Source organism: Bidens hawaiensis, unplaced genomic scaffold, assembly GCF_021521415.1.
Source record: "Bidens hawaiensis isolate Kalapana, Puna unplaced genomic scaffold, B.hawaiensis_p1.1 tig00034188_1, whole genome shotgun sequence".
Taxonomy (NCBI): Eukaryota; Viridiplantae; Streptophyta; class Magnoliopsida; order Asterales; family Asteraceae; genus Bidens; species Bidens hawaiensis.
The window spans coordinates 31,867-176,045 of record NW_027495896.1 but is presented as its reverse complement, the minus strand read 5'-3'; the positions used below and the strand labels follow the sequence as shown (position 1 = coordinate 176,045).

The following is a 144,179-nucleotide window of genomic DNA, read 5'->3' as shown; positions in this document are numbered from 1 at the left end:
TTGTATAGAAAAGGAAGTTCATAGTTTTCTTTTTTGTTACTAATTTATAACCATTTAAGGGCTCTAACTTTCATGCACATGTATAATTCAGAGTCATCTATATAATTTCATGCAGGATACATGTTCAAAACCAGCATCATGATTCACAGTCGACATGTGTGACAAGTATTTATAAATTAGTCAAGAGGGGATTTATACGAGTACTTGGTTTTCACAAACAATAAATATATTGTCTTGATTTCCCTTACACAAGTTTCAAAAGCATTTATGAACTTAATCATTAAGCACCCTGCACCTACACATTTGTCGATATATATCAACTCGTTCTTGACTAGTGTGTGCGTTAATAATAATCGCCTTACTAGTATTCTAGACCCGTTAGTTGTGAGCTCGACGGTCAAATTAACTGGATTTAGGGTTAAGGTTTCGTATTTCCATATTGTACTATACAATACTCAGTATTGTTTAATTAGAATACATAGATAAATACACAAACCATTATGTGAATGTACAAGCTCTCACAATACACATATTAATTTATACGCTTTCGTGTTGTTCTTCTTTCAATTTAAATTTTATATAGAGTATGTTGTAAATATAACATATGTACGTGATAGAGCTAGTCAAGTACATGTTAGATATGATACGAGGTAGAAGCAACTGTCGTAGAATATAGGACTTATGAATTATGATATACATGATTCCTCTTAGAAAGCACTGCAACGTGGAAGTGTTGTCAACCAAAAAAAATGGTGAAGTCAACTATGGAATAATGATATTATCATGTTTTACATCTTCTATACAAACACAAGTGGTAGATAGTATAGCATTGAGCCATTAATATTAGAATCTAAAAATATATTGCGTACACTGGCTAGTATATTTTTTGTATCATTATTGATTTATTTTATAAATAATTCGAAATTGCTTTTAGTTTCTAATTACAAATATGATGCATGAAGGTGATAATTAAAAAATAAAAAAATAACACATAAAAGAAAGAAGCAATCATCTCATCGTTTATCAGCAAAGCAATGAGAACTACTGATGATGACTGGTAACAGGGATAATTCAATCTTTTTAAAGATTTAAAGATGAATAAAAGTTTGAGGCCTTTTTCCTGTTTTTATTAAAAGTTTACTTATCTCTCTTTATTTGATGAAACTTGTTTTATGGTATCGTAAGTGAAATTGAAACGTTTTATCCTTTTCACTATTGGCCGAGCCATGGTCCCAAAGATAATGCTTAGTTACATGATCGTTTACACAAGTTCCTCTTTCTTGAACCAACAAAACTACACATCTAAGTGCATATGGTGTCATCGTTGTTTTACCCCACTCCCCAGACCCACATCATCCTCGATCCTCATTTATGAGGGTACGGTGTTCCTGGTTCTTTCCGGATGCAAATCTCATTCTCCATTTCTTTCCTGGATTCAATATTTTATTCTTGTAATTTGATGGATTTCGGTGAATACTCCCCGGTTTTTCACAGTTACACCCTCAAACTCATCACCTTCAACCTCCGCATCAACTCCCAGTTTTTCCTATTTTTTATTTCCTCGGATCCACTCCATGTGATCTAAGTTAGCTTAAAGCTATAACTATGCAATTATCCTAGTAGGAATTTGTCCAAGGCCGGCTAAATCATGTCAAAGCTTTAGGCTTTCAGTTTAATAGGGCCTTACTTTAAAATAGGGTTATGTATTATGGTTCTTGAAAGTGTTTTTTTTTCTTTTTAAAATTATTAACTCACTGATGGACCATACGCTAAGGAGGAAGACCTACCGTCCATTATCACTATAACATTTATATTTCATAATTCTGAGATACTCTCTAGTATTTACTACTATACACTTTTAATCAATTTCTCAACAGTTAGTGAGTTTTAGGCCTTCAAATAGTTATATAGATATGCACGTGTGTTTTTATTTGAGTTCTACTTTTTACAATAACATTCATAACTAAGTTTTTGTAATAAGCAATTTATTATTGTAATACAATATATAAAGTTATATTTAAATATTTACATACTTTGAAATTCGTCAAAAACATTATATATCTTGAGTGAATTTAGTAATCTCCATAGCAAAATATGCATAACCAAGCTTAGTGCAACATACATTACAGTTATAATTGATGAAGATTCCAATAAACATTAAATTAATTGTGAATTGATTTTCATATCAATAAGCATCTTTTTTAGTTTGATTTTGATTCATCAATTATAACAGATTACAATTATTGGAATCATAGACGAACCCATAATCTTGGACACATTATATAATGACTTTGTAATTTAGTTAAAGATATTATGCACGAGTAGCAATTTCAATATTCCTAATAAGGTGGAGGTGGGCCATGAGTGATATTGGGCTCACATAGTTTATATAACCGGATTCGACTAAGACTCGCCTTTTTCTTGCCCTAATTGGGTTCATAAGTGACCCTGCCTCTAGCCGGTATTTGACCTTACCCTTATCTATTCCAATCTTTTAATGATTTCTAATATTAATCTTGTTTTTATTTTTCTTTAATTCATTAAAACCATATTAATCTTGTTTTTATTTCTAATATATTTATGGTTGTGTGTATTAAATACGACATCAAACACAAAATGATATAAAGAACAAAAACATATGTAATAGAAAACCTCAACCATGTTGACCGCGTTGCTATCCATTTTACTCGAAATAGGAATGACAATATTGTCATTACGTAACGATCGATGTAAGAAGATGTATAATGATAATGTACATGTGGTAATTAGACATGTATTTTGAAACTGATTATGTGATATTATTAATCAAACCAGATAATTACTGGTAATAGAAGGGGTGAAGTAGACTACGACCGTATGTGTTAGGTCTTTGAATAAAACTAAAAGAAATTATCTTCCAAAATTCCAGTGTCTTCATGATATAGCAAGAAGAAACATAGACAAACAAAATTTTAAATATAAGTACTTTAAATTAGATCATGAACATAGTCATTTATTTGAATATGAAAAACTAATTATCATGACTTCAAGTCACACATATCACTAGATAATTTGTTTCATACATCTATTCCCTTCCATTTTTATACTTTTATGTAATGAAAACAAAGTTTTGGCCCGTATTCTTTCCTTTTTCGATGTTAGTAGAATGTTGAGGCATCACTACTCGTAAAAGCTGACAAGAAAAAAGTTCTTAAAGTTTGAATATTTCGCTATCAAGATTGTTTATTCTCGAATAGTTGACATGTTTTAAGTGAACGTTTGAAAGTTTGGTATTTTATCAGTTGGGTTTATTCTTTGTGCTTTGTATGGGCAACATTCATGATCTATGGTTGAAAATTTGTTTGATAAAATGTCCAAATAAGTCAAAAAGAAAGTAAGACACTTGGAACCCCCTTTCTTTATTTGGCAAGAACATATACTATTCTAATCTTTATCATTGTAGATTTGTGATTATATGATTATATCTCATTATCGATTTTGTTCTTGATTGGTATATAATAAAATAAAAACCAATATCCAAAGTGTGTACAAGGTCAAAAGCAATTTGTTCCAAAATCATTCAACTCCACGTGCCAAATAAATCATTTTATCAAAATATATTTGCAGACTATCGTAGGTTTTTTTGTTAACAAATTTTTACGGTTACCGAGAAAAAATTATTTCAAATGATTTTCTTAAACAAAACTTAATTTTACTTTCATTTCCAGTAATTCACGATATCAAGATTGTTGTTTCATACCGATGTAATTTTTATAACAAACATGTCTTTGTAAGTTTGTATCTAACGTTACCATGTGTCTGTTGGATTTAATGGTCGGTTCGGGTCAAGTCAACGCGGACCAACCCGAATGTGACCCGGTAAGAATTACACCGAGATTAACGAACACCAAACCCGCTTAAGTTATTAACCGGGCTAGACACGATTGAACTGAGTTTTTGGTTGGTGATTAGGCCTTGAAGCCCATTGGGTTTTGCTATGGGTTAAACCCTAACCCACATAATATATAATATCTTATTGTTATTATTAACTTAAAAAAAGAGTTAAGCTAAAACCCTAATCACCTCTACAACCACCAGCCGCCACACCCTGCTGCCGGAACAGCGCCGCCGCCGGAATCCCATCTCCGCCGGAATCGCGTCACCACCGGAACCAGGTCATCGCCGGAACACCACCGCAGCCGCCGTTGCTTTGTCTCGTTGTTCTGCCGCTACTGTTCGCCATACACCGCCGCCTGCTGCCGCCACCTGTTGTCGCGCGGTTGCCGGAATTTGGTGTCGGGTCTCGTGCCACTTATAGCTTGGTTCGTTAGATCTTGGTGTCTCACCGGGTTTCGATAACCGAAGTATAAAGTCTTTATCTTTATCTATGGTTTGGTTTAATTATATATCGTGCTCGTATAGTTGTAACCGGATCCGAGTTCGGGTTTCCGGTTCGCTTTAATAATTTGTTTTCCGCTGCGTTTTTGAATTCGTTTATATATATAAATTATTAATATTGATTAATAATTATTTAAATAAAATAATTAACTAAAACGGGTTAAAAAGTTTGACCGTTTCCGTTCCAAACCACCGTTGAAACCCAACAGTGGTATCATAGCCGCGGTTACAACGTACGAGTCGATCCCGGTTCGGTTAAACCGGATCTACATCTCAAACTTTAAATCGTTTAAAGTTTGTAGATCTAGATTAGTTTTCAGGTAATTTTGGAATTGATCAAAATTTTGTTTATTTTATTTGACCAAGTCAAAACGACCTGAAATTTATTTATTTGTGAATATGTAAATCCGGCCCCGACCTATGTTTGTTTGGTTGTGTTTAGATCTTGAGTTTGTTTTTTGGCCATATAGATGGTTCAACATTGTAATCGGTTATTTTTAGTTTTTGGTTTTCTTTTGGCCATATTGGATGGTTCAAATTTGTAAAAGGGCAATAATATGTTAGTTTATAAATTTGTAATAAAGAAGACGCGATAATAACCGAGGACGAGCTCATGGATTTCTTGGAGTTAGTGGGAGTTCGGACAAGATGACGGGATGCACCTTGAAGTCCATCCTTGTGGTTGTTTTATGTTGTGAACCCCTTGACCCGATCGGTCCCTAATTGGCTCTAGCGAGACCGATCACCTTTTGGCCAGAAGGATTTACATATTATTTATTTGCTATTTTGGTTGCTTGGTTTGTTTATAATAGGATTATATTAACACCAACTTAATACCAAATAAAATTGGAAAATAAACATTTTTAATTAACCATTTATGTTTTGCAAATTAAAAGCGTTTTGATTTCAAAAACTAATAACTTAATAGTTTTCTATTAACTTAAAATTGGTTAGTAATGTCGCGACAAACTTAGTTTTAATAGGTTATTTAAAACTAAGTGTCCTGAGAGATGAAAGAGTTCATCAATTCGTCCTGATAATAAATACAGTAAAATTTGACTTTTACTCTATTTGGTAATTATAAAATTAATCCCAATTTAAAAACCAATAGTTTATGCCAATCCTACTACAAGACACACTTGAGGCATACTGCGAAATTTCGAGTGTTGGAGCTACAGCACCACACTTGTTTTCTAGCCTATCCCATCAAGGTGAAAGCGTTTCGTTGACACATCCGGCGCTTTCACACGTCACTATACTAGGACAACTATTACTTTACTCTCATGTTACGTGCTAAAGCTGTCTGGAGACTTAAAGTGGGCAAAGATGAGGCTAAACGTATCTATATAGACAATTGTTGTCCCTATAGGCCTCATAACCGAGAGTTGTGCTCTATTCACAATTGACAATCGTTCTCGGTCTGCTCAACCACTTATTAATGTTGTGTGCTACAACTGCCTTTAATAACTGGAAGCCAGATTCTCATACTCCTATTTGATTAATGTTATTGGGTCATTAATAATAGGATTACAACATCGAAAATACTAATTAAATTTACTTTTGCTTTATTAATCAGATGTCTTCAAACGAAAATTCACCCTACGCCCTTAAGTCTATCCTTGAGAAGGAGAAACTAAACGGTACCAACTTCATCGAATGACACCGCAACTTAAGACTCGTTCTTACCATGGCAAAGCGCCTGTATGTTCTCGGTGGACCTGTTCCAAACGAGCCTGAAAACAACACAGCCGCTGCTCTAAAAGCTCTTGACAAGCATAGGGATGACTCGGCTGAGGTCTCCTGTATTATGCTAGCCACCATGACTTCTGAGCTTGCTAAAGGCTTAGAAGACTTCGGTGCCTATGAGATGCTGGAACAACTCAAGGGCATGTTCCAGAAACAAGCCCGTCAGGAACGATTCGATACCATAAAACAACTCATAAGTTGCAAGATGGCAGAAGGGTCTCCCGTCAGTGCACATGTTCTTAAGATGAAGGGACACATCGATTAGCTCAAGAAACTTGATTATCCCATGCTTGATGAGATGGCATCGGATTTCATCCTCAACTCTCTCCCCAGTTCTTACGACCAGTTCGTAATGAATTTCAACATGAATGGCTGGGTAAAGACAGTGTCGGAGCTGCACAACATGCTCAAAACGGCTGAGATGAACATTCCTTCTAGGACCAATCAAGTTCTGATGATCCAATCTGCTGGTGTAAAGAAGCCCAAACCCAAGAATCAAGGTTATAAGGGAAAATGCAAGAAGAAAGTTACTGTTGCTGCCAAATCTGCCACCAACACTAACAAGAAAGTTGCAAAGGCACCACCGCCGCCTCCTGAGGAGCGCCAGTGCTTCAAGTGCAACAAGATGGGGCACTGGATGCGTAACTGCCCCGAACATCTAGCTGAGCTAGCAAAGAGGAAGGCCAATGGTGAAGGCTCTTCTCAAGGTATTTCCATATACGTTATTGAACTTTTCACTGTCTCTAGCAACACATGGTATTTGATACCATGTGGTTTTCACATTGTTAATGTCTTGCAGGAGCCTGAGAAGTGGAAGAAACTGAATAAAGGCAGCATGGAACTCATCGTTGGAGATGGGAAGAGAGTACCAGTTCTGGCAACTGGAGTTTTTCATTTTACTTGTCCATCTGGCCTAGTTTTTCCTTTGAATAATTGTTTGTATGCTCCTGGTTTGACCAGAAACATTATTTCATTTTCATTGTTGCTTGAACATGGTTTTAAGTACGTTTTTAATGGCATGGCTAGTTCTGCTTACTTAAATGATATCTTTTATTTTGAGGCTAAACCTCGAAATGGTATTTATGAGACTGATGTTCAACCTGACAATAACGTATATCATCTTTCAAAACGTATCAATACTAGCATCAATGATACTTTTTCTATGGTATTGCCGAATTGGCCACATAAGCAAGGCAAGAGTTAAAAGACTCCAATCCAAAGGGATTATTGAATCCACAGGACCGGACTCGTTTGATGATTGCGAATCTTGCTTAGCTGGCAAACTCGCCAAAGACTCCTTCACTCATAAAAGTGAACGAGCAAGTGATCTGTTAGGACTCATACATTCTGATGTATGTGGACTTTTCAGAACCATGATTAGAAACCATGAAAGATACTTCGTTTCTTTTATCGACGATTACAGTCGATACGCTTATGTGTATCTTATGAAACACAAGCACGAAACTTTTGAAAGGTTCAAAGAGTTTCAAAACGAAGTGGAAAAACAACCTGGTAAAACCATTAAAATGCTTCGATCAGATTGAGGTGGAGAGTATCTCAGCTCAGAATTCATCACTCATCTAAAAGAGCATGGAATTGTTTCACATCTTACTCCACCTGGCACACCCCAACATAATGGCGTGAGCGAGAGGAGAAATCGAACTTTGCTAAACATGGTTCGATCGATGATGTGTAGAACTAACTTGCCTCACTCCTTCTGGGGTTATGCCCTTATGACCGCCGCCCGCATTGTCAAATTAGCTCCAACTAAGAAGATAGACAAAACCCCATATGAGATATGGCATAAGGGAAAGAAGCCCAAATTGTCTTACCTTAGAGTATGGGGATGTGATGCTTACATCTCAAGTGAGTCTGATGACAAACTTGATCCCCGCGGCGTAAAAGTTGTTTTCATCGGATACTATAACCAAAGCGGTTATTACTTCTTTCTCCTGATACAAATACAATTTCTATCAAGAGGAAAGGCCGCTTCCTTGAGAAGAAATTTCTCAATTGAGGAACCGGAGATAACGTTGTTGAACTTGAAGAAATTCAAGAACCACAAACAACCGCTGAGGAAGTTGGAGCGTCTGATCAACAAGTTGTTGTTGCTGATACGTTATGAAACGTTGTAAATAAAAATTTGATCACTAAATATTCTAATACTAATAAAGAATTCAATAATGAAATGAAAAGCTAAAAAAAAGGATTTTTTTCTATTCTGAAATGTTGCTGTAGTATGTAGTAAGGATTAACTCAACTGAGATGTAATTTTATTGAGTATATTGTTAGAACTTTGGTACTTCATACGTGCTTTTGTATTTCAGGTAATTGATCGTTAAAGATGCTAAATGGGAGACCTGTACGAGCATGGAATGATATCTCGGGAAGACCGAAGCATTATTTGATGTCTTGGGAAGTGTTTCAAGGATTCGGGAAGAGTATAGATGAGTGATCATAAGCCGATGCTAAAACTGAACAAGATGGGTTGACGAAATGCGACCTTGAAATAAAACGAGCATATCATGAACTAGAAAATGAGTTACGAGAGCCATAATATATGAATTTTGGGTTTCTCGACGAGAGGAATCTGAAAATGAGGTTTTCTTAGGCCGCGGTACGCTATGGGATGGTCATATGGCCATCTCGTACCGCGACGGGAGTGCAGACGGGAATTTTAGGTTTATATGTTATTTTTCATTCTCAAGAACCCTAACTCCGTTTTTACGAACAAAAGGCGATTTCAGCAGTTCCAAGAGGCGATTTCCACCATCATAGCTTGTGCCAAGACCCTCCGTATGATCCATATCATCCGTATTGAAGATTCGATAATGTTGCGGCTCGGCTAATCTCCTAGAATCGCACCCGGGATGTATAGTTTGCAATCTTTACAGTTTTTCTCATGTGATTAAGAACACTTGTGTATAATTATTGATGATTGATATGTAATTATTGATGTTAAGTATTTCTGTGTGTTCGATCGGTTTAGGTTTACGTTGGTCTGAACGATCTGTTACCAGTTGCTAGATAATTAGTCATATAACTGTTTGGTTAGATTGAATACGATAATACGTACAATTACCCTTAACTGAGTCACACTGGCAAGGACTGTTTGATAACCAGTGCCGTGTGTAAAGTAATTGTTGATGTCTAAGGTTTTATCTGGTTGATCAGTTTTCAGTTAATCATTAATAATAAATCTGTTAGGTTGCATGAGATACTGTTTGGTTGCTTACTTGAATTCCTGGGTGTGATTTGCTTTGTTAACTGTTTACAACTTGCTTATTTGTTCGTTGCTTAGTTTTGTAAACTCACTTTAATTGCTTGTGTGATTAGCACTAAAACCATTTACTTCATAATAGTAAATCTGTACACGAATTGCATTGACCACATACTCCTTATGATACGATACCATACTTGCTCTAACTATTTAGAATAATTAGGTTTTTGATTGACTTAAACGACGGAAATCAAAATGGCGCCGTTGCCGGGGAGTTAGTGCGCTTTTTGTTTTTCGTGTTATTTGATTTTCGTGTTTTATTTAATTTTCAGTTTTTAGTTTAAATTTTATTTTACTTTATTTTATTTGTATTTTTTTCATTTTATGCGGGTTGTGTCAGTTGTGCAGATTACAGGTTTATGCGCACCCGCCATTCGGGCCGACAGTCTCCGTTAGTTTACGAGCCCGAAATCGAGAGAGTAGCTCGGTAGAACCGAGTACAAAACAGAAACTCACAAATGGAATACCAGAACCAGAACCAGAACCAGAATCAGAACCAGAACCAAAACGAAAACCAGAACCAGAACAATAACCAAAACCAAGATCCACTTCCACAAACCAACATGTTTCACCCAGAAAACATACCCGACCCACCAAACTTCAATAACCAGAATAACCAAAACAACTCAGCTCGTGCCTCCAGAACCCGAAATTAAAACCGAAACCTCAACTTTGACCAAGTCGGACCATCCGCTCCAAACAACAACCCAAACCGTCGAGTTCGGATAAATATTGATGATGTTCGATCGAGTGTTCCGACTGAAGATTAGGATGAGGGTGAAGAGAATAATGGAAACGAGGGTTTTCGGGCAGCAGATGATGAGGTTGATCGTTGGGTTAGGAGGAATCGGGCAGTTGAGCCCGAGAATGAGGTTGATGAACCAGAGGCTGAGGGTGATAATCAGTATGAAGAAGAAGTGGAAGAGCCGGTAATTCGAAGACGGGCTGAACCCGTTAACAGACACCGAAGGGATCGAGAAAGGGTAAATCGGGCGGAACGGCCCGAGAGAGTTCGTGGTATTTTGGTTAACCGGGGCGGTATGGGAAACCCCGGGGGGCAAAAGATAAATTACATAGCCCCGGCTCATAGTGTTAACAGTCGGTTCAGACCGGCTATCTCAGACGGAGCATCCCCGTTGTCCCACAGGAACGAGTGCCGGGACAACAAACTTTCAAGTCCCGGCCATCTTACATCAACATCGTTCCTCATTTCAACGGGATGGCTTCGGAAGACTCGTATTCGCACTTGATCGATTTTTCGGCTGTTTGCGGGTCTATTGGTGATGGTACATTCGATCAGGATGAAGTCCGGTTGCGGTTATTCCAGTTCTCGTTAAAAGACAAAGCGAAACTGTGGTTTAACTCGTTACCAACAAACAGTATCAGAAACTGGGCCGAGATGCAACAAGTCTTCCTAAACGAGTTTTATTCACAGTCGAAGACTACCGAGGCCCGTTTAGACATTTGTCATTTTTTTTATAGTTACCAAGTGAGTTATTCCATGAAGCTTTTACCAGGTATAAGGATATGATCAGAAAATGCCCACATCACCAAATCGAACTGTGGGAACTGGTAAAGTTCTTTGTTGATGGTTTGACATACGAGGACGAAAGCATCTTAAGGCCTCGTGTAATAGTCAGATGTTGAATCAGCCGGAGGAAGATGATTGGGAATATTTAGAGTTCATGTGTGAAGATTCGAAGGCAGAAGCAGCAGCTGAAAGACGAAGACGTGGTAATTCATCCAGATCGGTTAAGTTAGTCACGAGTGAGTCTGAAAGAATCGCTGAATTAGAACGTGAACTGGCTGGGTACAGAAAGGGTAAGAAGAAAGAAGTCGGGAAAGTTGGTGTTAACCCGCTTTGTGAAGATTGTGGTGAACTCGGGCATAAGGCAGAAAATTGCCCCGAGTACTATGATGATGAAGAGGATGACACCGAGGAAGTTAATTATACTTACGGGGATTCCAATGGTCAAGGGTTTAATTCAAACACCTATCACCCGGGCATGAGGAATCATCCGAAATTTCGTTACGGGAACGCGTCTACACAGTTGAACCCGAACTTTCAGGGATCGAGCCAGAACAGGTCGTAGGGTAATTACCGCCAGGGCGATTATCAGCAGCAGCAAGGTTTGTATGATCAGAATCAGGTGTATAACAGAGACGGTAACCGGGGTGGAAATTCATCGGGTAATCAGGACCAACAGAGGGGGTCCACAGTAAATGCGGATGAGTCGGTGCACTCAAAGTTGGATGCATTGATGAAGTTTATGACATATCATAAGGCTGAAACGAAGAAACAGTTTGAGTTACATGATAAGTCAGCAGGGGCAATGTCAAAGCAAATTGGTCAGCTCGCAACAGATATGGCAAAGTTGCAAAAGAGTGTAGGTCAACTCCCGAGTGATACTACAGTCAACCCGAACCATTACTGCTCAAGCTCCAAGAAGGGAAACAATGTGCACATCAATGTTGTAAGTCTTTTACCTCATTTTGAAATTTCTAGTGTTGAAGTGGATTCACCACCACAGTTTGTTGAGGAGGTGGTGGAAGATATTAGTGGTGAGAGTGATTGTGTCGGTCAAAATGAATCAATTTTCCAAAATGAATCAGAACAAAAAACATATGAAATGTCTTTTGTGAAAATTACACATGTGAAAAATGTTTAAATGGTAAATTGACCAAGATGAGAGATGAGGAGGTGGAGAATAATACCACCTCAAGTAAACTCCAAGACCCAGAAGCGCCGCTTTTATCAATTCAAATCGGGAAATTTAAAACTGATCGAGCACTTTTAGATCTTGGAGCATGTGTTAGTATCATACCCGGTAGTTTATATGATCAGTATGAATTTGGCTCATTAGAAATGGTAAACACCACCGTGGTGTTGGCGGACCAAACTCATACAATTCCCCGGGGCATGGTGACTAATGTAATGGTCCAGGTGGAGGAATTTTTCTACCCAGTTGACTTTCTTGTACTTGACTATGCTAAACGTGGGAATAATACACAACCACAAGTCATATTGGGTAGGCCATTCCTCGCCACAGCACATGCGGTAATTGATTGTGCTAAGGGGGTTTTGGGAATCAAGTGTGGAGACTGTGATAAACGGTTATTATTGTTTGAAAACTTTACTAACCCTCTTTTGACAAGTGTGTATCCTTGTACAAGGATCATAGAAAAGAGGAATGTTTTGTGATTGACTGGATAGATAAGAAGGGATTTGAGAAACTACATAGTGAGAAGGTGGAAGAGAAAGGTAACCGACCAAGGAAGAAGAAAGTGAGACAGCCACCCAAACAAAATGATCGAGAATGGAGATTGAGGATGTTCTGGACAGATCCTGGCCTATCGGAAGACTGGCAACAAATGATTGAAGAAAAGCGTGCTTATAATGAGAAGGTTGCACGGGAGCGGGCCAGGCGCCCACCTTGAATGACATACAAGTCTCAAAAGGGTAGTAATTGTACATTTTGTATATTTTTAGTTTAAATTTGATTTTTTTTATATTACTAACTGTATTTCAAGCGTACCATCATAGAAAAATCTAAGTGTGGGGATACCACACCATGAGAAAAGTTGGGATTTTGATTGTGACACCCGGCATTTTCAGGTTAACTTCGTTAACTAAACCCAGTTAAATCCTGTTGACTGTGTCAGTAAACACGGTTAGTTATGTTAACTAAGTTAATGAACTTTTATACATGTAGTGTCATGTATGCACACATTGAGTTAGTCATGTCGTTGATGACCTAAGTGAGAGTAACTAGTTATTGATAACTAGAATAATAAACTTGTCACACATGCTATATGTTATAATAAATTTGTCAAGCATGATATGTTACATGTATTATATGTGATAGATGTAATTGTGTTACATGCTTAAGATGTTACATGATTAGTTATTGCATACCCATATGTTGTAAGATATTGAACAATTAAATAACATAACATATAATATATTACATGGTAAGTAACAAAAGAGAAGTGCACAACATATGGTGACTAGGAAATGGTTATAATAAAATGTAACATGTCACAAATTAAATAAAATAAAGTTATCTAATATTTAATCAAATTGATGATGACTTAATGAGGGTATAAATGAATGTGTAATAAGGATTAAATAACAATGAAGATTAAACTTTTTTTTTTCTCTCCTTGGCCGTCCAATTCACACACATATATACACATTTTATTTCCTCAAAATCTTTCTCAAAAATCATAAACAATTTGGTGAATTTGGAAGAAAGAATATTGGATTTTTGAATCAAGCAATAAGTAAGTATATTTTAGTATATATTCTTGTGTATATTTTGATTTTTTATTCATGAAACCTAGCATCCAAATAATCGGATTTGTGAACAAATGAATCAAGGATGATCAAGGTTGATTGTTAAAAGAAATTTTGTGTCTTATTATAAAAGAAAGGATGGAAACCTTTTTGTAACTAAATATTATTTTATAAATCAGTAAAATAATGAAAGACATGAGATTTGATTGTATAAAAATGTTCCTTGATGATTAAAGATCATAAGGATATAAGAATCATGATTTTTGTGACCTTTGGTTTGAATCTGCTTGTTGACAGATTCTGTGTTTTAGATTGTAGATTGAATAACTTGATAATATGTTGGTGTTTCTGATTGATTTTTGATTCTATGATTAAGTAAATTGAATCTATTTTTCAAAAAGTCAAGAATCATAATTTTTTGACTTCGTTTGACTGCTTTTTATTAATTTACAAAATCGGATTGCAATCCTGATTGAAAGATAAGTTTTGTGAGCTGTGTTATAAATTGCATAACTTGATATTAAAAATAGATATGGGTGTGATTCCAATTCTGGAATTTTATAAATTGAAGTAGGAATCTAACCCAGTTGGTCTTGCATCAATTGGACAAATATAGAATTTTTGGAAAATATTTGTGTACTGCTGTGTTAAAATAGTGACTGAAATTAGGTTGTTGTAGAATGTGAATATTCTGTATGTTTTTGTTCATTGTAAAATTATAAGAAAAATATATGTTATACCTAATATTTGAAAGAATATGTGTGAATTATTTGGTAATTTAATCACAAGTTTTGGTTGGTTGGAAAAATCAGTTTTGGTGATTGAAAACTTGTTAAGAATGATTAGCATATTGGTTAGTAAAAATAATTGTTGTTTGTAATAGAATGATTGTGGTAAATTGGATTTTGACTTTATGGGTCAACTTAGAACTATTTGACTAAGTGGTTAGTTTTACTTGTGAAGTGTTGAATGTGGTAGAAGTTAGACTTAGTTATAAGATTGTATGAAAAGTGGCTAAGTGCACATTACTTGATTATTGTTAAACTGTGACTAGGAACATCATGTAATCATTCAAAGTCTAGAATATTGGTCAAAAGTCATCAACGGGCCGTCGGTCAACATTTTGGTCAAATGTCAACATTTTGGTCAACGGTCAATACAACTCAATTTTTAGTCTTCGGTCATCGACATTTGGACTTTTTAGTCAACAGTCAACAACTTGGACCTTTTGGTCAAAAGTCAACGATAAGTCAAACTTTGGTCAAAGTCAACGAAAAGTCAAACTTTGGTCAAAGACAACAAAAAGTCAAACTTTGGTCAAACTTCAAATAAACAATGGAATTGTTTGGATACTAAGGGTTCTAGGAATCGCTTAGCAGATACTTATAGTGCTTGTATGATTTAGGCACTAGAACAACTTTAACTTAAGCAGTTGACTTTCAATTTGAACCGCATTCGAGGTGAGTTTCACTACCCCACTTTTTACTTACTTTTTTTGGGGGAAAGCATGCAACATACAAAACTGTTTTAGATATTGTAGACTTTTTAATACCTCATGGGTACATAGTTCACTTAAAACTGAAGTCCCCCATGCACATTGGACCGTTAACAATTGTACATTGGCTCGGTAATGAAAGGTAGTACTACTGGGTTTGACGAACCCCCTCGGGGCTCTCGGTTGAGGGAGTCGTCGGGCTTTTCATTTACTAGGAACGCAATATGCACTAGTCTTATATTAGACTCCGTGGGTGGCAAACAAATGAACAAGTCAGCCTCGGTCACAATGGAACTCACACTAATGTAACATGATTGCTAGCGTAATTAACTAGCGGTATTACTAAAGCATACATTATCCATGCTTTACTACTTACACTGTTTACTTACTAAATGGTTTGTTTGACAAACTTGTTTTTAAACTCAAACGTGTGAACTCACCAACCGTTGTGTTGACCCGTTTTAGCATGTCTTTCTCAGATGTTTAAGGTGCGCGTGCGAAGTTGAAATGAGTCTAGGATGCATGGGTCCCACTAAGCATCGAATCATGCTGGGAGTCTTCAATGAAATGTTATGTCTGGGCGTCTTGACACACACTCTGGGGTTTTAAGTGTTTTCATAAATTATACGCTTCCGCAAATGTAAAAACTTTATTATAAATGTACTTACCTCATTTATGATGAGCAATAATATTTAAATAGTTTCCATGATAAATTGGTTGTTAGTTATGAAACATGGCTAGATCCTAGTATGTCACGCGCCTCACGGTAAAACCTCGTTAGTCGAAAATTGAGGGTGTGACATTGATGCGTCCGTTTAGCTACCCATAGTGCTTTCATGTTCTTTTTGCTGTGGTTAATCCAGGTACGTGTATATTTTGTTGTAATCGAACTTTGTGGGTGTAGTTCACTATAAACCCTCACGAGACCCCACTCGTCCTCCCGGGCTACCGGGGGGTTTACAGGGCTTGTTGCATACGCTAAATGCAATCGTGATTCCTACGAAAGTGAGTTAGGTCTTTTAACGTTTTTAACTAATTTAACAGATTTTATTATGAAACGAATTAATTTGGCTCGGTAATTGTTTTAATAAAATTAACACATATTCATTTTCAGAACTCTTAAAAGACCTATGTCTTACACTTGTGAGAAGCTTGCTTCTACACATCTCGAGATTTTGCAGGTTCGATTGTCAGTTTGGTAATTGGATGAGACGAGAGTACGCGAGTGTTTTTGAGAGTTCACGAGCCGACTGGTCCTTCTCCAGTCACGTTGATATTAGGTGATTTTAGTTTCATAATTTAATTTTGTTTCTATTATTTAAACGTTAAAAGTGTAACTGTATAATTGTTAGTAGAACCGCCACACATAAGCCCCGAAATTTTAAAAATTGCTTAATAGTCAAAAAGTCAATTTCAACCCCGTCCCTCAAATTTTCATTAATCGTTATATCATTTTTAACTTTGAGGACAATGTTAAGTATTCTTACATTGTGGATAATGTAAACCTCAAGTGTGGAGATGGGGGAAATTTGAAAATTTTTAGCCCGATAGTACCTCGAAGAGTGTTCAGAAACCAAAGTTGTTAACTGTTAATTATTGTCATTAATGCCAAGTCATAGGTTTCTGGTCATGGTTGGTTTTTCAGCGTCTCATTAGTCTTACTCACAAATGTTTTTATTACGAGAAGTTGAAAATGGGGTCGTTTAGGCGGGAATAACGAGTCATAGGGACAAGCACACATGTTTATATCGTCAACCCTATTCCTCCGGTACGTGTGTGAGTTGACCCAAATATATATAATACACATATAATATATAGTACACACATGTCTTTTGAGTGCTTTCACTGATGTTCATGGATTACGGGATCACAGTTGGCAAAATGCAAAAGTGATAGAGGCAACTAGGTTAAGCCTCGTCTGGATGAGCGTGAGTGTGGGTATTAGGGGGGGGGGGGGGTTTGGGGCCTCATTATTACACATATGAGGTGAGGTTAAAGTGAGGGGCGGGGGGTTGGGTCCCTTAGAAAACCTTTCTTGGACTTATCTTTCAATTGTTTAACCCCGACATTATGTTACGAGACAATCCGGCTTACTAGGTTTATTTGTTTGTATTTGTTTTTGTATTTATATTTGTACCATATTTAAGCATCACGTTATTATGCTTAAAAAAAACTTGAGGAAAAGGCCAAAAATATGTCTGTTTATATTCAGTTATGTATTCAGTAGTTCGTTTATGTAAAAAAAAAAGAAAAAAAAAATATGAAATCAGTATGTATGTTAGTTTGCTTATTTAGAGGTTTTATAATAAGTCAGTCAGTTTGTATAGCAGTTTGGTTTATTTAGATATTTTGTAATAAGCCGGGTCAGATCGTTTGAGCTACTTAAATATTTCCCTTCCATACCCTTACACCTGGCCAGTTACAACCCTTTTAAAGACCTCTTGATTTGCATTTGTGCCAAAGCAGCTTGATGGATTAATATGTACTTATGAGTGATATTGAGAGTTGAGTGATACTGGTACATCTTTTGCTAGTCCATATATCAAACCGAGAGGAGAGATGTTATATTACGAGTGGTATGAGCATGTGTGCCTTAACCGGAAAGAAAGTACACCTGTCTGGGCGGCTCTATTGTTTTTATTATAGCATTTAACCATATTTGTGAGATGTCAATCAAAAAACAGTGTCAGTCTGAGAAACTGGATATGACCTTAAACCTTACTAGTATTAATGGCGATAATCTACATACCTATGATGGAGGTTAATGTTTACTTTAGAGTTTGCTTGAGGGAAAGAAAAAGATAAGTGTGGGGATGTGATGGTCGGGTATTTTGTATGTATTTTAGTGTATTAATTATGTAGTTTTATTGAGTATATTGTTAGAACTTTGGTACTTCATACGCGCTTTTGTATTTCAGGTAAATGATCGTCAAAGATGCTAAATTGGAGACCTGTACGAGCATGGTATGATATCTCGGGAAGACCGAAGCATTATTTGATGTCTTGGGAAGTGTTTCAAGGATTCGGGAAGAGTATAGATGAGTGATCATAAGCCGATGCTAAAACTGAACAAGATGGGTTGACGAAATACGACATTGAAGTAAAACGAGCATATCCTGAGCTAGAAAATGAGTTACGAGAGCCATAATATATGAATTTTGGGTTTCTCGACGAGAGGAATCTGAAAATGAGGTTTTCTTAGGTCTCGGTACGCTATGAGATGGTCATATGGCCATCTCGTACCACGACGGGAGTGCAGACGGGAATTTTAGGTTTATATGTTATTTTTCATTCTCAAGAACCCTAACTCCGTTTTTACGAACAAAAGGCGATTTCAGCAGTTCCAAGAGGCGATTTCCACCATCATAGCTTGTGCCAAGACCCTCCGTATGATCCATATCATCCGTATTGAAGATTCGATGATGTCGCGGCTCGGCTAATCTTCTAGAATCGCACCCGGGATGTATAGTTTGTAATCTTTACAGTTTTTCTCATGTGATTAAGAACACTTGTGTATAATTATTGATGATTGATATGTGATTATTGATGTTTTGTATTTCTGTGTGTTCGGTCGGTTTAGGTTTACGTTGGTCTGAACGATCTGTTACCGGTTGCTAGATAATTAGTCATATAACTGTTTGGTTAGATTGAATACGATAATACGTACAATTACCCTTACCTGAGTCACACTGACAGGGATTGTTTGATAACCAGTGCCGTGTGTAAAGTAATTTTTGACGTCTAAGGTTTTATCTGGTTGATCAGTTTTCAGTTAATCATTAATAATAAATATGTTAGGTTGTATGAGATACTGTTTGGTTGCTTACTTGAATTCCTGGGTGTGATTTGCTTTGTTAACTGTTTATAACTTGCTTATTTGTTCGTTGCTTAGTTTTGTAAACTCACTTTAATTGCTTGTGTGATCAACACTAAAACCATTACTTCATAATAGTAAATTTGTACACGAATTGCATTGACCACATACTCCTTGTGATACGATACCCTACTTGCTCTAACTATTTAGAATAATTAGGTTTTTGATTGACTTAAACGACGGAAATCAATACATCAGACGGGAACACAAGCGTTCGCAGAAGTAGTAGGACTCCCGTACCAAATTCTAGATACTTGTAGCATCTAGATGGTCCCGAAGTCTTATTAGTAGCCGAATCTGGCAACGAACCTACTAACTACAAATCTGCTATCTTGGATCCGGAAACCGAGAAATGGCAAAATGCCATGAACGCTGAGATGCAATCCATGCAGGATAACCAAGTTTGGAACTTGGTTGAGCTACCCCCCGATAGTCGGGCAGTAGGGAGCAAATGGATTTTCAAGAGAAAAACCGACATGCATGGAAATGTGCAAACTTATAAGGCACGGCTAGTCGCGAAAGGTTTTACTCAAACTCAAGGTGTTGACTATGATGAAACCTTCTCGCTCGTTGCTATGACTAAGTCAATAAGGATATTACGTGCCATAGCCGCGTACTATGACTACGAGATATGGCAAATGGATGTCAAAACCGCTTTTTTTAATGGACATCTTTCTGAAGATGTTTATATTGTTTAGCTTGAAGGTTTTGTTGATCCTAAATATCCTAATAGGGTTTGCAAATTAAATAAGTCCATTTATGGACTTAAGCAAGCATCTCGAAGCTGGAATCTTCACTTTGATGAGAAAATCAAAAAGTTTGGTTTTGTCAAAAATGAAGATGAGCCTTGTGTTTACAGAAAGGCTAGTGGGAGCACTATATCATTCCTCATATTGTATGTGGATGATATACTAATCATTGGAAATAACATTCCTATGCTTAAGGAAGTTAAGCACTGGTTGGAATCTTGTTTTGCAATGAAAGATCTTGGAGAAGCCGCTTATATTCTGGGAATAAAGATCTATAGAGATAGATCTAAGCGGATTCTAGGGCTAAGTCAAAGTACTTACATAGACAAAGTAATGGCACGCTTCTCAATGGAAAACTCCAAGAAAGGAGTTGTTCCAATGACTAAAGGAACCGTGTTGAGCAAATCGCAATCTCCGGCAACGGACATTGAATCTAAGCGTATGCAAGCAATTTCATATGCTTCTGCGGTTGGCTCTATCATGTATGCTATGTTATGTACTAGACCTGACGTCTTGTATGCCCTGAGCATGACCAGTCGTTTTCAATAGAGTCCTGGCATTGCCCATTGGACTGCTGTGAAGAACATTCTAAGGTACTTGAATAGGACCAAAGATATGTTCTTGGTGTTTGGGGGAGTGGAAGAGGAGCTCATTGTAAAGTGTTATACTGATGCTAGCTTCCAGACTGACCGAGATGATTCTCGCTCACAGTCGGGTTTCGTTTTCACTCTCAATGGAGGATCCATTTATTGGAAGAGCTCCAAGCAGAGTGTAGTGGCGGATTCTACCACCGAATCCGAATATATAGCTACATCAGATGCTGCTAAGGAGGCTGCTTGGATGAAGAAGTTCATCACCGATCTCGACGTGGTTCCGAGTATTCGCAAACCAATCGAGGTGTTCTGTGATAACACAGGTGCTATTGCTCAAGCCAAAGAGCCAAGGTCTCATCACAGAACCAAGCACATTTTGAGGAAGTTCCATCTTATTCGGGAAATATTGGAACGAGGTGACATCGTGATAAGCAAAGTTGACACAGATCAAAATCTAGCTGACCCGTTCACTAAGCCGATGACTCAGGACAAGCATGATCAGCATAGAGATGCTATCGGGCTTAGACTTGCTAGTGATTTATTTTGATTTAGTATTTGGATGTTTAAACATTTAAACGGTTGTACTTTTCAGTTCACTTTTGATTTAATGGTTAAATGCAAACGTTGAATAATGCAACCGTGTTCTTTTTAATACGTTTACTCCGTGAATATTGTATTCTAAATTATCCGTAGTCGGTCAGACTCATGGGAACGACTCTGAATTAAGACTATTCTGACTTTGGACTCAAGCGGTTGACTTCCAAACTCACAGACCTCATTATGAATGACGTGGCATCAAATCATCTTCATGGATCTTGATCATAAGATGTTTTTGATAATAGTATGCTCATTTAGTATCCTTAGACCTGAAATACATATTGGAACTTTCGTTTACCGAGGAATATTCTTTGATCATGTTAACCGCTGTTGCGTAACTGCCGGTCATAAAGGCATTGATTGGGAATGTTCTTAAGTTCAGTGGGAGTTGTATGTAGTCAAGATGGGATTCTGTACTCTTACATTAAAATGTAACAGTTAGACATATTGGCGCCATCGTTGATTCAAACTGGTAAAGTGTGAGGCCTCACCCAAACTTACTGTGTGTTTGATTGGACTACTTTGACTCTATATCGAGAACTACAATAATTGAACACTATATGAGATTGTTTTGATCCATGTCTCATTGTTCAATTGATGTCTTATACAGAAAGGATAGATGACAACGATTACTATAAGTTCATTATCTTGCAATAAGGTATTCCAAGATATTTTGGTTATGAATTTAAAATGTCACATTTAGTTGGGGACAGCTATGTGTAGCTAGAACGCCTCTAGCTGTTGGCGTTGTGATACTTGACCCAAATTCGTCCAAGTGGGAGACTGTTGGATTTAATGGTTGGTTCGGGTCAAGTCAACGTGGACCGACCCGAATGTGACCCGATAAGAGTTACATCGAGATTAACGAACACCGAACCCACTTAAGTTATTAACCGGGCTAGACACGATTGAACTGGGTTTTTGGTTGGTGATTAGGCCTTGAAACCCATTGGGTTTTGCTATGGGTTAAACCCTAACCCACATAATATATAATAACATCTTATTGTTATTATTAACTTAAAAAAAGAGTTAAGCTAAAACCCTAATCACCTCTACAACCACCAGCCGCCACACCCTGCTGCCGGAACAGCACCGCCGCCGGAATCCCATCTCCGCCGGAATCGTGTCACCACAGGGACCAGGTCATCGCCGGAACACCACCGCAACCGCCGTTGCTTTGTCTCGTTGCTCTGCCGCTACTGTTCGCCATACACCGCCGCCACCTGCTGTCGCCGGTTGCCGGAATTTGGTGTCGGGTCTCGTGCAACCTCTAGCTTGGTTCGTTAGATCTTGGTGTCTCACCCGGTTTCGATAACCGAGGTATAAAGTCTTTATCTTTATCTATGGTTTGGTTTAATTATATATCGTGCTCGTATAGTTGTAACCGGATCCGAGTTCGGGTTTCCGGTTCGCTTTAATAATTTGTTTTCCGCTGCGTTTTTGAATTCGTTTATATATATAAATTATTAATATTGATTAATAATTATTTAAACGAAATAATTAGCTAAAACGGGTTAAAAAGTTTGACCGTTTCCGTTCCGAACCACCGTTGAAACCCAACACTGTCTCGTCACCACACCAACTATAGATTTTTCTAATTTTATTTGAGACATATTCATACAAGTATTTAGTGTTTAAAAAGTAACAGTTTCAAGCTCGTATGCATTTGGTGGGCAAGATCTCACCGAACATTCGTACGTCTCCCTCTTGTTCTATATCGTCGAGCACAAAAAGAAGAAAGTTATGTGACGTTTATTTCTTGTAAAAAGATTTTCCTTTGGCTTAAGGTTATAAAATTTGGCAAAATATGCAACTTAAAAAAGTTACAAATGTTTGTATACTCTTTTAACATATATCGCAAAGATAAAACAAACAGATTTTATGAACGAAAATAAATCTCATAATAATGTACGATGTAATTTATGTAAAGTATTAAATGAACATCAATTTGAATGGAAATAATAAGGGGACCTTCTGTTCACATAATGTTTTTTATAAGAATTAGTGTGACAAAGGGCGTGTGGTTACTAGAATAAAATGAACTATTAGAATAGGTATGTTTGATTTGTAAAGCTATAAAAGATATGAAAAATCATGATTGTTCAATCAAAATTTCCATAAATAAATTACGAAATGTCATAGACAGAAATTTTAATTGTTTAACCAAAATCTCATATTATCATGTTTGAAGTCTCAGAAAAAGTTAAAATAAAGGCCATAAATCATCATAGACATTGTAATCAACCGGTAGCATTTCAAGACTCAAACACGAAATATATAAGCTTATTTTTAAATGTAGTCCATTACTTTAAAGCCTTGATAGAAGTTATTATTGGAACCCTAAATGAAGTGGCTAATGAAACCATGAGGATTCAATGGGTGCTCTAAATAAATGATCAATGATGTTACAATTGTTAGTGTGAATTATATGAGAAGAACTTGATCCTATTGAATGTTACATTTAGCAGTAGATACATTTTAACCAAGAAGACTTTTTAGTCTTGTATCCCTTGGATGTTACCCTATGGTATCTTGCCCTACCCATTGAGTCGCCCAAAAGAAGTCTTTTCTTCGGCATGGTGTGGTCTGGGCTGGAAGCGCATGCCCGTCTTGGTCTTCTCTTCTGCCAAGAGTGGTTATATTATCGTATTTGTAGGGTAGTTCTTCATTAGACATGTCTTTAAAGACTTGATTCCTTCAATTACTTGTTACCATTTTCTTTCCCCAGATCCAGGCTTTCCTTCTTAGGTCATTATTTCCTCCTAGAAGCTCATTTGTGGAGGCCGAATTACAGGGTAGGCTCTTCAGTTATATTATCCTTGTCAACATCTTTAGTGTTGCTCGTTTTCTCATTCGTTACATCTATCTCAAATGATCAATTGGGCATTCTTTGTGTTATAGTAAACAACATGACATCATGATTTTATTAATCAGGACAATGCGATCCTTTAAAATCATGTCGGCCTTCAAATATTGAAACATTTTTCAATAACAATTTTTGTGGATGAATGTTTTCAATTTGTATAATGAAATGACCAAAATGGCCATTTTGATCCATTACATTCTCAAACTAGCCAAACATTCTAAAATTCTTAAAGTGACCACTTTTTATTTATCTTGGGCTTCTCTAAACTGTTATATTTGAGTAGTGGAGTGGCATAGTATATCTTGGGCTTCTTGGTCCGAAAATACTCTCGGTGCACTGTTTTAGCTTTAGGAATCTATAGTCCCCAAGTTTAGATATACTTAAATATGTTTGATAACCTATTGTGAATTTATGGATTTGCATTTATATGTTAATCCAAGTTTGATCCAAAACTAGTTACCCCATAATAGGATTGACTAGTCAAGTCAACGAGGGTTACTAGTCAAGTCAAAGAAGAGTTACTAGTCAATGGTTAAGTCAATAAGAGTTATCGTCAATAGTCAAGTCAACACTGTTTTTTCTTAACGACTAACAAAACACAATTATATAAAACGCTAGCAAGCCGCTAGACACACCAGTACAAACACCAACAAACAAGAAACATCACCAAACAAAACAAAACGAAACATAAGCAAACATTACTCCCAACCCCGCCGAGAACCCTTTATAATTGAAAGCTACACTAGTCTTTCCACTTAAGCCCTTGTTTCTTAGCCCTATTATTGATCGAAAGGAAACCCAACACCTTTATTTCTTCTAACAAATCCGGCACCTAAATCAGTCCCCAGAATGAACCAACACGCCTTATTTCCGCAAGCACCAAGTTGTGATTAGACAAATAGCATGGACCACCTATGCTTTCTCCTTTGGAAAAGAAGATAACTTATGAAGATCCAACACATCTTGAAAGTTGAATAAGATTAACGGCGACAACTTACGCCATTGAGCAATCACACTCCATAATGCTTGAGTGAACCCACACGAGACAAAAATGTGTATTGTTGACTCTTCAACCTCCCGCGAATCGGAAAAATTCTGGAATATTCCTCTTTTTTAACAAATCAAAAGTAGGTAGCTACCTTAGAATTGCTTGTCAACCTACGAAATTGACCTTCTTCAGAACAAGTTTATTCTTATTAGCTAGATTTAATGCTAGTCAAATGTAATGGTAATTCTCTTTGTATTTATACTTGTGCATTTGTATTTAAAGATATTGAAAATTTACCTTTTACAACCCACTAAGTACTAAATTCACTATACCAAAACAAGATATAGAAACATCCATATGATTATTCAAAAACAATAATTATTTCTCAATATATGCTAGAAAACATAAAATGAAAGACTATTTAGAAGAATATTCCTAGGCCACGAGTAGAGATATTCTTTGCCAATTTAACAAAAAAAGGCAGAGAAAAAGATGAAGCCATTAATTCAACAAAGACATGGTCCCAAACTTTTCCAACTCCTTTTTATGACACGTGAAAATTACTTGCCTCTCAACAATTATTTTCTTCATTCAAATTAGCTATTGATTCAATTTATTCTAGAAAAATTAAAACATAATTTATTATATCTACAACTAATAATTGATTGCCAATATTCATAACATGACTACTGAGATGTGGCATTTAAAAATTTCATGTTAATAAAAGCTAGGTTATGGGTTCAAGTTTTATACGTGATATATATATATATATATATATAAAGATTATAGGTTAAGATTTGAGTGTTTTCTCATCTATTATAAGTCTTTTTTGTTGATGGAATAAAGATGATCGATTAATAAATGATCCTGACTGATATCAATTTGATCAAATCACTTTCAACTTATACTTTCATTACGAAAACCCTTTCATATTAAGAGAAAAGCCACACCCTATTGTATTTACATTATATTTATAGAGTTCCAATTTACAAAACAATTTACAACATTTAACAGACACAAATCTAGTTAATTATTCATCAAGAGCATACAAAGTTACTTTTAGGTTAGATTGAGATCGACATTGATAACAGAAAAAACACAAAACTATTATTGATTAAACTAGCAATGCGAATTACTATCGACCAATTAATCATTATTTGATCATGAAATCTAATAATTCTATTTATTTTAATATAAAAAAAATTATGCTCTTTGAAATAACTGTATATGCTTAAAGTGAATATAAACTATTATTTACGTTCCTTAAAAATTAACCTCTTTCTAATTAAAATGAAGAGAGTTAAATAGAATCAAAATAAATTCAACATTTTTATACCATAAATTAAACGAAAACCTCTTAGGCATTATGGTTTAATGACGTTAACGTGACAACTAAAACTCATGATTTCAACCTGATTTAAAGGGAATTTTTTTTACAATAATTGACTTCTTTTTAAATAACGTTATTAGTTAGTCTGACCTAAAACGTTAAAATCAGTATATACATTTGACATCCCGTCACATACACTTGTAACAAAACAATATAATTTATAATAAGGATTTTTAACTATTATTATTATTATTATTATTATTATTAGTATCTTGATTCAACACCGACCTTAATTTCCTTCACACCTACGTATTCATTCATTAATTCATTCATTCAAAGTGCAATCTTTTTGACAAGAGATGAATTGGGGGTGTCGCTCGGTGCTTTCTAACACCGATTACAAACAACTTCTTCTTATTTAGATAATAATAATAATAAGCCATTACCCACTTTCTAAAACTAGATACCCACCAATCATTTACTTTTAATTTCAATATTATTATTACTATCAATCTTTTAGGGTTTTGATTTCCAGATCTTAATTACAAATCTGTTGTATCTTCAATTCAATTGGTTATAATAATAATAGCATTATTACCAGTTTCTCTGTTTTTGGATTTAAATATGCAAACTGAAGCGGCGGCGGCGGTAGGGGTGGTGGAAGGCGGTGGTCCGGCGAGGAAACTGGTGGCCCAACACCAGAGGCCTGCGCCGCAACAGCAGCAGTCGCAGGTGGGGACGGTTTCTCAGCTTATTGCCGGTGGTGTTGCCGGTGCGGTTAGTAAGACGTGTACGGCGCCTCTGGCTCGCCTTACTATCCTCTTTCAGGTTTTTCTTTATTAGTTTGTTTAATTCTTTCATGTTTTTGGATATTATTATGCACATATGTCATAATATAGCTTAAGTGTAGCATCCGGCCCGTGCGGGCTGCGGTTCTAGTTAAATGATAGGTTAGAAGGCTTTGCGGCCGACTTAGTTACGTGACGAGTTATTGTAAATGGCAAAATGGCGTTGATGCCTTAATCCAAAACACGTGATGGGTGATGGGTACGGGGTACTTAAATGTGTAAATGACATATTGGCCTTGCTTGCTATCATGATCCAAACAAATGACGAGGTATTGTAAGTGTCTTGCGTTTACGATTCAAAACAAATGACGGGGTATTGTAAGTGTCATGGTAGCCTTAGGGGGTGTTTGGCCTAGCTTTTTTAGCTTTTTTTTTTTTTTACAAAATAAGCTTAAGGGGGTGTTTGGGATTGCTTATTTTCACCAACTTTTAACTTATTAACTTTTTGAAGCTTAAGGAATCCCAAACACCCCCTAATTTGGTGTTTGGTTTTGCTTTTTAAGCTTAAGCTTATTAGCTTATATAGGCTAATTTGAAGAAGCTTGTTTGAAGATGGTTTTTTAGCTTATTTGAAGATGCTTATTTGTGTAAGAATATAAGCATAAGTCAAAAACTAAAAGCTAGGCCAAACACCCCCTTAGTTGTTGGGCATTATATCCAAAACATGTGACATGGCATTGTAAGTGGCAGAGTGACCTTGCAGTTGGGGTATTGTAAGTGGAGTGTCCTGTTGTCATGATTCAAAACACGTAATGGGTATGTAAATGGTAGAGTGGCCATGTTGCCATGAGTCACAGGTGGCAATACTTGTGGACAAAGCAAAACAGAACGATGTGGGGTTTGCTTAGGAAGATAACATTGATTGTTTGGTTAATCTTGACAATATTTATATGAATGACATTTGAAACTTAATCAATGTTTGTACAAACTATTGTTTAAACCTTTCCCAATTTGATACATGCTATAATTGTATAGGTGCAAGGCATGCACTCTGATGCTTCAACTTTAAAAAAGACAACAATATGGCGTGAGGCATCACTTATAGTCAACGAAGAAGGATTCCGAGCATTCTGGAAGGGGAACTTAGTGACAATCGCTCATCGGCTTCCATACTCCTCGATTAGCTTCTACGCATTCGAACGCTACAAGAATGTTGGTACAAACGTTCTTTGATTGTCAATTAACATCAGTTTTCCAATCATCATTTGATGTTTTTACAACGTTTTTTGTTGTCTGTTTTTACAGATTTTGCAGCTAGTAATGGGAGTTCAGAATCACGGTACAAGTATAAGCACGGACCTGTTTATACGACTCGCAGGCGGTGGGTTAGCGGGTATCACAGCCGCTTCGGTTACATACCCGTTGGATCTTGTGAGAACTCGGCTTTCAGCACAGGTAGAAACTAATTAGCTTGTGTTTATTATTAATATTATTATTATTATTATTAATTTTTATAATATCTTGCAGAGGAATGTTATATATTATAAAGGTATATGGCATGCTTTACGTACCATCAGTCATGAAGAAGGCGTTTTTGGACTATATAAAGGACTCGGTGCTTGTTTACTGGTACTCTTTAATATTGATGTGATGGTTTTTATGGTTTTAACTTTTATCACTGTTTTTGCCTCGGCTCTTAATATTTTTGTTACAATATTTGTTGCAGGGTGTTGGGCCAAACTTGGCGATTAGCTTTTCGGTTTATGACACTGCAAGATCTTACTGGCAGTTGCATAGGTGGTACACATTGTTTTGCTGTTAATATATTATTATTATTTTTTTAAACATTGTAATTAACGGTTGGTTACACATTGTATGACAGACCGCAAGATTCGACTGTCCTTGTCAGCCTAGCGTGTGGCAGTCTTTCGGGCATTGCATCATCAACAGGTTAGTCTTAAACCGGTCAATATTAGGATGACTTGAAGTTACTGTTGTTATTATTATTATTATTCAAATATGTTTTATTATAAGTTATTGAAAGTTTGAAACATTTGGTACGTGTTTGCTGTAGTAACATTTCCTCTGGATCTGGTGAGGCGGCGGATGCAGTTAGAAGGAGCCGGTGGGCGGGCCCGTGTTTACAAGACGGGTATTTTGGGTACGTTTGGTCAGATAATAAAATCGGAAGGGTTGCGTGGTATATACCGAGGAATTTTGCCCGAATATTATAAAGTGGTTCCAAGTATTGGGATTGTATTCATGACTTATGAGAAACTGAAGCAAGTTTTCTCAAAATTAGACTCTTGCTAAAGAGCTGGAGAAGGGTATTTTAGTCATTTTAGTAAAAGGTTATAATCTTCTTCAAATTAGGAATCATGTTTTTGTCTACACAAATTATATCAAGTTATAGTTGGTCCCTCTGTTGAGGGTGTAAAAAAGTTATATGTTGAGGTTTATTTAGGGGCATGTAATGGCTATAAACTTTCTATGTTAGAACAATTTCATTATTTCACATCACATGTTAACTAATCATTATCAAATTGTATATCAAGAAATGACAATAACTCTCGGTCTCATATTCTGCATGTTTTCATGTTTTAGGTTACCATCTAACGTCCATCAAATAAACATGTGACGTGTAGATAAACGATTAACGCGATAAGAATATGAGATGTTTGCCAAGTAATGGCGTAACTAGTTGTTATTGCAAACTTGGTTATATGTTGTGAAATAATGTAATAGAACATTTAAAGTTAAAGATGATTGTACTTATGCTCTTGCAAAACCCTCTTAATAATACAAGAATATCGAGTGATCAAATCAACAATGATAAATATTGATAGAAAGGCAATGTACAAACCATAAACATATTTTTGAAAGCTTGAATTAATTGGGTAAGATGACAAAACTCTCTTAGTTGAAGTAATACCTAAAATGTTTAATATTATTCCCAAGTGGAGAGTCCAACTTTATAACTTTCTACAATGTTAATTCTTTGCTATTATTTTTTTCGAACGACCAACAAAGTCCGGTCAACCGGGTACATCCACCGACAAGTTATATTTGTTGATAACATGACACAATTTATATAACCTAAAGATAGGATATTCAACAACCTTATTCGCAAACTCATATTCCTCTCATACGAATTAAAATATTAACATTCTAGAGAAACCAAAAACACAAAGGAATTTGATAAAGAAGAAAGGAATACAGTCAACCTGAGTCGCAAGTTTGGGTAAAGAGAGGGGAGAAAGAACAAGATTGAAAAACAAAGCAAGAACACTTGCAAATTACCAGTCTTTGGTATTTTGGATTTGTTCTTCAAGTTGTTCGAATTCCAACAACTAAACACTTGTATTTTCCTACAGATTTGGTCTTTTGGATCGATACTATTACTATTAGTAAAGAAAGAAGATTATATTTGGATGCTATTATCATGACTACTTGGTGGGTGATTTGGAAGCATAGAAACGACATGACTTCTCTGCAGGTCTAAATAAACGTGAGTCCATCTTTCATGATATTGTTAATTATTCATTTGTATGGTATTCTAGTAGGTATTCTAAAACTAGTATAGGTTTTGTTGATTGGTTAAAAAACCCGTTTTTGTTAATGTAATTTTGTTTTTGTTTCCCCTTTAGTTTCTTGCTAATGTAGGTTTTATAAAGTTAACTATTTTTTTTAAACGACAAATAAACACGTTTAGTAAAAACAACTTAAAATTACTTGACACGCTTTGATTCATTTACGCTCCTTGACACACCAAATTATATGTGGTGCACTTAATTGTTTTGTTTTGTCACACAAAATTTATAATCAATTTCTTATTAAATTCAAAACGGTTACAATGTGGCAGCCAAACGGGCAACAAGCTACGACGCAACCCATTTTGAATAGCAAAACCAATCCTACTAAAAACGAAGCTTTGGGACTTAAGAGCCGAAAAATACCATGCACGACACGCTGAACCCTGCTTAGAAAATTCATAGCCTTCGAGGCCAGAAAACCAAATGTATAAAAAACAAATGGGAGATGTTGATTTTCTAAACAAGCTTTCAACAACCCACGGTCCCTAAGCCCAACAAGTGAAGACACTCTTGTAAGATCCACACAAGCATTTGTTTTATGGCTTAGAGTGCGTGTTTGTTTTTTTCTCTCAGTTTTATGATTTGACTGATGTTTTCATTATGAACACCAACCACAATAATAATAATAATAATAATAATAATAATTATTATTATATTAATAATACTAATAATAATAATAATTATTATTATTATTATTATTATTATTAGGAAAATTGGATTTTAATAATCCCAACTTAATGCAGTTGGCTGATAATAATCCTAACTTTGAAAGTAGTTGTCACTGGTCCCAACTTTCACACTATTTATTTTCATTGGACCCTCGTTAAAAAAAACTTAACGACGTTATGTTTTTTTTCAAATTTCAAACTGATATTTTAGGGCTTTTGATCAGTTGGAGAATACGAGTCGATTAATGAGAATACGACATGTTTCGAACCTCTTGTCCTGCAAAAGTAGAGAACCTCTTGAAGTTGCTGCAAACATCGTTTTATTTATGATCGAGGTCTAAAATATTATTATATAATAATTTAAATAAAGTTCTAAAAATGTTGTGTCGATTTTACCAAGTAAAAGTTTACAACACGAAAACAACTCGAGGCCCGACTTTGACGAATGTCACACAAACGTTAAAAATATATTATCCTTAAATTAATAAGAATCTGAAAAGGATAAGTGATCAGATAGATGTTACCGATTTTAGGATCCTAGATCATTTAAGGATACTCGATCCTCTTAGGATACTTGATCCTGATCAGAAAAAGTACTTCTTGAGATGGATAGCATTCCATGCTCTTGATAACCTGTTGCCTTCCATTGTGAGCAAATAATATGCCCCCTTTCCTGCCTCCGACTCAATCTGATAAGGTCCTTCCCATTTGGGTACTAACTTTCCATCATCCGGATTGGTAGTATTTTGGAAGGCTTTCCTCAAAACTAAATCTCCTTCTTGGAATCTTCTTATTCTTATATTCTTGTTGTATGCCCCGGCTATCCTTTGTTGATAGGCTGCCATTCTAATTTTGGCTAGGTCTCTAAGTTTTTCAATAGTATCCAAGTCTTCAAGGAGAATATCTTCATTGAGTTCAGGATCATGGATGCTCGTTCTGGCTGTAGGAACCACCATCTCTATAGGGATTACTGCCTCTGATCCAAACACCAATGAGAAGGGTGTTTGGCCTGTTGCATTTTTAGGTGTAGTTCTGTCTGCCCAAAGAACATAAGGAAGTTCTTCAGCCCATTTTCCCTTCTTGGATCCTAGCTTCTTCTTTAAATTGTTGATGATGATTTTGTTGCTAGACTCCGCTTGACCATTGGCTTGAGGATGAACTGGTGTAGAAGTGATCATCTTGATGCCCCAACTGTCACAAAAGTTAGTAGTTCTTTTCCCGATAAACTGGGAACCATTGTCACAAACGATTTCAGAAGGGATACCAAATCTAGTTATAATATTTCGTTTAATAAAGGATATAACTTCCCTTTCTCGGACTTGCACGAATGCTTCTGCTTCAATCCATTTAGAGAAGTAGTCTGTCATAGCAAGCATAAAGACCTTTCCGCCTGGTGCCTTTGGTAGCTTGCCTACAATATCCATTCCCCATTTCATGAAAGGCCATGAAGAGGATATAGGATACATAGGTTCTGCTGGTTGGTGAAGAATGTTTCCATGCCTTTGGCAAGCATCACACTTCTTTGGGTATTCCATAGCATCCTTCTTCATTGTTGGCCAGAAGTATCCAGTCCTAAGTATCCTGGAGAATAATGCTCTTCCCCTGTGTGGTTGCCGCAATCGCCTTCGTGGAAGTCTTGAAGTACCTCTTGTATTTTAGGATCCTCAATGCATCTCAGATAGGGACCTGCAAGAGATTTTCTGTACACAATATCTTGTAAAATAATGAATTGTGATACCTTTAATCTGAAAGCTTTAGGATTTTCACCTGTAGGGATCTCTCCATCTTGCATGAATTTTTTGATTGGAAGGATCCAAGATCCTACTTTTGAAGAGGATGGAGGATCCGTATGTTCTCCTGTGCAATCCACTGTTATCTTCACGGATTATTGTTCTCCAATTGCCGGAGACAATATATGAATGATGGGTATCTTTACATCATCCGGGATCTTCAACGATGATGCTAAGTTTGCTAAGGCATCTGCCCCAGCATTCTCTTCCCTTGGTACCTGTATTATACTAAACAATTCGAAGGATTTTGTCAATTCCTTCACAATTTCTAAATATTTGACCATATTCTCACTTTTCACAGTATAAGAACCATTAAAGTGGTTAGTTATAAGTAAAGAGTCTATATAAACTTGAAGATACCTGATCCTCATCTGTTTAGCTAAGAGTAAACCTGCGATAAGTGCTTCATATTCTGCCTCATTGTTGGTGGCTTGGAATGCACATGCAATGGACTGGGGTATTATGTCCCCCTGTGGCGATTTTAGTAGTATGCCCAAACCTGTTCCTCTTACATTGGATGTCCATCTGTGAAGAGGATCCAAGGATCCTTGGTTTCTTCAAGTTGTTGGACTTCTAGATCAGCTTCATTTTGCATGTCACTACTGAAATCAGCCACAAAGTCTGCAAGCGCTTGTGATTTAATGGTTGTTCTAGGCTCATACTGAATATCATATGCACTCAGCTTCACAGCCCACTTGGCCATTCTACCTGACATTTCTGGTTTTCTAAGCACATTCTTAACAAGATAGTTAGTTCTCAAAATAATAGTATGTGTTTCAAAATAGTGTCTCAACTTGGTTGAGGCCATAATCAAAGCAAGAATTAATTTTTCAAGGTGAGAATACCTGACCTCTGCGTCTAAGAGGCTTTTACTTACATAATAAACAGGATGTTGTTCATCATCGTGATCCTTTACAAGGACGACACTTACAACATTACCTGACACAACTAGGTAGAGGTATAAAGATTCTCTATCCACAGGCTTCATCAGAGCCGGTGCTGAGGATAAGTAATCCTTCAAGGCTGTAAGCGCAGCCTCATGCTTTTCCGTCCACTCAAACTTCTTATTCTTCCTAAGGATGTCATATAAGTCCTTGCACTTCTCGGAGGATCTTGAGATAAACCTATTGAGATAGGCTATTCTTCCTTTGAGCCTTTGGACATCCTTTGCGTTTGCAGGAGATTTCAAATTCAGGATGGCTTCAATCTGTTCGGGGCTTGCTTCAATTACTCTTTTAGTCACCATATATCCCGGAAACTTTTCAGCCTTAACACCAAAGTGGCATTTTGACGGATTCAATTTCATGTTATACTGGTCGAGGATATTGAATACTTCCTCGAGGTCTCTAAGGTGATCCTCAGCTTTCTTCGACTTTACCACCATATCGTCTATGTATACTTCCATAGTCTTTCCCAACTGATCCTTGAACATCATGTTGACTAGTCTTTGGTATGTTGCACCTGCATTTCTTAGTCCAAACGGCATAGCAGTATAACAATATATGCCGGTAGGAATCATGAATGCTGTATCCTCTTGATCAGATGGTTCCATCTGAATTTGTTGAAATCCAGAGGAAGCATCCATAAAGGTAAGCATTTCATGTCCTTCCGTTGCATCCACCATGGAATCTATATGTGGTAATGGGAAAGGATCCTTGGGGCATGCCTTGTTTAAATCAGTAAAATCGACACACCCCCTCCACTTTCCATTCTTTTTAGAAACAACAACCACATTAGCTAACCATCGAGGATACTTAACCTCTCTGATCATACCGGCCTTAAGAAGTTTTTCAACTTCTTCTTGTATGATCGCGTTCCTCTCAGGAGCGAATTTCCTTCGCTTCTGATGGACGGGTTTAATAGATAAATCAAGGCCTAATTTATGAGTGATTACCTCTTTTGAAATACCTATCATGTCAGTATGCTTGAAGGCAAAGGTAGATCTTCTTCGCCCTAAGAAGGATATGAGATCCTCCTCGATCTTGCTAGGGATACTAGATCCTAGGAACACCTTTATCTCTGGATCCTCGGGGTCCAAAGATACTTCTTTAAGGTCTTTCTCCCGAGCTTCCAGCACGTCCCTAGGATGTTGCTGTAATTGCTATGCTATAGTTTGCTTGGTCGTTGGCTTCATCGATGAAGAATAATAGTTCTTGGCCTCTGCCTGATCACCAACTATCTTCACAACTCCCCACGGAGTAGGTAATTTGATGCATTGGTGGTAAGTTGAGGCCACCGCCTTCATTCCATGCAGCCAGGGCCTGCCTAAAATAACATTGCAACAAGAGAGGTTATCAATAACACAAAATTTTTGATATGAATTTAACCCTTCAATATAGATTGGGAGGTTGATGTCCCCCAATGTCTTCTTGGTTTCTACACTGAAACCGACTAGCACTGATGTTCTAGGAATGATCTCCGAATCCGGTATATTCATCTTCTTGAGGACATCATGCTGGATAATGTTGACCGACCTGCCACCGTCCACTAGGATCCTGCGTACATAATTGTTAGAAATAAATAAAGTAATAATCAAACCATCGTGATGAGGATCCTGAATGTTTAGCTTGTCTTCCTCATCGAAGAAGATTCTTTTGTCTGTTGTCAAGGTGGTCGATACTATTGGTCGATCTCCATTATCCATCTTGATTTCTTTAGCAAGTCTTTTTGCTGCAGAGAAAGAAGTTCCACATATGTCCGATCCTCCGGAGATGAAATTGACCGTTTGCATATCCAGCTTATCCTGATGAGGATTATGGATCATTGAATTGAAAAAGATTCTCTGATCAGTCACTCGATTAGTGGGGATGAGCGGTCTTCTTTCATCGTCCAACTTAAATTCTTCTACAAGCTCTACTTTTGCAGGACAAGAGGTTCGAAACATGTCATAATCTCTGGCGACGAAGTTGATTACATGAGCATCTGGTGGTGTTGGCGTTGCTTTTTGTGGAAGGTCTTCAGGATCCTGGATCTTGGATTTTTTCCTTCCCATGAGTTCTTTAAAGTGACCCTTGCTCAGGAGGTATCCAATTTCCCTCCTTAAGCCGATACACTCGTTTGTCATGTGGCCAAAATCTTCGTGGAAGGCACACCACTTAGACTTATCTTTGAAGTCGGTCGTCTTCTCATTCTTTCGGGGCCACCTTGCTTTTTCCCTTAGGTCCTTCATGGCACAGATCAAGCCATGAGTGTCCACAGAGAAACAATAGTCAGAGATGCAAGGATAGTCTTCATCGTCATCTCCTTCTTCGACTGCTCGTATGTTTTGATTGTTGAACTTGGTGTACGGCTTCGAATTGTTGTTCCTGTATGAGGATCCTTTATTCTTATCGGGGGATTCTTGTTTTGTTTGCCCCTCAAGACGATCCTGAATCCTTTTATCATCTTCTAATCGGATGAATCTTAACGCCCTATTCCTGACTTCATCTAAGGTCCTGCACGGAGTCATCACAAGATCGTCATAAAATGAGGAGCCCCTTTGAAGTCCCATCTTGAATACTTCAACAGCCGTAGCCATATCAAGATTAGGTATTTCTAGGGCTTCCCTGCCAAACCTTGTAACAAAATCCCTTAAGGATTCATCATAAGGTTGGACAACTCTATATAAATCACTAGTAACTTCTCAAATTTCCTACTACAAGAAAACTGGCTGTTGAACAAGTTAACTAAATGTGAAAAAGATGTAACAGAATAAGGAGGAAGACTTAGCAGCCATTTAAGTGCAGATCCTGTTAGTATGGATCCGAAACCCTTGCATAGACAAGCTTCCTTGAGTCTTTCAGGAATTGGATTGATCTCCATCCTTTCCCTATACTGAGCCACGTGCTCTTCCGGATCAGTGGTCCCATCATACACCTTCATGTTGGGGGTTTGAAAGCGTTTCGGGATCTCCGCATCGCATATCGGTGGAGCAAATCTGGACAGCTTGTGGCTCCTTTATGGTATTTCAGGAATTGGACGGGCCACTCCTGGCACGCTGGATATCATATCCTTAAGCTTCTGAAGTTCCCTAGCCATAGCCTGATTGATACCTGTATCCTGCATAGAGCCAAATCGCCGGCACAAAAACCCCGGGTGATGACAAATCGTCTATCACCACTTTATTAATTAAAAAAGGGTGTTACAATTTTGGAGATTATGATCAGTGGTACAATAATTCTAAGTGTATGAGCTGTGATAGAGAGAATACTCAGGTGTGTGTGTATACCATGTGTCCTATAACTGATCATAATCTCAATTATATATAATAGATAATAACTCAATGGAGTTATTAATAATAAATGCTATTAACTAATTTTCCTAAAAATCTGCCTTTATCTTCAATGTAAACGTAACAGCCACTTTGACCATGTGCTCCATCACTCAGGCTGCGAAATAGGGGGTAGACCAGGTCTTGGAGTCGTTACACTTGATAAATATCAGCCTTCATATAAGAAATAACCGTTAATAGCACGAAATACCGAGGATCCATGATCCTGACATAGCTCTGGAACTCTTCAGAAGGATAATTGATCCAGATACGTAAATATCTTCTTGACTACAAGTTAGTAGATAGACTGAGTCTTCTAATCGTTATACCTGCTAAATATTAGATTACACATGAGAACAACCGTTAGTAAATAATAAGTACTGTGGATCCTTGATCCTGACGGGATCTCGAACACACGCTAAGGATAACTGATCCAAAATATATGCCAGGATAACATATCCACAGTGTCAAATTTCTGTGCACTAACAATAAGCAAATAATGTAAATACAAAATCTTTTTCATCATATACTTTTATATACATGATTCTTTTACTAATAAATACATAATCAAGAATTTAAACTTCTTATTGCATGATAATAAACATCGTTTGGAACCATCTACTCGATGTTGCACGGGACCAATATTGTTAGTCAAAATTCATTTTCTAATAAATAATCAAAGACCTCTTCAATTTATACACAGCCAACCGCCCAACCCTCTTCAACGACTTATCAAAGTCACTTGTTGATTGTTGAGAAAGAAATTAAAGTCGAATAGACAATACAAAATAAGTCGATAAAAAGAAAAATATACATGTTTAATAAAAAGAACTTAAAGTCGTATACACAATTATTGGACACATTTTGATTGATTTATGCTCCTTGACACCAAATTATGGGTTGCAGTGTTGCACACCAATAACACATGCTACCTTTTAATTGATTTGCTTTGACGTACAAATATGAAACTCTACACGTAATAACTTTAAACTGTTATGAATACATTTAATATGGTGACTCTTCACATGCATAACCTCCTTCCATTCATTTCTTTTGTATTAATGCAATATCCTTATAAATAGATGTATATTGTATTTGGTCATGTACATCAATAAGAATCAATCTTCTTTCTCTTTATCATCTTTATACGTATATAAATCTTGCTAATAGGTCGATTTCACAAAACGTTATCAGCACGAAAGCTTTTGGAAGCCGTGTTATCAAAAAGGGAAAGTAGAGATATAGAGATGGAAGTGAACACTAGAATAAGGTAATTAACTACCAATCCCTTTCTCGTATATGCTATATGCTATATGCTATATGCTATATGCTATATGCTATATGCTATATGCTATATGCTATATGCTATATGCTATATGCTATATGCTATGTATAGTTAAACACGGTTATGAAATCTCATGAACTCAAATGATCATTTTTGAAAAGTATGGCATAAATTCTAACTTTATTTGGAACTTGTAAATTTTGAATATTCAGTATTAAATAAATTTAAGACTAAAGCTTCATGGGAAATAATACCCCATGTAAAGATTCATGAGCACAATAAATTAACATTCTAGTTATACTTTCTTTTAGTTCATGCATCTACATGACTTCATCGATACTGTGTATGGCGTTTCAATATTTTATACTAACATATGATATTTCAATATTTTATAAATAAATATATTCAACTTAGTTAAAAAAAAAATAGTTTTATTATTTATGATAAATAAAAGGTGTAAATATTCATGGGAAATATCCTTACATGCATAACTATATGATAACCAAGTTGACAAATTTGTGCCGTAGGGATGCTAATATTCATATATTTAATACGAAGTGTATGGTTCATTAAGGAATGATATTGGTAATTTATATTCAATGGCCACATGCAATTTTTAAGATTATATGTTGTAAGTGACTAAAAACACAAGCGTGATTATCATTTTCTTTTGTAACGGACCCAGGCATTAAATTTGCATATAGATGCTTTGTCATTGATTAGGATTAACATGGTTAACAAGTTTTTGTTGCATTGTGTTCATGAATTTAATCAACTAGTCTTTTGGGAATATATAAAGTTTGTTGTACTTGATTAAATGCAATTTAAATGACTAATAAATCACGTAATGGAATTTTGGTCGAATGGTATGCCATCATATAGACAATTTGGTTGTCTTCATTTTTGTAATTAGTTTTTTAGATTTATAGAGCGGTCATTTTTGTCTTCCCATGATAAGTTCTTTTACTATACATGTTTCTATGCAGTACCACATTTAAAGATGCATATTGCTTCTTGTTTAATATGCGCTTATCTTTTCAACTTGGTTTCTTAACTATTATCATCTCGACAAACTTCTTGTAAAAGAAAACAGTTTGTAGACCAATATTTACAACCAAAGGCTCCCATATTTAAAAGTTAAAAAAAAAAGGTTTTAATAAATTTTAATATTTTTAGGCGTGTATTAAATGAAATTTAATTGCTAAATTATTTTCTCTTGTATGAGACTAAATACAAAATCAAGAGAAGATTCTGAAACAACAATTGAAAATCTGTTATATTATTATTATGAAATTAATTTCGATATCATCACGTTTATAATTGTTTTATTTTTTTAATATATTTTTGAATAAGATATCATTTCGTAATACGTTGTTATTTGTTATAAAAGAATATATAAATAGATTGAATGGATATTTTTTGTTCACAGCTTTGTATGGTGACATTTCTTAGAAAATTGTCTAATATTTACTATGATATTTTACAACGATATCACATTTATGCTTATATTAAAAAGTCTATGAATCACATGTTATTTAAATGCATGAAATGTTTGTATAACAAAATTTATATGTTAGATGTTCTTCACCATCTGTCACTAAGATCTCATGAGCCTTGATAGAGATATTTGTTTGAATTTCAAAGTTAGATTGACAAATATATGTATATAAGATATATGTGTGATTGGTTACATTCTGATAAACTAGTACATAAGTTATATTTTTATTATAGGTGATGAAAATATCTTATTTCATAAGGTTGTATTGCAACTCGTTTTACTTAGTGACATGTTATAATGCATGCATTGTATGACCTAACTTTAAGTATATATACATTGTGTTCCATATGCTAGTGAACAACTAAATGACTAAAGCTGTGGTATATGATCACATGCTATACATACGAATGAATTGCGACATAAGTTCACTCATAATATAACACCCCAAGTGTCAAACTCCCTAAATATCGTTATTAATTTGTAGAAGGTTGTAAGGCTTTAGACCAATGTAACTTACATACTCGGTTGTTAATTGTTTCTCGGATTATATATGTTATGAGAAAGATTATTTATAATAAATTGTTGAATAAATCAATTTGCACACATCATATATGTTGGGTTTCTATGAAATTAACAAGCTTAGTTAACCATTTAACTAGTCACAATTAAGGCGGAAGCGTGATATTTACAAACTAAACATATGTATCCATGTGTTTATATATGTATATGTTCATGAATAACCTAGTTTATTCATGTTATAAGATTACCAATAATCTATTTACTAGAAACCCGAAGCAAGGATCAAATGATACGGAAAAGCTAAACTATCAAGCTTGTAAACACTTACATTCTTAACCCTTTAAGAGTTTAGTAGATGGTTGAAGAAGATGATGATGTGGATGCTAGACTTTCAAAGGAAAACCCTCAAACGGAATATACCCCGAGCCTCCAACACACACCGAGCTATGCTAGGAAGCTTGAACACGAAAAACCCGAGACCCGAGCCCTTCCTTTTTCTTTTTGCCGTAAACAAGAAAGAAAGAAAGAAAGGAAGAGTTTTTGATAACACATTACTTGAAAGTATGTTGATGTATATATTGAGATCATATCTCAACCAAATCACATGTTAGGTTTTTAGTCAAGTGAATTATACTCAACCTCCATCCATCCTTTACCAACTTTGACCAAAAGCTTGGGGTGTGGGGCCCACCCAAAACCGGCCCCAATATTATTATTATTATTATTTTTTTTTTTTTTTATTTTATTTATTTTATACATTATAAAATATATAAACACCCCATCTTTTATAAACCATTTTATAAAAGAACATATAGTTAAATAATCATTCCAATAATAATTATTTGTATAAATAAATTAACCAATTAATTTATTTAACACTTTCAAGTAAGTATTCAGAAACCCGATTTTCTGAATGTGTCGTGTTCTGTATTTGTCATATAGATCTTATCTTAACAAATACTTAATTGGTGTGTGTCTAACTCGTTATTGGGTATGACCCGACTTGGATCAAACACGGCTAGCTACATTAACCTAATTATGTGTCTCGGGCATACGGTATTCCAACAATCTCCCACTTGCACGTGACTCATAAGAAGTTAATGCTAATGGTGAATACCGCCTAACAACAGGTCACCACCCCTAGTGTGTTTGACTAAGTGCCATTCAATAACATCATCCACTTCAAGTCCATACTTGATATGATATAGGTAAGTCATATCATTATATCCCTTTGTTTCTAGATGTCCTGTCAAATCGAAGAGACACAGAGTGATCATTCTCTCAATGATTTAACTTCTTAGGCCTTAGACATCTAAACTCTCAACACATAAGAGGAACAAATCCCATCTTGACTGCATACATCCTTGTTGACATCTTGTATGATATCTGAGCTCTTTCTTTTACGTCATCGTGTTACCGAAAAACAAAGAAGAGAGTCAAGTTATCAGACTTGATGAAAAACCAGATCCAATATGCATCTCAGGTCAAAGGACACAATAATACTCGCCTTTACTCAAGGATTACTTATGATCAGTTGCACTAACTCTATGCAGTGATCCTTGAGAGCGGATCATGTCCAATATTTGTATCCCACAAATATCTATGAACCTTGGTGGCAAACCTATGCCCTATATTCATCACATGAATATCAACCAATCCGGGTTCATAATAGTCTTAACTTCATACTTGTTCCCACAAGTATGATCGACTACGGACGTTTAGAACAACATAAGTTATTCATGGATTAAACATGCAAATATAGAACATAACTCATTGAATAATTAAAACATAATTAATTTTCATGAGATACCCATTACATTCGTTCTTATACAAACACTAAATACAGATTAAATCCACTCACTAGAATACCGAAGTCCTAATGCACAAACATGACCCTCATGCTTTGGCCTATCGAGGAGCTTCGTGAGTGGGTCCGCAATATTTTGATCGGTATGAACTTTATGAATACATATCTTTCTCTTTTCAACTTCATCCCTTATGTAGTTGAATCTGCGCTCAATGTGCCTCGTTTTCTGATGAGCACGAGGCTCCTTGATCTGTGCAATAGCACCTTCATTGTCACAGAATATTTCTAGGGGCTCCTGAATGGTAGAGATAATCCCTAGATCCATGATGAACTTTTTCATCCATGCAGCCTCTTGGGCTGCCATTGAAGCGGCGATGTACTCAGATTCTGTAGTGGATAACGCGACAACATCCTGCTTCGAACTCTTCCAAGAGACAGCGCCTCCATTCAAAATGAAGACATATCCCGACTGTGACCAAGAATCATCTCGGTCAGTTTGAAAACTCGCATCCACGTAACCCTTTACGACGAGTTCCTCCTCACCAGACCCATATATTAAAAACATATCCTTAGTCCTTCTAAGGTATTTTAATATATTCTTGACAGCCATCCAATGACTGTCACCTGGGTTGTGCTGGTATCTACTCGTTATGCTTAAAGCATACGAGACGTCCGGTCTGGTGCACATCATTGCATACATAATAGATCCTATTGCCGAAGCATAAGGAACATGCTTCATCCTATCCTGCTCTTCCTTAGAGCTAGGACTTTGGGATGAGCTCAACACGGTTCCTCTAGGAATAGGTACCAAACCTTTCTTAGAGTTTTCCATCCTGAACCTTTTCAGGATTTTATCAATGTACGCACTTTGATTGAGTCCGATCAATTTCCTTTGTCTATCCCTATAGACCTTTATTCCCAAGATATATGTCGCTTCTCCAAGATCCTTAATTGAGAAACGACTACTTAACCACGCTTTAACGTTTTCCATACTTGGTATATCATTTCCAAATAAAAGTATATCATCGACATACAAAATAAGGAAAATGATTATACTCCCACTAGCCCATTTATACACACACGCCTCATCACCGTTTTGGACGAAACCAAACGCTTTGATTTCTTCATTAAAACGATGATTCCACATCCGTGATGCTTGTTTCAACCCGTAGATTGATTTCCTTAACTTACAAACTTTATCAGGATTAGATGGATCGACAAAACCTTCAGGCTGAACCATATGGACATCTTCCTCAAGATATCCATTTAGAAAAGCGGTCTTGACATCCATTTGCCATATCTCATAATCAAAATGAGCTGCAATGGCAAATAATATCCTAATCGACTTAAGCATCGCGACCGGCGAGAAGGTTTCATCATAATCAATCCCTTGAGTTTGCGTGAAACCTTTTGCTACAAGTCGTGCTTTGTAAGTATCTAAATTTCCATGCATATCGGTCTTCCTTTTGAAGACCCACTTACATCCAACCAGTTTGGAGTTAAGTGGACGATCAACCAATTCCCAAACTTGATTATCGTGCATGGATTGCATCTCGGCGCTCATGGCTTCAAGCCACTTGTCACAATCAGGTTGTGACATAGCATCTTTGTAGGAGATCGGTTCATCCGAATCGACCAAGTAGCAATCATCCACAAGAAATCCATATTTCTTGGGAGGTCGACTAATCCTATTAGATCTGCGAGCAACGTGTGTATGATCAACCATTTGATCATCTTCAACATCCTCGTGTTGAAAGCTAGTATCGACCAACTGTGTATCATCAAGTGATTCTTGAACCTCTTCAAGTTCCACTTTCTTTTCACTAGGTCCTTCCATAAGGAACCTAGTTTCTAAGAAGTATCCTTTGCGTGAAACAAACACTTTTTGTTCACTAGGATCATAGAATATATATCCTATATCATCCTTTGGGTATCCTATGAAGATACACCTGATGGATCGAGCCTCAAGTTTATTTGGGGTGTCACGTTTAACATAAACTATGCATCCCCATACCCTTAAATATGAAAAAGATGGAACCTTTCCATGCCACACTTCATAGGGTATTCGATCCACCTTTTTGGTCGGGGCCATATTCAAAATACGAGCCGCTGTGAGTAGCGCATATCCCCAAAATGATGGCGGTAGTGAGCTTCGTGCCATCATTGATCGAACCATGTCCAACAGTGTTCGATTCCTCCTCTCGGATACTCCGTTATGTTGAGGAGTTCCAGGAGGAGTGAGCTGTGAAATAATTCCACAATCTCTAAGATGACTTTGAAAAACATCACTTAGGTATTCGCCTCCTCTATCGGAGCGGAGTACCTTGATTGTTCGGTCGAGCTGATTTTGTACTTCATTTTGAAATTCTTTGAACATTTCAAAGGCTTCATGTTTGTGTTTCATTAGATAAACATACCCATATCGACTAAAATCGTCGGTAAAGGTAATGAAGTACCTTTCACTATTCCTACTAGTTGGCTTGAAAGGTCCGCATACATCCGTATGTATGATACCTAACAAATCCTTAGCCCTTTCATTTGTACCTTTGAAAGGCTCTTTGGTCATCTTGCCTTGAATACAAGATTCACACTCATCAAACGAACCTAACTCGTTTGTTTTCAAAAGACCTTTCTTTTGGAGAGTATTTATACGATTCTTGTTTATGTGTCCAAGGCGACAATGCCAAATGTAGGAATCACTCAAATCCTTTTTGAGTCTTTTAGTAGAAGTTTGATATAATGAGCTATTTAAGGTATTATCATGAACCAATTCATAAATACCGTTGTTTGGTACAGCTTTAAAATAAAAGATACCATTAGATGATACATGCATTTCTGATCTCACAAATTTAAAGTCAAAATTACATTGTCTAAGAAGGTGCACAGAAATAATGTTCCTAGTCAAACTAGGAGCATACAAAACATTTCTCAAAATAACTTCCAAACCACTTGGAAGCGATAAAGTGAAGTCTCCTCTAGCGACCACGTGCACCCTTGCACCGTTGCCCATGAAAAGATTCACTTCGCCCTTCTTTAAGTCTTCATTCTTTTTGAACCCCTGCAACCAATTGCAAATATGAGTTCCACATCCGGTATCCAATACCCATGTGTTAGAAGAAAAAAGATTTAGCTCAACATTAATCATAAAGACATTACCCGAGGTATGCGCCGCATTCCTCTTGTCTTTTAGCTCTTTTAGGTAGACCGGACAATTGCGTTTCCAGTGTCCGGTCTCCCCACAACCAAAACAAGGATCATCCTTATGACCCTTCGGTTCCATAACCTTTTGTTTCTTTGCCATAACCGGTGATTTGCCCTTACCCTTAAGATGCACTGGGGGACCCTTTCTTTTTGCTACCTTAGCCTTAGGATTGGGTTGAGACCGATTCTTGGATCTACCTTCATTGATCGCAAACATGGGTAAAACCCTTTTGCCCATGCTCGCCTCGGCTGTTTTAAGCATTGAGTGAAGTTCTCCAATGGTTTTGTCCCACCCGTTCATGTTATAATTTAACACGAAAGTGTCGAACCTTTTCGACAAAGAGTTAAGGATCAAATCCGTTGCTAACTCTTTTGAGATGGGACAATTGAGCTTGGCGAGGCGATCAATGTAACTTTTCATCTTAAGTACATAAGTTGAAACTGGTTGATTATCATCCATTCTACATGCATGCAAGGCTCGAACCGTTTCGAACCTTTCAACTCTTGATTGCTTAAGGAACATTTCCTTAAGTTGAGTAATCATGTCGTACGCATTATGGTTTTCGAAATCCTTTTGGATTTCGGGAACCATAGTCGCCAACATGAGGCATGACACTTGAATGGAATCTTCCGTAAGTTTGACCCAATTCATATATTCGACCTCACTACCCTCTTCCGGTTCTTCGGGGATAGGTGTTTCCAAAACATGATATAATTTTTCTTGTTTTAGAACAATCCTTAAATTTCGGAACCAATCCGAAAAGTTATTGTGGTTAAGACGGTCTTTAGCGAGAATAGATCGGAGAGAGACATTTTGGACGTTAGGGATTATGTTGTCGTCGACGTGTGCGGCCATCTGCAGAATTTTAATTAAGTTCATTTTAGTGTTTTACCTTTTTAATTATTAATACCCTTTTATATATATACCAAATATAATTAATAATTAAAATCTAGAATCCAACGATAAACCCGACTCCGGTTAGGTGACCTTTTTCCCATTGTCGATTTATCAAGGTAGTTATTCATAACAATTGCAAACCCTTTTGCAACTTCTAGAGTTTATGGGACCGGTTCGAAATCATATTTCGTGTCGGCATGTTTATCCCATCAACACCTATTAGACCCCATGCTTGGGTGACCCTCTTCACATGGTTCTAATTTAAGTCGTCCTACTTGTATCAACTTGTAATATTAACATACAAACGGTTAGGTGACCTTTTTCCCATTTATATGCCAATATTACCTTAACATATTAATTTACTCTATGCGGTTAGGTGACCTTTTTCCCACTAAGAGCTTACTAATATGTTAAGCGTTATACAAAAGGATGGTGTTTAACTTATTATCCTTAATTTTAAAAGGGATTTTTAGTTTTAATAATTCTAGTTGTAAAACTTTAAATCATGTACTAACATGCATTTAGTAACATGATATTTTGAAACCATTTTCAAAATTCTAATTTATAATAAAGCCATTTTATTATGGGCGTGAGACGGCTAGTTAATAAATCCATTTTATTAAACTATGTGTCACGTAATTACCGATAATTATTAGAACCCGTTTTATGCTTTGTTAATTAATTCTATGTGACGAAGTTGATATCCTAATATCTAACAACCACACAATCAACCAATCAATTAATTAACAAGCATACACAATTATACTAGACACGAGCCACTAAGTTAGACCACACTTGTTAGCCGAAACAAGTGTGTGTCTTAGGTCCGATCCTAAGGGACACATGACACATGGATGTTGTAGCTCCCACTCGATCCCGCATCCAAATGCTTCGAGCATCTTCTTCAACCCCGTTGTGATCCATTGGGCTTGAACTTGGGCCTTAGCTTCCATAAGCTTCCATTTGGGCTTAATTGGTGGGCTTAGGTCCTTTTGGGCTTGAATCCCTTTAATGGGCTTGTGAGACCCATTATCACCATACCCGGCCCAATTAGGCCCAAATTTCCAATTTTGCAATCTTCTTTAATTTTACAAAATCAAATGTCCTAATACATTTTTTTCTATAAAATAAAGATATTACAAATAACCTATTTATTACATACCCATATGAATAAATAATTACAAAATAGCCCCTAATTAATTATTACAAACCGAAACTTTGAATAATTAACAACAATCACAACATCAACCACAAATAAACATCCACTTTGGTCTACGGCTCGGTCTAGTTTTAACAAACATAACCCGTTATGTTTTAGGAACCCGTTCCAAAACCCCTTGACTTTATCGGGCCTAGCCCAACCCATTTGGGCTTGACCCAATAACTAGATTATGGGCTTCGGCCCACATGTGCAAAACACATGGGCTTCGGCCCAATTAACCAAAAATGGGCTTCGGCCCATATAGCCTTTTCCCTTTTATTTCCGGTTAGCCCAATAACCATATTCAAGTGGGCTTCGGCCCAAATTCCCCCGAATTGGGCTTCGGCCCATTAACTCGGTTTTTTTTTTTTTTTTTTTTTTTTTGAACAAAGCCAAAAACAATAACAAGATTAAATACAAAAAAAAATCATGCATGTTAATTTTTTGTATAAAATCTTTCAAGGGGAAAAATATAAAACCGAGAACCCGAAGCTTAGTTTCCCGTATCCCGGCTCTTGATGCCATTTGTTGGGTTTCTATGAAATTAACAAGCTTAGTTAACCATTTAACTAGTCACAATTAAGGCGGAAGCGTGATATTTACAAACTAAACATATGTATCCATGTGTTTATATATGTATATGTTCATGAATAACCTAGTTTATTCATGTTATAAGATTACCAATAATCTATTTACTAGAAACCCGAAGCAAGGATCAAATGATACGGAAAAGCTAAACTATCAAGCTTGTAAACACTTACATTCTTAACCCTTTAAGAGTTTAGTAGATGGTTGAAGAAGATGATGATGTGGATGCTAGACTTTCAAAGGAAAACCCTCAAACGGAATATACCCCGAGCCTCCAACACATACCGAGCTATGCTAGGAAGCTTGAACACGAAAAACCCGAGACCCGAGCCCTTCCTTTTTCTTTTTGCCGTAAACAAGAAAGAAAGAAAGAAAGGAAGAGTTTTTGATAACACATTACTTGAAAGTATGTTGATGTATATATTGAGATCATATCTCAACCAAATCACATGTTAGGTTTTTAGTCAAGTGAATTATACTCAACCTCCATCCATCCTTTACCAACTTTGACCAAAAGCTTGGGGTGTGGGGCCCACCCAAAACCGGCCCCAATATTATTATTATTATTATTTTTTTTTTTTTATTTATTTTATACATTATAAAATATATAAACACCCCATCTTTTATAAACCATTTTATAAAAGAACATATAGTTAAATAATCATTCCAATAATAATTATTTGTATAAATAAATTAACCAATTAATTTATTTAACACTTTCAAGTAAGTATTCAGAAACCCGATTTTCTGAATGTGTCGTGTTCTGTATTTGTCATATAGATCTTATCTTAACAAATACTTAATTGGTGTGTGTCTAACTCGTTATTGGGTATGACCCGACTTGGATCAAACACGGCTAGCTACATTAACCTAATTATGTGTCTCGGGCATACGGTATTCCAACAATATATGCTCATTTAGTAGCAATATTATCAAAAGAGTAAAGAGGTTTGAAATAACCACTATTAAGGTTGTGGTTCTAATCAATTCCCTAAAATGATTGTGATGATATACCAGGCACATTGTAAAGGTTGTGATCATGTAATTGAGGAAATTGTAATGATTTTAATCCGTAGAAATGAATGTGATGATGAGATCAACCGGGCTAATGGTGATCATGATATTAATGAGATCAACCGGGTTAGTGGTGATTATGATAGTAGTGGAATCAACCGAGATTGAGATAGTTGTAATGACGATCATGAGAAAGATGATATCAACCGATTAATAATAAAAGTGATCACAAGTGGTATACTAAGAGAATGGCCCGAGAATATAATGTGTAAAAGTGCTAGCATGAATTTTTAATTAATAATGCACTATATTCTTGAATATTTTGTCGCGTGTTAAATAAACACAAGTGAAACTAAAGCATATATGATCATAATACATAAATTATGAATCATGATTGTTTAATATATTGGCTTGACCGGTTTGACCATTCCGAGTCATTGATGATGTGAATTTATTGGAGAACTAGAAGATTCTTCATGGTAATTAAACATACAATGTTTGTTCTCAATGGGAAATTAATTGTTAACCAACTAAGTTGGGTTTAAATCTCTACTATACCATGAAAATGATATCCTGACATGATACCATTTAGTGTTTTTAAAATCGATGCATCGTCTAAATGGTTATCAAATTCGCAACCTGAAGTTTGCGTGACTTGTGACTTAGCTAATAGCAAGCACACTATTCTAGAGGTGATCTTAATTCCCATATTACTAATGATTATTGGAATAAGTGTTAAACAACATGTGATTATTTTTTTGTCGATGACAATGATCAAACGTCTATGATTGATTGCAAAATCAATAATCATGAGAGCAAGAGTTCATATTTGTATGTTGCAGCATATGAATTTATGTGACGTATTATTAAATCACATATGGCCAATAAGTTATAATTCTTCATCCCCATTACAATTGGTTTTCGGTCAGGAACCAAATATTTCCCATTTATAGTTTTTAAAAGTGCCTAACACATTGCAATTACTCCACCATAATGCACAAATATGGGACCTCGAAGAAGGTTGGAAATATATATTGGATATGAAAAGGTATTAATAACCATGTATTTAGAGTCATCAACGTGGGATTCGTTTACGACTCGATTGATTTTTTTACTTAAACAAAATATTCCAACATGAGGGGGAAATAAGAAGCAGTTGGAAAATTAAAAAGTTGTAATGAATTATCATTGTGTTGATCCTCAAGTTAAAAAGTGTATACAAGAAGTTAAAAAGATAATTCATTTACAATAATTAGTGAATTAACTACCAGATGCAGTCACTGACCTAAATAGAGTGACTAGCTAAGTCACATATAACAACTGCTAGTGCTCCGACTAATGTTATTAAAAGGACAACCATACATTGGTGATGAGTCTAAGGCACGCCTGAAGCGTGATAGATTATTCGGTTCAAAGAATAAAAATCCTCAAAAATGGAGCAAGTAATGAAAATGGTCAAGTCGAGGTATAATGAAAGATTCTCTTTAAGAGACGATAGATATGATGGTTCTAGAAGAGAACCTCAGGTACCTGAAAATAAAAGAGATCTCAACAAACTATATCATGTCTAGATATATATGGAATCGAAAAAAATTGATGTTGATAATTTTATATAGCGCTTGAAATAATGAAAACATTAAGGATCAAGAACTAAATTCTGCCGATAAATGAGATATTAAAATGATTGGCCAAAATGAACAGATGCAAATGATGCAGAACTGAATTCTCTCACGAATCTGCTAGCTTTTGGACAAGTGGTCCATACAACTAATTGTTGTAATATATATTAGATATAAAAGAGTCTTTTCTACGAAAGCATGATAAGAAAAATAAAAACGATGAGGAGATATATTCTCTAGTGGTGGATGCAACTCAATTTAATCTGGTAATACAAGAGAGAAATAATACGCATCTGATAAATATTATGATAATGAAAAATATCCTTGAAGTATTTAAATTTCTAAAATCATATATAATAAGTTCTCGAGAACGATATGATTGTATTATATAAATTTGGATCCGAGTACATATTATTCGTGTATACATTGATGAATGGAATATATATGGAACTCATGGTGAGTTTCCTAACACGATTTATTGGTTAAAAGTAAGCATCTTAAGGATGTAATTCCTATACATTAATAAGCATATGGTGATATTGAATAAACTATGTAAAAGAATGGTATGATATGGAATGAAATTAAAATAATTTTTGATGACTTCTTTAAATATGACATAGAAAAGAATGTGCTAACCAGATGAAGTTTATGTGCCAAACTCTTGAAGAATAAATTTGTATACATAATTGGTTAACATGGAAGGAAATCTATAATGAATTGCAAAAACTTTTGAGTCGTATATTGTATACATGATTGGTTAACATAGAAGGAAGTTCATATTATAAATGCATGAAGCATTTAAGCTAAAAGCTCAAGAAATTTATTATATGAAATTAACAAGTTCTATACGTGAACTATAAAAGCCGAGTCAAAAATGATATAATCAATCGGTGATTATCTCTTGGAAAAGAGATATGAATATGATATATTTGATCCATGTATGGAATATTTTAATATTAAATCAATAGTATCATGTTGTATCTTATAAATAGATGGTATGCATATAGAGCCTTTCTATAATGATATTTTTATCAATCAAACTTCATATATAAAACGTTGGAGCATGAATAAAGTTCATCTCATATAAAACAAATACTCTAATTCTAAATCCAACCTCTTGGTCAAGAAGTACTATAATTTATTGCAATTGGTGCAATATTTCTTGCTAGCTATACACAACTAGATATATTATTTATTTATATTTATTAATAAGATATAACTTGTTTCAAGTAGAGAGGCTTCGAAATGAGCTAAACATAAATATTTTGATACATTCAAGGTATGAAAGATATGAGTTTTTTTTACTAACAAGTGAATAAAAGGTTTGGTTAGTTATGTTGATGCAGGGAATGTAATATAGCAAAGTCATAGATGTTGTGGCACTTATTTACAAGATGAGGTACTACAAGTCACTTATTTACAAGATGATGTACTATTAGTCATACACGGAGATAGTATGTAATTCCTCCAAATAATGAAGTGTACGGTACAAGATCATGCGGCGGATTGTTAACTATAAAAGTCTCAAACAAACTTTCCAAGAAGATCGAAACTCATAACTTACGGATGTATAAATGAGGGGGAGTATTATACGCGTTGCACTCTTTTTCCCTTAGCTATGGTTTTGTCCCAATGGGTTTTTCTAGCAAGGTTTTTAATGAGGCAACATCATCAAGCGTATTTCATCATGTTTATAGTCAGGGGGGGGGGGTATGAATACATTTAATATGGTGACTCTCCACATGCATAACCTCCTTCCATTCATTTCCTTTGTATTAATGCAATATCCTTATAAATAGATGTATCTTGTATTTGGTCATGTACATCAATAAGAATCAATCTTCTTTCTCTTTATCATCTCTATATGTATATAAATCTTGCTAATAGGTCGATTTCACAACATAAACATAATAAACTAATTTGATATGTTAAAAACTAACATTTTCTATTTTCTTAACCTTTTTTGAATATTGATAAGGGGGTGAGAATCTAATCACTTAGTCAGACATATGCTTTATCCTGTTAACCACTTAACAAAGTAACTGGTCGGATACATAACCTAATATCTATATATCTAGCATTAAAAATTATTCTAAAAAACTATCTTCATACTCTTTTTGAATAACTCAAATTTCTGGTTTGCTTCTTGGATTCTAACTTCATTCATCCTAAATTAACTAATGATAAACTCGGTACCGAACTGATCCAGGCAATGTTGTTGAGACCGGATCGGACCGACTAGGATTCGGTCCACTGATCTGTCAGGTTCTATGTAGTCCGCTCGGCTCCCAGAGAACCGGTCGGTCCGAACCGCTTCAACCGAAAAACCAGACCGGTTGAACAGTTTACTATGAAAAAAATATCTGTTTTTTTGAAAAAAAAATTCCAACCCTACCCGTCTTTTTTTACCAAAGTTGTTCGACCATTGAACCGGTTGGCGGTTGCCCCTCTGGTTCGATGTCTGATCCAGTTATGAATGCGTTGATATAGGTAAGGAATATTCCGATCCCAATTATCTTAAAAACTTGATACTAATATAAAAGACAAAAATTCAAAAAATATCAGTACCAAACAAAACCTTACCGATATAATACCACAACTACCAAATTCAGTACCGGTGGGGATTCAATACCGCATCCATCCCTAGATCAAACCATTCATTTTATGATTTAACATTTTAACCCAAAGCTTTTAGTCAAAGTGACGTTATTATTTCCCTTAAAATAATATAACCCCCCAATCACATCCCAACACACACTTTTAGGCTCTTCTTCCTTAATCCTTCCAGACAATAATAATCGATAGATAAGCCGACACTTTTTCTCTAACCCTTTTCATCTCAGATCACAAAAACCCATATCAATTTCACCAAAATAATCAAGGGGTTTTTGTACTAGCGTCTGAGATGGACCCAGTGGCTCTTGATAATATTATCCAGCGGCTAATTGAAGTCCGATCGAACAAACCCGGGAAGCTGGTTCAGTTGTCTGAGAGTGAAATCAAGCAGCTTTGCGTTGCCTCTCGTGATATCTTTATGAAGCAGCCTAATTTGCTTGAACTTGAAGCACCCATCAAGATTTGTGGTATTTTTTTATTTATTAATCTTGTTTGTTTCATGATTAATTTGGTTTTGTGGGATTTGGGTGTTTGGTGTTTTGAGTTTGGTATTAGGGTTGTTGGTATTTGGGAAATTTGACTTAATGGTTTTCGGTTATATGTATAATATTTAGTTTCTATTAAACATTGTGCAATGTGTTTAATTTGATGTGTAGTCTTATGGTTAGAAATAGGCATAAGGGAATTGACTACAACAACTAAAGGGAACTGCTCCCACTAACGCATTTTCTGCTAATAATGTGAGAGCAAAGGAAACAAAAGAAATGCAGGTAAAAGGTACTCGATATGGATTATGTGGGTTTGGAGGGAACATATTGTTTTTGCTCCATTGAAACATTTTTGTCTTTTAAGGACGGAATCTGGAGGAGACTTGGCAGCGCCCATGTGGGCTTTGCCAAGTTTCTTTTGGATTTCATTACTGACGACATGGATGTTTTATTGGGGCGAGATTGAGACGTACCCGACAAGGCCACTAAGTCCCTATTAGGCATTTTCTACGTGCATTTCTTTTTGTTTCCTTTGTTCTCATATTATAAGTGGGTGGTAAGCTGGTGCAAGTAGTTTGCTTTAATTGTTGTAGCTGATTCCCTTATGCTTATTTCTAATATAGCCATGAAGTATTTGTTTCATGCAAGAAAATGAATATGAATTAGCCTAAATCTCTCATGGGATCTTGCTAAAATTTTCTGCCTAGGATTGATATATTATGATTTTTATCTACATTATACAATGTGCATTACTTAAAAATTTTTTAATTTTTTTTATAATCACCCTCTTACGCTCCAAGGCATTTAGGTCCCAGAATCCAAGGCGTGGGGTGTTGCTCTATGTAGTACAACTAAATAAACTTTAACAACTAGAAGATGGTTCTCTCATACCTGTTTTATATATCAATCTTTTTATCAAGCAAATCTTGCATAATTTTTTATCCCTTCTTTTTACGTATCAATCTATTCATCCTACTTTTGACCAGTTTGATCCAGAAGTACATGAGGTGTTTTCTTGATCACCTCGTGCGCGCCTTGCTGCCTTTGTAAACCAAGATCATCTTCACAATAACGTAGATCCACCTTTGTTTATTTATATATGACATGAGCTCATTTCTTATGCTTCTTAGTGAGTTACCTGTAATTAGTGCATGTATATATGTCCTTATCATTAAAGGTAGCAATTTCGATTGGTTTACTTAAAATTGTGTCGTTATGGGTGGTGTTTGTCTCTCAAATAGGTCAAATTAGATGTCTTTTAAAAGGGGAATGTGTTAATTGGTCAAACGGGTTGAAAGGCTCCCTGAGTCTTCTTTTAGTTCATACAACCTCCTAAGTTGTGCTGCATGATGTAAATATAACAAATATTATTTACAAATAAACACTGATGCATCTCATTTGTTTTTCATTTTTTTTAAATTTTAGGCGATATTCACGGACAATATAGCGACTTATTACGACTCTTCGAATATGGCGGATTCCCTCCACAATCCAATTACCTTTTTCTTGGTGATTATGTAGACCGAGGCAAACAAAGTCTAGAAACAATATGTCTACTTCTTGCTTACAAAATTAAATACCCCGAAAACTTTTTTCTTCTAAGAGGAAACCACGAATGTGCATCCATAAACCGAATATACGGATTTTATGATGAGTGCAAAAGACGGTTCAATGTAAAACTGTGGAAAGCTTTTACAGACTGTTTTAACTGTTTACCCGTTGCGGCTCTTATTGATGATAAGATACTCTGCATGCATGGGGGATTATCGCCCGATTTATCGGATTTGGATCAAATTAGGAATTTGCCACTGCCCACTGCGATTCCTGATACGGGATTGCTTTGTGATTTGTTGTGGTCGGACCCAAGTAAAGATGTGAAAGGATGGGGGATGAATGATAGAGGGGTTTCCTTTACTTTCGGGCCCGATAAGGTGTCGGAGTTTTTGAATAAGCATGATCTTGATCTTGTTTGCCGGGCCCACCAGGTTGGTTATAAGTTATAATTTATGTTTTATTTTTTTAAACTTTTTTGTCTTGAAAAGAATGAAATATATGAATCAGTTTTTTATCCTGTTAAATAGGCTGCTTTGGGTTTTGTTTAAATGGGTTTGGGTCAATTTTTGTTCAAACCAGCAGACACGATTAGTTAAATGGATCGTGTTTGGGTCAACCTGGTGGGTTCACGGGTTGATCTGTTTAACCTGTATATTAATACTTTTGGTATTTTAAATATGTTTTATACAATAATTTTTGCTATTTTATGTTTTTTATGCCAAAATTTAAACTTTTATTAAGAATATGGCATACTGGCATAGTGTAAAAATAATTGTTTCAAAACGACAAAAATAATATGTAAATTTAGAGTTCCAGAGTAGTAAAATGTAAAAAAAAAGTTGGGAACAATTTTTTCCCCAGTTAAACGGGCCATGTTCGTGTCAACCCGCGAATACATGTATCGTGTTTGTGTTCTTTGCGTGACATGATTTTCGGGTTAAACAGATCATGGTCGTGTCAGCCCATGAATGCACGTGTCGTGTTTGGGTTCATGTGTGTGACACCATTAAATCTTTGGGTTTGACCGACGAATCCACGGACATGATCTGTTTAACAGCCCTTGTTGAAAGTCACCCAAAGTGTATCCAAATCTTAAATCTTTTTATTGATAAATGTTTATTTATTCTTGTGATACTATGGTTTTTTTTTAATCATTTATTGCACATTTTATATTAATAAATTTCAAAGAAGTCGGATTAAAAATTTATTTGTGGGTGGGCCCAATCTGACCCAACCTGTTTATATGTAAGAAAATGTTTGGATATCTTTTGACATTTCAACAAGGAGAATATAGTTTAATTTTATCATATTATTTTTTATTGTATGTTCATTAAAACACTTAATATGCTGCAGGTTGTGGAGGATGGTTATGAATTCTTTGCAGACAGACAACTTGTTACTATATTTTCAGCCCCAAACTATTGTGGTGAATTTGATAATGCAGGCGCCATGATGAGTGTCGATGAGAATTTAATGTGCTCGTTTCAAATCCTTAAACCAGCTGAGAAGAAAAATAAGTTCATGACATCTACAAAGATGTAATTGTTGCATTGTTTCAACTGCTCATTTTCCCGAGGTTAGATCATTCTTATATTACTTAAATTTACCTCCTTTGTATTTTTACTTTTCTTGTTGCAACTGATTAGCAGTTTTTGATTATTCCATATCGCGTGTTTAGACTTTGAAGTATATTTTTTTTATCTTGTGCAGATGACTGGTGCTGATTTTAGGGAAAGAAAAAGTGGGAATGTGACTCTTTTCGTCTTGTGTATTATGACTTGATCGCATATCGGCGAATCCAACGGAATGGTTATGTTTAGCAGGTGGAAAATGATGAAATTTGTGGAAATTGTGTTTTTTAAACTGTTGCATCAAATATGTTTATATTTAGCCTTTACCCAGGTTTGGTAGTTTTAACATTGGAATGCTTAATCCTTTGAAAAATTTGTCATTTAAATCAACTGGTTTTCGATTTGCATTGTACCTTGTGTTCGCTAATGCATGAAACGCCAATCAATTGCTTGTTTGGGCGTTGTTGATGGTCATGAGTCATGGTAATGATATTATATTCATTTAATAATTAAATAAAAAGTAAAAAAATTATGTCACTGAAAACTGTTGTGTGATGTTTAGAGATAACATAGATAGATTATTATTAGTTAATGCACATACACGTCTAAAATCAAACATTACAATAGTAATTTAAAACCAACAGGAAACAAACAATAGCTTTAGAAAACTGAAAAATAAAACAAAAGGAGAACACACATGTGTGCTTGTATTGCAGCCTTCAAAATATCACAAAATGAGACCCGATACGTGTGTTTGTTTGTATATCAAGCAACTATGGTGAGTGTTTTCGTGTTCGATCAACGCTGAAACCCATAAGATTGTATCAATCCTACCAAATGTTTGCAAAACTCATTTCTTCAGTAATTTCATGACATCACCAACTAAATGTAACGAACCCGTTACAAGAACCTGGACAAAAGCAAGTCAGTATTAATTACATGTTTGAGGGTCGATTCAGTTTGCGCTTTATCTCTAATGGATTATAAAAAAAATTATATTTAAAAAAAAGGAACGGGCATAACTAATTACCTGCATTCGAACAGATCTATTTTGTTTAGCAGCATCTCTCAACCACTTAATAGCCAATGGAAGTGATGAAAACACCAAGCTGTTATCACAGCTTTTAACAATTGTTTCACTATAATCTTTACCCTCAATAGAAACCAACTCATTATTATTGTTATTCCCTGTAATATAATAGTTAAATCACCGTTTTACCCATTCACCAATGTATTAAACTGAAGTCATATAGAAAACAAGTGTTTAAATGATACCTCTTTCACCAGATATGATACTCTCCCAAACTCTTTGAAGTGCGAGTTGCCATGACACGTCAGCTACAGGTTCAGTTGATGACAAGGATGAGGTTGATCCAACTTTGGTGTAAAGGGACATGTTCGGTACAAATAGCGCCTTCTTAAAGTTTACACCTGAAATATCAATATTAATATTAATATACATATGACTCCAAAAAGACATGATTAATATTAATTACCATGACCACCACATGTTTTCACCAGCCGAGGAAGAAGCACCTGCGGGTCCCTCACCGACATACAATTAAACAATAATATCTGCATTTTCAAATGAATTTAATAAATCCTCCAAAATGATGCTTCATTATATCAAAAATAAAATTGAACATTATGCGTTGTGTCTAACCTGTGTGGAGTCCTTACTGACATCTTCTTTGATAGCAATTGAAAACCAATCTGCACAAACTTCCATGCTTTCAGGACTGTGGGCCCCATCCAAATAGAACACAAGATCCCCCACCCTCTCAATATCAAGTGATGGGTCGGGTATGATTTGGGCCCGTCCTTGTAATGTAGCTGTCGTTAGTCCTTTAATAAACTGCTGAGGCAGTGAATTCTGTATATCAAAACATTAGAAAATAAATTTATTTTCCAAGAATCAGTTATTGAAATTGCTTTATTGGTGTACTTACATTCTGGTCAACTGAATCAGGTTCTATTTGACCCGTGTTTTGGAGCCACGTGGAGCATAACTTGATGGCCAGCCCAGCGTTTACATACTGGTGCTCGCCTACAAGCCCTAGATTTAACCCATTTAGCAATTTGCTATCTAATGGATATGCTACTTGAAGTGGTACCTGTAACACCAGAATTCTCATACAATTATTTTTCGTTTCAATATAAGTATTTAAAATGTTGTATGTGTTAAAAAAAATTTAGGCGACTTTCAACTTGTTCAAGTCATTTGACACTTCTCCTTTTAGCTAATTTTTCTCTTTATATATAGTTTTACCCTATTGGCCCGTTAGAGATACAAGAATATAGCATAATCTGAATCGAGCCATTCATAAGTAAACATTCAATAAAACAGACTGATTAATAAAGGTGAAGTGAATTACATCTAACTGTGCAGCCTTCTCCTTTAGCACTTCCATAGCTTCATCTGGTTGGGGCACAGTAAATGCAGGAACACCTTTCTGCATAAAATAAACACAATTTAAACATTAATTAATACAAACAAAAATAATGAAATTCATGAAGCACCTTAAAAAAACAACTGTAAAAGAAAATAAACTCTATTTGTAAGCACCTTAAAGATACCAGCTTTCTCCCCAGCAATTGCTCCAAGCGTATTTCCTAAAAAATTGACACATTTAATATTTGTCTAATATTCACACTAGAGGCAAATATAAAAATTAAAAATAATAAATTAATATATGTATATAAATATGTTAAAACTCACCTAGAATTTCTGTGTGGTCATACCCCAAGGATGCAATACCACAAACAACGGGCGTCTGGACCTGAAAACTCATGCATGACATTCAGATATACACATGTAACAATTTGAAGTTAGAATCTAAACTAGTGCGTTAGAGCGACATATATTTGCATACCACGTTTGTTGCATCAAACTTTCCGCCTAATCCAACCTCCATAATAGCAACATCTACCTGTATCCAAAACAAAATATGTATTATATATAGTTTTGTTTCGTTTATCAGAAAGTTAGATAAAGTCACACACTTTCTCTGCTGCAAAGATTTTGAAAGCAAGTAACGCAAGGAAGCGGAACAAATTTGGCATTGGTATATCATCAGTGCAATTTTCCTGCATACATAAAACATAAGCAATTAAGAGACATCTAATTCTCCATGAAGAAAACAGTCAACAAGCGTGTTATTGACCATGTTATGTTTATTGGGATCAATAGGTATATTACATTAAGAATGATTATGGGTCAGAAATCATGCCTTCAATCTATCCCAACACCACCAGAAGTATGCCAAAAACTTCTCTTCACTTATATCCACGCTGAAGCATACAACAAATATACATAAATTATACAATAATCCACATTGATAATATGTATGAACCATTTAGGGATAAATCTGACAGTTAAAAGATAAACAAAAACTCACCCGTCCAATCGAAATCTTTCTCGGACATCAATAAGGTGAGGAGATGTGAAAAGCCCTGTGCGAAAGCCACAATTGCGCAGTATCGCCTCAGTAAATGTGCATGTTGACCCCTATAAATAATACACATATCATCTTACAAGTTGTTAAATTTTTTATTAATCCATACTGGCAATTTGACCGATGACTCTGCTAACTTTCATTTTAGTTAGCAAGAGCAATCCCAGTAGCATAATCATCATACACATTTACACTTAAATTCCACTTGTAAGTTTCCTAATTTCGTTCATAATCATCACTAGCAAAATCAAGTGTAAATCTTTGATGATTATGTGATTATTATCGGCCAACACGTAATAGTATGGATTATTAAAAACCACAATGCCAATAATATTATACGATTAATGATAAAACCAAACTAACTAGCAACACAATACCTTTCCTTTGGTGCCAATAATATTATATGATTCTGCTCACAATGATGATTATGAATGAAGCGAGGAAGGTTACAAGCAAAATGGGTGGACACTAAAGTAAGTCGAGTGCAATCTATGATGATAACGCTACCGAGATTGCCGTTGGCAACTAAAGTGAAATTCAGGAGTGTCATTAGTCAAATTGACGGTATGAATTATTATCGGCCAATGATCATAGTTTGGATTATTAAAAATATTTAACATTTGTTCAATCAATCAATCAATCATACCCAGTAAAGTCCCACCAATAGCATAGCTATAAGTAGGGTCTGGGGAGGGTGGGATGTAGGCACACCGTACCTCTATCCACATGGATAAAGAGGTGGCTTCCAGAGAGATTAATAATGAAAGCAAACTAGCAACACAACACAACACAATACCTTTCCTTTAGTGCCTGCTACATGAATGATGTTCATCTTCGAAATCGCCTCGTCCAAATCCAAAATCTATAACAAAATAACTGTATTGAATTAGAATTCAATCTGCAACATATTGAATATCAATTCCAAGTGTTATCATTCAGATCTACTACCTTTACATAATCAAACATGAGCTCAAATCTGAGGCCAGCGTTTGTCGAATCGGCACGGCTTTTCTGCGTAATAAGAGATGACAAAGCATCCATTGCCTCATCATAAGGTGAGATATTACTACTAGCTTCAATCGATCCGCACTTATCATCTACTTCAAATTCAAAGTCGGATTAATAATAAGTTAGCAAATTCAGTAGGTGTTATTATTAGGTTTAACTCAAAACGTTCATTCATTCATTCAAATTCAATTGAAAGCAGTTAAAAAGTAACCGTTGGATTAATATTACGGTTGCAGGTGGCGGTTAATGAAATTGAATAATCGAAAGTGTGTAAGAGAGTGAAGAGGAGATTGAATACCTTGCGCCATGGTTGATTCAGAAAGGTGGATTGAATTGAAGACAAGATATGAAATTAAAGGCGGAGGAGACGCAATTCACTATCTAAAACAGGCTCAAGCTCAACTTTTGGGTTTTGATTTTGACCTCTCACTAGTTTAGGAAAAGAAAATCATGTCACAAGTCACAACCAATCTGACAAGGAAGTGACTTCAGGTTATACCCCAATGCAATCTTTAGGATGAGCTTCATACCGTGACCGATATCGTATATACAATTTTACCGAAAATACTGGTATCGAAAACCATTGAAAATGGGTATTAGCATCGAAGACAAAAATTCGGGAAAATACTAATAACGTACCGGTCTCGAAACTCAAAAAGTCGGTATTGACACGGTACCGGTACAAGGTACCATTTGTTCATCCGTAGTTACCAGTGGGTTATCGGATATGCTCGTTAGCTTGTTGAAATATACCCTTACGATTCTCAAATGCATTTCTTTGGTTTGAATTTTTATAAAGTTCTATTATTCTCAAATACGTTTTCGGAAAGACACCTATGCATGTTTCAGGTAATCAGTAATCAGGTTGTGTATCACTTAATATCATAACACCACCTCAAGGCTCAACCCATGAACTTTTTGTTTATCTTATATCATACTTAGAATACATTTCTCGAATGTTTCGTATTTTCTCTGTCATCACCCCTATGCATCATCCATTTTTCTATGCATATATGTGTCAAAAATGACTACCTGATACTGGTATGGGATATCAAACATATTTGGTGATACTGAATATAGGTCATGTAGCACAATAACTTCCTTTATTTATGCGAGAATCAATTTCGTATATGGAAGCCATATAAGTAAGTTCATAGGTCTTTGGCCTCACAAGATCAAACGTTGCTCGTGGTTGGTTCGTGATTTCATGATCAACTGCTTACGCTAGTGATGTTTGATTTCATGAATTATCACCCTGTTGAGAGACGTGTTACACTTGTTAGATGTTGCTAGTGTGAGATTAATAAAATATTGTAGTTATGTAGACTACACTAAGTTTTGAGAGTGATATTTTTATATATTCCAACCATCGCAAAGGTTGTAATATCATTGCTTGATACTCGAATAAGTCCCTACATTTCTAAAATACTCCTTGTTACATTGATAGTTCTGAGTATTAGAATAAACGAGGCATGTTGAAACTTTATTCTTCTTGTTCTTATGTTTTCCTTTCTTGCTAAAAACAAAGTTTTCAACACTATTTTGCACTTACTTTCATTTTAGGACATGTAAGTGACAAGAGTATTTGGTAAGACAAGAAAAAAAACATTGTAAACAAGGCAATTAAATTATAAGATTAGAAATTGGATACACATTATCTTCAAGTCCATTGGCAGACAAAAGATGTAGATTTATTAGTACAATTAGTAAGTGTGTGAGTTAGTCGTTTTAAATAAGAAAACGTTGTAAAGTAACACGACTAAGAATGGAAATTGTTAGTCAACATTATTTTCATAAAAGTCGATATTATTTTCAAGTAATCAAGACTACAGATTAACGTGACTAAAGTAGAAATCGACGACCAACATGATTTTCATGTAACTTCGTATGTGTGTATTCATAGATCATTAGGACTAACGAGTAACCCCTAACGGCTAATGTGACTTGTCTAAAAAGCAAAACTCAAGACTCACAGGGGCTTACGAGATGAAGTCTTCTAAGATAGATTATGAATCATTGAATAAAGACAAATTGGTTCATATCATTAGGATTAACGAGTAATTTCTTATGACTGACGTGATGTGCCTAAAATTCAAATTGGCTCTAACTGATATAAGTAAAAATATACTTCAATGAATAAGATAAAAGAACAAGCATAAACTAACCACAAAATATAAATGCATACTTCAAATTAATATTAGTATCAAAATAAATTTGAGTTAACATATATGAATTAACAAAAGTAAACGAACAACAAGCATATACAAGAATTATGAACAATTGATTAACGATCATAACTTTTTTGGACCAACAATTGAAGATCAAAATTGATTCATATCATTAGGACCAACGAGCAACCCCTAACGGCTATGCGACATATCTAAAAACTTAAATTGGCTCAAAACTAGTATTAGTGAAAATACACTTGAATAAAGCACATAAACTAGCATAAAATAAATGTAAACTTCAAATTAATTTTAAAAAAATGGTGTACGTCACTATTGGGCGTTCCAACCAACCTGTCTTCAAATTAAAATATTGGTATTAAATAAATTTGAGTTAACGTATATAAACGAACAAATATACAAGTGAACATACATGAATAACAAAACGAGCATTGCAAACTAATGTAAATAAATGATAAGCATGGTATTTGAAAAGCACTCATTCTGCACGAGCACAACATTGTTTTAAAAAGCTCAGTTCTCTTCTTATAGATATTGACGTGAAAATTAAACAACAACGTCTGGGTGGTGTAGTCGGTTATCACGCTAGTCTCACACACTAGAGGTCCCCGGTTCGAACCCGGGCTCAGACAATATTACTTTTTGTTTTTCATCCTGTTTTTTTTCTACTTCATTTTTGTGCTTTTTCTATTTTTTTTGTTTGTGTGACAATAATATCTACCCAATTAAGTTCAAACCTCTTGATTCCCTTACCAACTTAACAAGGATTGGACAGCCTAACATGCAATAGTTAGATGTGTTGTGAATACATGGGACTGAGCTTGACGGACTAAGCGCACAAAAATTACTAAATTAGTGTAAGCAACGGTAGTTATGTTTCATTCCATGCCTCTGTAATTTGGGAATCAAGACCCTTTTTAGAGATTGTGCATCATTATAGGTCCCGGGTCTTTACCTCACTTATCCTGATGTTGACATTATCTCCGGACTGGCCCACTCTTTGTCCTTGTACCGCGCCTCTCATGTTCCTCCTGGGCTGCTGTAACAATGTCCGGTTCATATCTCATCAATAACCAACAAATTTTGTTAAAGGGTGTTAAACATTTACATTTGGTTCTAAACCCAAGGCATCTGAATTACATTTTACACCAGATTTAATCTCATTTTGATTAAAATCGAAACAAAGCAACCCATATTTCATTTACATTATATTTGTTTTCTTATTAGTTCAGGTTTTTCGGTTTGAAACACCAACCTCAAATTCCATTTAGTTGAAATATTGGTTACAACTAAAAAATCAGGACACCCAAATTCAAACTAATGACCACACTAGCAACGCGTACAAAAAGATACGTTGGTAATGACCCATTCGACCCACCATTTGGGCTAGTTGACTTTCACTCACTAAAATTAAACACCAACTTGACTAGTTTATTGTCGTTTTATTCCTTTTCTTTAAGTCTTGTGCACAAAAGTCTACTCCAGTTATTCCAAAATTTAATAATAATAAATTTCAGAATAAAATCTGTTTATTATAAAACTCAATTATATTATACTTGACCAAGTCTGCCAACGATAGCACACGCTACATTTCTGAAGTAATTGTACATAGCGCAGTAACACATGTACACTCAACTATGGGCCAACTATACACATACAATCTGATAACTTATCAACACCGGTTTAAGCAGTCGTCTGAATAGAGGTTAGACGACCGTTGTAACACATAATTATCTAAATTTGATCATATATGGTTCGGGCATTGGTCAAATGACAATCTAGCCAATAATTTTCAAAGTTTGACTCTTTTATGATTAGAATGGTCGTCCGAATACTGTTTTAACAGTTGTTCTGACCACTAATTTTTAAGGTTTGTATATTTTGATCAAAATGGCCGTATAAATGTTCTAAGGAGAGACGTTTGATTGTGTGAAATCAGATAAGTTGATGTAGTTGTAGCACGATACTTCAACTATTCAAGTGCAATTGGCTGATTCAAAACGACAATGCTTATCAACATGTACCTCATTCATTAAAACAAGTACATCTTCCTAGATTTAGCAATTTCAAGTGTGTAAAAAACAAAACCCATCCTTGTTTAATTCTTTTTGCATTCTTCCACCTTGGAACCATTATCACCCACACACACACAAACAAATGGCTCCATTGCAGAGATCCAAATCTGCAAGTCAAACCGGTCAACTCCAAATCCAACACTTCATCCACCACCATGTTCTTCACAAACTTTACATGACAGCCGAATTCAACTGCGACGGTTGCAACACCGGCGGATTCGGCGTAAGATACCACTGCTCCGCTTGTGACTTTGACCTCCATGAACAATGCGCCACAGCTCCCCACCGTATCGCCACCAGCATCCATCCACACCACCACCTTGTTCTCGTCAACCGCCCCGGTGACTCACACCTGTGCCATGTATGTAAAGGCGTCACTAACGGCCTTTGCTACACGTGTGAGATCGGTCCTGCGTGTGAGTTTAATGTTCATGCTATTTGTATCCAGATTCCATCGTTGACCGGTGATAAGTCGTTGACTTTGGCTAATAATAATAATATTAATCAGCCTGTGTTGATCAACCACCAGCAGCAGCAACCGATGCAATTGACACATTCGACGTCGTTTGGTGGATATAGTGGAGTCGCTAATGGTCAACCTGTGATGGTCAATCACCAGCAGCTTCAGCTTCAGCAACAGCAAATGCAAGCGATGCATACAGCGTCATTTGGTGGTTATAATAATAATAGTCAACATATGATGACCAACCACTACCAGCAGCAGCAGCAGAAGCAAGGGATGATGGCTACGACGTCGTTTGGTGGTTATCATGGAATGAATAATAATAATATTAATCAGACTCCAGTGATCAACCACCACCAGCACCAGCAAGTGATGCCTACGACGTCGTTTGGTGGAGGGATGAATACGAATAGTCAACCCGTGATGGCCAACCACCACCAACAGCAGCCGCAACTGATGCCTACAACGTCGTTTAATGCCAACCAACAATTTATGACAAACCACCACCAGCAGGTTCAGCAGCCGCCTACGGCTGTTGGTGGTTATCAAGTGGTGAATAATAATCAGACTGTGATGATCAGTCATCCTCCTCCGCCTCCACCGCCACCTCCGCCTCAGCAGTCTAATGGTTATACGAAGGTGGGGAAGATTGCTGCTAATATTCTTTCGACTTCCATAATCGGAGTTCCATTATTTATGTCCAAATGATGATCGGTCAAGTGCAAAGTGGTATTATGAACTTATGAATGTTTATTTGATTGATGTTCATAACGAGGGTTATTGTTTTTGTTTATGAAGTCTAACTTTCATGTTGCTATCACTTTTCAGTTTATTTTGATTTCGGATGGTGATTATCTTTTTCTTTACTAAAACTCTATGAGATAACCTATAAGTACTTGATGCAAGTTTTGATTATATATGATTAACATGTAAAGTGATTTGCATTAAGTTCTAGGACGCCTTTAGATAGCATTATGCCATAGCCTTTTTATGATTGTAAATATCAAGTCCAGAAATCGGTATGATCACAAAAGCGTAATTTAGATAACTTTCAAATCTTAATTACAATGGTAACTTGTTTGAATCCCTATCAAATTCCTCCACCGACTTGTGGCTATTCGAAATTACCTCGCTCCAGTAAAGCCGGAATTGTATTAGGAAGGTCTTCAACTCGAAGTATATATCATATATGGTTCTCCATTTCCTTGAACTTGATCTCGCAAGACTTTTGACAGAATTTCGATCATATTTACTTGAAACTAGCTTTATAGCATTTCAGAAGTGAATAAATAATAATTTTAACACTTTAACTACGTATTTTTGACACTTGTAAACGATCTTCATTTTTTAAAACTGAATTCCTTGATTTTCTCATTAAGCACTTTTACATCTTTGAGACGACTATTTTAGTCCATAAATGAATTTCTTAAACTCTATCACATACTTTATTATAGAATCAACACAACATTGAGGTTTTGATGAAAGGTCCATTATATATGGTACGTCCTAATGGAAAGCTGTTATTCTGTTATAGCATCTTATTTGTTATACATCACAATCATGAAAAAAAGCTGCAATCAGCCAATCACCAATCCGATGGATTTAAGCATCGTAATAGAAGAAAATGTTTTTTTTTTTTTTTTTTGTTTTTTTTTCAAATTCAATCCCGTAAGTATAAACAAAGCCCTTGTGACTAACTACGCTTTGAAAAAAGCACATTTCTATATTCATATCTCGGATGTCTTAAAACCCCATTTATTGTACAAAATTTTGTTTCATAATGACATCCTCTTGCATGTTGGTCAAATATATAATCAAAGCTCGTATTAAGTATTTACAGGCAACAACATAGAAATGTATCCAGTAAAGGAAAATACATAATTATCATGTCTGGAATAAATTGCTAAGGGGATGGTAATATGAAATTAGGTGATCGAATATTGTTCAAACCGAAATAATAAAACTTGTTACTGATTCGATGAAAAGATGTTAATATAATAATTCAAAGTCTTATAATTAATTAGTTAGATATAATCGGGATCTCAGATTTATTTTTTAGTTTTATTATCATTATCTAGTTTAGAAGTCAATAGGTTTAAGCTTCTTGTTTTCGTGTGTTCTGGTTAGTTTAAGTTACTCTATTGTTTTCTTCTACTATATAAGGTACATTTTGATAAGCTTTGTCTTTTTGGATCTGTCAATTACAGTTGAATTCCAGAAAATGATAATAACATACATGCACTAATTAATTGCTAAAGCCTTATGTAGCGTTTGGTATGATGGAATCAAATGTGTAATGGAATGAATCATTTCAAGGAAATGAATCAAAGCATGTTTGATTGTTATGTGTTAATGAAATGAGTTATTCCTTAAAGAATGAAACTCCTTCCATTTATAGGATTTCCATTCCTTTAAGAGGGAGTGTTTTTTTTTTTTCATTCCTTCAAGGAATGAAATGAACCAATAATAATAATAATAATAATAATCTCTATTATTTTTATTATATCAATTTATATTATAAATATTTATTTATATTATAGTTATTGTGTATTATCAATATTGTTATAATAATATATTATTATAAGTTTGCATATTATAATATAACCATTATTATATTAGAAATACTATTATATTTAAATTTTGAGAAGTTGACATTTCATAATGTATATGTGTGATTCAACGTTTTTACGAGTATGTTTATTTGGTTAAATAATCTCGTTATAAGGCGTGGGTTTTAAAAACTAGTTATTATGAATAATAATATTATTAATTATTATTATTCAACGTTTTTACGAGTATGTTTATTAGGATTATTTACTAATAATAATATTCACTAATGATAATAATTATAATCATTGGTGAATAATTATAATAATAATAATAATAATAATAATAATAATAAAAAGTGAAGAATCATTTCATTCCTATCTGGTAACCAAACATGACAATAGAATGGTAATAATCCATTTAATTACTTTGTCCATTCCATTACCACGTTCATTCAATTCCTTCATTCATTCCATTACATCATACCAAGCAGACCCTTATTACGTGTAGAATGGGTTATAGTCTTGGTCAATTACAATATAATTAAAAGGGCACTAAACTACTCAAATGAAAGACAACGAACCGAAAGGGTGGGTTGAAGGGGTCCATTACCAGAGTGTTTCCATGCGATACTAGGTAAACCATATATGATATATACTTGGAGTTGAAGACCTTCTGGCGGCGGACATAAATGCAATTGAAAATGTGATATTATAGAGTGGTTTAGGGTGTGATATTATAAATTATGGAAATGTTAAAAATTAAATATAATTTTGATTTTATACTTAAAAAGAAATTACATTTATATATGTTAAGTAAAAAAGTATCACACAATTACCACTTTAGTGGAGTTGGTAAGCAACTAAGCAACATTTTGATGAAACTTGAGGTCTTGAGTTCGAATCCTGTATCACACAATAATTCATTTTTTAAAAGTTATAAAGTCTTACGGGTCATGAGTTATAATAAGAAAACAGGTAATAAGATTGCCCATTTGGCCAAAAAAATTATAAAATAAAATTTAATTTAATTTGTATATGTGATAATTGAGCGATGTGAGACATGCTGAAAGTTGGTGCAAATGTAAAATTAGACACGGAGTTGATAAATGGTTAATTAATTAGAACCTTAAGAAAAATATATAGATAAATGGTTAATTAATTTGTTTGTAAAATAAAACATAGAAAATGATAAAATAAAATAACTAATTAAATTATATAAATGAAAACATTTATATAATAAAAATGAATGTAGAGATAACCATACAAATAACCCAACATACAATATATTAGTCTAAACCCCTATTAATTTGATATTGTCAGGCCCAAATGAAAAGAGGCCTATTAGGGTTGTTATATCATACGCCTATAAAAGAAAAGAGACCACTACACATAAGAAAATGGGGTCTTCATATCAAAACTCTCTCTCTTATAAATGTAACTATGTATCATAGTATGTATGTATGCATATGATCATAGTATGTATGTATCTATGTATATGATTCAGAATTCAATACTGATTTAAGTGTCGGAGGGTGGTCTAGAGACTCCGGTCTCTGGCCCCTTCAAAAAGGTTTGTTTATTATGAAATTTGATACGAGTCGAAGAAGATGAGGTGTTGTTGTTTTCATCTTCTTCATCGTTGGAATACGTGCCTGGTAGTTGGGTATCGGTCCATTTTTCTTCAATGAATATAATCATAAAATTTTCAAGATTTCAAAACGATACGTAATCAGTGTGGATATGCGTAGGATGTAAGTTTCAAGCAACAAAACATCATATTTTTTTTCATAATACATAAAACTTGGAGAACAAGCTAACGCCTAAAACCAAATCTATCTTAATGAAAATTGATGAATGAAACGTGGTTAAGGATATGCCTCGGTCATTTCTTATATATATATTTGATTAATTTCCTTATAAATGTTTAATATTGACAAGGCACGTTACATCGGTCATTTAATGAGGTTGTCTTTTGAGAGACACTGATATTGACTTTAATGTGAATGATCTAGAGCTTCCGTCAACTTTTTTCACATGTGGAACTGTTGTGAAGCTAAAACTTAGATTTTCAAGGTGGGTCCCTGAGGTTTGGGATCAACCTTTATGGGACCCACATATGGCTATATGTCTTTTTGACGGATCTGCTCAAAGTGACATTTCTTATAATGTTTTTCGACTAATCTTGGATCTCCTGCGCTGAAGGCGGTATCGTTGACTTCTTGTGGTTATGTAAGTTTTTCTTTTCTCTAATATATTTAAGTATTTTTCATAAATTTAATATTTTTCATTTTGTTTAACTAAAGCTTTTAACCTTTTCAGGTTATAAATGTTCCACCATTCTTTAAAATCCCGAATCTGAAGAGATTGGAGTTTAAAGACATTGTGGACGATGGGCTGGTTACTGTATTTTATCTACTCAAGTGTTCTCCTAACTTGAAATATCTGTCAATAGAAAGGGTGTGTATGTTGGTTTTTAATCTTTGATTTGTTATTTTTTAAACTTTGGCTTGTTGCTTTTCACTTGCTGATTTTGTGTCATTGTTAACAGTTGGATCATTCTCTTTGGACCGTAGACACATTACCACCGAGGTGTTTGGTTGAGAGGCTTAGGTGTTTAGAGGTTACCCATTTTGATGGGATCGGCGGGCTTGAGTTCGATTTTCGGAGCTATGTGCTGGTGAAAGCACGGGGATTGAAGAAGTGATAGTTTCATGTGTTAATGAACAGGATGTTGAGCTGCTGCAAGACGTGCTGGATGGGCTGCCTAAGGTTGCGTGTGAGGTTGAGGTGAGGATGGTGCCGAACTAATGTTGTTGAGAGTGGTGCTGAAGACGGATGTGTTTTTTCTCTAAATAGTTAAGCATTTTTTTTTGTACAAACTAGTATAGCCTTAATCAAGTAAATTGGCAGTTTTGTGATTTGCTACAAACGGTGTTGATTTGACTTATGTTTAGTCAAACGGGTCAATATTGAAAAAGAGACAAATTGGTAATTGAGCATATGCTTTTGGATGACCATGCAAATCAAGATGACTAGTTTTTGGTATTATATTCGTAGTGTATCCTTCGGACCATGATATCTAGACACAACTATATTTTAACACTAAGGGCATTTTCATCATATTTTGCAAAAGAAAAGAGTCCATAATAATATCATTATTACATGATGAGATGTTTAGACTTTTCATATATACATACATACCAAATTAACAACTAGTCTATAACTTTTGCATCTCTTGTCTTGTTTTTGGCTGGCTAAATTATACATTTATTGTTTTTTGATAATAACATTCTCTAATCAGTTCAAAGTTTTTCACTTTAGAGCTTCAAACCTAGTGCTTATACGATTCAAATTTAATGCAAGTTTGGTTTTGTACATTGAAAACGGCGAGTGATGTTTTATGTAACCAGTTATTCTCCTCCAAAACGTGTATGATGGTTTGAAATGACAGTCAAAACCAAATGGAGTTTTGTTTTGTTTCTGGAAAGGAGGTTGTAACATGTTAGTATTATTTTTTCTACTGTATAAGTTGAGTTTAGATGAGATTTTACATAAAACGAGCTTCAATGTATATGGTTGTCAAGGAAAAAACGTAGAGGTGCGGGCTGTTTCGTGTTATATTTGGGTCAACTGGACCAACTTGTAAGTAAGCCAAGGATGATGACAATCTCTTTTATGATTCAACATGGCTTCTCTTGTCATAGCCGCCGGCTGCCACGTTTGGATATTCGACGCCATAGGTCCACATATCTTAATTTTCAAATGTTGGCAGTGCATGTTTTCAGATGACTAAGATAACTACATTTGGTTTCTATTTTTTCATTATTTTTTTTATGCTTGAGTGGCCTATAATATTATAAGTATTGTTTTTGCATAATTATCAAGGGTGTTTGGCGCACTCAAGGCATCGCTTGGTGTCTAGGCCTTGAAAGAGCGAGTGCTTGAGAAATAAAAAGCGCACTTAAATGGTAAAAAAAACAAAATTACATTATGTTTTGAAAAATAGTATTTTTATCAAAGTAATATTTTTTTATCAAAGTAACAAAGAATCAAAACTTAATTGATAAGTTGAAGGTAATTCCAAAAGTGGGTTAATTGAACAATAATATTTCTGGGCTCCAGAAGTTGTTGGGGGCCTTGGGCCGTCGCCCACCATATGACCCGGGCCTGCTTGTAAATCTTAAAGTTTTAAAAAATGGATGCAAGGTGTATTTTAATGCATAGAATCTTCTTGATGAATTTAATTAAAAAAAGGTTGGTTTAAAAAGAACTTTAAAAAAGAACTTTTGTGTGTGTGTTTTAATGTTTAAAACGTGATCACACGTGTACCAAAACTTACTCATTCTAACCTGAACCGTAGTAGCAATTACCTTTACTTATTAACGTTTTATTCACAAAGCCGGGAAGTATGAATGAACGTTCTCGTTATGTTGAAAGCCAATTACATTAATTTAATCTCTCTCGTGTTTCCAAGAAAAATTGCCCAAAAGTTGAAAGCTTATTATTTAGTATTTACAGGAGATAAGTGGATCAATCTTTGTGGGCTGATACATGAAAGGCTGGCCCATTGGACTTGGCAGATAAAACTAAAAATAAACATTAGTTCAAAAGACCATCACAGTAAATAACTAAATATAGATTTGACTTGCAAAAACTAAAAATGCCATGAAAATAAAACATTAATTAAATTAGTTTGTTGCAAACATCTCTGAAATAAATCCTGTAACCAAACCTCTTGGGAAGGTTGTTATTGCCATGATCTCGAACAAGAGGTAAGTAACCCAAAGATTAGTTCAAAAGACCATCAGTAAAAGAACTGAGAACAATTATTGTATATAACAATAATTGTTTTACCGATCAAATCTCCTTCAACTCGTCATCACAATACCCATGTTTTACCGACCGAATAAATGTTGTTTTAAATATGTTATTTTTGTACAATAAGTTATATAAATATTCAGTATTGTAACAAAGCTAACCGATACTATCCAAATTCGTGTCGCTATGATCTTCGTATGCACGTGTGCCAATACTATTTTGAATACTCACAATTATTTCTTTTGTATTTAAATTTTAATAATATGTATAAATTAGTAAAGCTAATAGATATGATCGAACTAATCAGTGGGTTACCGAAGGGATTTAGGATAATTAGGTGTGTAAAATGGTTTTCTCCTCATAGGTCGAGGTTCAAGTCTCATGATTAACAATGAAAAATATTTATAGTTTAATTTAAAGAGTGTGGGTTACTCCTTAAATATGTAACAGTGATCTTGACTTTGTGTAAAGATATGTTACCTTTTTTAGAACGACGACTTTCTTTTTGTGTTTAGACCACCACACTTTCTAATTTGGAGAGTCTCGTTGCTCAATCTGGCCAGACTATGTTGTCTCAACCAAGCCCACACTGACTTCAGAGTTTGACTTAGGCGTTCCCCTGGGAAACCATACCGCCGACTGCCACTTGACGGCTGTTGTGCCGCCACAAGAGTAAAACTCTATGTCACTTAACTGGTTTCTATTGTTAAAAAACTGTTGATTAATTAATAGTTTAATACTTATAATTACCAGGTGTAATATTTACATGTAATAACTGGAGTTTGGATTAAATACAAATGAAATTAACGTGCTAAACGTTAGAATCAAGTAGAGTAATTATATATACAAGTAGAGTAATTATGTAATTACATTATAGGGTAATTACATTATTACTCTATCATTACTCTACTTGATTTTCACGTTTAGCACACTAGTTTTATTTGTACGTTAACCTTCCCCATTTTTATACTGAATAATCAAAATCAAATAATAAGTTTAATAAAATATATCAGCAAAGTAGTGTTTATAGAATTATAGGTGTTACGTTTACCAAAACCGGATACTACAACCGACACCGCACCGCCATTCGCCAATCAACCAATCTCACCACAATCCAATACTTCCCAACCAAACCCCGAACCTCAACCTATTCCTCCTACCCGTCAAAGCAAACCAAATCCACGTTATCATAACGCTAATTTTCAACTATACACCGCAAACAATGGCCCAATAACCGAACCATCCACTATAACCCAAGCACTCAAACACCCGTTGTGGCGCAATGCTATGACAGAAGCGTTTTTAAACAACCAAACTTGGACGCTTGTTCCACCAACTTCTGCTTCAAATCTTGTCCGGAGCAAATGGGTGTTTCGTACGAAATACAAACCTGATGGCTCTAGAACGCCTTAAAGTTCGTCCAGTCGCAAAAGGCTTTCATCAAAGACTAGGCATTGATTATGGTTAAACCTTTAGTCCAGTCGTGAAAGCGGCCACCCTTTGCCTCATTCTCTCCCTAGCAATGTCACATCATTGGAAACTTCGCCAACTCGATGTGAACAATGCTTTCCTTCAAGGTACCTTGACCGAAGATGTATATTTGGATCAACCGCCCGGATTTGTTGATCCATTCTTCCCGTCTCATATTTCTAAACTAAATAAAGCTATCTATGGTCTTCGCCAAGCATCTCGTGCATGGTATGAAGAACTTAAAGCATATCTCCACTCCAAAAATTTCAAACACAGTTTCCGACCCATCATTGTTCATCCACAACTCCAATTCATTTCCTCTATTTATCCTCGTGTATGTCGATGATATTATAATCACCGAACCATCTCCTCAAAACATCGATATTTTCATACAAAATCTAGACACAAAATTCTCTCTCAAGGATCTTGGCGACTTAACTTATAGAGCCATAGTGGGAGCTCATCTCATGCAAGCATCTCGTGCATGGTATGAGGAGTCAAGTTCTACCTCATCCTTGTGGTCTACTTCTTTCCACACCCACTTATTATAGAGCCATAGTGGGAGCTCTACAATACTTATTTCTCACACTGCCCGACGTAGCTTTCACCGTCAACAAGCTATCTCAATTTATGCATGCACCAACATCGATGCATTGGAGTGCTCTCAAACGATTGCTTTGATATCTCAATGGCTCCATATATAATGGCCTCTTGCAGTCTTGCTACAAAGTGCATCTTGAATGAAACTTCACGCCTTTACTGATGCTGATTGGGTAGGTGACAAAGACAATTATCGAAGCACTACCGGTTACATCATCTATCTCGGTTCAAACCCCATATCATGGAGCTCCAAACGACAAAGCACTCTTGCTCGCTCATCTACCTAAGCAGAATTTCGGGCCGTAGCCTCCACCACAACCGAGGTTATGTGGCTCAAGTCACTTATGCATGAACTTGGCTTTACACCAGTCACGAATCCAACGATTTTTTGTGATAACTTGAGTGCAACACAATACTTTGCCAATCCAGTTTTTCATTCTCGCATGAACCATCTAGCCTTGATTTTCATTTATTTTTCTTTCTCTTTAATATTTCGATCGTAAACTATGAAGAAATCATGTTTGTGTGTTACTATAATATTTAATTGGCGGGAAGGTGTAATTAATCATTTTAATCGACTTGAACATATTTGGCTTTGCTAATAATAACGATCCTTATTATTTAAACATCAGCTGAACAGTCACATAATTAAGCACACGTATTAATATTATTTGAAAACGGAAATATTGTAAACAAACATTTGATCATACGTACAAATTGAAAATGCCAAACTTATTGCAAACATATATATAATTCATGTTACTTACGCCATATATGGTTGTTATTGTGATGATCACGAAGAAGCTGATGGAGCTAATCGATGAAAACATCGTTCAACACACCGCCAGTAATAGTACTAAGAGCAAGCATGCAAAGAAACTTCCCTATCTTCTTTATCTTAGAACTTTTTCCGCCTTGCTGCTGCTGTTGGAGCCGATTCTCTAGTTGCTGCAGGTGGAACCTTTGCTCTAGGAGCTGCTGCTCTAGGTGCTGCACATAATAATTATTATTATTATTCGGAGTCATTGGTGTAGAAGGCAGTGTCCTGGCGCAGAGAGGGTGGGCGTCAAAGTTACAAGGCTCGCATGTGTAGCAAAGCCCTTCAACCTTCTCATGACACACGTCGCATATGGTTGACCTTCTGGGACGGGGACCGTTGACTAGGTGAAGAAACACTAACCGGACCCCGGGCAGATTACTGTTAACCTGGGGGTTGGAGAGATGTTTCCCACGAGGGGTTAGACCCTTGGAAGATGGTTCTTCTGATACCCTGCAAAACAGACACCGTGAGCTCGTCACTGAGAAGGGGGGGGGGGTTCCTCCTTGTGACCACCCTCCGGCGTGAGAATCAGACTAGATTGCTCTTTAAATATAAAAGTATATTAAGAGATTGCTAGAGCAGATATCAGGTATATATGATGATAATATGATAAGATATGATGATCATACCATTTGTGGTATTTATAGCCGAAGGTAGGTTTCCAAGGGGTTTAGCCGGCCCAACACGCTACCAACTGTAACCTATGCACGTGCCCTGCCTGTGAGTGGTGGATAGGTAGCGGCTGACACAGAGCAGGCGTGTCGTGCACTCTTCCTCTTCTGCCAACTACAGGCTAGGCACGTGGTATGGCAGGAGTTGGTGGGTAGGCGGCGGCTATTGGTCACAGTGCTGTGGCGTGTTGTTTGCCATGCTGCTGTCAGTGAGCTGTCGCATCTCTGATCAGATCTTTTGCCCATACCTCGTCAGGTACAGTAAAAGATCCTTCAGTATACGGACTGGCTTATTTGGGCGGGAGTATTCCCCCTCCCGCCTCTGTGCGGGATTGCTCCCGGCTTGGCTCATTCCTTCAGGTGACACTGAACGATTGAGAGCTAAGTGCCTTGTGCGTGTAGCCATGCTGCGCGGGTGGCCTTCCCTCATGGCTTGTATCCGAGGCTGCGGGAACAGGCGGAGTCCTTCACCATGGGAGGCATTTCCTGCGGGACCAGCTTGCATACTGCGCGTAAGGACGTCACTTCTCTGAGCATGGTTGGTCCTGCGGATCCAGTTGGTCTCTGCGCAGACGTCCCTGTTTAAGGTGAGTCTTGCGGGTCCAACTGGGCTCTGCTGGGACCTACCTCTTCAAGTCCCCCCAGTCCAATGTTCTTCTCATGAGTGTTTAATGAAGTGAGGTGAACTTTTGGACTTGAGCAAAGGGTTTTGAAAAGGGTTTTGTAAGGTTTTCCATGGGGATTCTTTCCGCGGAAGTCCTTGTCACTTGCAGAAATGCCCGAGTTTCCTGCTTGGTCTTTGGGTATGATGCGGGTAGGTCTGTAACCTCCTCGCAAGTCAGGAGCATTGAGTCCCAGTTGTATGTATTTTCCATGAGGTTTTGGTAGTTTTGAACATAGTGATCAATTATGTTAAGACCACCAATTCCATCCTGGAGCTTCAAACAACGTAGTTCTCGATGTTCCCGCTATGCGGGGATGCTATTTCCGTTTCCGCAAGCATTGCCCAGAAGATCCTTCTTGGTTTCAATTCCCAGCGGAGCGCTAGGTATGTGAAGGGTTTTGCCTTAACACTGTACCTGCGCTCGTCTTACGGTTACTTTACTCAAGGTATTCCTGGCGTCAATTCCCTGCGGGTGCTAGGTATGTGAAGGGTTTTGCCTTTACACTGTACCCGCACCTGTCTTATAGTTACTTGGTTGCCGAGGTACTTGGCTTCAATTCCCTGCGGGTGCTAGGTATGTGAAGGGTTTTGCGTTAACACTGTACCCGCATCCGTCTTATGGTTACTTGTTCGCCAAGGTTTTCTTGGCTTCAATTCCCTGCGGGTGCTAGGTATGTGAAGGGTTTTGCCTTTACACTGTACCCGCATCCGTCTTATGGTTACTTGTTCGCCAAGGTTTTCTTGGCTTCAATTCCCTGCGGGTGCTAGGTATGTGAAGGGTTTTGCCTTAACACTGTACCCGCATCCGTCTTATGGTTACTTGTTCGCCAAGGTAAGGGGGTATTTTCCCGCTTCTTTTTAAATTTTGAATTTTGAAATTCGAAAGGTTGGTGAAAAGATAAGTCCAAACCTTTGAAACGTCGTGCGACGGTTTCTTCTGACTGTGTCAGGACGTGCAGGAAGTTATGGTGCGTTGGGGGAAGCCATGGCTAGCTACCAAGAGGGTAGGCTAACCAATGAGCTTCGGGTTCTCCAGGCCCGGACGCAGCCCCGCGTCGAGCTGCTTTGTCGTGAAAACGACAAGTTAAAAGCAGCTCGCGCCAAAGATGCATCTGAAGCGCGGGCTCTTCGGGAGGAGAACCGGCAGTTGGCCGCTGCCGCAGCCGAGAAGGAGAAGGCATTCAAGGCCCTCGAGGTTGAAGTCCAGGCGCGACTCGAGGCCCGCTCCAAGGCTGCCCAAGCTGTGAATGAACAGCTTCGGCTGGCCAAGGAGACTGCGCGAAACTCAACTGAGAGGGCTGCCAAGGCTGAAGCTGTTGCTGAGCCACTTCGCGAAGAGAATGAGCAGCTTAAATGCAAATTAAAGGCTCTTCAGCATGCTCATGACGCCTTGGCAATGGAAGACGCCAAGAAGCTGCAAGAGATTCTTGACCAGAGGGGGGTGCTTGACCAAACCGAGCGGAAGCTTAAGGGCGTCGAAGAGGCTGCCGCAAAGGAAGTATTACTTGCCAATCTGAACCAAAGCGAAGCCGAACGCGCCCGTGACGAAGTGCAAGCTACCCTCCAATGGCTACTTCGAGAAGCGTTGCCTCAGGTATCCTCTTTTTTTCTCTCTTTTCTACTTGTAATTAGAAAATGTTCTAACTTGCATTCTTTTGTAGGTTGCGCGTCGGGTCCTTTCAGAGACCTCTTATGACGATGCGATGAGCGCAGCCCTCAACGCTTCTCATGAGGATGGGGAGAAGACTGGCTTCCTGCTTGGTCTAGGGTTTGCTGAGAGAGGCTTTCCGCCCTCCAACTTCCCTTTATTCAATGTTAATACTGAAGCTGCTTATGACCAAGCTGTGAACCAGTACGCTGCCTTCCCGCATCCAGTGGTGGAGAAGGTGAATGAGGCTGCTGCTGCTGATGATGGGCTAAACATCCTTAAGGCTTTCCTTGGGCAGCCACGCTCAGACGGTGCTGGTCCAAGCGGAGGTGGCCCTGAAGCCTGATCCTGAAGATCTCTTCCCACCGCTAGGATAGACTTAGCTTTGTATAGATTTCTTTTAGGCGGGTAGTTACCCGGCCACTGTTGTAATACATCATTGAAATATTAATCTTTTTGCGTATAAGACTGTTATTTCCTTCTTTGGGTTCCTTGCTTTATAAACTTATTACTTGCATGTTTAAATTAGCAATTTTCCAAGTGTTCAGAGTAAGAACCTTTGAACGTGGTTGATAGTGGGTTAAAGTTTCGCTTCCTCCTTCGTGATTGTGCGGGTAGAACCGTCACTTGCACTTGGTAGGATGGCTAAACTTTAATTTTTATCTAACCTGCGTGCTGGTTTTTCGTATTTTTTTTTTTTTTAGGATAAGTTAACCTTTGAACGTGGTTGATAATAGGTGTGAAGTTTTGCTTCCTCTTTCGTGATTGTGCGGGTAGAACCGTCACTTGCACTTAGTAGGATGGCAGAACTTTACCCTTATCTGACCTGCGTGTAGGTTTCTCATCTTTTGAGGATAAGTTAACCTTTGAACGTGGTTGATAATAGGTGTGAAGTTTTGCTTCCTCTTTCGTGATTGTGCGGGTAGAACCGTCACTTGCACTTAGTAGGATGGCAGAACTTTACCCTTATCTGACATGCGTGTAGGTTTTTCTCATCTTTTTAAGAATTTTGTTTTGAACCATTCGACGCGCGGTTGTTGGTGCAGTTCCTTCGAATGATTCATGCGGGATAGACCGGCACTTTCATTTAATGGGATGAACTCCTTCAACTGACCTGCGTGAAGGTTTGCCACGTGGTCGTGGGTTCGTGCGGGTAAGACCGCCTTCCCACGCAACGACTTCACGTAATATGAATGTCGTCCAGTGTTGGATAGTTTTAACCGTTCGACGCGCGGTTGTTGACAGGTTATTATCCAGTTTCCTTAATGATTCATGCGGATAGACCGGCACTTTCATTTTTGGGTGCTGAATTTTTTCCCCTTCAACTGACCTGCGTGAAGGTTTGTTACGTTATTGGGTTCGTGCGGGTAGGACCGCCTTCCCATGCAATGACTTCACGTAATTATGTGGTGAAAACCGGCATATTAGTGTCCAGAAAAGTATAAATGTAAAATCATCAGCTTCGATGTTCTAGAGAGAATCATTTCCATTAGAAGTGGCTCTTGGCCTTTTCTTTACAAATTGGAATTGATTTACATGCAAACTGTGTAAATGAGCTCCCTTCCATGTTGGGATGGGAGCGCCATCGAGCCGACACGCACCTGTTTCGGGATCTCGTTCTTTACGCAGCATGTAGTCTCTATTGAAGCTGATTTTTTATTCGTGTTTACCCCAGCCGTGGTTCCACACGCACCTGCCTGCCTGCTTAGCTTTTATTTCGCCACGAGGTGCGCGAGCGTCCCATCTCTGACGAATGTTTCGACCATGTCTTTTACGTCTATGCATTCTTCAGTGTTGTGGCCTTTTGTTCTGTGATAATCACAGTACTTGCTTCGATCAGCATCGTGACGATGTCTGATTTCTGGAGGCTTTGGCCATGGGAGCTCTTCAGTAGCAAATATGTCAGTGACGCTTTTGGTAAGTGGCGTCCATCTGGGGTTCCGGTGCGGCTTTACATTATCCCTTTCACCCAATCGGTGTTGTAAGCCGGATGAGGTGTCAAAGTTTACCCTTGACTGCCAAATGCCTTGATTCCGTTTTTTGTTCAACCGGGCGGTGAGGACGTTGTCCTCTCTCGTCCTCTGGGTGTAAAGGTTTGTGTTCTGCGGAAGGTCTCTACCCAGTTGCTTCTCCGTTTCCGCATAGCGTTTGGCTGCTGTCATGATGCCATCCCATGTGGATGGCATTCCATCTTTACCCGTTAGGGTGCGGATAAGCTCTGGGTCTTGCGCGCCCTGGATGAAGGCTGCGCGAACAAGATCCTCGCTGATATTGCCCAAACTTAACTTCTTTGAGTTGAAGCGAGTGATGAAGTTTGGCAGAGATTCATCTTCTTCCCGTGTGCATTTGAGGATTGTCCATTGCTCCTCGGTATACTTTCGCTGCTGGCTGAAGTGTTGGCTAAACTTCTGCTGGAAGTCTGCCCAGTCGTAAATGTGGTTAACCGGTAAACGATCAAACCAAGCCCTAGCAGCCCCCACCAGCGTCATTTGGAACATGTAACACCACGTGGGTTCCGTCCAATTGCTAACGGTTGCCCCCGCTATGAACCTGTTCAAATGATCGTCTGGATCAGATAGGCCGTCATATGTGCCTATGTTAGGCATTTGTTTAGCACTTTTCGGGGCAATTGCTTCAGCAATGTCCCTCGCAAATTTGGACGTTCCTGCATTTGTAACGTTTGGTCTGAACGTTTTAGAGAAGTCTCGTGGACTTCCATCTATGCTTTTTGGTTTGAAGGCTTGTCCAAAATGCCTTTTCGGTTGGGTTTCCGTTTCTTTACGCTTCCCTTTTGCCTTATGACGAGGGTTCGCGTCGGAGTCGGATTCCTCCGAGTCATCCTCCCAGTATTCGAATTCGTCGGCCTGTTGCACGGAACGCAAGCGTTCGTTCAACTCAGCCTGGAATTCCTTTTGTCGTGCCTCCGCCCATGCCTTGACTTCGTCGAGAGTCTGGCGGGGGAGTCTTCGTTTTTCAAACTGGGTATCGGTGGATCCCAGTAGGCGGTCATTTACTGCACTTGCCCCTGCTTTAGTAAGTGGGGTAGTGTTCGTAAAATTTACTTCACTTGCTCCGGCTTCGGTAGCCGGAGTAGTGTTTGTAAAAACTGTGTTGCCGGTATTCCCCCCAATAGCTGGGGTTGTGGTTACCGGAATTTCTCTAACCATCTTTTGTATAAAGTTTTGAAAAAACTGGAGAAAATTGTAGTTCTAGCTTTATGCACGGATGGCGCCAATGAAGAAACACTAACCGGACCCCGGGCAGATTACTGTTAACCTGGGGGTTGGAGAGATGTTTCCCACGAGGGGTTAGACCCTTGGAAGATGGTTCTTCTGATACCCTGCAAAACAGACACCGTGAGCTCGTCACTGAGAAGGGGGGGGGTTCCTCCTTGTGACCACCCTCCGGCGTGAGAATCAGACTAGATTGCTCTTTAAATATAAAAGTATATTAAGAGATTGCTAGAGCAGATATCAGGTATATATGATGATAATATGATAAGATATGATGATCATACCATTTGTGGTATTTATAGCCGAAGGTAGGTTTCCAAGGGGTTTAGCCGGCCCAACACGCTACCAACTGTAACCTATGCACGTGCCCTGCCTGTGAGTGGTGGATAGGTAGCGGCTGACACAGAGCAGGCGTGTCGTGCACTCTTCCTCTTCTGCCAACTACAGGCTAGGCACGTGGTATGGCAGGAGTTGGTGGGTAGGCGGCGGCTATTGGTCACAGTGCTGTGGCGTGTTGTTTGCCATGCTGCTGTCAGTGAGCTGTCGCATCTCTGATCAGATCTTTTGCCCATACCTCGTCAGGTACAGTAAAAGATCCTTCAGTATACGGACTGGCTTATTTGGGCGGGAGTATTCCCCCTCCCGCCTCTGTGCGGGATTGCTCCCGGCTTGGCTCATTCCTTCAGGTGACACTGAACGATTGAGAGCTAAGTGCCTTGTGCGTGTAGCCATGCTGCGCGGGTGGCCTTCCCTCATGGCTTGTATCCGAGGCTGCGGGAACAGGCGGAGTCCTTCACCATGGGAGGCATTTCCTGCGGGACCAGCTTGCATACTGCGCGTAAGGACGTCACTTCTCTGAGCATGGTTGGTCCTGCGGATCCAGTTGGTCTCTGCGCAGACGTCCCTGTTTAAGGTGAGTCTTGCGGGTCCAACTGGGCTCTGCTGGGACCTACCTCTTCACTAGGGTGAGACTGTGTTGAGGGTGGTGAATGGAGGCGATAGTTTTTTGGGCGGTGGCGCATTCTTCATGGAGGTTAAAATCAGGGAGGTTAGCAAAGTCACAGGTTGAGCATCGGTAAGGGAATCCGATTCCAGAGGTGTTGCAGCCATTGCACATGAATTCAACCCGACTTGAGCATTTGTAAACATTGTGCTGGTTGAAGTGTTGGTTATGCGATAAGGCCATCACGCTAGCTAGCTAGCTTAATTAATGTTATAGACCGATCGAAATGTATACGTGATGGTAAGAGAGGGCACTGGCCTGCCCTCAAAATTTATAGAAATTGGAAACAACAATATCAGTAATATTTTAAGGTTCGGTTAAATTGTCTCTATTTTAACTCATTATCTTATTTTTTGTTTCACTATCGTTGGTCATCATGCATGTCACCTAGACTGATTCAAGATAAAGACACAAGTTTGAATTTTCATTTCAAAGTAAAAGATCTAGCTTAGAGAAGAAGTAATATTGTCTTATATGTTTTAAATTAGTTCTCTTACATGTTTGTTTATCCTTGTAAGTTGTTTAGTTTAATTCGATTACAAGTAGGAGTGGATAATAGATAGTTAAATAGTCATTTGTCTTTGTTTTTGTTTTTGTTCGTTCAAGTTCGAAAGTTTAATAAAGAAGAAATGTGTCACACGACTGTTTGTGAAAAATTGTTATTCATGTTCGGTAATTATCTCGTGTTTGAATAGATCGGTTTTGCCTGGTTAACAAGCCGCCTATTCAAATTTGAAGTCTTGTTGTTCAATCAACAAACAACAAAGTGAAAGATGGCTGACGATGCTTAAGTGGTTGTCGGAATCAAGAAACTCAATTAACAAAACTAGATACGACATCCAAGGGCAAGACGTCTGAGAAGTCATTAACGCGTCCGAAACGACTCAACCTAGATACGACACCTGATGGCTACAGAGAAGTGAAGAGTGAATGTTGAAAAGACGATGTTTTTTTGAAGAATAGTTTTATTTATTTAATGTTTAATTTACTCAAATATTTGAAAACAGTAGTGTGTTGTTTGTAATCTTGAATCTTTGAAATACTAATATTTTGTGTGATTTTGTTAAAAAATAGTGAGTTTGTGTCACTGTAAAATTTGATATAAATCACGTAACCATCTTAAGAAGCTAAAAGCCGCATATTATAATTTTATATCTTAATTTACAAGGTTCATGTTATTCTATAAAAGAGTAGTAAGAAGAATTTGTGAAAAAAAACCTTAAAAAATATTTTAAAAATATGAGAAAGTAAAAAAAAACATGTTTTCTCTAACTTCCTCGTTCTTAAAAAAAACAAACACCGGAAAAAAGATAATTGTGTTTTTTTTTGTCATTAATTTTGTATTTTTTATTGGCATTGTGTCTTTTTTTCTTAATGTGTGTTATATATCAAATATTTGTTATATTTTGCTCGGCGTTGTTTAAATTTTGCGATATATTGTTTTTTTTATTTATCATTGTAATTTTTTTTACATCATCGCGTTGTTTTAACGATAAAAACTGGGGAAACATTTTAGTTTTTTTTATATTTTGACTTATTAGTTTATTTGAATTTTTTAGAGGTTTTGTTTGTCACAATAAACCTTTCTTTTACTTCTTATTTTTGTTCTTTTTTTAACTCTTACCTAATTTACAAATGTGAAAATAATACCGAAATTAGTGTTTAATTAAGGTTTAAACGTAACGAAAATATAGAATATGGGTTTTAAAGTTTCGTAAGTTTCCAAATTCCAATGACATCTCATGAAATGTAATATACATGTTTAATTAGCTGCATTTTCTTCCAACCTTCTTGAAATTTCAACTACCAATACATTTTATTAAAACTTTCACTTTTGAATTTTGCTCAGCCATCCACTTCAACCGAGCTTCATGGTTCACTGATTTAGCAACAAACCGTCATAACTGACCGGTTATTTTGAAAACGGTCAAAAGGTAGTCCCGGTTCTACTAGTTAGCCGAACTGCTACGATATGGTCATCAAAACATTGTTTGGAACGACATGGACAACCTAGTTGGGCACGGGCCCACCCGTGCACTTGGGAATGTTTGGCGGGGAAAGGTTGGATCATGATTTTTGAGCCGTCTTGGAGTGGTTCTCATGTTCTAAATTTGGTTGGCCTCACTTGAATCAATGGAATGTACCTATGCCAAACAGAGAGGAGAGGAGACAAATCTAAAAAGCCACAGCTATCAGCTTTAAGTCACCTGCTTTCAGCTAAAGCTAGCAGCTAGTTTTGTCAAACATACTTAATATATGGTTAACATGTCACCAACACTACATTAATTAGTTGTCTAGTCTTCTAATAAACATATGAAACAAACTTTTATCATTTTAAATATGTCTTTAATTGACGATTTCTAAAAAAAATGTTTCCTCCAACTTCAATTTCCTCTAGTTAATTTCAAAATAGTTACATATGCCACTAAGACCACCCGTAGTGGTGGCGTTATCCACGCGTTTTAAGGCCAAAACGCCGGGGAACACCGTCCCCTCGGCGTTTTGGCTAGGCATTATGGGCAAGACGTTTTGTAGAAAACGCTAGTATGACACAAGTTTTGAGGGTTTTGTGAGTGAGAGGTAGAGTGAGGGGGAGTAGAGAGAGGCGTTTTGGGGTATTTTTCTCACTACGCCCACTTTTTGCAAAATGCTCAAAAGCTGACCGCCACATGGCGTAAAATGCCCGAGTGTGCTTAATTATGGCTACACATGATCTAATTCAAAACCAACTACCCCCTCAATTTTTTAATGACAATAACTTTCTTACACGTTAATATTTTTTTTAAGTTGCATCATAAAAACGAGCATTTTATTCTCTTTCATTTGAGTAAGATATTGTTATACTTTTTAGTTTAAAAAAATTAACATGTTTCTTGAATACCTGTTGAAATCAGTAACAGGTTGATTCGGGCGAGCTCGGTTCATGTGTAAAACTAAATTAAGGTTGTAATGAATTTATACAAAAATGGGTTATTTTGGTTCGGGTTGGGTCGGTATGGGTTTGAGTCGAAATGGGTCAGGTCACAACATGTTCCAAGTTAGAACGATGTCAGGTCGGAATGAGATTCAGGCCAAAACGGTTTTGTTTAAAACATGATTTATTTGAAGTTATTGTATATTTGAGCTTTCCTTCTTGATTTTCGCTACATGTATGTGGATGTCATTGTTTATACTTTAAACGTACAGGGCCGATAATCGGCGTGAATTACGTGTGCGGTGTCGTTTAAGCATGTTAAATGCTTGTAACGTGCATTCCGGTGTCGGTTATGCGTATTCAATCTATGGTTACACGCTACTGGCTTTGAACATGTTGCGTGCGCACCGTCACTAGGTGACACATGTACCGACATTAATTATATGTTTAATACTTGGTAGCACCCGCACATAGTATTTATGTGATGGTGTTTAAAAAGCTAGTTTTGAATTAAGGGTATACGTGTAACTATTTTTAAAATTAAGTAAAATCGGACGAAGTCTCAAAAAAATATATATTTCTTTTTTGTTTCTTTCCTTAGTGTATTTATTAGTACTATTACAAAATAACCTTTATACAAATACAAAAACACAACCACTGTTTTAAAAATATCAAAACATTATAGAGGGTAGAAAATATCTTACAAAATTTACTTATGAACAATAAAATTTTCTCATTTCATATCACAACCGCTACATACAATATACTAATATAGAGAACTCGCTCGTGTGAATACAAGGATCGAATGTGAACGCATTTGGTTGGTTCCACTAGTGCTCGTTTTAAGAGGGGGCCTCCAGCCCATTCCCTTATTCATTCCATTCCCTATTCATTCCATTACTTCCAACCAAACATACCCCAAATTTCATATCTCCTTCTCTCTCTATAAAAATGTGTTTACATTATTTAGTATGTTAAGGTTTAAGGGGCATATTTTTTTCGACTAGGCTAGGGCATGCGAATTCTTAGATCCGGCCCTGACTAGTATACATTCATTATTCTAAACACATTGCAATCATCAAGAAATCAATCGGACATCTAGGGTTTCTCAAGAACTGATCAAAATCATAAAATTAAAATAATTAAGGATTAATCATACTTTTTATGCATGTAGGAGTGATGAAATGATCAAGAAACACCAACAATTGCATGTAGTAGGCTTGAATGAAAGAGATTGTGATCATATAGAGGGAGAGGTCGACGATTTATGCGAGGCTTGGGTGTGCACGAAACCGAAAAAACAAACCAAATTAGAAAACCGGCGGTTCGGTTTTAAACTTTAGCAAAAACCGAAATATTGATTTTGGTTCGGTTTTGTATTTTGTTAAGAACCGGAATAACCAAAAAATTGAAATAACCATAATATCTTAACCATAACCAACTAAACAAAATTTACCGATGACTATTTGTTTAGTTTTAAGATATGGTTAATAACAAATATGTTTGGTTTCTACATACGGTTAATAACTAATAATGCTAGTACTTTTGGTTTTGATTTTGAATTTTGATTTTAAATGTATTTTTATTAGTTTTTAATATTTGACATCCAAAGGTTAATTATTATTCTAATTAATCATTAGTTTATAGCAAAAATTATTATGTCCAATTTCAATATCTTAGGTCAAGGTTTTTTTTTTGCCCAAAAAGTTTTTGCTCGATTAGCAAAACCGAGAAAATCGCATCCAAAATCGAACCGAACCAAAAAATCAAAAATAGAAACCAAAAAATCCGAAACCGAATGGTTTAAAAAAAATCATAAAACCGAAAATTTGGTTTTCAATTTTAGTCAAAAACTCACCGAACCACACCACGCACACCCCTGATGCGGGGGAATCAGGGTTGGGTTATTTTATTTAATATTATATTGTTATATTTACAAGAATGGCCCTTTTAGAATGAGTTTTGGGCTTAAACGAACTTTTTAGCACAACCCGGAGTACAAAGAATCATTTTGACTAAAATAATAACCCAAATTTTAAAACAGAGCCTCGTTATTATTCCATAAATAATATTTTTGTAAAATCCGAAAACGTATAAATTACACGCAATCGATCGCAACTTCATGAAACAAGCTACGAGCTAAACACAAAATCATTGAGCACGTAATTTCACACATATAAAATTATAAACATATGCTCAATATACTATTTTCATGTTTTCACCAACGTTCAGAGGCAGACTCGTGTGATTCGATAATCCCCCAAATTACCACTACGTAAATGTTTGTGTAATGACTGGCATACTTAATTAGGATACTTAATTAATCCTAATTAAATGAAATGCATGAATGAATATTTGAGATAATAGAATTTGCATTAACGATGTTAACTAGAAATGTCATACCGGTGTCACAGATATCGACATAATAATTAATTTAATTATTGTCATTATCCATTTATGTAAATTTTAGTTTATTCTTTTATTTGTTTTAGTGTCCGGTTCGTACAGTAGGGGTCATTTTGTAACAGTTATATAAACCGATTAGTTTCCCTTCATTTTCTTGCATGCAATGGTTTTTCCTATAAGTCAATGAGTCGTATAAACGTTTTATACAAGTTAATGTGTTTTTTGTTTTTATTCATTTTTTTAATATTTAACAAATAATGTAATAGTGACTGATGCTTAAATTTTTGTTTTGAGTGTTAAAACGTGTGGAATAAATCTATTGGTGCTAGATTTTTTGTCTTTGTGAAACGTGACATTCACTTGTTACAAACCAATTTAATGGTGTTGTTACGAGTAGACTTGGTCAAGTGTCCTTAAGGCTATTGAAGAAATACTAAGTGACCCCGGTAGATTAAGGATAATCTTAAGGTTAAGTAGATGTTTCCCACGAGGGTTAGGTCCGGCAAAGATGGTTGTTCTTCTCGACCTGCAAAACAGACACCGCGAGCTCGTCACTGAGAAGGGGGGGTTCCTCCTTGAGACCACCCTCCGGCGTGAGAATCAGACTAGATTGCTCTGAATATAAGTGTATATTGAGAGAAATAGCTAGAGAAAAGATAAGATGATATAAGATAATGATACCGTTCCAAGGTGTTGGAGTATTTATAGCCGAAGGTAGGTTTCCAAGCAGGTACGGCCAGCTGTATAATATTCCTTTTCCACTAACTACGGGCTATGTTCGTGCCACGATGGGAGTTGGTGGGTAGGCAGCGGCTGATAGTGACATTTTGTACTTGAGCGTGCTCCTCCTGGTACTATTGTCTGTGAGCTGTCACCCTGTGATTGGTTCATGGGTCGCTTTAGTCAGATCTTGTCTATTTGTCCATATCCTGGTAGGTATAGTACAAAAGATTTTCTGGAAGCGTACGGACTGGCTCTTTTGGGCGGGAATATTCCCGCCTTGCTCATTCCTTCTTCAGGTGACATTACTGAAGTATTGAGTTAGTGCCTTATGCGTGTAGCTTTACTGTTAGTGAGGGTAGCCTTCCCTCATGGCTTGTATCCGCAGCTGCGGGAACAGGCGGGGTACTGTATCACTGGGAGGCTTTCCTGCGGGAACAGCTGGCTTACTGCGTGTAAGGTCTTCATCTCTCTGAGCATGGTGGATCCTGCGGAACCAGTTGATCTTTGCGCAGACGTACCTCTAAGGTGTGTCTTGCGGGTCCAACTGGGCTTTGCGGGGACCTACCTCTTCAAGTCCCCCCAGTCCATTGTTCTTCTCATGAATTGTTAATAAGTGAGGTGAACTTTTGGACTTTAAGCAAGGGGTTTTAAAGAGGGGTTTTTGTTTTTTAAAGTTTTCCGTGGGGATTCTTCCCACAGTTTTCCTAATGTCACTTGCAGAAATTCCCGACTTTTCTGCCTGATCTTTGGTTATGATGCGGGTAGGTGTTTAACCTCTTCGCAAGTCGGGAGCGTTGAGTTTCACTTGTATAGATTCTTCACGAGGTTTTGGTAGTTTTGGACATAGTGATCTGTTATGTTAAACCACGAATTCCACCTTGAAGCTTCAAACAATCTAGTTCTCAACGTTCCCGCCATGCGGAGGTGTTATTTCTCTTTCCGCAAGCATGGCCCATAAGATCCTTCTTGGGTTCAATTCCCTGCAAGTGCTGAGTATGTGAAGGGTTTCGCCTTGACACTGTACCCGCACTTGTCTTACGGTTCCTTGTTTTCCAAGGTATCTTGGCTTCAATTCCCTACAAGTGCTAAGTATGTGAAGGGTTTCACCTTGACACTGTACCCGCACTTGTCTTATGGTTTCTTGTTTTCCAAGGTAAGGGGGTATATTCCCTCTTATTTTTGAATCTTTTTGAATCTTTCTGAAATTCGAAGAGTTGGTGAAAGGGTAAGGATAGTCCAAACGGCTGAAGGGACGTTGGCGTCTTCTGACGGTTTCAGGACGTGCAAGAAGTTATGACGACTTGACAGCATGTGGTCAATCAGGACGATTTTTCAGGCGCTTGGGCGCGAGTTTCATGTCATGCGCCATCCTGACACCTGTTGCCAGCTTGCTTTATCCACCCGTATCGCCGTTTCATTGCACCTGCGCTCTCTCTCTCCTCCGCATTAAATTCATCACATTCATTGCGATGAGTATATAAGGGGGAGAGGGTGTATCTCATTCCATACTTTCACTTCACTCTTCTTCTTCTAAGCGATTTCCGGCGAATACTCTAACTTTCCCGTCGAGCATTCTCCTAAAATCGCTCTAACATCTAAAACATGTCTTCTTCTACACATGATCCCAAGGTTAACGTCGAGGAGTCCGATGTATACCTCGAGAACCCGACGTCCACGTCTGATAAGGACGATAAGAGTACTGCTGGCGAGTGCCAGTGTACTTTTTCTGTCGATTTATACCACTATATCGTCAAGAAGTTCATGCTCGATCCTTACGAGCCTGAGTTTCCGGAGCCCCACCAGACGGTGTATGATGCCCCTAAGGGCAAGATAGGGGTTTACGCCTCGTTCTTCATATATGGGAATCTCATATTCCCATTAACGAAGTTCGTATACCGTGTTTTGGAGAAACACGGTGTACACTTGATGGAGGTGCACCCGATGGCGATTGCTAAGGTTCGCCATTTTGAATGGGTGTGCTGCATTCTGGGCATCGAGCCCCGCGTCGACCGCCTGATGACCTTCTACTCCTGGAGGTGCATCCAGGGTTGGTATACCCTGGTCACTCGGATCAAGGGGTTGAAGTTCTGCGCTACCGAGCGCAGTCTTCGGTCTTGGAAGCGGGAGTTTTTCTACATCTCCGCTCGCGTCGTCCCCATCGCGATGACGTTCAAGAACGGGAGGGCGCTCCCTAACCTTCACGCCTCCAATTACCAGGAGGCGGAATGGTTCGCCAAGATCTCCCAGATTCAGACTCCGGTTTATCGCTTCGCGGAGTCTGGGATGGTGATGCTCGGGATGAGCCGCGTGTGGAAGGATGCTGGGTCTGGGACGCCGCAAATACCCATCGTTCTTGAATACGGTTTGAGCTCTATTCCTTTCGGTATGCTCCATTTTTTGTGTTGGTTTAGGGTTTTTCTTCTAACATTGTTATCTTTTTTTATTTCAGAGGGGAACAACTTACAATCGCTCCTGCATCCGCGGGAGACTGGTGGTCCCGCACAGTTGGGTACTCGTGATCTCGATGAGAACGAGTTGCCCATTCTGGAGCAAACGGCGGATAGATTCGTAGAAGTCTACCCGTCGGGCCATGAAATTTTGAGTGCCACCCGGCCAGGTAAGGAGTTTTTTAATCCTAGTCCTCTTCATGCTCAAACTTCTGCTGGAATTCCTCTGATTTTGTCATCTTCTGATGAGGAATCAGCAGATGGGCCTTTCTTTGTGAGGAAGAAGAAGGCTGCTGGCGGGAAGGGCAAGGCGAAGGTTACCTCCGTCGTCGACCTGGGAAATCAGTCTGATGATTGTCAGCAGGAGGCGGCGGGGAACCTTGGTGGTGGTGAGACCGTTGCCTCGGAGGTTGAGATGATTGTCACCTCCGAGCAACCAAGCGTTACGGCGGTGACTGGCGTGAAGAGGCCAGTTCCATCGGGCTCGTCTCCGCCCGCCAGGTCTTTCAAGATTAAGAAAACCCATAAGTATATTCTGTGTACCTTTTCCGCATTTCTTTTCGCCATTGTTTTTAATATTTTGTTCTTTATGCAGGAGTGGACGTATCTGCTTTTCAGAGCGGTGCGGGAGGAAGCAGTTCAGGACCCACGACGATAGGTTTGGTCAACCAATCCGAGGCAATGACCCAGGCGTCTGCGCCTATTTCCGGTGCTGGTTCAGTTGCCCATACTGTTGAGGCAACTGTTCCAGTTATGACTTCATCTCCGCCGGCCGTCAGTGCCATCTTCACCGCATCCTTCACTGGGCCGGCGGTGACTTTTTCTGCGAGCTCGTCTGTAGCGACGACCACGGTTGTGAGTTCATCTCCAGTGAGTTCACCTCCAATGGTCACTACCACGGTGGCTTCTACCATGCCCCCTCCGGTGTCAGCGACTACTTCATCCATGGCCGGTTCTTCAGGTATGTTTGGGGTTGGGACCCCTGGACTTACCTCTGTTGATGAGGGGGTCCAATCTTTGCCTACTTCCCATCTCCTTGACCTTTTGGATGGATATCCTCTAGGCTCGGGTGATGGGTTTGGTGGCTACCGGCCTGTTACCGACCCTACAGGTGCGTGGGGTTGTTTTGGCCTATTATCCATTTTTGTCATTTTTTTCCTAACTGTTTTTTGTTTTTACAGTTTCGGATTCCAATGAGGTGTACGCTCCACGGTGGAATATCCGCCGGGGAACGACCCTCCGGACGGCTGCGAACTGCGTCAACTGGGCGCGCCATGCCGCCCCAAGCGGTGCGTTGGGGGAGGCAATGGCCAGCTACCAGGAGGGTAGGCTGTCCAACGAGCTCCAAATCCTCCTTGCCTGGATGCAGCCGCGCGTCGAGCTACTTTGTCGTGAAAACGACAAGTTAAAGACTGCGCGTAGCCCGGAAGTGGCTCAGGCGCGAGCATTGCGGGAGGAGAACAAGAGGCTTGCTGCCGCCGCTGCGGAGAAGGAGAAGGCCTTCAAGGACCTTGAGGTCGAGATTCAGGCCAGGCATGAGGACCGTTCCAAGGCTACCCAAACTGTTAACGAACAACTTAGGTTGGCCAAGGAAACTGCGCGTAATGCGACCGAGAGGGCCACCAAAGCTAAAGCCGCTGCTGAGCTTCTTCGCACTGAGAACGAAGAGCTCAAAGCCAAACTAGAGAAGTTTCAGCAGGCTCATGATGCTTTGGCTTTAGAAGATGCCAAGAAGCTCCAAGAGCTCCTAGATCAGAAAGGTATGCTTGATCGCACTGAGCGCAAGCTCAAGGGCGTTGAAGAGGCTGCTGCTAAGGATGTGTTGCTTGCCAACCTCAACAAGAATGAAGCCGAACGCGCCCGCGATCAAGATCAAGCTACCCTCCAAGAAGCTCTGATCACTAAGGAATGACTTATACGAGAAGCGTTGCCGCAGGTACGCGTAGCTCCATAATTTCTTTACGCTTTTCTTTATACTTAGAAAAGTTCCTTTATATATACTTTTTTTGTGTAGGTTGTGCATCGGATTTTCGCGAACACATCTTATTACGATGCCATGAGTGCAGCCCTCAATGCTTCTTATGAGGACGGGGAGAAGGCTGGTTTCCTGCTTGGTCTAGGATTTGCAGAGAAGGGCATCCCGCCTTCCAACTTTCCTTTACACGATGCAGATACTGAAGCTGCCTACGACCAAGCTGTGAACCAGTATGCTGCCTTCCCGCATCCGGTTGTGGAGAAGGTGAACGAAATTGCGGCTGCTGATGACGGGCTAGCTGTTCTCAAAGCTTTCCTTGAACCGCCCCAGCCAACTGATGGTGCGGGTTCAAGTGGGTTTGGAGGGAGTGGTCCCGAAGCTTGAACCTTGAGATCCCTTCCAACCGTTAGGATAGATTTGTATTTTTGTAGGCGGGTAGATACCTAGCCCTTCTTGTAATGTTTGAATTTTTATTGTGAATATAAATATTTTGTTAACGCCTTGCCATGATTTGCTCATTCATATTTTAGTTTAACTTAGTTGTTTTCTAAGTGTTTCGAATAAGTTAACCTTTCGACGTGTGATTGATAATAGGTTAATGTTCAATTTCCTCTATCATGATTGTGCGGGTAGGACCGTCACTTTCACTTAGTAGGATGACCAAACTTCACCTATATCTGACCTGCGTGAAGGTTTACCTCATCTTTTCTTTAGAAATTTTCTAAGTGTTCTGAATAAGTTAACCTTTCGACGCGTGATTGATAATAGGTTAATGTTCAATTTCCTCTATCATGATTCTGCGGGTAGGACCGTCACTTTCATTTAGTAGGATGACCAAACTTCACCTATATCTAACCTGCGTGAAGGTTTTCCTCATCTTTTTAGAAATTTTATACCGTTTGTGTTTATGCGGGTTTTGCCGCTTTCCACACGCAACGACTTACTTCCTCCCTCACTTATTTATGCGGTGAATACCGGCATCAGTGTGGTCAGTTCATAAGTATAAAGGTAAGGCTATCAACATCAATGTGATAAGGAGAATCATTTCCATTAAAAGTGGCTCTAGGCCTTTTCTTTACAAGTTTGGAATTGATCTACATGTAGCATCTGCGTAATTGAGCTCCATTCCAAGTTTTTGGGATGACGGTGCCATCGAGCCTTTCGGGCCGGTATGTGCCTGGTTCGGAACCTCGTTGTTACGCAGTATGTAGTCTCCGACATTGAAGTTGCAGTTTCACCCATGTTTTCCCCAACTGGGGTTCTACACGCGTTAGCCTGCTCAACATCCATTATGCCACGAGGTGTGTGAGTTTCCCATCTCTGACGAATGCTTCGACGACGTCCTTCAAGGATATGCATTCCTCTGTGGTGTGGCCTTTTGTCCCGTGGAAGTCACAGGATTTGCTTTGATCAGCGTTTAGACGCTGTCGGATTATTGGAGCCTCTGGCCATGGGAGCCTTTCGGTGGCAAATATCTCGGTGACGCTTTTGGTGAGTGGTGTTCATCTGGGATTCCGGTTCGACTGCATGTTGTCCCTTCTGCCTAACCGAGGGTGAGAGCCGGATGAGGTGTCAAAGTTTACCCTTGACTGCCAAATACCAAGCTTCCTCTTTTTGTTTTGTCAGGCGGTAAGGACGTTATTTTCTCTTGTTTTCTAGGTGTAGAGGTTTGTGCTCTGGGGAAGATCTCTACCCAGTTGCTTCTCCGTTTCCGCAAAGCGTTTAGCTGCCGTCATGATGGCATCCCACGTGGATGGCATGCCGTCTTTACCCGTCAAGGTGCGGATGAGCTCTGGGTCTTCAGCGCCCTGGATGAAAGCAGCGCGAACAAGATCTTCGCTAATAGTGCCCAGACTTAGCTTCTTTGAGTTGAAGCGCGTGATGAAGTCTAGCAAAGACTCATCTTCCTCTCGGATACAGTTGATGATCGTCCATTGCTCTTCAATATATTTTCTTTGTTGACTGAAGTGCTGGCTGAACTTGTGCTGGAAGTCTGCCCAATCATAGATGTGGTGGACCGGTAGACGATCAAACCACGCTCTGGCTGCCCCGACAAGCGTCATGTGGAACGTGTAACACCACGTGGGTTCCATCCAATTACTGACGGTTGCCCCCGCTATAAATCTGTTCAAGTGATCGTCTGGGTCGGATACGCCATCGTAAGTGCCTATGTTGGACATTTGTTTGGCACTCTTTGGAGCAATTGCTTCCGCAATGTCTCTTGCAAACTTGGACGTTCCCGCATTTGCAACAGTCGATCTGAAAGTTTTGGAGAAGTCACGTGGGTTTCCCCCTGCGCTCTTTGGCTTGAAAGTTTCTCCAAAATTTCTTTTCGAGCGGAAGTCTACTTCTTTACGCTTCCCTTTCGCCTTATGACGAGGGTTTGCGTCACTGTCAGATTCTTCCCAATCATCATCCGAATACTCGCAATCATTGCTCATGTTGAGCTGTTGTGTGCTTCCGAATTCGTCATTGGCTTGTTGGAGTGAACGTAAACGTTCATCCAACTCAGCTTGGAATTCTTTCTGACGTGCTTCCGCCCAGGCCTTAACTTGATCTAGTGTTTAGCGGGGAAGCCTCGTCTGTTGCTTCTCTACCTGGGTATCAATGAATCCCAGGGGAGGATTGTTTACTGCACTTGCCCCGGCTTGGGTAACCGGGGTAGTGTTCGTAAAAATCGTATATTCACCGGTGTTCCCCCCAGTAGCTGGGGTTGTGGTCTCGGCATCGGAGTAACCTTAACCATCTTTCTAGAAGTTTGAAAAAACTGAGAAAAAAGGAAGATTAAGTTCTAGCTTAATGCACGGATGGCGCCAATGAAGAAACACTAAGTGACCCCGGCAGATTAAGGATAATCTTAGGGTTAAGTAGATGTTTCCCACGAGGGTTAGGTCCGGCAAAGATGGTTGTTCTTCTCGACCTGCAAAACAGACACCGTGAGCTCGTCACTGAGAATGGGGGGTTCCTTCTTGTGACACCCTCCGGCGTGAGAATCAGACTAGATTGCTCTGAATATAAGTGTATATTGAGAGAAATAGCTAGAGAGAAGATAAGATGATATAAGATAATGATACCGTTCCAAGGTGTTGGAGTATTTATAGCCGAAGGTAGGTTTCCAAGCAGGTACGGCCAGCTGTATAATATTCCTTTTCCACCAACTACGGGCTATGTTCGTGCCACGATGGGAGTTGGTGGGTAGACAGCGGCTGATAGTGACATTTTGTACTTGAGCGTGCTCCTCCTGGTACTATTGTCTGTGAGCTGTCACCCTGTGATTGGTTCATGGGTCGCTTTAGTCAGATCTTGTCTATTTGTCCATATCCTGGTATGTATAGTACAAAAGATTTTCTGGAAGCGTACGGACTGGCTCTTTTGGGCGGGAATATTCCCGCCTTGCTCATTCCATTTTCAGGTGACATTACTGAAGTATTGAATTAGTGCCTTATGCGTGTAGCTTTACTGTTAGTGCGGGTAGCCTTCCCTCATGGCTTGTATCCGTAGCTGCGGGAACAGGCGGGGTACTGTACCACTGGGAGGCTTTCCCGCGGGAACAGCTGGCTTACTGCGTGTAAGGTCTTCATCTCTCTGAGCATGGTGGGTCCTGCGGAACCAGTTGATCTTTGCGCAGGCGTACCTCTAAGGTGTGTCTTGCGGGTCCAACTGGGCTTTACGGGGACCTACCTCTTCAGCTATGTAGAATAGATGGGCTACAAAATGAAATGATTTGCGTCATGTAGCACCCATTCAACAAATAGTGAGTTTTTATTTTATGAATGTAGTGATGTTGTAGCCATATATATATATATATATATATATATATATATGGTATCATTTAAGAACTCTAAAAAAATTAAAAACTCTTAGGAACTCTAAACAACTAAATGTTTTTTTAATTTTTTTTATGTATTAACATTATTTAATAGTAGTTTTATCATATTTTATATAAAAAGTTTTGATTACATATGTTAATCCCAAGTTTACATATGTGTAAAATTTACAACTAACAAATTTAGATAGGTGTAAAAAAAAGCATAAATATGTATAAAAACTAATTTTTAAAATTGTAATTGTAAATATAGATATAGAAAAATGATAAAACTACACTCAATTAAAATTGACATACAAAATTTTTTATAAAAAACGTTAGTTTTCAAGGGTTCCTTCAAGTTCTTAAATAATTTAACAGTTCTGTAATGACACTCATCCTATATATATACACACACACACACCACACAAAAGAATATAATAAAAATATTCTTCAAACCATTAGCCGACGACAAATATTCACCCACCCCCCCCCCCTCCCTCTCCCCCTTTATCGCCTTTATTATCTTGTTGGGTGGGGGTGGGGCTCTCAAAAAAGTCACCCCATTTCCTCACTTCAATGTTTTCAGACCCGGCCCGGACGTTGACCCGGGAGGGCGGACCGGTGTGTGATCCGGATGACGTCAATAATATATATATATAATTTTTATTACAAAATAATAATAATAATAATAATAATAATAATATGTGCTATCTGGGTTAATTTTCATTTGTTTACCACTTTCTTTCATACTTTATATTAAGTTTGGAAGAATAAGCATGAAGGGTTTGTGAGATTGCAAAAATCCAATAATTCGCAGCCTCAGTCCAACTGCTTTCATGGTAATTTTCAAATTCAATATGTTTTGATAATATATATAATTTAATTTTCGTTCACAAAGACATGACTGAGGTTGGTGGGATGACTTGTCATGAGTTATTTAAGGTTGTTTATTTTGGAATTGCCCGAGTTCGATTCCCAAGCTGCTGTTGGTTTTTATTTTAGTAAGAAAAAAAGGGTTATGGTTATTATACAAATCTGCCGGTCCGACCGCCGGGTCACCGGGTCCGGTCCAACCGACGACCGCGCAGACCGGCCGGCCCAATAGAAAACGGGTCTTACACCCTGACCCGGACCGGTATTAAGGCCGGGTCCCGGTCGGACCAGTCCGACCAGCCGGGTCGGGCTGGGTTTCAAAACCATGCCTCACCCCAATACGCTTCGTCTAAGTTGGAGACGGATAAATGGATTCACGTTTGATAACAATTAATTTTGAAAGTATGTATTTTACTTATTTGAATAATATATTCTATATAGCAAATAATGTAATAGTGACTTATGCTTAAATTTTTGTTTTGAGTGTTAAAACGTGTGGAATAAATCTATTGGTGCTAGATTTTTTATCACTATGAAACGTGACATTCACTTGTTACAAAATGGCGTTGTTATGGGTAGACTTGGTCAAGTCTTTAAGGCTATGTATAGTGGATATGTTATACAAAGCGACGACTTGCGTCATGTGGCGTTCAGTTAGTAAGTAGTGGGTTTTTGTTTTACAGGTGTAGTGGTGTTGTAACTCAATATACATACACTAGCTTTTAGCCCGCGTGTCATACGGGTTTCTTTAGGTTATTTGCTTTTAATTATTTTGTAACTATATTATTCTAATTAATTGTTTTATTTTTCAACCAAGTTTTGTTTTAGTTTAACTAGTATGTTCCTATCGCGCGTTGCGCGAGGAACTTGGTAGTGGCCTTGAGTTTTAAAATGCAGATATACAAACACATCATAACGACTATCACTTCGATAAAAAAATGTTTAATAAACTATAAAAAAACTTGGTCAATGGAACTTATATACTTTGTTGTGAATACACGTTCGTTTTAATGACGCGACATAGATGAAGTAAACATTTCGTAATGACATTCAAAAAATTTTAAAATAACAAAACTTCTATACTTTATTGTGAATGCACATTCGATTTTACAGCGCGACATAGATGAAATAAACATGTCGTAACGGCGTACTAAAGAATCCAAAAAAACAAAACTTATATACTTTATTGTGAATGCACGTTCGTTTTAACGACACGACATGGATGAATTAAACATGTCGTAACGGCATACTAAAAGATCTAAAAAAAACTTCATATGGTGGTCATTAAAAAGATCAGTAATTTAAATATACTTGTATAATAACAAAATAGAGAACATATTAAAACCATGAATACTTTTTTTTGGGGGGGGGGGGCAAAATTAACAAAGTTTAGCAAAAACAAATTATGTTTGGAATCAATTAAAAAACTTTAGAACTTTGAGGGGACTAATTTAAGAAAAAATAAAAGTGAAGGGACTAAATTTACAAAAGTTGAAACTGCACTGTAGCATTAGCTTCCCTATTATATATAGTATAATACGTATATATTTGTTTGTTACGTATAATTGGTCAAAAGCTAAAACAAAGATGGTCAAATGCCTTAAATTACCAGTTGAAAATTTTCACTCAATTGTAACTTTAAACCAATTAATAAAGTATAAACATGTTTACAGAATTACATGTTTACAAGGTTCCTTAAATCCCAATTGAAGTGACATTTTACATAAGATAATGAATTTCTTAACAATCACGTATTAGTATATATGTTTCCCATCTTTAATCTTTAGAGAAAATCTAACTAACAATGTTAGAAGGTTTGAAAGATTTCCCAAACCAGCACGAATAAATCCACTAAAGTAATTACTCTACGGAAATTTGTTGAGACAAAAACAAAAAAAAAAAGAAGAAGTAAATTTGATTAAAAAAGATGGTCAAATGGCTTACAATCCTTGCAAGTTTATACAATTTCTTAACTCTGGAGGAACGGGCCAAAAAAGTTGTTGTGTTGAAGAACTGGAACATGTTACACATACAATTATATATCATCGGGCAGAAACATATATAAACCAAATGTTGGCTCTTGTACGCGAATAAAGTGTCTTTTTTATAAAAAAGAAAAAAGTTAAGTACCTTGCGTTTCAGAGTTTTATGCTTTTGGATTTCAGAGATGTTGCAAGATGTTTCCATTTGTTATTTGGGCTCTATGCTTCTTTCTAGTGCCGTTGGCCGTGGGCTTTCCCCCTCGAGCTTGTGACATTAACAAATTCGTTAGTTATCGCGTTTTATGTACTTATTGTCAGTGTTTTAAAAGCCGGTTCGTACCGGCCGATTGAACCGGTAATACCAAATTTCGCATACTAGGCCGGTATTTTGTGCCCGGTATTTTTGGACGGTTTGTTAGAACATCAAACCGGTGGTTTTTCTAAAATACCGGTTTAAACCAATTTTAAGTCCAAGAGATTTTGATATTTTACGGCCTTTTTTTTATAAAAATTAAATTTAACCTAGCAATTAACATTGAAATGAGTAAACTTTTGGTTTATTTTTATGAAAATCAAGTGTTTGTGTATTATATTTTTTAATGAAATCATATACTTTTAGGTTATTTTTTGAGTGAAAGTTGCATTTATATGAAAATACAAGGTAAACTATTAAACCCGGTTGAACCTCCTGGTACAAACCGGTTCAACCAGTTGTACCATTTTTTAGTCCAATCCGGTATTAATAAAAAACCGGTTTTTAAAACATTGCTTATTGTCATTCAATGGTTAGAGATGTTGCAATGGCAAGAGCAAGACCTTGACCAAAATATGAAGTCAATTTACGCCTTATTTTTTAATATGTGGCCATCTTAAAAAAATAATTAAATGTTTGGTGTATTGGTGTCACTTAGACACATATATAACATACATATACGAATATATGTAGTTCTATGCTAAATAACACATTATACACATAAGAAAATTATTGTGCACACAAGTAATATATACATGTATAGATGGATTCAATTAATAATCAACAATAAATTGTTAATACGATCAGTCATGCATCGTCTCGTTAGTACCATGGCTATGATGCAAAAAAGGTTGGTATGAACTTACGAGAAGATGTCACATGTGAACGGGCCTCTTATGCTTTCTAGTAGAAGACCTATCTAGTCCTGGCTTCTTTGACCAAAGAGGTCATCTAAAAAATCGATGAGCTAATTGATGAACCATCATTTGTACTGAATGAAACATGGTTGCCGTTGTGTGAGTCAAAATAATGCCCGACAGTTATATACCTTTGAGGTGGCGGGAATTATTCGCTCTTGCTTTCGGTATCTGAGCTATTTGCAATGCTCCATATCTGTAAATGAAAATGAAAGTGTTAACACTATTTAATTCAATATTTTTAAAATCATCAATACGTGAAACTAACTTACATCTAAGTTGGATTGGATCTTTGCATTTGCCTCAGGAGCTAAGCTCTAGGTTTTTTATTTTCGTCAACAGCTTAAGATTTTGAACTTACACCTCTTCACCTATTCAGAATAAGAAATAATAATGAAAGAACATAACTACCTCTGCAAGCAAATGGATGAACATTTTGGTATATTTTATAACCAATTTAAACCAAATATTCAACCCGCTATATAACTTTGAGATTATAAGAATCATTATTCTCATTTCTTATTTCCATAATACCCATATTACCCCTGGCACATGCAAACAGTTTATTTTATCCAACTTTGACTTCAAAATATTCAACCTAGTACATACTTTTGAGATTATAAGAATCATTATTTCTATTCCTTGTTCCATAATACCTATATTGCCCCTACAAGCTCTACCACATGCAAACTGTTAGATTTCTCAGATTATACCATCTATTATTAACCATATTGAACCTCTCTTTATCAAACGTCATGAAACAAGCATACGAAAAAAGGAACTAAAAATAACTAACCTCTTAACCTTAGTTTGTTCTATGTTTGCTTATGTAGGTTTGAAAATACAAACAGTTCGGTTAGGTCAGGCCACGCGTAAAAAAGCGTTAACGTCACCACGGGCCTATTTATCTTGTTCATTAATGGGTATATGATCAAACAATAGTGAAGCTCTTTTTTACTTTCATGTGAAAGCAATGCAACATAATATCAATAATTTGACTATTAAGGTCATATTAGTCAACTATTAATCAAAAAATGACATGTAACAAAGATCAGGAACCAACATACGCTACGATAATCTAAAGTAATAGATATCCATTGTATTATGCAATAAATGGAAAAAAATGTGAAACAACCCCAAACTAATTTGACTATTAAGGTCATATGTCAACGCTGACCCGTTAATGTTTTTAAAGAAAACACCCATAAAAGATTTAAATATCCACTGTATTGTGTGACAAGTTCTTTTGGTCGTAATTTAATGGAAGGTATCGTTAACGGGTCAAAGTGGGTAATTTGGTAGGTAGTTGTCTATGACCTAACTTACTGATTCCAAAACCCGACATGGTTAATTGGAACATGAATAGTTTAGCGAAACATGGTTGTGGGTTCTACCTAGAACTGAATCAAACCTGTTTAGCAACTAATAAGACATACAGAAAAAAATATAGTAACTGAGGGACATGAATATGATGTGATTAGCTACATACATCTGTATTACCCCTAACCACAGTCATGGTCCATAATGTGCCTTCTCTTGGAGATGATGTCATCAATGGATTCTAATTCTCGGCCATCCAACTTTCTTTTTGCCTTGGGGTACACTTTTAACCTTGCAAGTTTAGGAACAAATGATCAGGATGTTATCACCAACACGAATCAATCTACTTAATATGTATAATCTTATCAAACTATTCAAATCCACATCATAATTTACATCGATAAAACTCAAATAAATCTAAAAAAACACATCTATCATCTGGTGCTATGCTAATTCATTGTAACAACAAACATGAATCGATCGAATTCAACCGTAAATCAAATAATAAAACAGTAAATGTCAAATCAAATCAATAAATTAGGGTTATTCAATCATAAAGCGAATATGAATCTTAAAACAAAAGGTTTAATCACGCAAAATAGGATTACCGCGCTTTCTCATTGATTCGCAAGAATTGAACTGGCTCCATGAGAATTTGAGCATGCTCCAAGCTGATTTAAAACCCTATCGTGAGGGTCTGTGCAATCCAGGAGAATGAAAGAACTTACAGTGTAGTCTTTGAAATTGATTACGCCACCATACTCTGGATACTTCTTGCCCATTTTCAAGATCAGGTGGAACGATGGAAGTTAGGGCCTCAAATTTCAAGTGAGTAGCGACGATGGTCACATGATTTTAGGGTTTATCGATTGTGAGAGGTTTATATGGTGGGATCGTTCTTATAACCCAGATTGATAATATGGGTCGCGCCCAACCCGTGTCTAGACCTAAACGTGTTAAGTCAATGAGAGCTCATCATTAAGAATTCAAGCAATATGGTGGTTTTAAAGGATAGGAGAGATGTGAGAGTGACACATAAGATTTTATGGTAGACAATTATATAGATAGTTGGATGCATACATATATACCTATATATATATATATATATACCACACACAAAAGAATATAATAATAATATTCTTCAAACCATTGGCCGACGACAAATATTCACCCCCCCCCCCCTTTATCGCCCCTATTATCGTTAGGGTGGAGGGGGTGTTCCTAAAAAAAGTCTCCCCCGTCGCCCCATTTTGTCACCCCAGTACGCTTCGTCTAAGTTGGAGACACATAAATGGGTTCACGTTTGATAACAATTAATTTTGAAAGTGTGTACTTTACTTATCTTATATATAAAGCAAATGGCAATGACCTGTTAAATTTTAAGAGGTACCAAACTCAAAACTTTATGTACAACACATATTTCATCTAAAATATAGTTATTATGGGCAAATAAGTCTTCACTCAAAGGCATTAAGTAAACTCATTTTTTCAAATACACTTACAACTTTGGTCCCTCAACTTCACTCTTTTTTTTTTGTTAATTTATAAAATAGTTACACACATACCCCCTAATTCAAAACCAACTACTCCACGACTTTTTAACGGCCATAAATTTTTCACTTTTTCACACGTTCTTATTTTTTTTTAAAAAAATTACACCATAAAAACGAGCAATTTATTCTCTTTAATTGGAGTATGATATTGCTATAGTTTTTTAGTTTTAAAAAATTAACAAGTTACGTGATTAAAATTTAGAACTAGCAACATGTCGAGTCGGCAAGCTCGGGTTATTTATAAAACAAGATATAGGTCGAAACGAGTCGATACAAAAATGGATTGATAAGGTTCGGGTCGGTACAAGTTCGAGTAGAATGGGGCCAAGTCAGAATGTTGTCAAGTAGGAACGGGTTTGTGGACAAAACAAGTTGGTTTAAAAAATGATTTATTTTAAATTATTGTATATTTCATATTTGTTTCTTGATTTTCGTCAATGGTTACACATATGTTGTTGTGTACATGTACTGGGGCCGGTAAACGCGTGTTCAGCACCACGTAACGCACATAGTCCAATATTGGTAAGCGCTCAACCCAGCGCCCCGCCCCGGTAATCGGCATAAATTACACACCTGGTGTTGGCTAAGCATGCTTTAATTTCGGTAACGTGTTTTCCGGACCGGTTACGTGTGTTCAATCTTCGGTTACATGCAACCGGCCTTACACGAGCTACACGTTAAATTTTGGTCTACGTGCGCACTATGACTTATGTACCGACAACGACTATGCATTCAATGTCGAGTTTAGTGCGCAGCCCGCCGTATCGCGCGTGCATTTAACTAGTATCTAATAAAGATAATCTTAATGGCATCTTAAATTTTAAGAGGTATTATCAATCATGCAAAAGATACCACACATATCGTATCTAATTATAAGATTTTAAGGGCATTTTTGTCTTTAGTCATATTAATGAACGGTTAAATTTAACCTTGTTAAAAATAAATTACAATTTTAGGCCACCAACTTCAGTTAGTTTTTGTTAATTTGTATAATACTTACAATTTTTCTCCTTATTCTAAACAAACTACCCCACGACTTTTAAACAACCATAACTTTTTCACATGTTTATATATATATATATATATATATATATATATATATATATATATATGTGTGTGTGTGTGTGTGTGTGTGTGTTTAAGTTCAAGAAAGAAATCAAATTATTGCAAGAAATGAGAGAAATGAATATGAGCCACTAGTTTTATTTTAGGTTTTAAATATTTAAAAATAAATAAAAAAGATGTAAATGCAACAATAGATGCACTCCCCCTCTCCAATTAATACAACTAATATAACCATAATAAATATCTCTAATTAATATATCTAACTAATTTAACTATAATAACTAAAAAGATAAAAACACTACTTTAGTTTTATTTTTTATTTACACATTCTTCATTTTATTCAACATAAATACAATTTATTCATATAATAATATTTCTTTGTATTAAAAAAATAATTTCCACTAAATATATTAGTATATATCAACGTATTTAAGTTCAATAAATATATAACCTACACAAAATTATATAACCTACACTTGTTTTGAGCAATAAAAACGTACAACATACAAAAAGCATACAACTTACATATGTAATTCGACATCAACAATTATATAAACTACACAAAGATACACATACCCTACACATGCGTAGGTCATATATTTTTCGTATGTAAGCTATATGTTTTCTTATTCTTAAAACAAGTGTAGGTTATATGTTTTTGTGTAAGTTTTATATTTTTTATTGACATTTAATGCAACCATGTGTAAGATAGTTTTTTGTATTATTCATCACAATGTAACTACATGTTGATGGATATTGATATGTTGAATTTGAAGAAATTGGTTTTGAAAAGAAAGTAATGTATGAATAAATTGTATTTGTGTAAAATTAAATTTTCGTGTGTAGGTTATATGTTTTTTATGTGTAGGTTATATGTTTTCGTGTGCGTGTGCATTTTATTGATGATGAATTTTGAGTGTAGGTTAAATGTTTTTCGTGTGTAGGTTATATGTTGTCTTATTCTTAGAACAAGTGTAGATTATACGCTTTTGTGTAGGTTGTATGTTTTTTGTTGATATCTAATTCAAACACATGTAAAATTGTTTTTGGTATTATTCATCATAATGTAAGTATGTGTTGGTAGATATTAATATATTGAGTTGGAAGAAATTAGTTTTGGATAATAAGAAATTAATGTAGGAATAAATTATCCTTGTGTAGGATAAAAATTCAAGAAACAAAAAGTAAGTTATAAAAATAAATGAGTTCTTAATATTTTCTAATTATAATAATTTAATTAGTTATATTAATTAAATAAATAAGTATTATGGTTTATTAGTTATATTAATTGAAGAATGAGGATAATTAATAGTTTCTTTATTTAGCTTTAATCATTTAAAACTTAAAATAAAACTAGTGGTCCATATTCATTTCTTACATTTCTTGCAATAATATCATTTCTCTCTTGAACCATCCCCTATATACATATATATATATATATATATATATATATATATATAAATAAATATTACACCATAAAAACGAGCATTTTATTATCTTTAATTTGAGTATCATATTGCTATAGTTTATTAATTTTAAAAAAAGTAACATGTTACGTTATTATCAATTAGTACCGGCAAAAGGTCGGACATGTTCGAATCACGGGTCATAACAAATTAAGGTCATAACATGTCGATACAAAAAATGGTTAATTCGGTTCGGTTCTCAATGGGTTCAGGTCGAAAGAGGACAGGTTAAAACAAGCTTGGGTTAAAACGATGTTGGGTAGGAATGGGTTTCGCGTCAAAACAGGTTGGGTTAAAAAGTGGTATGCTTGAAATTACTGTACATTTCATCTTCGCTTCTTGATTTTCGTCACGGGTTATGCGCGTTCAGACATTAGTTGCGCGGATGGCCTTGTTTATGAGTACCAGATTACTCGCGTGTAAGCGTTGCGTGACGCGCTTACTGACTCGGCTACGCATCTGATATCACGTTAAGCACATACCATCATCGGTATATGCACGTACTGTGGTGAGGAACGTACTAACATCGATAACGTTCGTGCATATCCTGCTGCATCGCGCGGGCACATGACTAGTATGTTATAAAGAGGTTAGAAGATGTATCTTAATTGTACGATTAATATATGATTAACTAAAGATTTCATAATTTTAATTCTAACGATCGAGGTAATTTCAGAGTTTAGTACGAACAAAATGCAAGGACCTCTGACTAAAGATTATCTTTTGGTTGATCATTATATTTTATTGAAATGTGATATGTTTATTATTAACATCAAACTAATATATTATAATTAAAAGTTCTACTTAAACAAAAAATAAATCACTTTTGGGCATAATTAAAATTTATTTAAGTATGTATGCAAAACAATTATAACATAATACCTTTGGACAGAAATGAGACAATTATTTTAATTATGCACGGGCTAGTTTTGCTAGGTAAAAATGTAACACATCACCTTTAGACAGAAGTTAGACATTTGTATCATGTTAGGCAAAACTAACACAAGCTTGTAGGTAGACTTAAATGATATGGTAGACATAACACATCACATTTGGGCAGAAGTGATACATCGAAATTCATTCAAGTTAAGGTTTTTATATTTTGTAAAAATTTATAATATTTAAATATTTACAAAACATTTTCATTAGTTAATAGGAAAAACTTTCTCGGTAACTTTAAGGATTTCAAGAAATGACGTTTTTGGGTAAATTATAGTTTTTGGATGATATGGGTTCTTGGTTAATAGGTTTCGAGTATTATGGGTTTTCGGGCAAAGTAATGAATTTTCAAAAGATTAGCGTGTTTGCGGGAAAGATATTGGAACATTATTCCGAAAACCCGTATAAAGCCATAAAGTTTAAAATTCGAGAACTTTATAATCCAAAAATTAATATTATCATAAACTGAAAACACGAAAAACTAATAAAACTCATACAATTAATTCTGTAAACTAGTTGATCTCTAAACTGATTTCGAAAACTAAAAAGACAATGCTAAGATATGGTTCAATTTTTTTAAGGATTAACAATTATATATATTTCCCATTTTAATGATATTCAAATCTTTTAAGAAAATACCAAAACTTTTAATTTATTCAAGATTTGAAAAAATAATATCCCTAAATAAACTTTAACAGATTTTAATTCATATTTGAACCAAAGGGTAAAATTAAAATACAAAGGAAGACAAAAATGAGAAGTGTGAGAATGATTTTTAATCACACAAAAAAACCCCTTAAAAATTAATTCAAAAAAATTATAAATCAAAATATAAATAAAAAACAAAAAAAATAAAAAAAAAAACTAAAATGTTTCCGTGATCATTCCCGTTCAAAATTTTTTAAAAAAAAATAAAAAAAATTGACGAAAAGACACAATGGTGAGATCAAAGACATAATGACGAAAATGAACAAAAGACACAATTATAACTAAAACAAGAGACAACAGATCGCAAAATATAGAACAATGACGAACAAAATATAACACAATGTTGAGTAATATAACACAATATAAATAAAAAGACACAATGTCAAGGAAAAAAGACATAATCAATGACAAAAATAAACACAAAACACAATGATAAACAAAAAGACACGACGACTTTTTTCACTTACCGTTGTGTTTTTTATGAGAACGAGAAAGACGTTGGAAACATTTTTGTGTTTTTTACTTTTTTTATTTTTTTATTATATTTTGAGTTATGACTTATTTATTTATTTATTTTTAATTTTTTGTGGGGTTTTTTTTGTGGCTATAAATCCTTCTCATCCTTCTCATTTATGTTCTCCTTTGTAGAATAATTACCCTTGAACCAAAATTGGCTATAAATTTCAAGAATTATGATGAACACGAAGAGCATCATCGGAAATTTTAATACTTAAACATATATAAAAAACTGGAATCGGAATCTTTAAACATGATTTCAACATTTCGAAAATATTATGGTTTATTAAATACGAATCAAGCAATTTTAAACAGTTTCATATATTGTTTTCGTAATAGAACATGAAAAAGAAACAAAAAAAATTAGGGTTTATCAAGTTTTAGTCCATATTTTCTTATTCAATTCTAGATTTAGGGAAACATGAAGAACTAATTAATCGACATCGCTCTAATACCACATGTTGATCAATTCTTCATGTAAGCTATAGAAAACTTGATAAATATTAAATCTATAAACCCGTTACAGCAGGGAGAGTAGTAACCGCAGCAGAGAATGATGTAACGACATGGTTGCGAGCTTGGTCAAGTTCTTCTTTAGGATGTATAGTTAAGGATGGAGATTAGTAGGGGTGAGCAAGAAAAGGGTCGGACCCTTGAAACTCGGTTACCCGAATCGCAAAACCCTTAATTAGACCTGAATATATAATATGGGTAGGTTTAAGGGTATTTAAATTTCAACTTAAAGGGTAAAAGGGTTTTAAGGGTCCTACCCTTTTTCAAACCCTTGAACCTTTACTAGTTTCACGATTAATTTGAAATTTAGGAGATATTTGTATTTCATATTTGATTCATCCGAAATTTCCCAACTACTAAGAAAAATAAAAAAATAAAGGGTCAAACTACGGATTGGAAACATATATATGGAAATCACTGAATTGTTCTCTACATGTAATTTTTGAACGTGAAACCTATATTATGTTATTAAAAGAAATGAAAGTATAATTGTTCTAGGATTCATATATTAAAGTCAAATATGATATATGCAATTTATAAATGCAGAAAAGGATATATGATTACTGCCTTAAAGGGTAAAGGGTTGGACCCTTGAAGCAATTATTTATACCCGGCCCTTTATTGTTGAGGGTAGGGTCAATGTTTTCTTCCTAAAAGGGTAAAAGGTCATGATAGGGTATTAGGTAAAATGGTCGGGTCTTATCCTTTGAACAGTCCTAGAGATTAGGGTTCTTGAGAGGAACCCGATTTTAGGAGATAAGAGACACACAAAATTGTTATGTGTGTGATTAGGTTATGATTTTAATCTTTATCTCTCTTTATATACACCCAATGAGGTACACTTTATTAGTTAATTTAAAGGTAATATGGCCCATCAACAACTACCAAACTAATATATATAATAAGGTATGATTAATATTTTGATCTAATAGTATATAAATAATAATGACGGTCATATATATAAATATATAAATAATATATTTATTCTTACATTTTGTAAGAATCGAATCATCGTAAGTTATATGTTCGGAGCACCCGAGTCAATTACCAATTTACCTTCCATACTGGTGTTTTCCGCCGTGTTGGCTACGGATGGATCTCCTTCCTTGTTAACACCTTCTTTGTTTCCAAAAAAAATAAATATTCTATCAGTACTGTTGCAATGGATAATAAGGATTCGGAGTCGATGGGACGTCAAAGTTGTAACAACTCGGATTTCCTAATTAATATTTATCAGTCATAACCCGAATCTCTTTTATATTCGGGAAATTTTATAAATAAAATATTGAGATAATTAGTTAATTTAATATTATTGTTTAACTATTTATCTATTTTATATAAAACAACTTTCAAGGTTATACAATTTACACGCTAATCCTTACTTAAACCCATTATTGTTTCCATCCTTATAATAGAGGGACCTAATTGCAAAACCTGATTATATTAATAATCCATTAACCCCAAACCCATTTTCCACCACCCGAACTTGAATCTGTGACCCAAACGATGTCTTGTACCAAAATTAACGGGATTATAATCAAAATTGATCTCCTAAGATCATTACCAGCCTAATTTCGGCCTAACCGACTCAATGGATTAGGAAACAAGATCAAGTGTAATATGTATTAACCTATTAAGAATTCGTCTAAAACCCGCTTATCAATTTACCATCTAATCATCACTATAACTTAATTAAACCTACATAAACAATCCTTAGCAACCCTCCGTCCAAACCCCTGTAAACAATTGGATTGTATCAAACGATTGATATCTGTTCGTGATCTCGTGTCTACCGTCCGCTTTAACGATCAATTAAGCCCTCAATCAACATCTTTTAAGGTAATTAAATACATAACTGTGTTCGTCGTCATCTATAGTATAATAACCCTATGATTTTTCGACCGATTACATACGAATTTACACGATTGATTATCAAGGGTTTCTGTTCTTGTTGGGTATATTAAATTTTATTTTCTAATTTTAACCATCTGATACAGCCAGGGTAGTTGGCTGGGTGTTTGTTTTGTTAAACCATCAGACCGGCCAACCACCTGGGTTTGAGTCCCGGCAGGATGTGTTTTTGCTGCTTTTATTTTTGTAAAATGTTTTAATTGATTAAATAACTTATAAACTAATTAGAATTGATATTAGATATAAATAAAACTTATTTTATAAAACCGACACCTTCAAAAGACAACGTTCCTGGTAAATTAATCTCGTGTATAAGTTTTCGTGTATATATATATATATATATGTGTGTATATACTATAAGTACATCCTAATAATAATCAAACCATCATTATATAATTAAAACTCGACACCAATATTAATGTTTCTTGTCATTGAATGATTTCATAAACTCCTAATATTTATTATTTACAATATTTAAAAGAAATCTCATCTAATGGTGAAAATATATATAAATACATCAAAAGTATTTTTAGTTTAAAATAATTATTTAAAACAAATCTCTTTATATAAGCTATAAAGTATTATAAATATTTATTTAAGTATTTTTTTAGTACTTTATATAATTAAATCATATTATTTACGATAAAACTTCGATAATAAAATTAATAATAAATCTTTGTAATATATGACTTTCGCAAGAACGCACTCGATCACCGATCCCGAACCTCTATTTAGTTTTAGACTTTTTATTCAATTCGTATTTATTCCATAGCTTAGGACTTCTTGATGATAACTTCCGAAGAGCGTGACTCTTGTTTACTACTGTTCTTACCGCATTCGTTTATCTCTTTCTTACTGCTAAAGTGAGTAATCACTCCCCTTTTTAATTATTTTTAAACCGTTTTGGGGACATGTGCGTATCTTATATATTTAAATATATCTAGTATTCAAAACCGCAACTGTTAATCCTTGTGTGTATATCGATTTATGCCTAACTTGCTACTTGCTTACTTGCTTTATGTGAACGTTGTATGCTTACTTCGGCAACCGATGTCCATTTTTATGGCAACGGTTTAGTCCTTGCTTGGTAACCAATGTCCATTTATATGGATTGGTTGATCCCTTTTCTTTATGGTTGATTTCTTTATGGTTTGCTTTCTTTATGGTTGATTGCTTGTTTACATGCTATTGCTTAACTGTTTATTCTCACAGGAACAGTTTGCATCTTTCTTTATTTATTATATATTATTATTGTTGTGTCTTAAACTGGTGTTTTACTCACTCAACATGTGTTGTTAACAAAATTATATTTTATACGCATATGCAGGTTATCGTAGAAATTTAATGCAGGTTGGTGAAGACTTAGTGAAGAATATAAGTGATCAAGATCATTTTTAATATAAGTTGTATTGTTTTATGATACTTGATTATGTACTTGTTTGTATTTGATTTATTTGAAAATTGAATTTAATTAATAGATATTGTCATTTAAATATTGCATGATAGTACCTTGAGAGATGTGGCAATCAGTTCACACCCCGACATTTCCGCCGTAGGTTGGAGTGTGACAAAAGTCACAAGGCTCACATGTGTAGCAAAGCCCGTCAGCCTTCTTGTCACATACGTTGCAATGGATATAATTTATCGAGCAGTTGGTGTATTCTTCGTGGAGATTCAAATCAGGGAGGCTAGCATAGCGGTATGAGGCCATCAAGGTTAGTTAATGTTAAAAGAAATAATCGAGATGGTATGAGGGCAATGTTATATATTCATTTATGTATAACATTTGCAAATGTGAAAAGATTTAATGCTGAAGGATCAATATGAGATTTTCATTACTAGGGGTTTGTTTGGTATGGGGTAATGGAATAGACGACGGAATGGAATAGACGTGGTAATGGAATAGACATAGGAATGGAATGGGTTATTACCATTCAAATGAAATGTTTGGTGACCACATGGGAATGAAATGAATTATTACTTTGTATTGTTGGTAGGTAAGAAAAAAATAAAAAAATAAAATTAAAATGGTAGTGAGTGGTGGTGGTGGTGGTGATGGGAGCGGTGGCGCTAACGGTGGAGGTGGCGGCGACGGTAACAGTGGAGGTGGTGGTGGGCAGCGGTGACAGTAGGTGGCGTGTGTGATGGTGGGGCGATGATTGATGGATGCGGCGGGCGGCTGGAGGTGGTGGGTGGCTGGCACTGATGGCGATGATTTGTGGAGGTGGGTGGTGGTGGCGGTGGCAGTGGCGGCGGTGGTGGGATGCACTGAGATACATGCGGCGGGCGGTGCTGGGTGGCTGGCACCGATGGCGATGGTTGGTGGAGGTGGTGGTGGCGGCGGTGGACGGCGATGGTGGTTGCTGGTGGCAGCGGCGGTGGTTGGTGGTGGTGGGGGTTGATGTTGGGTGGTGGTGTTGTTAGGAGGGTGGTGGAGGTGATGTAGGGTGAAAGAGAAAATGGAATGAAAAAAAAACATGGGGTATGGATGGAATGAAATTGAGGTATTTTAGAGGGAATGGAATGAACTAGGTAATGGGTAATTCCATTCTTTTGGTCAACCAAACACACTATTTTCCATTCCCTCACAATGGGTCATTCCATTCCGTCCTCCATTCCTGCATATCAAACGCTACCTAGAGTATTTTCCCAACTATTTCCTCAACAACCTTATACTTTTCTTATAACTAACGCGTTTTATTTTATTTTATTTTTTTCTTTTCTTTTATTCTATAATATAATGACGTGTTATAATAAACTATTTAGGCTTTCATATCGTATAATAAGAGAAATGTTCAAATAAGAAGTTGATTATCCTAAGAAAGCTAAGAAATACGGTATTTTAGTCTACTACCTTAATATTGAAAACCCACTTAATTTAATTTCAAAACCCACTTAATTAATCTTAAAAACCCACTTAAATTTTCACTCATCTGCTACAACCACCACCGCCCACCGCTACCACATTGCCGGAAAAGTCTTTGGAAATTTTGCCGGAAACACAATCGAAAACACTATGAAAAACACAATGAAAAAAAACACAACGTAAAAAACACTATGAAAATAAAAACACAGTGAAAAACACAATTAAATAACATAATGTAAAAAACACAATGTAAAAAATACTATAAAAATAAAACACAATTGTATAACACAATTTTGCAAAACACAATTTTGGTAAAACACAATTTGTAAAAAACCCACGATTTTTTTTACATAGCAATATGGTAATCATATAAAAGATAAAAAAAACACTCGTTATTAAGGTGAAATTGTTTTAAAAAAAATGTCGTATAAAAAAGTTATGGACGTTTTAAAATGATGGGAGAATTTGATACGTGTCTTGCATGTGAAGAGAAAAAGTCAACAAATGTGATATCCCTATTATGCTCTTACCATTGTTTTACACTTGATTTTATCTATAATCTAATCTCAACCATTCAAATCTAAAATAAATTGACAAGATTATTTCATATCATTCCTACAAAAACTAATCTTCTTATTATAACTCAACCCCGTATAATAAATCACATTTTATTGTATAACGTAATAAGAAAAATAATATAGGTCTGGAAGATATATTAAAGTTTTAGGGTAAAGTTAAAATATAAAGGACAACAAAAATGAGAAGTGTAAGAAGGAATCCAGTCCATTAATCTTATATTTGAATGGCTGAGATTAATTTAATAAATAAAAATTGATAGAAAGGGCATGAAGGTAAATAACCAACATTTGTTGAATTTCTCTCTCCACATGCAAGGCACATGTCAATTCCCCCATCATTTTAAAATGTCCATAACTTTTTCATACGACATTATTTTTTGTTAAAAAAATCACCATAATAATAAGCGTTTTTTTTATCTTTAATATGAGTATCGTATTATTATATAAAAATAAAAAAATTAAAAGGTTTTTTTAATTGTGTTTTTTTGTTTTTTATTGTGTCTTTTAGTTGAGTTTTAATATAAATTGTATTATAGATTTTGATCATTATATTTTTCAATTGGTACTCATATTAAAGACAAAAATTAAAACAAAGATTACGTCATTGTGTCGTTTTGTTCGTCATTAACTTTTAGTTACTGTGTAATACGTTCATTGTCTTTTATTCGGATTGACATATGACAAATTCATTTAATTTGAAAAAAATAGTATTGTGTTCATTGTATATTACGTACAAGTCATTGTGTAATATGTTGTTTCCATTGTGTTTTACGTTTCAAGTCATTGTGTTATATATATTCACCATTGTGTCTTACGTTTTAGGTCATTGTGTTATACGTATTCACCATTGTGTCTTACGTTTAAGGTCATTGTGTTATACGCATTCACCATTGTGTTTTACGTTTCAAGTTATTGTGTAACTTGTATTAATCATTGTGTTTTATGTATTAGATAATTTGTTGTTATTTTATCATTATTTTTACATATTATTATTACACAACGGTGTTATTAGTATTTAAAAAAACATAATGATGAGTTGAAAGACACAATGACGAAAAGACACAATGGTGTGCGAAAAGACACAATAACGAAAAAATACACAATGGTGTGCAAAAAGACACAATGACGAAAAAAGACACAATGATAAGCGAAAAGACACAATGGTGTGCGAAAAGACACAATGACGAAAAAGACACAATGATAAGCGAAAATACACAATAATGTGCGAAAAGACACAATGGTGTGCGAAAAGACACGATAACGTGATTTTTGTTTTAAATTTTATATAACAAAAATCATAATTGTATTAAAGATAGAAAAAAACTTGTTATTATGATGAATTTTTTTTAAAAAAATATCATACGAAAAAGTTATAAATGTTCTAAAATGATGGGGGTATTAACATGTGTCTTGCATGTGGAGAGAGAAAATGTGTACAATTACCTCTTTTGGTCCTCACTTAACACGTCAATTATTTATGACTTCTCACACTTCTCATTTTTGTTACCCTTTGAAGAATAACTTGACCCAAAGTTTTAAACCTTAGAGTTTACACATTGTTATAAACCAACATTGAAGTCGAGCTTCGTTGTAGTGTTGTAGCCTGTAGGCTAGTGTTTTCAAGTATATATTTGTTACTTGGTATATAGATGAATTAATATAGACCGTCTAGCTTTAATCTAAACAATGGTGCTATAAAAGACAACCCATCCAATTAACTGAACACGTCTAGAGTTAGCTTTAATTATAACAAGTTAAATAATTTATTTTAATAGAGTTATCATATGGTCCCTGAATTTTAATGATTCTTTTTTAAATGATTCATATTTTTACCCCTAAATTCTAATAAAGTTATCAAACGGCCTCTGAACTCTGATGGTTCTTTTTCTTTAAACGATTCATATGTTTACCTCTAATTAAACTTTGATTGACCATTCGAGAGGGAGGGTTGCTGAGGGTGAGATGGTGTTGAGGGTGGTGATGGGAGGAGACGGTCGAGGGGCGGTGGCACGTTCTTCATGGAGGTAATCAAGGTTAGTATTAAACCATTCGAAAAAGAAAGGTTAATGCTAAAGAATTATTGGAGATGTATAGGGTTGTGCAACGGTTTGGAACTGCCAGAACCGGACCAAAACCGAAATTGATACAGAACTGAAAATGACTAAGACATAAAACCAAAACCGGACTCTATTATAGTAAACTAGTCCGGTTCTAAAACCGCTAAAATCAGTTCTCGCTAATCGGCTATGTGCCAAAACCGGTTCGGTTGGTTATGTTATCAAATGGCAGTGCAAACTTTACAAATTGCAACAATCAAAAATTAAAATCCAATTAAACCAATAAAGAGTAGCAACATTCAAACTTCACAATTCAAACAAGTGATGAGTGGGTAAAATGATGTGTTTTTAATGTTTAATATCGTGGTTTTTAGTTATTTATATAATGGAACATTTGTTACATCGAGATCGATAATTAATTACGAATTTATAATTAGAACCTTAAGAAAAATATATAGATAAATGATTAATTAATTTGTTTGTAAGATAAAACATAATAAATGATAAAATAAAATAACTAATTAAACTAAATTAATGAAAACAAGTATATAATAAAAATATAAATTTATAATAAATAAATGCAGAGATAACATCTCGAATACTCCAATACACATAACCCAACAAACAATATATTAGTCTAAACCCCTATTAATTTGATATTGTTAGGCCCAAATGAAAAGAGACCTATTAGGGTTGCTACATCATACGCCTATAAAAGAAAAGAGGCAACTACACATAAGAAAAGGGGTCTTCATACCAAAACGCTCTCTCTCCTTCTCCATCTCTCTCTAAATCATAAATGTATATGTGTATCATTGTATGTATATATGTATGTATATGATTCAGAATTCAATACTGAATTGAGTGTTGCATGGTGGTCCAGAGACCGGCAGTCCAGAGACCGCCGGTCTCTGGCCCCTTCAAACGGGTTTGTTTATTATAAAATTTGATATGAGTCGAAGAAGATGAGGTGTTGTTGCTTTCATCTTCTTCATCGTTTGAACAAGCTAACGATATCTAATCAGTGTGGATATGCGTACGTTGTAAGTTAAGCAACAAAATATCATATTTTTTCCATAATACATAAAGCTTGGGGAACAAGCTAACGCCTAAAACCAAATCTATCTTAATGAAAATTGATGAATGAGACGTGCTTAAGGATATGTCTCAGTCATTTCTTATAAATATTTGATTAATTTCCTTAAAAACATTTAATATTGACGGGTCACGTTACATTGGTCGATTACTGAGGATGTCATTTGGGAGACACTAGTATTGACTTTAATGTGAATGATCTTGAGCTTCCGCCGATTTTTTACACATGTGGAACCATCGTCAAGCTAAAACTTAGATTTTCAAGGTGGGTTTCTGAGGTTTGGGACCAACCTTTATGGTACCCACATATGGTTATATGTCTTCCTAGTCTACAGTTTTTTAACACATCTGCCCAAGATGACGTTTCCTATAACGTTTTCCGACTAATAAATGGATCTCGTGCGCTGAAGGCGGTGTCATTGTTTTCTTGTGGCTACGTGAGTTTTTCTTTTCTCTAATATACTTAAGTATTTTTCATAAATTTAATATTTTCATTTTGTTTAATTAAAGCTTTTAACTTTTTCAGGTTACAAACGTTCCGCCACTATTTAAACTCTCGAGTTTGAAGAAACTGGAGTTTAAAGAAATTGTGGAAGATGGGCTTGTTACCGTGTTTTTCTACTTGAGCGTTGCCCTAACTTGGAATTTTTGTCAATTGAAAGGGCGTGTTTGTTGTTTTTTAATCTTTAATTTATTGTTTTTTAAACTTTGGTTTGTGTTTCACTTGCTGATTTTGTGTCATTGTTAATAGTTGGATCATTCTCTTTGGACCGTAGACACATTACCACCGAAGTGTTTGGTTAAGAGTCTTAGTTGTTTGGATGTTACATGAATAAACGTGGATCTACTCGCTGGTAGCAGATCTACTTTCCTCGGGTTTTGATTGTACTATTTCACCGATGGTTCTTCTGGATCTGTGTTCTTCCACCTACAAAATGAACAACGCCGTTAACTTACCCCTCAGAAAGGGACAGAGGGGTCCTCTTTGGGGTAACCCTCCGGCGTGAGAATAAGTATGTGTAGGAGAAGATAATAATGTGTCCGTAAGGGAATCTCAAGAGTATTGCTTAATAGCTGAATACTGTATGATTGTGTGACTGTGTGTTTGTATGTAACTGACTGTGAGTGAATGTAATTCAATATGATTGAATGTGATATCACTGCCTGTAACTGTCAATGATTGAGTATGAATGTGTCCATCAAAGTGGAGTTGATGCTGTATTTATAGTGCTAGGGTTTCCACTGGTTGGGCTCAACCTCGTTGGCCTCCTCCAATCGCATTGCGCCACGTGTCCTCTGGGACACCTGGCGCTTTCTCGTTGGTTGTAATCACGTGGTAGCACATGTGTCATGCTGAGTTGTCGACCTTTCATTTGGCAGCTGTCAACATCAGCATATTCTTACTCCTTAAAAAGATGCCTTCTGGAAGGTTGTCTGACGTGCACAATCAAGGTTGCCCTAATCCTGATTTGGATAAGGACGAGGTCGATTATGTGCATGTGTGATATGCGCCAATCCTGAGGATGCGCGAGGTCTTCTCTTTATTCTCACGCGCAGATATTTCATGCGCAGATGTGATATGCACGAGCATGTGATATGCGCCGCGCGCTGGTGCGCCGCGCGCATATGTGATGCGCGAGCATATGTGTGCCTGGGCAGATGTGATATGCACGAGCATGTGATATGCGCCGCGCGCATATGTGATGCGCGAGCATATGTGTGCCTGGGCATATGATGCCTGAGCATGTTTTGTATGCGCCATGCGCATAAGTTTTGGCTTTGTGCCTTCATAATGTGTTTATCTTGTGGGTTGACCCGCCTTGCTCGGTGTTGAGGCGGGTACATACCTCTTCAAGCCCCCCCAGTCTAATGTGTGTCTTATCTCGCGCTAGCGCGGTAAGATAGATATTATACTTACTGATGGGGTTTTGTCGTTTTCTTGGTTGTTTCCATCGTTGCGCCTTGTTCTATCCATTTGGTTGAAACGAAGGGTCCAAACACGTGGTTGGTTGGTGGTGTCGTGCGCCGTAAACGTGTCAGACGTTTCGTGTGCTCGAGGTGCTACATTTGCCTTTCATGTCCTCTCGCACAGCTGTCTGGAACACGTGTCGCGCTCTCATTGGTTTGCACCTGCGAGTGGGGGCGCGTCTCTGCTCCGTGGCAGGTCCGTTACGTTTTTATGTCCCCTCAACAGTGTTAGGGACACGTGCCGCGCCCTCGTTGGCTTACACCTGCGAGTGGGGGCGCGTGAAATCCGAACAGTTACCACTTTTCTCTCTCCTGGGCCTATAAAAGCAGGCCCTTATGAAAAATTTTTTATCTTCATCTTCATTGTTGCTAATTTTCGAATTTCTGCCTTTCATATTCTGAGTTGAGTGTATTCATCGTTTAAAATCTTCGATTATCTGCTGCTGCAGTTGTATGTCTGATAGTTCAGACGCCTCTAACCCCTCAATCACCTCTATTGCCTCTCGAAGACGCCGTGTGAAATCTGTGGTGATGTCGACATTAAAGCAAAAGGGCAAGGGGAAGAGGGTTGTTGAGACCACATCGGAGGAAGTAGGGAGGACCAAGGCCACGAAAAGGTGGAATGAAATCCCCTGCAAGTTGAGGCAGGCCGATCTCGACAGCCTCATCTCGTCACAGGGTTTCCCCCCTGTGTTTGGCTGCATGTTGCCTGTGGCCGGGCAGACGGCGGCGGACCCGCCTCCCGGCTATATTTCACTGTACACCCATTTTTTCACCCACTGCAACCTTCGTCTTCCGATGACAAGGTTTGTAGGCGCGGTGTTACGTTTTTTCGGGATTCATATATCCCAAGTCCATCCGTTTGGACTTGTGCGCATGACTCATTTCGAGTTCATGTGCAAATCACAGCGCGAGGAGCCCACCCCTCGGCGCTTTCAATTTTTTTACAAGCCCAAGATCCAAGATTCTTGGATCTCCTTTATTCCTCGCAGTCAGAAGGTTAAGTGCAGCACCGTGTCATTCAAGAGCCTTCATGACTGGTCTGAGAGGTTCTTCTACATCAGGGCTGGTGTAGTCCCCATCCGCATGACGATGCGCGCGATCGATTCTGCGCCCGCGGATGCGGATGTTATTAAGAACCCAACCGGCGCTTGGGTTATGAAACTGACCACCGAACCATCCCCCGCCAAGAAAATTCGCGAGGAGGCGCTGGTGGGGGTCGGCATGAGTAAGCTGTGGACCGACAGCGCGCTTGAGCCCGTTATCCAAGTCGACGGGTTGTGTAAGTTTATTTCATTGCTTTATTTCTTTTTCTGCGCGAACATAATTCTTTTTGCTGATATCAGTTGACTTGTTTTTGCGCAGTCACCAAGGATTATATCCACGCCGCTTATGATGATCAAGTGGAGGGTGGCTCCGTCGCGCTTGGCGCTGGGGAGGTGGGCTTCCCAGATCGCTTCGATGACATGTTCATCCCTGTCGATCTGGCATTTGACTTTGATAGCGACGCGCCTGGTAAGCCTTCGCACTTATGCTTATTCCTTTAGAATACCAAATTTTGCTAACACTTGTGTTGCATGTATTGTAGATGCGCTGGAGAACTACGAGCTAGAGCTCGCGGAAGAGGAGGAGGAGGAAGAGGAGGCGCCCCTACTAAAGCGCAAAGCTAAGGGGAAATCCGGCGCAGGGGGCAGTAAGAGACAGAAGAAAGACGACACCCCTGTCGCTCATCCCCATGCTCAAACGAAGGGACCTGAGGAAACCCAGGTGTTTACCACCAAGGTTTCTTTAGCTTCCCTGCCTGTGAAAGTGGGCAGACCTCCTGTCCACTTGAGGTATGGTGGCGTGACCTCCTCCCTTCGCGCGGCTGAAGAGAGAAGCAGTGCCGCGCCTGCGAAAGGTATACTTTGCTTACCCATAATTCTGATTGAACTTTTATTACATCTTTTCGCATTTGAATGTTTGCAGGACCGGCGACGGTAGCAGATCAGCCTCAGGCGCAACAAGGTGCTGAGGCTGCGCCGGGGGCTGCTTCGAAGTCCCCCGTTCTACCCTCGGAAAAGGGTAGAATGAACTTTATGGCGATGTTCAACGCGCGAACAGAATTGCGCGAAGGTATGTTTTGCGCCATTGTCTTCTGAATTTTTTGTTTTGATCAAATCATAAACCCTTTTTTGTTGTTGATTTGTTCATAGGAGTTGTAGCTGGCGTATAAGCTGCTGGTGACACTCCTGGCGCCGTTGCCGGCGCTGCTGGTTCTGGTCCTGCTCCTGCTAGTGCTGAGTCTCCCCTTATTGGGATTACAAAGGAGCAGGAAGCCGTATTGCGCGCCGAACTGGCGGCGTCGAGACCTCCCTCGCCTCCTCCTACGCGCAGCCCTCTCCGCGAGGCTGGTTTGGAGCCCTCCAGGTCGCAGGAGAAGAGGCCTATTGAAGAAGATGAGGAGGATGAGGGGGCAATCAGATCTCATAATTGCCCTTTTGCTTTAATGTCGACATCACCACAGATTTCACACGGCGTCTTCGAGAGGCAATAGAGGTGATTGAGGGGTTAGAGGAGTCTGAACTATCAGACATACAACTGCAGCAGCAGATAATCGAAGATTCGAAACGATGAATACACTCAACTCAGAATATGAAAGGCAGAAATTCGAAAATTAGCAACAATGAAGATGAAGATAAAAAATTTTTCCTAAGGGCCTGCTTTTATAGGCCCAGGAGAGAGAAAAGTGGTAACTGTTCGGATTTCACGCGCCCCCACTCGCAGGTGTAAGCCAACGAGGGCGCGGCACGTGTCCCTAACACTGTTGAGGGGACATAAAAACGTAACGGACCTGCCACGGAGCAGAGACGCGCCCCCACTCGCAGGTGCAAACCAATGAGAGCGCGGGAAGAGGGTTGTTGAGACCACATCGGAGGAAGTAGGGAGGACCAAGGCCACGAAAAGGTGGAATGAAATCCCCTGCAAGTTGAGGCAGGCCGATCTCGACAGCCTCATCTCGTCACAGGGTTTCCCCCCTGTGTTTGGCTGCATGTTGCCTGTGGCCGGGCAGACGGCGGCGGACCCGCCTCCCGGCTATATTTCACTGTACACCCATTTTTTCACCCACTGCAACCTTCGTCTTCCGATGACAAGGTTTGTAGGCGCGGTGTTACGTTTTTTCGGGATTCATATATCCCAAGTCCATCCGTTTGGACTTGTGCGCATGACTCATTTCGAGTTCATGTGCAAATCACAGCGCGAGGAGCCCACCCCTCGGCGCTTTCAATTTTTTTACAAGCCCAAGATCCAAGATTCTTGGATCTCCTTTATTCCTCGCAGTCAGAAGGTTAAGTGCAGCACCGTGTCATTCAAGAGCCTTCATGACTGGTCTGAGAGGTTCTTCTACATCAGGGCTGGTGTAGTCCCCATCCGCATGACGATGCGCGCGATCGATTCTGCGCCCGCGGATGCGGATGTTATTAAGCAATACTCTTGAGATTCCCTTACGGACACATTATTATCTTCTCCTACACATACTTATTCTCACGCCGGAGGGTTACCCCAAAGAGGACCCCTCTGTCCCTTTCTGAGGGGTAAGTTAACGGCGTTGTTCATTTTGTAGGTGGAAGAACACAGATCCAGAAGAACCATCGGTGAAATAGTACAATCAAAACCCGAGGAAAGTAGATCTGCTACCAGCGAGTAGATCCACGTTTCTTCATTATTTGCTCGCGGAGGGTCTACCTCGCGCTGAGCTTCTTCAATCTTTCCCTCTGGGATTTCCGTGATGAAATCCGCTAAAACTTGACCCTTTATTGCTGGACGGGGCTTATAGGTGATCGTGTGTTCACCTAATTCCAGCGCCCACTTTGTCAGCCTTCCGGAGAGCGCGGGGCGTCGCAAGACTTGCTGGATGTTGTAACCTGTCAGAACTTCAATCGGATGACCATTGAAGTATCTGTGTAGCTTGCGCGACGCGTGTGTTAGTGACAAAACTAACTTTTCCATGATGGAATAGCGCGTCTCAGGGTCTGTCAGCACCCGACTCACATAGTATATTGGAGTTTGGATCCCCTTGCGATCCACCAATAATACTGCGCCAATGGCGCGGTCTCCAGCTGACAAGTACAATGTAAGGGTTTCGCCAGGAAGTGGAGCTGTGAGCGCGGGCAGCTTTATGAGACATTCTTTTATCTCACTGAAAGCTTGCTCAGCCTCAGGCGTCCACTTGAATTGGCTCTTCTTCAAGCAGTTCCTCAAAGTGTTAACGAATGGAGTAGATTTGCTGGCGTGGTTCGCTAGGAACCTGTTGATTGACACCAATCTACCATTCAGCTTCTGAACCTCTTTCATGGTGGATGGTGAAGGCATGTCAAGGATGGCTTCCACCTTTTCAGGGTTCACCTTGAAACCATCCTTAGTGATCATTACACCAAGAAATTTCCCCTCTTCCGCGCCGAAAGTACATTTGCTCGGGTTGAGCTTCATGTTAACTTCCGTTAAGCGCTGAAGAGTTTCCTCGATGTCTTTGAGCATTTGTCTCTCCTCCCTGCTCTTGATAACCAAATCATCAACGTAGACTTCTAGATTTCTTCCGATTTGTTCACTGAAAACCGAATCCATAAGTCTCTGATAAGTGGCGCCCGCATTCTTTAAACCAAAGGGCATTTTTGTGTAACAAAAAACACCCTTGTCGGTTCTGAAGGCCGTCTTGTCTTCGTCTTGTGGTGCCATTTGAATCTGGTGATAGCCTTTGTAGGCATCCAGGAAACATTTGAGCTTGAATGGCGCCACGGAGTCCACCTTTGCGTCGATGTTTGGGAGGGGGTAACAGTCTTTCGGACATGCTTTGTTGAGGTCCTTGAAGTCAATACACATCCTCCATGACCCGTTGCTTTTCTTTACCATCACAGGATTGGCTACCCACGTCTGGTATCGAATCGGGCGGATGATGTTTGCGCGCAACAGGTCCTCAACTTGCTCATTCATGGCCTTCGCCTTTTCATCCCCCATGATTCTCTTTTTCTGAGCAATTGGCTCCACCGACTTGAACGTGTTAAGAGAATGTTGCGCCAAGTCTCGCGGGACCCCAGTCATATCGGAGTGTTGCCACGCGAAGACCGACGTGTATTTTGTGAGCAACCTTTTCATTCTCAATCTCGTTTCGTCTGAAATGGTAGCGCCAATTGTGACCGTTTGCTCTGGGAATTTTGGGTTTAAAATCCACTTCTCTGGCGCATTGTCCGCCATTGGAAGTTTCATTCTCCCTTCCCGCGGCGTACTTGTCACTGCGCACAAATGATCGCGGTAAACAAATGTTACGCCTGTTGGTGTAGGGAACCCCAATGCGCCGTGCGCTGGCGACGGTACAGCATTAAATTGGGCAATCGTTCCCCTACCCAGGATCATATTGTGGCATGACGTGGTGGGCAAGACCAAGAAGTTGACAACTTCGGCTCGCTTGCGCTCATCATCCCCCATAGTTAGTTCAAACTGAATTTGACCTAGGGGATGGATGATTTCATTTGAAACACCACAAATTGGTGCGTTCACCATCTCGAGCCGCGCTTGGTCTGCCGGGTCTAACTTTCTGAAACATTGCTCATACATAATGTCAGATTCGCTTCCAGTGTCCACCAGGACCTTTGACACTTCGTAATGAGCAATGTGTGTGGTGATGACGAGAGGGCTGCTGATTGAAGGGCCTCCCCTGATTCTTGGGAAGATAACTTGCTGCTCGCGCCAATCTCCGTGGATTTGCGCGCTTCTCTTTTTTGACGTCTGCCCTTGTCGTCCCCCCTCAGCCACACAGATTCTTTTGTATTTCTTGCTGGCAGAGGCCCCTTCCGGTTGCTCATCTTCTATTCTTTGGTTTTTTACCAAGTGAGCCAGCCTGCCTGATTTTACATCCTTCTCGATCGCATCCTTTAAATGATGGCATGCGTCGGTGTTGTGGCCCGGGGACCTGTGAAATTCACAATATTTGCCACTGTTTTGCGGTCCCTTGTAGTGTAGTTGCTTGGGGGGCTTGAATTGGACATTCTCAGTACTTAACACCTGTGAAGGTGTTTTAGTAAGGGGAGTCCATATTCTTGGCAGAGGTCTGCTAGGATCTCTGCCGCCCTCCCTCTTATCACCCTCCCCGCGATTACGAACATCTTTTTGGGGCTGGGGTGAGCTTGGTTGCGTTTGCTTTTCTGTGGAAACGGCAATCAGATCTCATCAGATCTACATAAAAAAAAAATCAATCACCATGGTTTCTGGCATTCGTAACGCTGATCAAGCTCTGGAGGATATTGAACGTGAGGGTGTCAATGAGGGACAGCAAATTCTGAGGGTGCCGCGTGATTCTACGCGCACCACCAGTAACCGTCCCTTCATCACAACCCCTCACGGCCAGACTGAAACTCCTCCAGACGATCTCACGTTACAAAATCTTGCCGGCGCGAAACTGAAAGGACCAATGGGTCCAGAAGAAGAAACAAATGATCCGAATGAATGGCTCATAAACGAGCAGCGGCGTCTACTGGAAAAGTACAATGAAATGGTCAAACAGAAAAAGCTAGCCGACCAAACACAAAGGCAAGCGTTTGATAAGCAGACTGCAAAAAGGCCGCGCGCGCCGGAAGAAGGACATTCTGTTCACACTGCACACACTGAGTTCAGTGATGAAGAAGTGCATAGCATGAGGAAGACGCGAGATACTCATGCAGGAGGCTCACAACTCCGCGCGCCTGTGAACATGGCGCCTGGAGCCAGAGCAGATCTGGATCTGCACATGCCGTACAGCCCGCCAGTGAGGGGACAAGTGGACTTAACCACGCCGTACAGGCCGGCCATCTTAGTGAAGCACACAAAATTTACTGAGCGCATCGCTAAGGCCCCCATCCAGCACAAGACCAAGATGCCAAGTGGTCTGGGCAAATATGATGGTACAACAGATCCAGATGACTTTTTGCAAGGTTTCTATAACACGGGAAACCTAGAGAGCTGGACGATGCCAACATAGTGTCACATGTTTGCCCGCTGCCTTACGGGCGCGGCGCGGGTCTGGTTCGAGAGCTTGCCGACTGGGCAAATTGATGGGTTCGAGGAACTATTGGAAAAGTTCCAAGCCCACTTCGTACAGCAGCGCAGACACACGCGCGATCCTGATGACATCATGCACTGCGTGCGCAGGAATGATGAAACGATTGAGGACTACATCACTCGTTTCAATCAGGAGTCTCTGGCAATCGGGGGTATAACTGAGCAACTCCTGCGCGTGGCTTTTATACAAGGCGCGCGCAGTGATCAACTCCGCCGAGCTCTCGTAAGCAGAGATGGTATGCCCACCACTTGGGCAAAACTAATGGAAGCATCGCGAGTCTTCGCGAGAAATGAAAAGCAGATTGCCCAAGATAGGGCAAGAGAAAGAGCGCATCAGGCTGAATCACCGCGCAGCAAAGAGAAGAGGGCCAAACAGAACTCTGTATGGTCCAGGTTGCAACCAACAAGTTTTTCTTCCACAGAAAAGCAAACGCAACCAAGCTCACCCCAGCCCCAAAAAGATGTTCGTAATCGCGGGGAGGGTGATAAGAGGGAGGGCGGCAGAGATCCTAGCAGACCTCTGCCAAGAATATGGACTCCCCTTACTAAAACACCTTCACAGGTGTTAAGTACTGAGAATGTCCAATTCAAGCCCCCCAAGCAACTACACTACAAGGGACCGCAAAACAGTGGCAAATATTGTGAATTTCACAGGTCCCCGGGCCACAACACCGACGCATGCCATCATTTAAAGGATGCGATCGAGAAGGATGTAAAATCAGGCAGGCTGGCTCACTTGGTAAAAAACCAAAGAATAGAAGATGAGCAACCGGAAGGGGCCTCTGCCAGCAAGAAATACAAAAGAATCTGTGTGGCTGAGGGGGGACGACAAGGGCAGACGTCAAAAAAGAGAAGCGCGCAAATCCACGGAGATTGGCGCGAGCAGCAAGTTATCTTCCCAAGAATCAGGGGAGGCCCTTCAATCAGCAGCCCTCTCGTCATCACCACACACATTGCTCATTACGAAGTGTCAAAGGTCCTGGTGGACACTGGAAGCGAATATGACATTATGTATGAGCAATGTTTCAGAAAGTTAGACCCGGCAGACCAAGCGCGGCTCGAGATGGTGAACGCACCAATTTGTGGTGTTTCAAATGAAATCATCCATCCCCTAGGTCAAATTCAGTTTGAACTAACTATGGGGGATGATGAGCGCAAGCGAGCCGAAGTTGTCAACTTCTTGGTCTTGCCCACCACGTCATGCCACAATATGATCCTGGGTAGGGGAACGATTGCCCAATTTAATGCTGTACCGTCGCCAGCGCACGGCGCATTGGGGTTCCCTACACCAACAGGCGTAACATTTGTTTACCGCGATCATTTGTGCGCAGTGACAAGTACGCCGCGGGAAGGGAGAATGAAACTTCCAATGGCGGACAATGCGCCAGAGAAGTGGATTTTAAACCCAAAATTCCCAGAGCAAACGGTCACAATTGGCGCTACCATTTCAGACGAAACGAGATTGAGAATGAAAAGGTTGCTCACAAAATACACGTCGGTCTTCGCGTGGCAACACTCCGATATGACTGGGGTCCCGCGAGACTTGGCGCAACATTCTCTTAACACGTTCAAGTCGGTGGAGCCAATTGCTCAGAAAAAGAGAATCATGGGGGATGAAAAGGCGAAGGCCATGAATGAGCAAGTTGAGGACCTGTTGCGCGCAAACATCATCCGCCCGATTCGATACCAGACGTGGGTAGCCAATCCTGTGATGGTAAAGAAAAGCAACGGGTCATGGAGGATGTGTATTGACTTCAAGGACCTCAACAAAGCATGTCCGAAAGACTGTTACCCCCTCCCAAACATCGACGCAAAGGTGGACTCCGTGGCGCCATTCAAGCTCAAATGTTTCCTGGATGCCTACAAAGGCTATCACCAGATTCAAATGGCACCACAAGACGAAGACAAGACGGCCTTCAGAACCGACAAGGGTGTTTTTTGTTACACAAAAATGCCCTTTGGTTTAAAGAATGCGGGCGCCACTTATCAGAGACTTATGGATTCGGTTTTCAGTGAACAAATCGGAAGAAATCTAGAAGTCTACGTTGATGATTTGGTTATCAAGAGCAGGGAGGAGAGACAAATGCTCAAAGACATCGAGGAAACTCTTCAGCGCTTAACGAAAGTTAACATGAAGCTCAACCCGAGCAAATGTACTTTCGGCGCGGAAGAGGGGAAATTTCTTGGTGTAATGGTCACTAAGGATGGTTTCAAGGTGAACCCTGAAAAGGTGGAAGCCATCCTTGACATGCCTTCACCATCCACCATGAAAGAGGTTCAGAAGCTGAATGGTAGATTGGTGTCAATCAACAGGTTCCTAGCGAACCACGCCAGCAAATCTACTCCATTCGTTAACACTTTGAGGAACTGCTTGAAGAAGAGCCAATTCAAGTGGACGCCTGAGGCTGAGCAAGCTTTCAGTGAGATAAAAGAATGTCTCATAAAGCTGCCCGCGCTCACAGCTCCACTTCCTGGCGAAACCCTTACATTGTACTTGTCAGCTGGAGACCGCGCCATTGGCGCAGTATTATTGGTGGATCGCAAGGGGATCCAAACTCCAATATACTATGTGAGTCGGGTGCTGACAGACCCTGAGACGCGCTATTCCATCATGGAAAAGTTAGTTTTGTCACTAACACACGCGTCGCGCAAGCTACACAGATACTTCAATGGTCATCCGATTGAAGTTCTGACAGGTTACAACATCCAGCAAGTCTTGCGACGCCCCGCGCTCTCCGGAAGGCTGACAAAGTGGGCGCTGGAATTAGGTGAACACACGATCACCTATAAGCCCCGTCCAGCAATAAAGGGTCAAGTTTTAGCGGATTTCATCACGGAAATCCCAGAGGGAAAGATTGAAGAAGCTCAGCGCGAGGTAGACCCTCCGCGAGCAAATAATGAAGAAACGTGGATCTACTCGCTGGTAGCAGATCTACTTTCCTCGGGTTTTGATTGTACTATTTCACCGATGGTTCTTCTGGATCTGTGTTCTTCCACCTACAAAATGAACAACGCCGTTAACTTACCCCTCAGAAAGGGACAGAGGGGTCCTCTTTGGGGTAACCCTCCGGCGTGAGAATAAGTATGTGTAGGAGAAGATAATAATGTGTCCGTAAGGGAATCTCAAGAGTATTGCTTAATAGCTGAATACTGTATGATTGTGTGACTGTGTGTTTGTATGTAACTGACTGTGAGTGAATGTAATTCAATATGATTGAATGTGATATCACTGCCTGTAACTGTCAATGATTGAGTATGAATGTGTCCATCAAAGTGGAGTTGATGCTGTATTTATAGTGCTAGGGTTTCCACTGGTTGGGCTCAACCTCGCTGGCCTCCTCCAATCGCATTGCGCCACGTGTCCTCTGGGACACCTGGCGCTTTCTCGTTGGTTGTAATCACGTGGTAGCACATGTGTCATGCTGAGTTGTCGACCTTTCATTTGGCAGCTGTCAACATCAGCATATTCTTACTCCTTAAAAAGATGCCTTCTGGAAGGTTGTCTGACGTGCACAATCAAGGTTGCCCTAATCCTGATTTGGATAAGGACGAGGTCGATTATGTGTATGTGTGATATGCGCCAATCCTGAGGATGCGCGAGGTCTTCTCTTTATTCTCACGCGCAGATATTTCATGCGCAGATGTGATATGCACGAGCATGTGATATGCGCCGCGCGCTGGTGCGCCGCGCGCATATGTGATGCGCGAACATATGTGTGCCTGGGCAGATGTGATATGCACGAGCATGTGATATGCGCCGCGCGCATATGTGATGCGCGAGCATATGTGTGCCTGGGCATAAACGTGGATCTACTCGCTGGTAGCAGATCTACTTTCCTCGGGTTTTGATTGTACTATTTCACCGATGGTTCTTCTGGATCTGTGTTCTTCCACCTACAAAATGAACAACGCCGTTAACTTACCCCTCAGAAAGGGACAGAGGGGTCCTCTTTGGGGTAACCCTCCGGCGTGAGAATAAGTATGTGTAGGAGAAGATAATAATGTGTCCGTAAGGGAATCTCAAGAGTATTGCTTAATAGCTGAATACTGTATGATTGTGTGACTGTGTGTTTGTATGTAACTGACTGTGAGTGAATGTAATTCAATATGATTGAATGTGATATCACTGCCTGTAACTGTCAATGATTGAGTATGAATGTGTCCATCAAAGTGGAGTTGATGCTGTATTTATAGTGCTAGGGTTTCCACTGGTTGGGCTCAACCTCGTTGGCCTCCTCCAATCGCATTGCGCCACGTGTCCTCTGGGACACCTGGCGCTTTCTCGTTGGTTGTAATCACGTGGTAGCACATGTGTCATGCTGAGTTGTCGACCTTTCATTTGGCAGCTGTCAACATCAGCATATTCTTACTCCTTAAAAAGATGCCTTCTGGAAGGTTGTCTGACGTGCACAATCAAGGTTGCCCTAATCCTGATTTGGATAAGGACGAGGTCGATTATGTGCATGTGTGATATGCGCCAATCCTGAGGATGCGCGAGGTCTTCTCTTTATTCTCACGCGCAGATATTTCATGCGCAGATGTGATATGCACGAGCATGTGATATGCGCCGCGCGCTGGTGCGCCGCGCGCATATGTGATGCGCGAGCATATGTGTGCCTGGGCAGATGTGATATGCACGAGCATGTGATATGCGCCGCGCGCATAGGTGATGCGCGAGCATATGTGTGCCTGGGCATATGATGCCTGAGCATGTTTTGTATGCGCCATGCGCATAAGTTTGGCTTTGTGCCTTCATAATGTGTTTATCTTGTGGGTTGACCCGCCTTGCTCGGTGTTGAGGCGGGTACATACCTCTTCATTACACATTTTGATGGAGTGGGCGGGCCTGAGTTCGAGTTTTTGAGCTATGTGCTGGTGAATGCACGGGGATTGAAGAAGTGTTGGTTTCATGTGTTAATGAACAGGATGTTGAGCTGCTGCAAGACGTGCTGGATGGGCTGCCTAAGGTTGCGTGTGAGGTTGAGGTGAGGGTGATGCTGAACTAATGTTGTGGAGAGTGGTGCTGAAGACGGATGTGTTTTTTTCTCTTTAGTATTAGAAAGTGTTGGTTACATTTAGGATTGGTTCGAGGGTAATTTTGAAAGTTTGCACAAAACTATGAGTGTGTAACCAAATAGTTGAAAGTCAAACCTGTGCATTGTTTTTTTTACAAACTAGTATCTCCTTAATCAAGTAAATTGAAGATTTATTTTAGATCAATTTGGAATAGAGTAGAATTTTGTTGCAAGAAACAACTTGATATGCAAGAACATTTAAAAAATAAACTTTAAAACGCAGTTTTGTGATTTGCTACAAACAGTGTTGGTTTGACTTATGCTTAGTCAAACGGATCAATATTGAAAAAGAGACAAATTGGTAATTGAGCATATGCTTTTGGATGACCATGCAAATCAAAATGACTGGTTTTTGGTATTATTTTCGTAGTGTATCCTTCAGGCCATGATATCTGAACAAAACTATATTTAAACGCAAAGGGCATTTTCATCACATTTTGCAAAAGAAAAGGGTCCATAATAATATCATTATTACATGAAGAGATGTTTGGAAAGTTTGCACAAATTTGTAAGTGTGTAACTAAATAGTTGAAAGTCAAACATGTGCACTTTTTAACAAACTAGCATAGCCTTAATCAAGTAAATTGAAGATTTGTTTTAGATCAATTTGAAATGGAGTAGAATTTTGTTGCAAGAAACAACTTGATATGCAAGACCATTTAGAATCTATGATTGAATATTTAGGGTTCACATGGTGACTTGAGTGCAACGTATTAATCACATCTTCAATGGTTTTGAATGGCAATTTCCATACTACCTTATGTCATCACTTTAGATTACCACCCATCTATTTCAGTTGATTAGTCCTTCAATTCGCATCTATTCCATTCAGTTGTAATAAAAAAGGGAACCCCTTAATCAATGTGTAATCAAATGTTACAATCAGTAGCCGAGGATTATCTTCTAAAAATTGTGAAACTAAAATTAACAAAAGAAAAACAAAATCAAGCTATTATTTTTCCTCTTAATTTTTTTTACCATATTGCGTAACTAATAATTAGGATGTTGCCACCATTTAGTTTTAATCATTGAATTATTGTGATCAATGATAAAAAGTCCTTCCTACACTTTCTACAAAGTTATATATTTCTTTATACGATCCTCTGTATACCCATAAATATAAAATTACACTTTCTACAAAGTTATATATTTCTTTATACGATCCTCTGTATACCCATAAATATAAGTCAAAGGAAGTTAGTTAAAGAATTAAGTTTAAAATGATGATACTAAATTTAGTGTATTCTCATTTCTTTTCTTTATATTTAAATTTAATTTTACACTAAAAAGATACTGTATTTTCTATCATATATTTAATTAAATAATATTTTTATACATTTATCTTTATTTATTCTTCTCATTTACTCCCAAACATTTAAAAAAACATTAAAAATTTATAGGGTTAAGTGAACCAAACACATAAATATAAAAGTGCACTTTACAAGCGATGTTGAGTCACAAAAAGTTCAAGTTCACAAAGTTGATACTTTAACTACTACTTCTTCCAAGGTTCAAAATATGTGGCACTAGACAAAGTAACTTAAGTGGTGGCATATTTTATCGATGTGGAGCCAAAATTTGTTTGGTAAGTTTGCTTCTGCAGACATTTAGAGCATCCACAACAACAAACCCATACAAACCGACACATCATCGTCATATCATATTTCAAACCTTTTTTAGAAACCCAAACTTTTCTTCACAACAACAAACCTACACAAACCTCATTAAATATATTAAATATGTATCTATATTATATATGTATATATAGTATGTGTGTGTATAAAAGAAGAGGGGTCTACACTAAATGTTTGCTGCAAGTTTGCAGCCATGGACTTTTGTCCATAGACTTGGGCACACAATGATAAATTATTACCACCTTAAGTTTGTTATAGTGACACATCATCCAAACAAATGAAAAAGTTCATCCATTGTGGATGCTCTTAGTGAACAAGATATGTGGGCCCACACCCAACTTCATTTCCTTTTTTTAATGAGCACGCCACCTTTATTTCAAGTTTAACCTACTTTTTTATACAAATAATAATATATTCGTTGCAACAGTTAAGTGTTTATTTGAAAAAAAATAAAAAAAAATCATATATTAAATTCTATAAATTAACCGAAACACAAAAGCGAGAGACAAAGTGAAAAACAAACTGTTTTTTACAAGGTCACCGAGCAAATGTAATAATTTTATGAAAAAATCGACATCTTAGGATGAACTTGTGTTTAATCAAGAATGAACATTCTAATAATGGATCTGCTTGTATTCTATCTACTATTTATAATTTTCTAATCTATTTATTTTAAATACATATTCTATTATTTTAATAAATAAATGTATATGAAATATAAAAAATTAAATTTGTTATGAAGTTATTTGTCTAGATATAAAATTAATTGTAGGAGTAGGTGGTAATGTGACATTTTGTGAAAGTTTGTTGTTGTAGAAGAAAGTTGAGGTTTTTGAGAAATGTTTGAAATCTGATGTGACGCTGATATATCAGTTTGTAGATTTTTATTGTTTGTGAATGCTCTTAGAGAATGTGGCTGACATGATCACTAAAGTGTTGCTTTTGCTTGGTACAAAGTTTTAGCTTTGTTTGAATATGTCAAAACATTGGTCAACTTATTTATCCAAAGATGGGACTTTCATATTGAGATAGACTTTCAAGTTCATTGATTTCATTTCTTTCTTTCTTTCTTTCTATCTTTCTGTAAGAGATAATCGTTTGATGTGTTCATCTTGTTTAATTACAACTGGGTAAATACTTTGTTGTGTATATTTTTTGTTTTTTCTAACATTTTATGACTCATTATTATTTATACATCAACTAAACAAAGACAAGTTACATCATTAATTTGAAAACGTAATACACGAATATAAAACAAGACATAAGTACAAATTTTACCTGTTAAACATACCTGATTTACGAATTAGGTCTTTTAAAATGTTTACTTTCAGGACGTATCTTTTACATGTTATGTTTATTTGATTTTCATCCTTTAAGCTAACTGTCATTCAATTCCTCCGTTAAGTTGATGTACGTGAGTAACAAGTGAGGGCTTTTTGGTCTTTCAACATGTCAATTATCCCCCTTCACTCTCTTAAACCACGATAAAACACCAAATCAGTCACACATAAATATCTTTAACATGTTCACATGTTACTCACGTGCATCAACTTAACGGGGGAATTGAATGACAATTAGCTTAAATGACAAAAATCAAATAAACATAGATAGGACTTAATTCGTAAATTAGGTATGTTTAAATGACAAAATTTGTACTTCTGTCATAAAACAATCAAACTTTTTGCAAACATCTCTGATATAATTTAGGTTATTTCTTTCCTAGCGTCCAGTACCCCATCCAACTTTCATTGTTACGTGATTGTTGTTGGCGTGGGTTCATATGTGGCTGTTGTTGGACTTGTTGTAAGAGTTGCTGCTGTTGTTGAAACTGGTTCAGCTGGAGCTGCTGCTGCTGCTGCTGTTGCTGATAATAAGAATTTAGAGTGGATGGTAAATAAGATACCACGAGGCCGGTACATTGAAGGTGGGCGCAAAATTGACAAGCATCGCACGTGTAGCGAAGTCCATTGACTTCGTTATCACATACATCGCATATGATTGACCATCCAGGAATAGGGCAAGGGCCATTAGCGAGGGTGAGAAGGTGTTGAGGGTGGTGATGGGAGGAGATATAGGGGGCCATGGTGGATTCTTCATAGTCATAGTAGTATGAGGCCATAGAGGTTAATTAGTTCGTTAATGTTAAGGAATTAATCGAGATGGTGCAATGCTATGCTATTCATATATATAGGACATTTTGTGAATGTGAAAAGTTTAGTGTTTAATAACGTGAAATATTTCATTACCATAGCATTTTCCAAACAATTTCGTCAACCTTGTCTTTTGGTTAATATAATAACTACAACCTTATCTTTTGGTTTTTAGGGTTTTGTCTTTATATTTTTTCTTAAGACATATTATAATATACTATTTACGCATTCATATCGTAAAACAATCATATAAATATGTACGTATGGCGTAATTTAAAAAAAGTATTATAGGTGTATCAAAATATTATATGGCCAGAAAGATATATATTAAAGCTTTACTTCTTTTAAAAATTTACACACAAATAATAAACTAGCATCAGTTCGTGATTCGAGGTGGGTTGTAAGAGGGTGATGTTGAATATGTACTTTGTTATATTTGAATTATGTAATTAAATGTTTAACATCAGGGAAGTATGTAATAAATCAAGTTAAAAGGAGATATATGTAAATGTTCCTTAATATAATAGCCCAATTTATAAAAGTCTTATTCTTAAAAGACCCATGTGAGATTTTTTATTACCAGAGTATTTTCCAAACAATTCTTCAACTTTATGTTTTTCTTACAACTAATACGTCTTACAATTCTTCAGGATTTTCTAATGACCATATCCATTGAAGGATTAGGCCAACGTATGTCGGGTTTGGAGTATCGGGCTATCCTTAAGTATCTATTAATGATCCCTATGTTCCCGACTAATGAACCTTGCCCAATTTGTCGCAAGGTCTGTTTGGATTCTTTTGGTAACCATGTGGTGCATTGCAAAGAATTGTTTGGCTTTAAATACATACATGATTTGGTTAGGGATGTTCTGTGTGATGTTCTTAATTAAACGGACAGGAATTTCTGCTAAAGGAGGCCCCTGTTAACTTTCTCACGGATCCTCTTGAAGGGAGGTCTATTTTACGACCAGCTGATATTCTTGTGTTCGGGTGGGCAGGGGGAGAACACGCCTGTGTGGATCTCACAGGAGTGTCTCCTCTTGTTGGGCTCAGGGACCGTGAGTTTGTTGTGGGTCAGGCTGCGTTGAAGGCTGAATCGGGCAAAGTTGTTAAACACGAGAAAGCTTGTTTAGATAATCAACATGTCTTTCTACCATTTGCCTTTGATACATTTGGTTTTCTGGCCCCAGAGGCTGTGAAATTTTTGAGTAGGGTTCAGCGCGTCGTACACGGAACCTCTTCAGCTTCTAGGTCCCAAAGCTTCGTTTTTAACAGGATTGGCTTTGCTATTCAAAAGGGGGTTGCGGCGCAGCTTGTTGCCCGTTTGCCTGCCATTTTATTGTAATCGTTTTATAGTAAATTACTAGCATTTAATGTAATGTTAATAAAATTACTAGCATTTAATGTAATGTTTTAATTAATACACATTTTAAGCTCTCATACGATATAATAAATCATACTAACATGTATAACGCAATAAAAGTTGTGTTACGTAGGAAGGATTTGTCAAGTATATTTGTTATCTGGTATATAAATGAATCAATATAATAAATCATCTAGCTTTACTGTAATCGACAGTAAAACTAATTAAGCAAACCACGTGGTTTATTAAACACAACTGGAGTTAAATATTAGGTTTAATAATTATAAGTTAAACTTTGTTTAACGCAACGTCTCCCGTTCAAATATTTCTCTTATATAATGGAAATTCCTGAGGAGGCTTTGTGTTGTGATGCGACCTTGGTTTCTTGACTTGAGCAATGACACCATTGTTGCCATAGAATATCATGATGGGATTCTGTATGCTAGGCATCACGCCGAGATACCTCACATGGAGATCAACAATGAACTTTATCATCCAAGCAATCTCTTTTGCAGCTTCTAGAGACGCAATGTATTTCAACTCTATGATGGCTTGAGCAACCACGCTAACTTGGAACTTCCAAGTAATAGCTCTACCATTCAAAGTGAATACATATCCCATCTCAGATGAAGACTCTTTATGAGAACTAGCATTATTATAACACTTAACCGACAGTTCCTTATCTTTTCCTTCATATTTTAAGAACAATTTTGTAAAAGAAAATAACGCACTGACTTAACCGGTAGTTCCTTATCCTAAGCAAGATTCCATTTAATTCAATTCCAATTCCAATTCCATTTTCAATTTTCTTACAAAATATTATGTGAACCAAGCAAACCCAAACGTCTATAATTAAAAATCATTAAACCTTAATAACATATCATGTTATCAAAAGCGTCCATTTTGATGACTAAAAGAAAACATGGCCGTCTTCAAATAGCATTTTTCTACTCAGGGTCAAACGTTGCCCAATCCAAACAATGACCTCAGCCAGTTTATCTAATATTCGTATATCCTAATATTTACATCCTAATCAAAGTTGTAAACTTCTTCAATCTGCAATAAACAAATGAATAAATAAATACTCAAATAAGAAATCTTGATTTAAGACAATCGTCAAACAAATAAATAATTCAACAAACCAAAAATAACAATCAAAGTTCAAAACCACCTCAAATTTTCCTAGAAATTCACAATAATATTCGAAGTTCAAAACCACCTCAAATTTTTCCTAGAAATCCACAATAATATTCAAAGTTCAACCCACCTCAAAATTTCCTAGAAATCCATAACCCACAAAAAGGATAACAAAAGAAAACGTAGTTATAGAGGTTAAAATTCTAAATTTACACCAGAAAAGGTGATGGGTCATATTTGGACTTAAACCGACAAAAACCGAAAATTTAATCTTTGTGATTTTTCCAAGTTTCAGTGTCAAGAATAGGTTCGATTTAATTTTAGTTGTTTTTTTAAAACCCCTTTTGAGCTTGAAAGTTTTAAGCTGGAAAAGGGCTTAATGATGTATTTGGGCATAACTTTTTTGCTAATAAATAATTAATCGATTAATACATGTTTGTAGCCAAAACTTTTGGGCTTCACCATTTATTTATCCCTTTCAAATTACTTAAAAATGTGTTTGTGTTCTTTTTAAATTTAGTTAAGTTTTTGGTTGATAGCAAAATCGAACCGAAAGATCGTGATTTAAAAACACAAACTTGAACCGTTGGTTTGGTTATTCCGACCACGATTAAGTTATTTCGGTTTCATGCACACCTCAAAAAAAGAACTGTAAAATTATATTTAAAATCTAACATTTAAAAAGTTAAAATGCAAATGATTGAGGAACTTTAATAGTTTGAAGTGATAATTCGTTATGGTTGCAAAGAACTTCCCCTCCAAGTCCAAGCTAAAAAGTTGTTCTTTTTGGAACCAAGCTTAGCTAGTACAAAAACCTAAAAAATATTTAAAGTAGTTGTCGAACATCCTAAATATTATTTAGTAGATATGCCATGATACGAAAAATATTATAAACTCAATGTGGGACATTATAAAACATTATTTCGGTTTGGGGGACCGAAACAACATGAGAAATTCTATATGTGCTTCCTAACTTTGTCCCATTATAACATTTGGTAATAATATATATTTTTAGCTTTATATTTATACTAAAACAATAAACTTAGTTGAAGTCGTTCATAGTGTAAGATTTATAAAATCCTTAAGTATTATTGTAATCAATCTGCAAAGTTACTATTGTAGAAAAGTCCATTGTTTTAACTGCATTTTTAAGAAAAATAATGCAATCAAACATTTGTGTAAGCGTGGGTTGTTCTCACTTGGTTATGGGTCAGCACCTAATTACTAAGTTTCGGTTATTATATTTTCAATACTGGTTGTTTCGATTATGAAAGGTTCAAGAACTGAGTTTCATTAATGACCAGTTAACCATTGCCTCTACTCTTAGGTCAATTCAAAAAGATTTCATTTTAAAATTCAATCATAATAAAAGAAATATAAGTAAGTTATACTACAATGAAGATAATGATAATGATATATAATTTGTAACAAAACTTTCCTATCATTTATGAAAAAGGTATAAAGGTTAGATGTTAATCAATGATGGTTTGATTCAGTTATATTTTTTTTAAATAAACATGTAATCACAAACGAACCGCAAGCTCAATTACAAAATACACATAACTGAACTTTCGATTTCTCAATTGATTCGGTTAATTCGATTAAAATCTTATGTTGTGGTTAGATTTTTTGTTCAACTTTAACCTTATGTGATCAGATCATGTAGATAACTTTAAAATGAATGTGTATTGAAAAAGTTAAATAAGTGAAAGCGTACTTTTCTTTTGTCCATCACAAATATGGACAAGTTGTAACATTTATTGGCTTGAATCTTGTAACATTATGTGAACCCATTCATAACAAGCCCTTAGAATATTTTAACTTTTTTAGTCGCCATATAGCTCTTTCAATTTGTTTTGAAGGACACGGCATCTTTGACAATAAGTAAGCCTCTTTCAAAGCCTTATGGACATGATGGGTTGAAAGCATTATATGAACCACTACACGGCTTATGTTATTGAGATCAATGAATCATAATTAGTTAATTACCAAAATCTGATAACCGTTATATAGTTTATGTTAGATATAATCAAGATGATAACAACAATAATTACAATATAACCTAACCTTTTAAGAATTACAGCATGGTATGTTAGAGAGAATCAAGACAAATATAATTACTACATATATCAACTCAACCTAAAAAAGAATTACAATATTATTTATGACTTATGTTGAATAGAAACAAAGAAAGCATAACAATAAATCTTGACTTGACCCAAACGTTTAAGTATAGTTTGGCTTTGTTAAAAAATAATAAGTATAATTTGGCTTATGTTAGAGTGTTGAATCAAGAAAATTCAATAAAAAGACATTAAGAAAGCGTGTTTAGTAAAATCCACTTATTACATGATTATTAGTAGGTGTGAGAGTGGTAGAAAAATGACAAATTTTTCCTCTATTCTGACACTCCCTGCTCCTAAAACCTCTTTTATAACGTGAAAAAAACAATAGGACTTCACTTAAAATAATAAAGTCTAACTTAGAAGGTGATTTGTGATGATAACGTTATACATAATGAACTAAAATCAAAGTATAGTATGGAGAAAATAATGTTACCACATTAATACAATTTGAGTTTGAGATATAGCTTTCATTTCATTGAAAAAAGCATAGCAAACTGCCGGTAAAAAATAAGACATGTATATAATTATAAATTAATACAATAATTACAAAATTATAAAGGAAATGAAATATAATATTAAAAGTGATGATAACCACGTGTGTGTGTTTGTGTGTGTATATATATAGGGTTGGTATTATTTAAGAACTCTAAAAAAATTAAGAACTCTTAGGAACTCTAAACAACCAAACGTTTTTTAAATTTTTTTTATGTATTAACATTATTTAATAGTAGTTTTATCATATTTTATATAAAAAGTTTTGATTACATATGTTAATCACAAGTTTACATATGTGTAAAATTTATAACTAACAAATTTACATATGTGTAAAAAAAGCATAGATATATATAAAAACTAATTTTCAAAATTGTAATTGTAATTGTAATATAGATATAAAAAAATGATAAAACTACACTCAATTAACATTGACATACAAATTTTTTTATAAAAAACGTTAGTTTTCAAGGGTTCATTCAAGTTCTTAAATAATTTAACAGTTCTGTAATGATACTCATCATATATATATATATTAAATAAACAAATTATGTATTCTTTTTTATCAGAAATAACTCTTGAGAAATAAAATACTAATTCTTTAAAAGCATTCCCAGCCCATTTCATATATTTTTTCCTATAATTTAACTAAAAAACACTATTCTATAAATTTATCTATCATTTTTTAAATTTCTTTCACATTCTATTCCCTATTCATATCCATAAATTAATTCTTTATTATTTTTTCTCTTTTGTCTTGTTATATAGTAAATGGTGATTGGAAAATAGGTGATACATTAGAGCAATCTCAACCCATTCTCTAAAGTTGTCAAACCCATATAATTTAGGGTAAATTTTAAGAAAACCATCAAAATCATCTCTCCAATCCATTCCCTATTATATGGATGAGTTATATGGCAAATAAAGTAAATCCCTAAATATAGGGACTCATTTTTGATCCATACCATATACTCCCTCCGTCCCAATTTAAATGTCCAAGTTTGACTTTTCAAGTCTTTCTTTTGCAACTTTGACCGTAAATATTTTTGTTAGTGTCATATAATACTTGATGAAAATTATATCAATGTAAAATACATTTAAAACCCAATTCCATTCATATATTTTACATCAAGTATTATGTAATACAAACAAAAATATTGTCGATCAAAACAAGAAAGACCGAAAATGTCAAATTAGGACATTTAAATTGGGACGAAGGGAGTAATATATCACATATCTCCCAATCACTATTTACTATATAATAAGACAAAAGAGAGAAAAATAATAAAGAATTAATTTATGCATATGAATATGGAATAGAATGTGAAAGAATTTTGAAAAATGATAGATAAATTCATGAAATGCTGGAAAATATATGAAATGAGATGTGAATGCTTTTATATGGTATAAATCAAAATTGAGTCCCTATATTTAGGGTTTTATTTTAATTGTCATATAACTCATCCATATAATAGGGAATGGATTGAATAGGTGATTTTGATGGTTTTCTTAAGATTTACCATAAATTATATGGGTTTGACAACTTTAGAGAATGAGTTGAGAATGCTCTAATGGTGTAGGGTCTTGTATTGAAAAGTGATTTGTGACGATAACAAGCTAGGTAACCGGTCTAAAATATAAATGTTATAAAAAAAATATATGTATGGCGAGATAACGTGTTATGTAACTTAACCAAAAACCAAATTATTATAAGAAAATTCGAGTAAAATATATATATATTGCATTTTAATGAAAACAACATACACCCAACAACAAAACTCCTACTTTATTTTAGTAAATAATAATACATTAACTATAGAATTATATAGAAAATATAAAGTATGAAATAAAAATTTACAACCAAAACAAAAGTTGAATGAAAATGAAGTCTTGAATCTTGATATATTATTATAGTGGTGTGGGGCCCTTGTGCTGAAAAGGGTTTTGTGTGAGCAAGGTGGAGACATGCCACGATGTGGACTAATCAGTGTGGTTGTTTTGTTTACGAGGAAAAGGTTTGGGATACTGACGGGGCGAAGACAACACACCAACGACCTGACAAATAGCTGTCTCGAATTGTACGTGTACATACCAATAAAATCTTCTCCTTGCTTTTCTCACGATTTTTACCCACCAACAACCCATACGGTATTTCCTCTTTAATAATTTTTAAAATTTTCCACGGTTAAAGTTAAAATACAAAAAGAGACAAAATAAGATAATGTGTGAAATATTTGTGACTACACAAAAAACCCTTTAAAAATAAATTAAAAAAATCATAACTCAAAATACAAATAAGAAACGAAAAAAATAAAAAAAACAAAATGTTCCCGCCAACATTCCCATTCAACAAAAAAAATAAAAAAAAATTGACGAAAATGCACAATGCCAAGATCAAAGACTTAATGACGAAAAATTAACAAAAGACATAATTATAACTAAAAAAAAGACACAATAGATCGCAAAATATAACATA

General features: G+C 37.1%; 6 protein-coding genes and 1 non-coding gene across 9 annotated transcripts; 5 read left to right on the top strand and 2 right to left on the bottom strand.

The window, feature by feature from the left end:
* The first annotated feature begins 5,843 nt into the window (after positions 1–5,843).
* On the top strand, positions 5,844–7,333 carry LOC143585856 (uncharacterized). Its single transcript, XM_077067540.1, has 2 exons — positions 5,844–6,830; positions 6,923–7,333. Exons 1-2 carry the CDS (start codon positions 6,410–6,412, stop codon positions 6,928–6,930), a joined length of 429 nt encoding a protein of 142 aa, XP_076923655.1. The 5' UTR covers positions 5,844–6,409; the 3' UTR covers positions 6,931–7,333.
* A 19,148-nt stretch (positions 7,334–26,481) lies between these two features.
* LOC143585854 (uncharacterized) lies at positions 26,482–29,325 on the top strand. Its single transcript, XM_077067539.1, has 7 exons — positions 26,482–27,020; positions 28,016–28,192; positions 28,286–28,435; positions 28,508–28,609; positions 28,707–28,777; positions 28,863–28,930; positions 29,055–29,325. The coding sequence occupies exons 1-7, from the start codon at positions 26,817–26,819 to the stop codon at positions 29,291–29,293; spliced, it is 1,011 nt and encodes a 336-aa protein (XP_076923654.1). The 5' UTR covers positions 26,482–26,816; the 3' UTR covers positions 29,294–29,325.
* A 24,336-nt stretch (positions 29,326–53,661) lies between these two features.
* LOC143585851 (serine/threonine-protein phosphatase PP1 isozyme 3-like) lies at positions 53,662–57,529 on the top strand. The gene is made up of 4 exons (XM_077067536.1): positions 53,662–53,993; positions 55,440–55,999; positions 56,922–57,144; positions 57,279–57,529. Exons 1-3 carry the CDS (start codon positions 53,816–53,818, stop codon positions 57,108–57,110), a joined length of 927 nt encoding a protein of 308 aa, XP_076923651.1. The 5' UTR covers positions 53,662–53,815; the 3' UTR covers positions 57,111–57,144; positions 57,279–57,529.
* A 175-nt stretch (positions 57,530–57,704) lies between these two features.
* On the bottom strand, positions 57,705–61,974 carry LOC143585850 (folylpolyglutamate synthase-like). 3 transcript variants are annotated; one of them, XM_077067534.1, is made up of 16 exons: positions 61,901–61,974; positions 61,543–61,691; positions 61,391–61,456; positions 60,538–60,647; positions 60,370–60,430; positions 60,143–60,226; positions 60,013–60,069; positions 59,859–59,919; positions 59,706–59,752; positions 59,515–59,592; positions 59,089–59,253; positions 58,803–59,012; positions 58,636–58,714; positions 58,415–58,570; positions 58,170–58,327; positions 57,705–58,049 (listed from the first exon to the last, which is right to left on the bottom strand). In XM_077067534.1, the coding sequence occupies exons 1-16, from the start codon at positions 61,908–61,910 to the stop codon at positions 57,990–57,992; spliced, it is 1,551 nt and encodes a 516-aa protein (XP_076923649.1). In that variant the 5' UTR covers positions 61,911–61,974; the 3' UTR covers positions 57,705–57,989. The 3 variants fall into 3 exon arrangements, with proteins under 3 accessions (XP_076923649.1, XP_076923648.1, XP_076923650.1); XM_077067533.1 differs by having other exon boundaries at positions 61,543–61,694; positions 61,901–61,933; XM_077067535.1 differs by lacking the exons at positions 60,538–60,647; positions 61,391–61,456; positions 61,543–61,691; positions 61,901–61,974 and having other exon boundaries at positions 60,339–60,430.
* Positions 61,975–64,346: 2,372 nt separating this feature from the next.
* TRNAV-CAC (transfer RNA valine (anticodon CAC)) lies at positions 64,347–64,420 on the top strand. Its single transcript has one exon. It is a non-coding gene; the product is annotated as a tRNA-Val (tRNA).
* A 1,302-nt stretch (positions 64,421–65,722) lies between these two features.
* Positions 65,723–67,040, top strand: LOC143585853 (uncharacterized). Its single transcript, XM_077067538.1, has one exon. The coding sequence runs from the start codon at positions 65,946–65,948 to the stop codon at positions 67,032–67,034; it is 1,089 nt and encodes a 362-aa protein (XP_076923653.1). The 5' UTR covers positions 65,723–65,945; the 3' UTR covers positions 67,035–67,040.
* A 9,536-nt stretch (positions 67,041–76,576) lies between these two features.
* Positions 76,577–84,047, bottom strand: LOC143585847 (uncharacterized). Its single transcript, XM_077067529.1, has 3 exons — positions 83,753–84,047; positions 80,587–80,615; positions 76,577–76,923 (listed from the first exon to the last, which is right to left on the bottom strand). Exons 1-3 carry the CDS (start codon positions 83,983–83,985, stop codon positions 76,577–76,579), a joined length of 609 nt encoding a protein of 202 aa, XP_076923644.1. The 5' UTR covers positions 83,986–84,047.
* Positions 84,048–144,179: the final 60,132 nt, after the last annotated feature.

What these genes read in the sequence shown, in the direction of transcription:
- LOC143585850 (XM_077067533.1), bottom strand. An exon ending in AGAAGGCTGCACAGTTAGAT is followed by an intron (nt 59,254 to 59,514) that starts GTAATTCACTTC and finishes CTGGTGTTACAG; the next exon opens with GTACCACTTCAAGTAGCATA. An exon ending in GAAAACATGTGGTGGTCATG is followed by an intron (nt 58,571 to 58,635) that starts GTAATTAATATT and finishes TTGATATTTCAG; the next exon opens with GTGTAAACTTTAAGAAGGCG.
- LOC143585851 (XM_077067536.1), top strand. Translation starts at nt 53,816, where the DNA reads ATGGACCCAGTGGCTCTTGATAATATTATCCAGCGGCTAATTGAAGTC. An exon ending in AGCACCCATCAAGATTTGTG is followed by an intron (nt 53,994 to 55,439) that starts GTATTTTTTTAT and finishes TTTAAATTTTAG; the next exon opens with GCGATATTCACGGACAATAT. An exon ending in TTGTTTGCCGGGCCCACCAG is followed by an intron (nt 56,000 to 56,921) that starts GTTGGTTATAAG and finishes AATATGCTGCAG; the next exon opens with GTTGTGGAGGATGGTTATGA.
- LOC143585856 (XM_077067540.1), top strand. Translation starts at nt 6,410, where the DNA reads ATGCTTGATGAGATGGCATCGGATTTCATCCTCAACTCTCTCCCCAGT.
- LOC143585853 (XM_077067538.1), top strand. Translation starts at nt 65,946, where the DNA reads ATGGCTCCATTGCAGAGATCCAAATCTGCAAGTCAAACCGGTCAACTC.
- LOC143585854 (XM_077067539.1), top strand. Translation starts at nt 26,817, where the DNA reads ATGCAAACTGAAGCGGCGGCGGCGGTAGGGGTGGTGGAAGGCGGTGGT. An exon ending in GAACTCGGCTTTCAGCACAG is followed by an intron (nt 28,436 to 28,507) that starts GTAGAAACTAAT and finishes AATATCTTGCAG; the next exon opens with AGGAATGTTATATATTATAA. An exon ending in TCTTACTGGCAGTTGCATAG is followed by an intron (nt 28,778 to 28,862) that starts GTGGTACACATT and finishes ATTGTATGACAG; the next exon opens with ACCGCAAGATTCGACTGTCC.
- LOC143585847 (XM_077067529.1), bottom strand. Translation starts at nt 83,985, where the DNA reads ATGGCCTTATCGCATAACCAACACTTCAACCAGCACAATGTTTACAAA. An exon ending in AGTCTCACCCTAGTGAAGAG is followed by an intron (nt 80,616 to 83,752) that starts GTAGGTCCCAGC and finishes AATCATTCGAAG; the next exon opens with GAACTGCACCAACAACCGCG. An exon ending in CAACAACCGCGCGTCGAATG is followed by an intron (nt 76,924 to 80,586) that starts GTTCAAAACAAA and finishes TTCTTCACCTAG; the next exon opens with TCAACGGTCCCCGTCCCAGA.